This window comes from Dromiciops gliroides, chromosome 1 (genome assembly GCF_019393635.1).
Source record: "Dromiciops gliroides isolate mDroGli1 chromosome 1, mDroGli1.pri, whole genome shotgun sequence".
NCBI lineage: Eukaryota > Metazoa > Chordata > Mammalia > Microbiotheria > Microbiotheriidae > Dromiciops > Dromiciops gliroides.
The window spans coordinates 292313209-292435104 of NC_057861.1; the positions used below are offsets into that span (position 1 = coordinate 292313209).

General features: G+C 38.1%; 1 protein-coding gene across 5 annotated transcripts; it reads left to right on the top strand.

Annotated features, from left to right (window-relative positions):
* Nucleotides 1–43751: 43751 nt before the first annotated feature.
* On the top strand, nucleotides 43752–120969 carry PKIA (cAMP-dependent protein kinase inhibitor alpha). 5 transcript variants are annotated; one of them, XM_043975587.1, is made up of 3 exons: nucleotides 43752–44019; nucleotides 113696–113873; nucleotides 120192–120969. In XM_043975587.1, the coding sequence occupies exons 1-3, from the start codon at nucleotides 44005–44007 to the stop codon at nucleotides 120269–120271; spliced, it is 273 nt and encodes a 90-aa protein (XP_043831522.1). In that variant the 5' UTR covers nucleotides 43752–44004; the 3' UTR covers nucleotides 120272–120969. The 5 variants fall into 5 exon arrangements, with proteins under 5 accessions (XP_043831522.1, XP_043831521.1, XP_043831523.1 ...); XM_043975586.1 differs by lacking the exon at nucleotides 43752–44019 and adding an exon at nucleotides 44569–44679; XM_043975588.1 differs by lacking the exon at nucleotides 43752–44019 and adding an exon at nucleotides 44774–44916.
* The last annotated feature ends 927 nt before the right edge of the window (nucleotides 120970–121896 follow it).

Consider the following 121896-nt stretch of genomic DNA (forward strand, 5'->3'; position numbering starts at 1 on the left):
TAGCCCAATACTATCTAAATTGGGTTCTCACTCTAAGGCAAAATCCTTAATGGAATTCAGGAAGATAACTGTAGTCTATTCCTCTTTTGTAGCTTGTTTTCTTTGTAGACTCAAAATTTTTAAATGTAAAAGTTTATATTTTTAGTTTGTACCATTCATAATTCTTTGTAGTTCTTTTGCACATCTTGTCTAGTTCTTTCCCTTATGTCAGTCTGAAAGATTCTTAAAATAAAGGAATATCCCAAAAAGAAATTAAAAAACAAGAAGGAAAAGGACCTATTATACAAAAAAAATATTTATAGCAGCTCTTTTCTGGTGACAAAGAATTTTAAATTGAGGGGATACCCATCAATTGAGGAATAGCTGAGTAAATTGTGGTATATGATTATGATGGAACACTATTGTGCCAAAAGAAATAATGAGCAGGATGCTCTCAGAAAAACCTGGAAAGACCTAGATGAGCTGATGCAAAGCAAAATGTACTGTGTACTGTGCAGTATTATAATATGATCAGCTGTGAATGATTTGGCTAGTCTCAGCAATACAATGATCGAAGAGAACTCTGAAGGACTTATGAAAAATGCTATTCACCCCAGAGAAAAACTGACAGTGTCTGAAAACAGATTGAAGCATCATTTTTTAAACTTTATTTTTCTTGAAGTTTTTTGTGTGTTCTTTCACAATAATATGGGAATGTTTTTCATGACTACACATATATAACATATTGAATTGCTTGCCTTCTTAAAGGGCTTGGGGAAGGTTGAGAGGAAGAAAGGAAGAGAATTTGGAACACAAAATTGTTTAAATGAATGTTTAAAATTGTTTTACATAGAATTGAGGAAAAAAGAAAATTCTAAATAAAAACAAAACAAAACAAAAAGGCATACCTTCTTTATTACACATTTGTAAATAAATGGATTTAAGATAATTGTTTTGAAAATAAACTGCATTAAGAGGTAAAGCATATTTCTAGCTCAGGGAATTAAAGTCTAATCTAGTACTATGAATCAAGATGTGTTGATTCTTACTCTTTTTTCATGGGGCAGTTGAGGGTTAAGTGACTTGCCCAGGGTCACACAGCTAGTAAGTGTCAAGTGTCTGAGGCTGGATTTGAACTCAGGTCCTCCTGAATCCAAGGCTGGTGCTTTATCCACTGCGCTACATAGCTGCCCCAAAGATGTGTTGATTCTAACCATGATCCTGCCACCTAAGTCCCTGAATATGTTACCAAAATGCAATTCTATTTTCTTACCTATAATCCACGAATGATATGCTTGGTAGCCTATTTCTTAGAGTAGTTAAAGAGAATCTTTGTTAAACAATAGTTAAACTCATCACTAATAATGGATTCTATCTCAATTATATGAGCCCAATAAATACTATGTCCTTTATTTCAATGACCTAGTGCATTTGTCACAGAAACAGGAAACATGAGGTTCAATTCAACCATTTCTCTTGAACTTAATCAATTCTCTTAATGTTTCAGGATGTATTACATATGTTCCATAAACCAATCACTAATGTATTATGTTTTTTTCTATTATATTGACAATGAGAGCCAGCATGGAACAGCACACTGGGAGTCTAATAGACAGACCCAGGTTCAATTTCCAATTCCAACACATACTGGTTGTATGATGACAGCTGGACAAGTAACTTAAATTCACAGTAATCTAGACAACTCTCCAAGATTAAAAATTTTAGAGGTGCCTAACTAGAATTGGTATAGGGATTGTCCTCACTCCAGAGTTCCCTATAATAATTAAATTGCAGATCCTTTCCTTTGCTTTATTCTCTTTATGGGTTCTGAATATGTATCTTTATGTGTAGAAGAAAAGGCTACATGAGGTTGATTTATGTAATTTCATGTTCAGATGTCAAGAATCTATTTAGATGCACCTAAATAAATTTACAGTTACCTGTTAGAAAATGTAGGAAAACAGGTTTAATTTTTCTATTCAAGTGAAAAAGCAGAAGATCAAATATATATATATATGCATAAAAAGGATAATGCTTTTGAAAGAGAGTTATGTTTAAGCACAGCAAGGAAAAGAAAATGTGAAAGGAAGGCATGTAGATAGAGTTATAGGCCAATTGTAACGTGTTCCTGCCAGCCCTACTGATGAAAGAGGAGAAAGTAGCTGGGAAATTTTGTGACTATTTTTAGGCTGTGATTTTTCTCTTATTTTCACTCCTACACTCCTTTGATACTTAACTTAAAAATCTCCTTAGACCTTCTTTGGAAATAGCAAAAAAGCAAAACAACTTCATACATAAGGATCCGTGGAAATCAAGTGTTACTAAAAGACACAAAAATCTAGATAGTCTGGGGAGACCCTTTCTCCTGGCTATTTATGCAAGATACAAGGTATGTTCACATAAAGTACATCAAAATATATAAGCTAACTGGCAAGCCCATTCCAGAACATCTGGCATCGAAAATACAGGGAGTGGGCAGCTAGGTGGTGCAATGGATAAAGCACCAGCCCCAGATTCAGAAAGACCTGAGTTCAAATCCAGCCTCAGACACTTGACACTTACTAGCTGTGTGACCCTGGGCAAGTCACTTAACCCTCATTGCCCCACCAAAAAAAAAAAAAAAAAAACCCCAAAACACAGGGAGGAAACACAAGAAATGAAGTGGTAGTTAAGATAGACTGTTTGGGAAACTAGATTACATTATATATGTTTAGACCTTTGTAATATACCCCCAAAACTTTTTATGATTTGTTGCTGCAAATCACATTACAACTTCAAAATCATAACATTGTCTGATATAGAAAATATATGTATCCTGAGTGTGTTTGTTGCTTACAAGGTCAAAAGTATTTCTTAAAATATTTACTATATGCCAGGCCCTGTGCTAATGCTGAGGATTCAAAGAAAGCTGGGCTCTCAAGGAGCTCACAGTCTAATGAAGAGGAAAGACATGCAACCAGTCATGGACATACAGATATTTACAGAATAAATGGATAAATCAAGAGAGAAGGTACTGTAATTGAGGGGGATCAGGAAAGGCTTCTTGTAAAAAGTCGAAACATAATTGCAACTTGAAGGAAGCCAAAGAAGAACAAAATGGCTTGAAGTTTCACTTCAAATAAGATATCTCTATTAATATCTTAAGATTATATGAGATTCCACAGCAAATATGATGGCATAGAAAAATTTGGTCATTTATTAGCAACATCAAAGTATGAAGGTATAAAACAGGGAGACCTGCACCAATTAGAAGGGTTCATCAGTGCCATGGAGAATATTCTGTATGAAATCTCAGTAGGAGATGAATCCCCTATTAACAAAGAGCTTCTCCAAATGATCCAGTTTGCCAAGAAGATTGTATTGACTGTAGGTTGACCATCTTGCCTTGATTATTTGCCTCAATTACTAATTGAGATCTATCAACCCTTAAAAGAGACTAAGGTAGGGGCAGCTAGGTGGCGCAGTGGATAGAGCACCAGCCCTGGAGTCAGGAGTACCTGAGTTCAAATCTGGCCTCAGACACATAACACTTACTAGCTGTGTGACCCTGGGCAAGTCACTTAACCCCAATTGCCTCACTAAAAAAAAAACAAACAAACAAAAAAGAGACTAAGGTAGCTATCTACATGTAGACAATTTTCTTGCATGATTTCCTGGATCACAGTACTTGTTTTCTTTTTTTTTTTTTTTTGGCAGGACAATGAGGGTTAAGTGACTTGCCCAGGGTCACACAGCTAGTTAAGTGTCAAGTGTCTGAGGCCAGATTTGAACTCAGGGAGTCATGAATCCAGAACCAGTGCTTTATCCACTGCGCCACATAGCTGCCCCCCACTTGTTTTCTTTTTCGTGATTTTTTTTTCTGGATCCCAATATCATCTTTTCATATGTGTGATTTAAAAATCTAAGTGTGGGTTCTAATCTGTTCCCCCAGTTTGTGGGGAAACTGGCTAAAATCACTGATAAATTCACCAAGAGTTTAGGCTTTTAAGAGTTTATTAAAAGATATAAGATAATAAAGAGAGAGAAAGATTGAGGACAGATTCCTTATAGCATGGAAATCCTAGCCTTCCTAACCACCCACATGAAGTCTTGCCACCAAGCCGATGTCTTGAACCAAAGAGGAAGAAGCTTTCCTCCAGTGTCTACTTCCTACTTCATGTCCTGCTCCCAGAAATGGGAGGCTCTTCAAGTTGATCGGCTGAGAGCAGTGTACTAAGTCAATCAAGTCAGACTCCTGGGTGTCTACCAAACTCCATTATTTTAGCACATTTCCCCCTTTGTTTCTTTGAGGAATATGGAGTGTTTCCTTGATGAAACAGCAAAAAACAACAGAATATAATACCCTATGCCAACAAACAATATGTAAATAACAATATAGGAAAAGAAGAAAGGGGAAATTCTGTCCAGAGGGGTGATCCCTCATGAACTGGTGCTTTGACACTGTCTGCAGAGGGAGGGCCTCTGCAGGGAATACATATTACAAATGGTGTATATAATAACATAAGGAAAAAAACAAAACAAAACAAAACTGTTAATTTAAAGTCTTTGAAATCTTGTCTTCTTTGAGTGTGAAGATATCAGGAAAACTGGACTCTGGTCTGGACTCTGGTTGTCTCTGGACTCTTACTTCTTTAGCTGTTGAACTGCTGGATTTTCACTAATCCTTAGTATAGTATGAGGGCCAAAATTTGATATGCAGAGCAGTATTTGGGTGACTTGCCTTAATATTGGGGTCCCAGAAATATGAGGGACCTTTTAGGTTCTCCCTCCACTCTGAACTGCCCTTTTAGATATTTCTCCCAGGCCAATAAGAAAGGAGCCTCTAAGCTTTAGTTCACAAAAGGATCAGATTTTATTATTTGGGAATTAATTAAACAACAAAGGTGAAACTAATAAAAAATCAAAGATAAGGAAATAGGAAAATAGAAATACAGAAAAATACTCTTGACTCTGAACTTAACCTATTCAAAACCCAGACAGTTTCTAATTTAGCTAGGTCAAAGGAATTTAGGGTATTCCGTAATTAAACTCACCAAACAGCAGCCACCAGAGGCAGAACAAACACACACCACCACAAGGGGAGTCGCCAGACCAAGAGAACGAACTAGCATTCCAGAAGTGACTTGATAGCTAGCATTCCAGAAGTGCCTTCTAACCTCCCTTCAGGGAGCATTCAATCTTTTCTCCCCCAAAAGGGGAGGTCCTTCAAAAGTTGCCTATACCACAAATAATTTTTACCACAATACCATTGCAAAGGACCAAATTAAACAGTGAGAGTTCTTCATAATATAACTCATACTTAAACTTTATATATATATATATATATATATATATATATAATATTACATTCTCCACCCCCCCACCCCCACCCCCCCCCTGCTTGGAGGATTTATACCTATATAATACAGAGTTGAGGCAGTTATGCAATCTATAACACTTGTTACCACCATGTGTCTAGATCAAGGCCAAATTTAGTAAATTCATACCTGTCTTCATTAGTAATTCTGCTAATTGTTCTATGATATTCTTGCTGTAAATATGCTTGCCATCATCAGTCCTTTCTTCTTGGCCTAGCACTGTTGGCTAGAGACCTACTTTCAGGTCTCTAGTTTCTTAGACTACTGGGGTTGGACAAAATCTGTGGCCCTCAAGGGATAAGGGGAACAAGTTCAGACACTACCACAAGTAGACCACAAGAAATCACTGTAGTTGAGTCCAGCCTTTACCTTTCCAGGCTCATTCTTCCAGATGCCATCCTCTTCTCAGCAATTAACTTCACAGGAGATAGGTTTAGCAAAGAGACTGGTCACATCCAAAGGGCTCAACCCCTTAATTAGTAGAGGAGACTTCAGGTCAATGCTGAGGAGAAACTCAAGATGGCTAACCTAGAAAATAAAAGATGAAAAGTTGTGGGGAAAGATGTGGATGACGTCTCTCTTCAAGTGTTTAAGGGGTTGTCATGTGGAAGAGGGATTGCACTTTACTCTATTTGAGAGCAGAACCATAAACAATGGGTGAAGTTTGCAAAAAATACATTTAGAGCTATCTATGATCTCTTGGTCTTTGATTTGGGACACAGTGAGTTCTCTCTCACTGGAGGTCTTCAAGTAGAGGCTAAAGGACCACTTGTCAGATGTGCTGGAGTAGAGATTCAGTTTTGGATAGGCATTAGATTAAATGTTTATCGATGTCCCCTACAACTGTAAAATTGTGTGGGTATGTGATCAACAAGCATTTGTTAAATACCTACTATGTCAGGCCCTGTGTGACAGGTAAATATGGGGGATATTCAGTCAAAGGCAAAATCCTCCTTGCCCTCAAGGAGGTTTTAGTCTAACCTGAGAGATGAAATGTGCAAACATATATACAAAGCTCTATAAGTATGTTCTCCTGCCATAGACTTTGAGGAGTAGAAATTTAGAGGAAGAGTATAAGTCATAAGTGATGTTAATTTATTCAAAGTTTGCCAAGAAACAACAGGTTACAAATGTAAGGTATAACTAAGTGGTTGGTGATTTCCAACCTTAGTTTTTACAGCTCCACAAAGTACCTTAATTATATCAAAGTATCATAATCATCAACAAAAACTTACATTCTCTTAAAACAATAGAAGTACCTGAAGATTGTAGTGCTTGACCCAGAGAGCAGTTGAAAAAGAAGGCAGTTGATGCAATATGAAAGGTTAGCATGAAAAACTCCAGAAAGACTGGGAATTACTTCTCCAGGTTATTAAACTATTAATCCAAGTGAAGTTAATATTTTAATAGTAGAATAATAGAATTTTAAATAGTCCCCTCTGGGTTCTGATTCTTATTTTCTAGAGTTTTCCACCATGCTTCACTAGCAGTTTCACTCTGGAACTTCTCTCAGTTCCTGGGGCCTTCTCACACTCTAGGATCTATACACTCCTGTATCCCTCTCACACTAGAGAGGTACTGACACCCACCCTGTCTCCTCCCTTATCCTATAGGTGAGTTCCTCCTGTCCTCTCCATTTTGGGGAGGGGCTCAGGCCTACCAACTTTCATTCCCTTCCAAGCTCTGACTTCCTAGACAATGATACCACACCTCCAGTTGCCTTTTTTAACATTAGCCAATCAACAGCAAAATAATAGAAAATATGCTGAGAACTGTGAGTCTAAACAATGAGCTTCTGTTTTCAGCACTGCCATTAACTTACCTATCTGACCTTGGCAAGGCACTTCATCTTTCTGGGCCTTACCAAGTTCATCTATAAAGTGATGAGATCAGACTACATGATTTCTAATGCTTATTTTAATTATCCATATTTCATAAACTTTAAAAAAATAAAGGAATGAGAATATTGGGTTTCAGTTTCATTATCCGTAAAAGGAGAGATCTGAACTAAAATTTCTCTAAGGTTTCTGTGATTCCTCTGAGGGTCTTTGCTCATTGTTAACCTGGAAATCAAGGAAACAATCGATATAGGAGAAAATAAGGTCTTTAATCAGGGCAGAGGAACTATAGCTTGTGGTATCATAAAGCCCAGAAGCTAGGAATACCCAAAGATGGGAACAGAGGACAGGGTTTTTATGGGGTAACAGAACAAAAAGGGAACCAAAAGATTGCTCCAGAGTGAAATATAGCTACTTATTGTAAATGAACCTTTGACAAAAGAAATGATAGGACTGCTCCTAAGTTAAGTATAGGCATTACTGACTCTGAATAGAAACTACTTAATGTAAAAGGACTCTTTTAGGGGTGGCTAGGTGGCAGTAGATAGAGCCCCAGCCCTGGAGTCAGGAGTACCTGAGTTCAAATCTGACCTCAGACACTTGACACTTACTAGCTGTGTGGCCCTGGGCAAGTCACTTAACCCCAATTGCCTTACCAAAAAAAAAAAAAAAAAAAAGAAGGATTCTTTTACATAATAATCATAAAGTCCAGGGAGTAAGGTGGGGAACTTTGTGAAGGGATAAGTTGCTTGGGGGAAGGTCCATAAGTCCATCAAGAGTCTGGCAATGACAAAGACAGTCAGCCTCAGGCAATTCATCTGCCTGGGTAGGGGGACTGGATGGGGAATCAGTCAGTTCTCAGTAAATTTTGTAGTTCTCATCATATAACTCTAATAATCAGAGAGTCAATAACAGAGGTAGGATTGAGATGGAAGAGCTGAGTTTCAAATTGGGTACTAAAGCCAAACCTGGACTCCTTTTCACAAAAGAAAGCAGGACTTGCCTCCCTTGCCTTTGAGGGACAGAGCTACTTCAAAATATTCTAATTTTTTTGCGGGGTGGGGGTGGGGAAAGAGAAGCTGTGCCAATTGGTTTTCCTTAATGCTTAGTCATTCTGCCTCTTCATAGACCAGGGCTGAAAAAAAAAACAACAAAAAAAAGGAAGGCTTTGGGGTTGTACACAGGTCAGGTTCAACCTTGCAAAATTTACTCATTTCTCCTTTTGAATTACTCCCCCCACCAAAGGTTTCCCCTGGGAACATCAGAATTTTATTCATGCCTAGATCTCCATAAAAAAAGGTAAAGAGTCCTCAGTTCTCATTCAAACAGGAAGGCTAATACAATACATCATTGAATATATTTTAAAAAGCTTTATTTAACACAATAAAACAAATGCAAAGGACTTGCAAATGAGCCTATAAACAACAGAAACTACTCACTCTCCTCTGGTAAGCTTTTCTTCCTTTCTGGCAGTCAAGAAACACTTAGTAAGTGCCTACTATGTGTCAGGAATTGCTCTGATGATAGGCCTTCCCACAAAAGAAAGCACTTGGGATTACAAAGGTCAAGCCCATTCCCCTCATAATCTACATTTTATGACTCAGTACTAGTCTGTGTTTGTTACTCTACACTGTGACTCTCTCTGTCACTTGCTGCAGTTTGGTTTTAGCTCCTTTTTTGCTGCACAGCTTCCTCCTCAAAGTCCTGGAGGTTTGGTCCAGGAATTCCTCTAATAGTCTGGGTACTCCTCTATTGCTCTCCTCTATTGCTGACCCAACACCGTTGCCCAGTCAGTGTCTGTACTTCCTGGCTTAGAATGGAAACTCCTCATTCACCACTCCAGCACTAACTCCATCTGATGCCATTTCTGGGGCCACATGTGGGCCTTCAGTGAAGTGAGTATGAGTTTCTAGGTATAGCGCCTTTTAGCGCTCTGTGTGTGTGTGTGTGTGTGTGTGTGTGTGTGTGTGTGTGTGTCCAGCTCTCCTTTTGAAGGCCAAGTCCAAGGGTATAGTCCAGATATATGAGCTGGCTACCAATTATCAATCATCTCTATCTGATGTGGGCTGGAATTTAGAGTCAAATTGATTGTCCCAAAAGAATTACAAGACTCAGTGACTCAGTTTCCAAGTTTTATTGCAATACTGTGAGTGACCACAGGGAGAGAACCTGAATAGTTGGAAAGGTATCTCTCAAATAAGGAAAGGAAAGACAATTATATTTATAGTATAGATAAATTGATTATCAGTCTCATTATAATTATCTCCACCTTGGGGAGATACAGGGGAGGGCCTGTCCTCATTATAATAATCTCCACCTTAAGGTGTTTCAGGGGAGGGCTTATCCTAATTTGGAGTACCTAGAGTCCTAAGCCAAACCCTGAGGCAGGTTCCTTTTTCAGTGGAGGTGTGTTTTGGGGGTTTACATGTTATAAGGTGAATTTGGGGACAAATTTGGCTTTTTCTGTACATGTTCCTTTATGATTCCCATGGCTAGTTTCAAAATATAATCATTTTTCTTTAGAATTTCTATAGTCTTGTCAGGTCTCCACGGCCTAGCTCCCTCTGTTCCCGTTATGGACACTAGTATAAGTTATCCACTAACTGGGGTTTGTCTCCTTTTTAGAGCTAATATCTGAATTAGAGATTGGTGTTTGGGTTTTTCTATTAACCCTTTTTTTGCCTCCTACATCATATCTAGTGGTGTTAAAAGCTAATGGAAATAACTAAACTAGGTAAATTGCCACTGGAGACTTAACTTGTCATGGAATTTAACACCTCATTAAGGTGACACAAAAAAAGGATTCAAAGGAACCTCATTGGTGTTAAGGCTAAAATTCTAGCTAAACTGTCTAAAATATCTAATGAGTGGTCACCAATAAATTATAAGCTTTAGCAAGAGTTAGACTTTTAAGCATTTATTAAGGAGAATAAGAATTTGGTAAAGAGAGAGAGAAAGGCCTACATCCATCTATCTATTAAAGGGAGAGCGCATTTCTACCTCCTTTCTCCGCCAGAGTCCTCAGGTAAAAGGGCCCCCAGTCAGAGTGCCAGGCTCCCCCCTTCTTCCTCCCACAAGCAAACGTCACTTCCTGACACCAAAGAAAAGACTCCTGGTCTTGCCCTCAAAGACCTTCAATTCATGGCAGAGCTTTCCTATAGTAAGTCTCCAGTAGGTGGCATCATTCCAATCATTACATTGGGCTGCCTACCTCTAGAACATGCTCTAAATTAAAGCTTCTTAAATAATGGATCTCAACCCCATTCGGGTTCTCATAACTGAATGTGAGAGTCTTGAAAATCTAATTTCTATACCTACATACCTGGGGGTCATATAAAAATTTATCTAGCAAAAAGAGGTTGTGAGTAGAAAAAGTTTAAGAAGCCCTTAGGAATCAGGAATTCTTAACCTTTTTGGTGCCATGTTCCCCTTTGGCAGCCTGGTTAAGGGATGGACTCTTCAGAATTTAATGTAAAAAATAAAATAAATTGGATTACAAAGGAAATCAATTATATTGAAACACTTATCAAAGTAATTGGTTATCAAAATATTTCTTAGAAACTAAGTTCATAGGTAACTTCTCCCTCTTACAAACCTCTCTTCTCAATGTTCATTTGTTTGTTTGTTAAAAAACAAACAAACAAACAAAAAAAGACCTTCCTTCTTACTCATTGTTATGGGGAAATTAGTAGGGGTTTGGGATAGGGGTTTGGAATAGGGATGGGGGTTTGGGATAGGGGTTCTTAGGAATTCCTCTTTAAAGAATTACACCCTCTTGCACACAAAAGTAGTTAGAATAAGATGGTAGTTTATTTAAGGGGAAGGGAAGGGAAGGGAGGGAAGGGAAGGGAAGGGAAGGGAAGGGAAACTAAGAGAAATCCTTGAACTTCTCTTGGGGAGAAAGGCACAAAGCACGTGGCTCTGAGGTACCAATCTCCTCAAGCAGGAGACTGGCAGGTACTTTTATAGGGGACTGATGGGGGTGTGACCATCCACCTGTGGAAAGTTCCTTTAGTGAGGGAGAACCATTCCCCTCTGGTGGTGGCTACAGCTACAGATTTCTCAAGCCATCTCTTTCTTTAGGAAGGCCTTAGCCACACCCAAAGTTATCTCCCCAGGGGGAAGGGAGATCAGAATGAAGGGTGGAGGTCCCGAAGCTAGCTCTGTCAGATTTGGTTCCCCTTATCTCTCTAGGCTTATCTATCCTCTGGTTTAGTTTCTTAAGGAGAAGATTCCTTGATGTGCCCCAGAGAACTTCTGGGGTGTTCTGCACCCTCAACTATAATATCAGATTGCTTTCTGTCTTGGGGAGGGAGAAAAATTTGGAAATCAAAAACTCATAAAAACATGTTGAAAACTATCTTTACATATAACTAGAAAACAACAAAATACTTTTAAGATTGAAAAAAAATAAAACAGAAATTAAGAAGAAAACTCCCTTCTACTATTTTTACTTGGGTACAGGAAGGAGGAGAACTGATAAACTAACCTAAATTGTTAACACTAATGGAAAGCATTTTGATAGATTTTAGAAAAACAACTGAATGATTTCCATTGGTATCATATTTAAAGGGATAATGCAAACCATAAGTCATTAAAATTGAGGCAGCCTAGGTCTACTTCAATTTCCTATTTCAAGTATCTCTTAAGTTGAATGTAATTTTAAAAGGGAAATGAATACACTGATACATGTTATCATCAGCACAGTGTGACTTAGATAAAGCAACTAGATTTATGAAATGTTATTTTATTAAAAGTCCTTTGGCAGTCCAAGAAGGCCCCGTATATACAGTGTTTGTATCTGATAATAATATTCTAGCCTACGTCACAATTTTCCTGGGGACAATGATCGTACTCATAGATTAGAACTTTGCCTGAGACCTAAAATTATCAATAAGGAAATTTTGCAGTCTAGAAATTTTATTTCTCTATGGCAATTTTCCATATACAGCTTTAAAAGATTCCCCAAAACCATAATATTTTGTTTTATATATTTGATTTATTCCCATTGGGTTTACTCTTTGTTAATGGTCTCTCCTAACCATAAACCATAGCCACCTCTTTAAGAGTTTCCCACTTAATTGTGCTTAGACATCCTAGGCAACAAGCATATAATAAGCCCAATTATATGCCAGATACTGAGCTAAAAGCTAGTTACAAAATTCAAGCAAAGAGAAAGCTTTCAAGAAACTTCCATTCTAACAGGGAAAGACAATAGATAAAAAGGGGGTAGGAGGAGGACATAGCTTCATGGGGGCATGGTGGCAAAGACCAGGTGAGTCAGAAACATAGCCAGGAAGTGAATAACAGAAGGAAGCATAGATGGCCTGGGACCTCCAAAATGGATTATCACTCTCCCTGTCATAAGGAATTCACCAATAGGTGAAGAGAGACAGCGTGATAGAGTAGAGGGAATGTTCTGAGGTAAGAAGGACCCAGGTGCTAAAGAATTTCCAGGGTGAAAAGGCAGTTAAATCATGGTGACAGAATCTGGAAGAGTCAGAAGGACAGCTGAAAGGGGCTTCCCTGTACCTCTGTTCTCCAAGGCTCACTTCTAATTAATAGGGTGTTTCTGTGATTTTCTAACTTAGGTCATAGCAATACTTTTTTTTTAAAAAAAATCATAAAAATATTTTATTATTTTCCAGTTACATGTAAAGCTGGTTTTCAACATTTGTTTCCATAAGATTTTTAGTTCCAAATTTTTTCTCCCTCCCTCTCTTCCCTTCCCCTTCCTCCAGACAGAAAGCAATCTGATATAGGCTTTATATGCACAACCACATTACATACACCTCTGAGACAGTCATGCCATGAAAGAAGAACCAGAACACAAGGGAAAAACCTCAATAAAGAAAAAAAAACTATAAAAAAGTAGAAACAGTACAGTTCAATCCACACTCAGAATCCATAGTTCCCTTCTACTTTTTTGATACTTAACTCCTGTTACTGTGCACATCTTTCAGTGAGATTTCCCCTTCCTCAGGGGCAGCTAGCTAGCTCAGTGGATAAAGCACTGGCCCTGGATTCAGGAGGACCTGAATTCAAATCCAGCCTCAGACACTTGACACTAGCTGTGTGACCCTGGGCAAGTCATTTAACCCTCACTGCCCTGCAAAAAAAAAAAAGAGAGAGAGAGAGAGAGAGAGAGAGAGAGAGAGAGAGAGAGAGAGAGAGAGAGAGAGCTTTCCCTTCCCCATCCCATTCCCTTTGTTTGGGGGACTTATGACATGGATGGGAGTGGGGTTAGGTGACCCAAAGAATTGGAGGCTTATCATGAATCTTGTTCAAATAAAAAGATTTATTCGAAGAGAGGAATATATGACCAAGAGACAGAATCCCTACTGAAAACTCTCTCCTTGAGTAAAGAGGAAGACCTGGTCTTTTAGTACATTTTTCAAAACAAAGAAAGGGGAGGGAATTATGAAGGGAAGGGAAATGCAAAACTTCTGGGAAGGGACAAACACCTTGGAGGGGTTTTGAATACTGGGGTATCAATAAGCTGGTCAATTGCTACTCATCCATATCTTGCATATCAGCTTGCACATCCTGGTATTGTTTATCAGTGTACCAGGGTCCTGCTCCTCCACACTTCATTCCTGAGGTGGGAGGCAGAACTGCTTCTCCCTTGGGAAAGTTTAAGGATTCCTTAGGGGTTGGGATCCTTGGGTTTCTTGGGGTCCCTCATCCCACAACACCTTAACTGAGGAGGGGGCAAGTCAACTTAACCCTCATTGCCCTGAAAAAATAAAATATAATGAATAATAATAATAATAATAAAGGTGCTAGAACTATATAGACAAGACCAAGTCTTGACCAAGACCAATGACAACTTGACCAAAGCCTTGCATGGATTGTTTCTTCATAGTACCTCAGAGCAGAGGAATGCACTGTTGGAGTCTGCTCTTCATCCACTAGTGGGTGCACTCCCTCTCAAGTTTTCTAACTCTTTGGTGGAGAATTCATTACACACTGGGTGGGCATTTGGGGGTGAGCCTTGGCCCACCCCATTCCCAAACAGATGCATCATACACAATAGAACTATACTGTTTTAAATGGTTTGGTCAGGCCTTTTACACAGAAACATATTCAGATCTGACATATTTCCACCACCACCACCCCCATTAAAATCTCTCATTGATTCTTCAGAATGACACAAAAATGACCCTAAGCTCTAAAAGCTTTTACTACTAAGGTACAAATTTCAGCATAAAGGAAAACATATGTGTGAGAAAATAGAACTCCAAAAACTTCTGGAACTCAGTGTTGGTAGTGTGTCAAAGGCATATTTTATTGTCATTCTCAAAAGAACGGGCCATTCTTTAGTGGAATGGGCAACAAAATGGAGGTTGGAAAGCCTTTTTATCTCTTAAAGTGACTGACCCCTCCCCTTCTTTCCCAATTACTCAAGGATTACAATCTGCCCACCAAAAACTAGCCAATAGGAATGCAGTGTAGCCAATGGGGGAGGTGACCCAGGGACAATTCCTCCCCTGCATGACCAGCCTAGGGTTTCCCTGAATCATGTGATTTTGTTCACTGGAGGAAGGGGAGGAAGACCTTTAATGAAACTGAGGAGCCCAACACCCATTTCTTCACAGTCCCTCCCTTTTATTTTTTATTACTGGGCTACTCTCATTGGCTGCCCAGCATGACACACACACTTCCCCTTTCTCTGCTAATGTCATCTTTGTAATTTCAGTAACACATCCCCTCCCCAGTGTCCATTCAGTTAGCAATTTCATCGTGGATCTCAGATGTACCTTGTAGCTGTCAGGTCTCTGGAACCACTTTCCTTGGGGCAGTCTAGAAGATGTCTTATCTCCAGGGCACTTCTCCAGTAGATCCATTTCTTATGGTTCCTATTAAAATCTCAATAAAATTATAACATGAGGGCCCCTCCCATATTGTTTACAGCTTTATCCAATTCTATTTTTAACAAACATGATTAACAATGGCCCCAAGGATTATGTTAACTTGATACCTGCAAGCTATAACTTCAAAATACCATAGAAAGCAGAACTTAAATCTTTCCAAATTACATATATATCAGTTTGACCAACAATTCTTCAAGAATTTTTACTCGGAGCAGCTAGGTGGTGCAGTGGATAGAGCACCGGCCCTGGAGTCACAAGTACCTGAGTTCAAATCCAGCCTCAGACACTTAACACTTACTAGCTGTGTGACCCTGGGCAAGTCACTTAACCCCAATTGCCTCACTAATAAAATTTTTTTTTTTTTAAGAAAAGAATTCTTACTCAGTTGTTTAAGATATAATCCTCACATAAAACTTAGGTTACAGAATACCTCTATAAGAAAATAATCACAAATGAACTCCCATAAATCAACTTCAATTGTAGTACATTTAGACAGTTAATTTCAAAACAGTACATGTAAAATAAATAAACCAGGTTTGTATGCTCTATAGACAGATGTTATCTCCACACTACATAATAAAACTTAAACAGAATTGACTTTTCATTAGGTGTAACAAAACATTCTGTAAGTTACCCTCCTCTACTTTTCTTGAAACAAATTTGAGATGTTTCTGATAAAAACTTTCCCAAGCCACCCGCAAAGGAGTCCATAAGTTATACTCAACAAAAGTTGAAAACCAAACAAATTTTTACACAATTTTTCCCATAAATTTCAGAATTTTCATACCAATTTTAAATTTCAACTTATTACCAGTTATAGTTTTTAAATTATCCCTTCTATTATCTTCTATTATCCCTCCTTGCAGGGCAATGAAAACCCTTTCACAAATCATAGTGTATCAACTCCAACAACTAAGTCCTCATAAGTCATTTAGAGTTACCAAACAGAAGCAGATTATGTAACAACAAAAACTAATTCTATACCCTCTTGAAAATAAGTGAAATTAAATCATTACAATTAAATCCAAGTGTTATGGGGCAAATGTGTACGGGTTTGGGTTAGGGGTAGGGGTTCTTAGGAATTCCTCTTTAAAGAATTACACCCTCTTGCACACAAAAACAGTTAGAATAAGATGGTAGTTTATTTAGGGGCAAAGGAAGGGAAGGGGGGGGAAGGGAAGGGAAGGGAAGGGAAACGAAGAGAAATCCTTGGACTTCTCATGGGGAGATAGGTATGGAACAAAGCAAGTGTCTCTGAGGTACCAATCTCCTCAAGCAGGAAACCGGCAGGTACTTTTATAGGGGACTGATGGGGGTGTGACCATCTGCCTGTGGAAAGTTCCTTTAGTGAGGGAGGACCATCCCCCACTGGTGGTGACTAGAGGAATTGGGTGAGGGGTGGCTACGGATCTCTCAAGCCATCTCTCTCTTCAGGACACAAAGGCCGCAGCCATACCCAAATTTATCTCCCCAGGGGTAAGGGAGATCAGAATGAAGGGTGGAGGTCCCGAAGCTAGCTCAGTCAGATTTGGTTCCCCTTAACTCTCTAGGCATATCTGTCCTCTGGTTTAGTTTCTCAAGGAGAAGATTCCTTGGTGTGCCCCAGAGAATTTCTGGGGTGCTCTGCACCCTCAACACAAGTAAACTATTGATACATCCATCATATTTGCTAAGAGTATAACCAAATAATACCTTAAGAGAGATAGAGAAATAGTTCACATTCATTCCACAAAGAACATAATGAAAAAGAAGTTCAAATCCTATTCTAAATATTTGTGTCATAAGTGAAGTGAAGTGAAGTAAAACATAAATAATTCCAACATTAAAATAGAAGTAAACGGTACATTAAGTTCAGATCTGATAAAACAGAGACAACAAATTCAACTCCAAGAAGTAAAAGGAACAGGTTTACTATGTGGATAATGAATCTATGAATCTTTCCATTGCACTAGAACTTAAAAATTTCTCATGTATACCAAATCACCAAATCAAAAATCTTATAATTTGTAGACTGTCCAGGTTGTGGTGAGTTAATTACAGAAAACCCTAAATTCCTTTGAATTAGCTTAATTGGAAATGATCTGGGGATTGAATAGGCTAAGTTTAGAGTTAAGAGTATTTATCTGTATTTCTTTTTTCCTATTTCCTTATCTTTGATTTGTATTAGTTTCACCTTTGTTGTTTAATTAATTCCCAAGTAATAAAATCTGATCCTTTTGTGAAAAAAAAAATCAAGTAATTTCCTAAATTTACTTAGACTCTAGAAAGTACTATATCAGTAAAATAAGAATTTTTATCTGAATCAGTTTTAGCAGGAAAGCCATATTAACCTTGTAAGCATAATTCTTTTAAATAATGGAAACATCTTAACTAGCCTGCATGTGTTTCTACACATGTCCTAATTTCAACTAAGAATCATAAGTAGATAGACTCCTATTTCCTATAAGGCAATTCGTAAGTTACTGTGGCTTTTCCTTGGCGTCAGGAAGTGACGTTTGCTCATGGGTGCTATCAAGGCTACCAGCCAATCAACTTGAGGAGCCTTCTATTTTCTGGGAGGAGACAGGAAGAAGGAAAGAGGGCCTGTGCGGAGAGCTCTCGCTCTTTTGGGTTCCTGACTTGATGGTGGTGGTGGTGGCAGAGGACTTCACAGGAAATTTGAGGAAAGATAGGAATGCCAGGCTGTTGGAATTCTGTTCTCAATCTTTTTCTTTCTATTTTTCAATAAACCCTTAAAAACCTAAACTCGTTTTATCAGTGATTTTAGTCAGTTTCCCCCAAAACTGGGGGAACAGATTAGAATCCACATTTAGAATCTTAAATTACACATTACCAAAGATGCCAATAAGTTCAGATTAAAACAGCAAGATACCTTTCACAGCCCAGTGCAGAAATTTAGATACTCTAGTATTAATTTAATTAATAACAAACGTCCACTTTCTTTACTCTTATGTCATAAAGGTTACAAGGACACACCAAGTCTAAGAATGAAACTCAAATATTCAGATATTCAGAAAAGCTTTTTCCATCAATTAATCACCACTCACAGTAGCATAATTGTTATCACTATCAATTGCCTCTGCAACAAATTAACTCTCAAATAAAATGGGCCTCCTAAGTCTCACAAGTGCACACATTATATCCTGAAAATACACACACACACACACACACACACATTGCTTTGCTCTTTTCCCCTTTTTTCTTTTCTAAGAAACAGCACTGATCCTCACTCCCCTGGTTGCCTAGGGCCAACCAATCTTTGTCAATCCCATACTCTTGTGGGGTTTTTGTTTGTTTGTTTGTTTTTCATTTGTTTGTTTGTTTTTTGGAGGGGCAATGAGGGTTAAGTGACTTGCCCAGAGTCACACAGCTAGTATCAAGTGTCTGAGGCTGGATTTGAACTCAGGTCCTCCTGAATCCAAGGCCAGTGCTTTATCCACTGCGCCACCTAGCTGCCCAATCCCAGACTCTTGATGGACCCAGGAACCTCCCCCACCTTCCCAGGCAGGCTATCCATTGTTCTCCACTTTATTATGTAAAAGAGTCTGCCCATATCAAGTAGTTTCTATTTACCCAACTCATAAAGCATTAGGAATTTTTAAAACTTGACACAAAAACCCCTCAAATCTGAGCCACCCCCTCAGGGAGACAAGACCAGGTATGGCCACACCCTCGTGGTGCCAGGGGGAGATCTTGAGCTTCTTCTCACCCAACCCCTTCATTGCCACTCTCCCACTCAGGAGGAAAGACATCCCAGAGAGCCATGCCCCGTGCTCTCTCCCCTAGCTTTCCTTCCCCCAAAATAAACTATCATTTTCCCATAATATTTTGCTCTATACAGAATATCATTTATATAAACACTCGCCCTATGCTAAGCACCTTACAATCATGTGATCCTCTCCCCCCTGAGAGGTAAGCTTTATTACAGAAAAGTAAACTGGCTGATTTCTTCCAGAGCAGATTTTAGTTTCATCACAAACCCTCTGCAAAACCAAATTTGTCTCCTCCTTTATCTAAGAACCTCCGCAGCTACACTAAAGTTAAAACATGCTGACTTTCATAGCCGAGCTTTGGCTGCTTTCTCCCCTTTTCCTCCAACATTCATACAGCCTGCCTTAGCCACCCTATCTGTCCATCCCTTTCTCACTCCGTTCACTTGTTAATCTTCTCACATTCAGACCTTTCACACTACCTCTCTCTGCTCTTTCCTTTCACTCAAGCTTTCTTTTACATTCTACCTCTCTTCATACCTGCAGTTCTCAGGATTCTAAATTTCTCTATTTCTCTACAAACATTCCTCTTTCATCTCTCGTGGACTATAACTCTCTAGACACCTCAATTCACGTCTTCCTCACAGCATCATTCCACCTCTCCACACATTCTGCAGCCAGCTTTTCCTAACAGGCTCCCTGAGAATCCATTCTGCATCTTATTCTCTTTTGGCATGCTTTCCCACTAAGCACTAGTTCTCGATTTAGCCATTTCTCTTGCTTCCTTCTCTCCACTTTCTAGAATACAGCACTCCTGCCTCTTCACATCTCTTTCCCTTTTCCTTCCCTTCCTGCTTCTCAGGAGACTCCAGTCAGCTAGCCACAACCTATGCACAGGCTAACTTTTCCTGTGCCTTCATCCCTGCCTTCTACCTTCTCTTTCATTAATGCTTTGGAGAGCTAACCCTCCCTACACATTTGGATTTTATGTCTCTCGATTTCCATCTCAATCCACCTTTCTCTTCCATCACTCCTGCTTTTGGCTTCAGTTGTCCTCCTCGAGGACTCCCAGTCTATGGTCTCATTCTGTCATGACATTTTAACAGATCCCACCTTTCCACATACCTCAGGCTGACTCTAATTGCCATGCATATCTCAGATCACTTCTCATTTCCTTTGAGTTGCGGCTATCCACCCTGCTTTGGGTCCAACTTCTTGGTCTCCCACTCTACTGTTCACCCAGATTCATGCATCTCCATTCATCAAGCAGTCAGACAAAGACTTTTCTTTCCAGACCCTTCCTTTTTCTGGCCTTTCTGGCCTCTCTGTCCCTTCACAGAAAACCACTACCATAGTCACTGAATTCATTCATCCACATCCCGACAATATGTCCAATTGCAATGAAACTGCTGGGCACTTCACCTCTCTCTCTATAAAGCATGCAATAATAAATTTTAACTGCCGCTTGACATCCCATTAGAACCTAAGTTGACAATTTTATTCTAGTGCCTGTAACGATCTGGAATAACGCCACCTGCTGGATACTTACTGTAGAAGAGTTCTGCACCTGAAGCGAAGTCTTTGAGGGCAAGACCAGGAGTCTTTTCTTTGGTATCAGGAAGTGACGCGGACTAGTGGGAGGAGGAAGGAGGAGACTGGGGCTCTTTCCTCTGGACTCTGGTGGAGATGGAGCTAGAAATGTGCTCTCCCTTTAATAGATAGGAATCTAGGCCTTTCTCTCTTCTCTTTACCAAATTCTTATTCTCCTTAATAAATGCTTAAAGTCTAACTCTTGCTAAAGCTTATAATTTATTGGCTACCACTCATTAGATATTTTAGACAGTTGTAGCTAGAATTTTAGCCCTTACATGCCGATCCACCCAGAACCATCCACTCCAAGCATTCCACCTTTCTCCTTCTTTCCATTCCACCACACAGCACAGCTTTCTTTATACAATTATTTACAATTCTCTGGTACACCCCTTTTTTTTTTCCAATTTTCTAAACATTCCTCACTCATAAGCAACCTTATAAATCCTCAGTACATACACGAATCTAAAAACAACTTTAAAACTTAATAGTATTCATCAGTATTTTTGTTTCTCAATCAAACTCGACTACTCCTTGGCTTCCTCCAGAATTCACAGACCCCAAAACTTCAGATGAGCACTCAAAACAGTGCCCCCCTCTTACTTTAGTTTGTACGAATCCCCTCCATTTCTTAACTAGATGGCCAAAATCAAATCCAATAACCGTTTTAAATGATACACATTTTACAAAGACTTGAACACATAAGAATTTCGCACAAGACACACACTAGACTAGACGTCTCAGACTTCCTTTCTCAGTCTTTTCCCTCCCCCATAGCAGAAACTGCCATGCAAAAAGATGGGGGGGGGGGCTCTAGAAACATACGGCATTCCTCTCATAACCCAAATTCAAACTCATTCACCCCAAAATATTTTGTCCCATTCCTTTTTCTGTCAGCACAAACAGGGTTCAACTCCTTTCCATAACCACCCATTAGGAGGGGCTCATCTCCTAGAGGTTCTTCCACGAGGCCACACTCAGTTCCTTCAGCACCTTTACCTCGTGCCTTACTAATTCAGGGTTTGGGGGTTCTCTATAACCTCCTCTTTCCCCATTTCCAAACAGACTTCAACTTCCTGGTATTATACACAGCTGGGTTTGCCTCAGTTTCCCCAAGCTGCCAAAACCACCCCCCTAGAAAGAATTCACAGCCTGAGTGAAAAGTGTATCCAACAAAAATACTAAATCACTGTCATTTTCCTTTCTAATTAGCAGTAAAAAGGAATTTTCCATGTTTGTGTGCATTGACCCCTCTGGCAATCTGGTGAAGCTATAGGACTCTCAGAATAACCATTTTTAAAATGTATAAAAATAAAATACATAGAGTTAAAAAGGAAGTCATTATTTTTATGTTATAATTTTTTTAAGTTCACATGTCCAGGTTTAAGAACCTCTACAATAAAAGAATAGAGGAAAGTAGACACTCAATTTATATTGATTAAAAGATGAACAAAGGACTAAAATAGTTTTCTGAGAATATATATGACAGGAAAATAAAATGTTTTTGTTCTTAAGGAAGGAAACAAGTATTTATTAAGCATCTTTTAGGTGCCAGGCACTAATGCTAAGCACTTTACAAATATGGTATCATTTGTTCCTCATAACAACCTTAGAAAGTAGGTGCTATTTTTATCCTCATTTTACAAGTTGAAGCCAAACAGAGTTTAAGTGACTTGCCTAGAGTCATATAGCTAATAAGTGTCTGAAGCAAGATTTGAACTCAGATCTTTCTGAGTCTTAAACTCAGCACTGAATCCACTGTAATTTTTTCTTTAAAAAATTAAAATCGTTTTCTTAAAAACCTAAAAGAAATACAAATTACTAAACTAGACTATAGGTAAATAATGCCATCAAATTTAATGGGGCCTCAAGATATGATTTATAAATTGGACTTCAAAGTTCAGAAAAAACTGAGGAAGGACCTAATGAAGGTAGAAGAGGGGGTGATGAAATACCAATCTTGTTTTGGCTTATTTATTAGTTAAGAAACTGATCCATCAAATTTAACAATTACATTAGTTTCTTTTTTTTAATTTAAAATTTAATTTAAATTACATGAATTTTATTGTAAGAATATTCTATGTGAGAGCCACAGGACAATTTACAGATGTTAAATCACTTTCACTCAACTATTGTCCATCCCCTTGTTTGTTGGCTGCCCCTAGACCCCTGTAACCCCCCCTCCTAATTCCAGCCTCCTTTGTGCTTGAAAGTATATGTCACATGCTTTTAAGCATGTCTTTAGATAATTTAAGAGTAGTATGTTCAATAGAGAACATTACATAACAAAACTGAAAGGAGACAACTAGACAGAAGCTTAACCCACATATTACCAAGCACTTCAAAGACACAATGTGAAACACATGTAAAATGGGTTCCTATTTTTTTGAGAGTTTCTACCTAGCTCTCTAAGAGTCAACTCAATTAGTATGTATTATTAAGTGCCTACTTTGTGCTCAGAACTCTTTTAAGTATTGTCCAGGATTTAAAGAAGTATGATACATTTCCTGTCTACCCAAAGATCATAATTCCACTAGGAGAGGGAGAGAATACATTCACAGAAAACACTGAGGTAACACTACAAGACAGAATAAGGTTAAGAGTTGACATGAATGGCATAAACTCTAAGTCCTAAAGGCATGAGAGAGTAGGAAACCAATGTGAGTTTTTTCCATTTTAAGAGATTCCATCTGATCTATTAATTCAAAAATTACTAATCACTTCAGGTGTGAGAGCAATGTAACTAGGTCCTAGGAGGATTCACCACCTTTATGATGTGATAGTCTAGTAGGAGAAAAGACAGAGACATAAGAAAAAATATGCAATATCACATACATCAGAATTGCAAAACAAGTGTGAGATCTGAGAGAGACAGTTGGTATATACTGCTGGAGAAAGGGTCAGATAAGCTCTGTATTATTAAGAAGATATGATTTCCCACCTCACTTTTAATTAGTCACAGCAACATGTTCATGAGCATTTTCATTGTTGGGAAATAATTAATAATTGTTGCTTGGTATCACCTTAGGATCAGCTAGGTGGCATAGTGGATAGTGGATAGAGTGCTGAGCCTGAGTCAGGAAGACTCATCTGGCCTCAGACATTTTCTAGCTGTGTGATCCTGAGGCAAGCCCTTTAACTTGCCTCAGTTCTCCATCTGTAAAATGAGCTGGAAAGCAAATGGTAAACCACTCTAGTATATTTGCCAGAAGAAACCCCAAATGGGGTCACAGAGAGAATGACATAACTGAAAAACAACTTAACAACATTACCCTATGTTATGATCATTTTATTGGGCAAGAAGCTGAAGTCTCAAGTTTATTAACTCTTTCTTGAGTAGTTATATACCCTAAACAAATGGTAGCCACAGTCAAAGTGTTAGGGACACATTTTGTCTGAGCTATTTCATTGTCATAAAAACCTTGATGCATTTATTTTTAAGACCAGTCACAAGGAGGCATGCAGGGACACTAGCAAAAGAAACATTAGATTAGTCTGATTAAATAATGCTGGAGGAGGGCAAAAATAACTGTTAGAGGCATTACTCATCTTTGTTCCTATGTTTCCACTACGCACCCAAACCCTTTCCATCAAATAATAGTAGAAGGATGGATGGAACGATGGATGGATGGATGGATGGATGGGATGGATGGATAAATAAATGATCCTTGTAGGCTACATAATTGAATGGAAGTGCACAAAAATATAGCTAAGAGGAAATTCCAAAAAAGGTTCTCCCACACAATTACACCTACTACCCTGACAGTATAGAGGGAATAAAGCAGCCTGTTCTCCAAAATAAACAAACAAAAACAGTATTAACCCCAACATCCTAGGAGTTGCTGTTTTAGCTGGTAAAGTATTTTCTAGAATTTCAGTGAAAAATAGAATACAATAAGCAGAACCAAGAAAAAAATTTTATAATTACAACACCACTGTAAGAATAAAGAATAAGGGGGTGGCTAGATAGGCGCAGTGGATAAAGCACTGGCCCTGGATTCAGGAGTCCCTGAGTTCAAATCCGGCCTCAGACACTTGATACTTACTAGCTGTGTGACACTAGGCAAGTCACTTAACCCCATTGCCCCACGAAAAAAACAAAACCAAAAAATAAAAAATAAAAAAATAAGAATAAATGAATAAGGGGGCAGCTAGGTGGCTGGTAGGAAACTAATAAATGTTGGAGAAGCTGTGGAAAAATTGGAACACTAATGCATTGTTGGTGGAGCTGTGAACTGATCAACCAATCTGGAGAACAATTGGAATTATGCCCCAAAGGGCTATAAAGCTGTGCATACCCCTTTCACCCAGCAATACCACTTTGAGGTCTTTTTCCCAAGGAGATCATAGAAAAGGGAAAAGGACTCACACATACAAAAATATTTATAGCTGCTCTTTTTGTGGTTGACAAGGAATTGGAAATTGAGGGGCTGCCCATCAATTGGGGAATGGCTGAACAAGTTGTGGTATACTGAATGTAATTTAATTCTATTGTGCTGCGAGAAACGATGAGCAGAAGTTCAGAGAACCCTGGAAGGACTTGCATCAACTGATGATGAGTGAGATGAGCAGAATCAGAAGACATTATACACAGTATCATCAACATTATGTGTTGATCAACTGTGATAGACTGGATTCTTCTCACCAATACAATGGTACACGAAAGTTCCAGGAGACTCATGATGGAAAAGGCTCTCCAAATCCAGAAGAAGAAAAAAAAAGAACTGTGGAATGTGGATGCTGACTGAACCATACAATTTCTTTTGTTTTTGGTGCTGTTTTTCTATTTTGAGGTTTTTCCTTATTGCTCTGATTCTTCTCTTATAGCATGACTGATACAGAAATATGTTTAATGTTGTTATGTATATGTGTGTGTATGTATACATATACATACATATATATACACATATATACATACACACAAACACACACACACACACACACATATATATATATATATATAAACCTATATCAGATTGCCTGCTGGGGAAGGCAGGGAGGGGAGGGGAGGGAGGGGAAAATTTGAAATTAGAAATCTTATATAAACAAATGCTGAAAGCTATCTTTACATGTAACTGGAAAACAATAAAATACTTTTTTTTTTTAAAGCAGGGGTAGTAATCATGATCTCACACAAAGACAGCATTGTGATATTACATCACATTCATGTACCACAATTTGTGTAGCCATTCCCCAATCAATGGACATTTACCCTTGTCTACAATTCTTGCTATCAGAAAAAAGTGATGCTATAAATATTTTGGCAGTGTATATGGGAACTTTCTTCTCTTATCAATAGCTTACTTGGGGTATAAGCTAGAATTGGAGTATCTGGGTCAAAGGCTATTGAACATTTTAATCACTTTATTTGCATTATTCTAATTTGCTTTCCAAATTCTTTGTACAATTTTCACAGCTCTACCAACAATGTATTACTGTGCCTATCATTTCTTAAATCCTCCAGTATTGGCTATTGTTATTTGCTAGTTTGCAACTTTGCCGAAACTATTATCTCAGTATCTTTATAATATCCTAGGATTTTTTAAGTATACCATTACATCATCAACAAATAGAGATAGCTTTATATCCTCCTCAACTTGGCTATTGCCATTTTTGTGTCATCTTTGTCAATTTGCAGGTGCGTATGAAATTCTCAGGGTTGTTTTGGTTTGTGTTGTGTCTTACTCAAAGATGTAGAACATTCTTTCATGTGGTTGTAAATACTTTAATTTTTTTTGAGAATTGTTTGTTTATATCTTTTGACTACTTGTCTAGTAGGGAAAGTCTATTAGTATTGTATATATTTACTATTTAATACAACTTGAATTACTAAACCTTTCAAGAAACTTGAAAGGTTTTTGTTTGTTTGTTTTTCCTTTGCTTTGCTTTGTTTTTCCCACTTGACTACTTTCCTTCTTATTTACCCTAGGTGCACTAATTTTATCCTGGAAGAGGATTTTCAGTTTTGTGATGGGACCAAGGGTGCCTCAGAAGTTTTCTGGGGTACATCAAATAACCTTCTCCTTGAGAAACTAAACCAAAGGACACGGACACACCTAAAGAGATAAGAGGGCAAGGGGGGATTGAGGACTGAGTTAGCTACAGGACCACCACCCTTCATTCCAGTCTCCTCCACCCCTGGGGGAGATAAGATTAGATGTGGCTGCAGCCTTTGTGGCATGAGGAGGACAGAGATGGCTTAAGAGATTCGGAGTTGCTTCTTACCCAGCTGCCCCTAGCCCCCACCAGTGGAGGATGGTCCTCTCCAATAAGGGAACTTTCTGCAGTCAGATGATCACCACCCATTGGACCACCACCATAGGTCCTCTATAAAAGGATTTCCCCTTTCTCTAGCTGGAAGAGATAGATATCTCAGAGCCATGGCCTCTGTGCCATACCTTCTCCCCATGAGAATTCCAAGGATTTCTCTCGTGTTTCCTTTCCCCAGCACCAAATTAACTATTATTTTATTCTAATTGGATTTGTGTTCAAGAGGGTGTGATTCTTTAAAGAGGAATTCCTAACAACCCCTATCCCAAACACCCACCCAAATTTCCCCATAATAATTATGTTGTGGGGAAATAGGTGAGAGTTTGGGATAGGGGTTGGTGTTTGGGGTCCTTAGGAATTCCTCTTTAAAGAATTGCATACAAATCCAATAGAATAAGATAATAGTTTATTTAGGAGCTGGGGAAGGGAAACCAAGAGAGAAATCCTTGGACTTCTCCTCATGGGGAGAAGGCATGGCACAGAGCATGGCTCTGAGATACCAATCTCCTCCAGCAGGAGACAGCAGATACTTTTATAGAGGTCCAATGGTGGTCCAATGAGGTGATCGTCTGACTATGGAAAGTTCCCCTATTGAGGGAGGACCATCCCCCAATGGTGGTGGCTGGGGAATTGGGTGAAGGGTGGCCTGCGGATCTCTCAAGCCATCTTTGTCCTCCTCATGCCACAAAGGCTGAGCAATCACACCTAATCTTATCTATCCAGGGGTGAGGGAAACTGGAATGAAGGGTGGTGGTCCTGGAGCTAGCTCAGTCCTGATCCGGTTCTACTTATCTCTTTAGGTGTATCAGTCATTGGTTTAGTTCTCAAGGAGAAGGTTCTTTGATATTACCCCAGAGAAATTCTGGGGTGCTAGGCCCTATAGCCAGCTTCATGGAATCAAAGTTATCTATTTTCTTAGCAATCGTCTCTATCTCTTCTTTGATTAAGAGTACTCATACCTACCTGGGAGAGATATTCTGCTTCTCTTATTCTTTTTTTATATACTATCTTTAATATTAGGGTCTATATCCATTCGAATGTATTGTGGGAATTGTTAATCTAAGCCTAATTTCTATCAGACTGCTTTTTAGTTTTTCAGCAGGGTTTTCTTTTGTTTGTTTGTTTGGGGGTTTTTTTGTTTGTTTTTTTTTAGTGAGGCAATTGGGGTTAAGTGACTTGCCCAGGGTCACACAGCTAGTAAGTGTTAAGTGTCTGAGGCCGGACCTGAACTCAGGTACTCCTGACTCCAGGGCCGGTGCTCTATCCACTGTGCCATCTAGCTGGCCCGGGTTTTGTTTTTTTTTTTAAATCAAATAAGGAGATTTTCCCCCCCTAGCTAATTTATATTTTCTACTTTATCAAATACCAGCTTATTGCATTCCATTGTTTCAGATTATCCCTTGCCTGATCTGTTCCACTGATTTACCTCTCTATCTTTTTACCAGGGCCAGATGTATTGGATGACTGATGCTTTATAATATAGTTTGAAGTCTGGAAGTGCTAGTTCTCTTTCATCCCTATTTCTATTCATTATTTCCCTTATTCTAAATATTTTGTTTTAAAAATTAATTTTGTTGTATATAGGGAACTAAATCAAATTTATAAGAATGTAAGTCATTCCCCAATTGAGAAATGGTCAAAGGATATGAACAGGCAGTTTTCTGATGAAAAAAGTCAAAGCTATCTATTGCCATATGAAAAAATGCTCTAAATCACTATTGATCAGAGAAATGCAAATTAAAACAACTCTGAGGTACCACCTCACACCTATCAGATTGGCTAATGTGACAAAAAAGGAAAATAATAAATGTTGGAGAATCTGTGGAAAAATTGGAACACCAATGCATTGTTGGTGGAGCTGTGAACTGATCCAACCATCTGGAGAGCAATTTGGAACTATGCCCAAAGGGCTATGGGACTGTTCATACCCTTTGACCCAGTGGTACCATTGCTAGATCTGTATCCCAAAGAGATAATAGAAGAGGGAAAAGGACCCACATGTACCAAAATATTTATAGCAGCTCTCTTTGTGGTGATCAAGAATTGGAAATCGGGGGAATGCCCATCAATTGGGGAATGGCTAAACAAGTTGTGGTATATGAATATAATGAAATACTATTGTGCTGTAAGAAAAGATGAGCAGAAGTTCAGAGAAACTTGGAAGAACCTACATGTACTGATGCTGAGAGAAGCAGAACCAGGAAAACATTGTACATAGTAACAGCAACATTGTGTGATAAACAATGGTGGTAGACTTGGCTTCTTTCAGCAGTGCAAAGATCCAAGATAGTTTCAAAGAACTCATGATAGAGAGTGTTCTCAACATCCAGAAAAAAGAACCGTGGATTATGAATGCAGATTGAACCATACTGTTTCTACTTTTGGGCTATTTTTTTTCCTTCTTTTTTGAGGTTTCTCCCTTGTGCTCTGATTCTTCTTTCACAAGATGACTAATGCAGAAATATGTTCAATGTGATTATATGTATATAATCTATATCAGATTGCTTTCCATCTTGGGGAGGGGAGAGGGAAGGGAAGGTGGGAGAAAAATTTGGAACTAAACACCCTATGAAAACAAATGTTGAAAATTATTCTTATATGTAACTGGAAAATAATAAAATACTTTAAAAAATAAATAAAATTAATTTTGTTATTAATCAAGTCCTATAAAGTATCCCTTTAGTAATTTGATGGGTGCTACATTAAAATGTAAATTTTGGCAATATTATGGGCTGGGGTACCTCAGAAGTTTTCTGGGGTAAATCAAAGAACCTTCTCCTTGAGAAACTAAACCAAAGGACAGACACACCTAAAGAGATAAGTGACTGGGGATGGAAACTGACTTAGCTCCAGGACCACACCCTTCATTCCAGTTTCCCTCACCCCTCAGGGACATAAGATAAGGTGTGGCTGCTGCATTTTTGGCTTGAGGGTGACAGAGATGACTTGAGAAATTGGAGTCACCCCTCACCCAACTTCCTCCAGCCACCACCAGTAGAGGATGGTCCTCCCCCAATAAGGGAACTTTCCACAGTCAGATGATCACCCCAACCAGTCCCTCTATAAGAGGATTTCCCTGTCTCCTACTGGAAGAGAAAGCTATCTCAGAGAGCCACACCTCTATGCCATACCTTCTCCCCATGAGAAGTCCAAGGACTTCTCTCTTGGTTTCCTTTCCCTAGCACCTAAATGAACTATTATTTTACTCTAATTGAATTTGTATGCAAGAGGGTGTAATTCTTTAAAGAGGAATTCCTAAGAACCCCTACCCCAATCCCCCACCTATTTCCCCCATAACAGTAGTATTGTCACTTTTACTATATTGACATGGCCGAGCCATGAGTATTGAATGTTCCTCCAGTGATTTAAATTGTTCTTTATTCCTTTACAGAACATTTTGTAATTGAATGTATACATGTCTTTTGTTTACTTTGGTATGTTGCATTTCCAGATTTTTTTATATAATTCCAAATTGGTTGTATAATTTCATAGCTTTACCAACAATACATTAGTGTGCTTATTCCATAAACACGCTATAGTGGCACAAAAGACCCCAAGAAACCCAAAGACCCTAACACCTGTGAGATTTAAAATTGGATATTAGATCATAAATCTCACCTACTTAACCTTTCCCTTAATTTATCTCCCAGACTAGTAAATGGAAGAAGCTTTTGGTTTTCTAGATAGACCTTTTATTGTTATGGTAGTCACAAGGTGATGTTGATTAGAAGGATAGGAAAGTAGAAACACAATACAAATCGTCTTAAATCTAAGCTTAGTCTATATTCCTTATAAAAACTCACCAAAACCGAAGGCCACCTTTGGAGAGAGAGAGACCGTCTGTGCAGCACAATCAGGAGACCAGCAGAGCAGGAAAAAGCTCCACTTCTGTTCTCTCCTTGTCTTTTAAGCTCGAACCCCGGAAGTCGAGTGCGTAGCAGGCAGTCTGACGTGCGCAGCAGGCGGACTGTTGGTCTCCTCCCCAAAAGGGTGGTCCTTCAAAAAACTGGAGTCTTTCAGTTATCCTAACCGACTGTTAAAAAACTTTCATATTTTTTTACCACACACCCAAGGAATCCTTAAACTTTCTCAAGGGAAAAACAGTTCTGCCTCTCACCTCAGGAATGCCAGGTGACCAAGCACAGAGACCCTGGTCTGCAAGGAACAAAGATGTTATATTGATATGGATGGGTGCTATTCATATTCTAGGCACTCCTTCCCAGTTGTTTCCCTTCTTAGCTGTTTTGCCCCCTCCCAGTTGCTTTGTATCTCCTCCCAGTTGTTTCAATCTCCTCCCAGTTGTTTTGATAGTGTGGGGACCAATTTTAAATTGGGGAGTGTTAGCTAAGCGCCTCGCAGCAATATTGGGGCAAGGAAGGAGACCAGCAGCCTCCCTCAAAACAGAACAGGATTTATTTTAACAAGAACGAACTTAAAAAACACACACACACACACACACACACAAACAGGATCAGTAGGAGAAAGGGAAAGGAAACAAAATAGGGAAAGGGAAATTATACAACCTGAAAAATACCACCACCCAGGAATCAGCTGAGAATACACAGCAGAGCTCCTGTCGCCTTCCAGCTTCCAGCCAGAATGGCGAAAATCTCCTCCCCATTCCCAGAAGCCCCACACAGCCCCCAGCCAATTGACTGACTGCTCTGACAGTCACATGACTGCCCTCACTAGGCTTCCAGTCATTATAATTTTGCCAGGCCCACATAGGCTTCAGGGAGTAGTGATGATATGAGGTGCCAGCGCCATGGCAACGGCTACAACCAGTGGGTGGAGCACCATGTGGTTTGCGGAGCCCCAGGCCAGTGCATGCCGAGGCATAAAAACCTCAAATAACAATTAATTCTTTATAATAGTCTTGTTTGTAAACATATAAAAAGACCAGCTCTTTCTCATGGAGAAAGTCTCCATAATGATTCTGCTTCCTCAGACATAGAGTCTTCTCTCCTAATAAATCTCTTTTTATTTTACAAGATTCACTATGAGCCTCCAATTCTTTGGGTGTGCTAGCCACCCCTGCCCCTATCCAGGTTGCAAGTCCCCTCAACACCTCCAACATTTTGTATTGCTATTTGGTAGTGGTGGAGCTTTCCTATAGTAAGTCACTGGTAAGAAGGGTTATAGATTGCATAACTACCAGCCAATCAACTTGAGGAGCCTCCCATTTCTGTGAGGAACACACGAAGTAGGAAGCAGACGCTGGGGGAGGAGTTCTCTCTCTTTGGGTTCCTGACTTCACCATGGTGAAGGAGACTCCAGAGGACTTCACAGGGGAATTGAGGAAAGATAGGATTGCCAGGCTGTAGGAATTCTGTTCTCAATCTTTCTCTTTCTATCTTTCAATAAACCTTTAAAAACCTACACTCATTTTATCAGTGATTTTAGTCCATTTCCCCCAAAACTGGGGGAACAGATTAGAACCCACATTTAGAATTTTAAATCACACAGGTGTTTATAACTTTGCTGAAGCTATTGTCTTAATATTGTTGCTGACATCCTAGGATTGTCTAAATATACTATTATATCATCAGCAAAGAGAGATAGTTTTATCTCTTCTTTACTTATTGTTATATCTTTTAATTTCTTTCTCATCTTGTTACTAGCATTTCAAAAACTATATTAAATAACAATTGGGACAATAGGTATCTTGGCTTTACTCCTATATTTATTGGAAAAAGGTTCTAGTATATTCCCATTACATATGATGCTTGCTTTTGGATTTAGATACTTTTCCCCCCTTTGGTGAGGCAATTGGGGTTAAGTGACTTGCCCAGGGTCACACAGCTAGTAAGTGTCAAGTGTCTGAGGCTGGATTTGAACTCAGGTCCGCCTGACTCCAGGGCCAGTGCTCTATTCACTGCAGCACCTAGCTGCCCCTAGATAGATACTTTTAATGATATTTTAAAAGGTTCCTCTATGCTTATAGGCTTTTTAGCAACAAAAAAAAGTGCTGTACATTATTAAAAGCTGTTTTTGTTTTTTGCATTTATTGAGATGATCATGTGGTTTTAAATGTTTTGGTTTTTAATGTGATTTATTTTGCTGACTTCCTAATATTGAACTATCTGTGCACCCTGGTATAAATCATGCTTGGTTGTAATGAATGATTTCTTGGTTAAAACACTGTATTCTGTTTGACAAGATTTTGTTTAAAATTTTTGAGTTAATATTCATTAATGATATTTTTCTATAGTTTTCCTTCTATGTTTTATCTATCAGTGGTATTAGGTATTAGGATTATATTTATCTAATAAAAGCATTCTGGTAGGGGGATTTCTTTCTCAATTTCAAAAATTTTTAGAATAATATGTGAAGTATGAGTACTAGTTTATCTTTAAAAATTTGATAGAATTCACCTGTGAATCTGGGCCAGGAGATTCCCCTCTCCACTTAGTAGTTCCTTTACAGGCAGATTTATTTCCTTTTCTGAGATTGGGTTATTGAGGATCTCTTTCTGGTCTTCTGATAGTTTGGGTATCTTCTTTTTGAGAGTATTCCTCTATTTATTTTGTGTTCTCAGTTTTGTTCATATATAGCTGCATAACACATTCTAATTATTCTTTTTTCTTCCAGTGTTGTTTTAATTTCAAGTTGCTCATTTGGTATTTTATTGATTTTCTATTCTTTTCTTTTTAATAGATTAGCTAAAGATTTGTCTATTTCATTATTCTTTTTGAAGAACCAGCTCTTAGTTTTATCATTTTTTTTTTGGTTTCAGATTTCTCTATTACACCTCTGATTTTTAGTATACCCTCTTGTGTTTATTTTAGATTGGTTTATTTTTTGACTTTCTAGTTTTTCAGTTACTTTAGCTTAACCTTTTTAAAGTGGCCTTATTAAGTGTATTTAAAGTGGCTCTCTTCCCCTCTCCCTAGATTTTCCCTTCCCTTTTAGTATCCCTTTCCTTTTGAGGTTTTGCTTATTAGTTCCTTTTTCTTACCTGCTTTTGTTTGGATAATTCTTCCCTTCTTTTTTTTTCCGTCTTAGTTAGTCAAGTGGATTGATTCCCTCTTCCGCTTCTCTCTTCATTTATTGTCCCCCTCTCTAGAAAGGATTTCTCTCATTTTCTTCTCTACCCATCCTATTAACTCTAAACTCTCATTCCCTGCTTCATGTTGCATGTATTTTCAGATGAGGTTTACCTGTTTTGTTTTGTTACAAGAGATTCCTCACTAAGTAAAGGCAATCCTATTAGGTAAATTTTGTTATGAGAAAACAAAAAAGATCAACTGAACTTTTGAAAAATGCAATCAGGTCTATTGTCAGGAAAAATGAAAAGCCTTTTTAATGACACCTTTAATGATTGTGAGGGAATGAGGAATGGTCTCCTCTCAATAAGAATATAAGAGTCACCATTCAAATTATAGTCCTCCCGATCTGTTTGAAGAAAAAGGTCTCCTCCTCCCCCTACCTTCGGCAAACAAAATTACATGGTTCAGGGAAACCCTGAGCTGGTCTCATTTAGGTCCAATCCTGAGCTATGTCCATATAAGGGAGAATTGAAGAATTGTCCCTGTATCACCTCCACCATTGGCTAAAAACCCAAATAATAATTATGGAAATAAGAGATAGGAATACTGTGTTCCAGTTAGCTACTTTTTGCATGTAGATTGTAACCTTTGAGTAATTGGACTGATGATGAAAAAGATGAGGGTCCATTCAAATTAGGGACTAGGGTTTGAAATGGGGCCTTCGAGCCCCCATTCTTTGCACCCACCAGCTGCACATTGGGTTGCCCATTCTCTCGAGAATGACAATAAATGAGCCTGACACATTACAGCTGCTGAGTTCCATAGAATTATTGAGCAGGAGTCATTTTCCTCACAATGATCAAGTGAAATTAAGCAGATAGGTAGATATTTACCATTTACTCCTGGAGACCTTGAATCAAGAAATAGGTAAATACTGTCTTTAGTACATATCTGTCACATACCTTTTTATACCTCTCTTCTCAGGCAATAAATACCCTCATACTAATAGGGGTAAGTAATCTTGAAGAGGTAAGAGAGAGAAAAGGGGCAGATTCTCCATTCATCAATAGATGATAGACCACTTTAACTAGACTTTATCTTCTTGTTGTTCCAAGAATAAGCCATTCCATCTCCCCACTCTATGAATTTACTTTTTAAAAAAAAAAAATTGTTTTTTGGTTTGGCAATTGGGGTTAAGTGACTTGCCCAGGGTCACGTAGCTAGTAAGTGTCAAGTGTCTGAGGTCAAATTTGAACTCAGGTCCTCCTGAATCTAGGGCCAGTGCTTTATCCACTGCACCTCCTAACTACCCCTATGAATTTTCAATTATTGACCCCCATGACTCCTTTTCTCCACCTCTAGACTTACTTGGTTTTCTTCAAGTCTCAGCTAAAATCCAAGCTTCTGTGAGAAGCCTGTGAGAAGTCTTTTCTATTCCCCTTGATCAAATGCTCATACTTTCTCTGATTATTGCCAATTTAGCTGATATAAGTCTTATTTGTACATAGTTGCTTACATATGAGATCCTTGAAAAGAGGAACTGTTCTGGACCTTCTTTGAGTTCCCAGCACAGTGTTGGATACATAGTAGAGTGCTTAATAATAACCCGTTTTTTTTGACATATGGACTTGGAGGACTTGTATTTGAATGTGAACTCAGCCACTTTAAAACTATGTGGCCTAGGGTAAAAGCATTTTTCTCAAGTAGTCCGGTTCTTCATTTGTAACATGAAGGGGGGAGGGGAAGTAGATTATTTGGTCAAGATGACCTCAGTGAGCCCTTCCAACTCTAAATCTAGGATCCATTGTAGCTAATGGACTCTAGTTAGATTTGCATTTTAATAGGGACTTTTGGAAAGTGTCCCTTAAACTAAAAGACTGTTTAGTACCAGGAATTTCATCTATATACATACATCTATGTGCTGACCCTGACCACATTAAAAGGGCTTATCTCTTCAAAGGTTTTACCCTGAGGTATTCACAATCAAAGGGAGTGTTTTCTTAATTATTGTAAGTAATAAAACAAAGTGCTCCAGCCCCACATCCTACTCTCAAAATCAACTGAATGATGGATTTTGTTAAGAAATAAACTAGAAACATCTGAAAGCCCCAGGCTCTTCTCAAAGAAAGCAACAGTACATGCATACCCTTAGTTTTCTTGAAATTTTAGTTATTATATTTTAAAATCTGGGGCATCCCTAAAGAGATGTGTAGACTAGGGCAAATTATATTGGATATCCTCTTCCTATATTTTGTAAGCCAGTAAAGTCAAATGAAGGTCAACTTTGAAGAGGAAAAGAAATCATGAATGGACTATGTAGCCTATAAGGGGAATTTGGGAGATGCATTTGACTCCTGCATCCATTTATCTGTTCCTAGTCTCTTGCTTGAGCTTTAGCTTTCAGACATTTCAAACTGAGCTCTTTAATAAGCAAATCTTAAATTTAAAACTGAATTAAGTATCTCCTCTCACCCCCACCCCTTGTAAAAGGAAAAAAAATCAAAACCCAAGCTCTCCTACATCCACTATTTCTATTTGGGGTACTACTGATGGAGGAGGCTAAAAAGGGTTAACAGATAACCTATCAATAATACCTAAAAGGGTTAACAAAGAAACTAAGGTTTTAGTTTTTATGAAATGTAACCAAGAGGGTTTGATTCCCTATCAACCAACACCATCAACAGAAGCTTAGGGAAGGTAATCAGGGACCATTAACCATTAATAGCCATTAATATTCCTAGATGACAGGACACCTAGAAATCAGACCTTAAAGAAATACCAAAAACAGAGAGACCCTCTAGTTCTGACAAGTCTAAATATGCCTTTAGGAACATGTGCAGAAAGACCAAATGTATCCTTAGGTTCACCTTATGACGCTTAAACCCCCAAAACACACCCCTAGGAATAAAGTTACCTGCCTTGGAAGTTGTCCTAGGACCCCAAGAATTCCAAATTTGGATATGAATCTCCCATGTACATCCCTAAGAAAGAGATTAAGATAATGAGGAAGTAACTTATTTTCCCACTATAAATATAAGCATTTTCATCTCCCTATTCAAGACACCTATCTCCTTTAGGTGATTCTCCCTGTGGCCACCAGTTTTCTAATAAAACTTGGGAAGCTGAGTCACTGAGTCTTGTAATTTTTTGGCATGCCTCAGGATCAGTTTGATTAATTAAAATCCATCCCCACATCACATCCTTTCCAGATGTATTGCCTATTACTACTCTTCACCTGCTCTAAGTTCTGGCCAAAGTGGTCTATTTGCTATTCCTTAATTGAGTATTCTATAACCACTCTATCTTCCTTTTTGAAGGTATTGTTATTTGTCTTTCTTTCTCAAAGAGGGCAGAGACTTCAGGGAAGTGATGTTATGATTTATAATGAATTGGATTTAAGTGAGGCAGGGTTGTGCAAAGTTACCAATCTCATTCTCTCCCGCTTATTAATCTGAGTGGTAAAATATTTTATCAGGACAACCAGAGATAGCCCAGGATGCTTTAGGAGACCTTGATCTCTTAAGCTAAGGCCTTTTCCTGGACTCAATTTGTCTAAGGCAACACCCATTCAGTGGTTAAAGCTAGGTAAGAAATTAGGTAAAGAATGGACTCTTTTACCAAAAGTTTCTTTTTGAAGCTGTTACCACATGCCTTGAATGCCTCATTTGCCTTTTAAAATCTCTAGCTTCCTTAAAAGCTCAGCTCCTGTAGGACTTCAGATTCTGGGCCTATTCTTATACAAACAATTGCAAATATCCTCCCACTCCCACTGAAAATTTACATTATATATATTTTGTATGTACTTATCTGTTATCATGTTGTCTTATGCTCCCTTCTCCCCATGTAAGAATGGAGACTGTTCAACTTTAGATCCTAAGCACAGTGCCTGAAATTCCAGTTTTGTTTTGGCAATTGAAGATAGTTATTAGCTTATGTATATAAACTTCAGCTGTTTATAATGTCACCTCCTTTACTCCCAGATGCTTCTAAACCTCCCTGAAATAATACACCTTGCCTCATGAAGAGTTCTGCTCTGCTATTAAGTTAGACAAATCCAGAGTAGTAATTACAATAATAGAATCAGAAGAACTCAGATCCCAAAGGTCTTCTAGAATCTTAAACTGTGGGTCTCGACCCTATATGGGGTCACATAACTGAATGTGGAGATCAGTTGTGAAAAATTTGGCAACAGTAAAACATTATGTATACCTTCTTCATATACCTATATACCCCAGGGTAGCGTAAAATTTTCTCCAGCAAAATAGTCGAAACAGTCGCTAGTGGAAAAAGTTTAAGAAGCCCTGTTCTAGGGGCAGCTAGGTAGAGCAGTATAAAGAGCACTGGCCCTGGAATCAGGAGTACCTGAGTTCAAATCTGGCCTCAGACACTTAACACTTACTAGCTGTGTGACCCTGGGCAAGTCACTTAACCCCAACTGCCTCACTTAAAAAAAAAAAAAAAAAGAAGCCCTGTTCTAGACCAAGCCATATTTGAAACATGAATCCCTCTACAATATCCCCTACAAGAGGGTTTACACACTCTGAATTTATCCAGTGATAGGAAAATCACTACCTGAAATAAATGCATTTCATTTTGGGGTGGCTCTGATTGCTTAGAAATCCTCTTTCTTGCAGAGCTGGATAACTTCCATATAACTTAAATCCACTGATACAAGTTCTGCCCTGTGGACCAAGCAAATGAGTAACTCTTCTTTTATAATAATCTTCCAAATATATGAGGACTGCAATCATAGGATACAAAATAAATTCATAAAAACAAAGTGTTTCTTTGTATAAAACACAATACATACATATTATATGACAAAATATAGGAGAAAAATAATTGAAAAAGCTAGTACTGTTCAAAATAACATTAACCAATGCATAAAATATCTAGGAGTAGATCTCTCAGGGTGTTTGAGACTTATACAATTGTAACCACCCTTTAAAAATAAAGGATGACAGGGGCAGCTAGGTGGCACAGTGGATAAAGCACCAGACCTGGATTTCAGGAGGACCTGAGTTCAAATCCAGCCTCAGACACTTGACACTTACTAGCTGTGTGACCCTGAGCAAGTCACTTAACCCCCATTGCCCTGCAAAAAAATAAAATAAAATAAAAATAAAGGATGACAAATAATTGGAAATCCTTCCCTCTTAGGTCTAAAAAAGAGTCCTGAGTTCCTGCTATGACATAGTTTTGAATACATTTAAAGATGAGTCTGCACTGGTTCAAGCAAAAAGTAAGTATTACTTAGCATTCTTTATTACTAGAATTAGAATTAACTTGTGTACTACTCCAGCACTATTTGGAGACTCACACACGTTGAATACTGATTTTTAAAAATTTAAATACTACTAAATAGTACTGGGATAAGATAATAGCATAAAAATAATTGATCATTTTGACCAAATTGGACTTATAATGGGGATGCAGAATGGTTCAACATTGAGAGAACAACATAATTAAATAAAATTGAAAGCAAAAACATTCCAAACCAAATGATTAATTTTTTCCATCTTAATAGTATTTTATTTTTTCCAGTTACATGTAAAGATAGTTTTCAACATTAGTTTTTATAAGATATTGAATTCCAAATTCTTCTCCTTCTTTCCCTTGCCTCCCCCCCTCCCCAAGACAGCAATCTGATATAGGTTATATATGTATAATCACATTAAATTTATTTCTGCATTAGTTAATGTTATGAAAGAAAAATCAGAACAAAAGTGAAAAAACCTCAAAAAAGAAAAAAAAAGTAGAAATAGTATGGTTCAATCTGCCTTCAAATCCCACAGTTCTTTTTTCTTGATGTGGAGAGCATTTTCTATCATGAGTCCTTTGGAATAGTCAGATCATTGTATTGCTGAGAAGAGCTAAGTCTATCAGTTCATTATTGCACAATGTTGCTGTTACTGTGTACAGTGTTCTCCTGGTTTTGCTCACTTCACTCAGTTTCTATCCACTTAAGTCTTTGCAGGTTTTTCTGAAATCTGCCTGCTCATCATTACTTACAGCACAACAGTATTCCATTACATTTATATACCACAACTTGTTCAGTCATTCATTCCCCAAGTGATAGGTATCCCCTTGATTTCCAATTCTTTGCCACCACAAAAAAAGAGCTGCTATAAATATTCTTGTACATGTAGGTCCTTTTCCCTTGTTTATGATCTCTTTGGGATACAGACCTACTAGTGGCATTACTGGGTCAAAGGGTAGGAACAGCCCCACAGTCCTTTGGGCATAGTTCCAAATTATTCTCCAGAATGGCTGGATCAGTTCACAACTCTACCAACATGACAACCTCCAAGGCAGGTACCTCTTTCCCTAGGGATGTGTTTTTGGGGTTTAGGCCTCATAAGGTGAACCTAAGGACACATTTGGTCTTTCTGCACATGTTCCTAAAAGCATGTTTAGACTTGTCAGAACCAGAGGGTCTCTCTGTTTATGGTATCTCTTTAAGATCTGGTTTCTAGGTATCCTGTCATGTAGGAATATTAATGGTTATTAATGGTTAATGGTCCCTGGTTACCTTCCAATTTTTCCACATCTCCATAAACATTTATTATTTTCCTTTGTTGTCATATTAGACAATCTGATAGATGTGGAACCTCAGAGTTGTTTTAATTTTCATTTCTCTAATCAATAGTGATTTAGAGCATTTTTTCATATGGCAATAGATAACTTTGATTTCTTCATCTGAAAACTGCCTATTCATATCCTTTGACCATTCTCAATTGGGGAATGACTCAAATGATTATTTCAATAGATGTAGAAAGAGCCTTTGCCAAAATATACATAGTAAAAATTCTACAAAACAAGCTTAAGACCCTTAAAACACATACACACATAAACACATACATATGTACACCAAAAGCTATCAATTATGTGAAAAAAAAATAAAATAAGAAGTTTCATTCAAAATGCATAAAATATCTGTGACTCAATATACTAAGGCACACTCAACCTATACATACACTTAACAAAACATTCTTTTTTTGTTTTTGTGGGGCAGTTGGGGTTAAGTGACTTGCCCAGGGTCACACAGCTAGTAACTGTTAAGTGTCTGAGGCCAGATTTGAACTCAGGTACTCCTGGCCTTGCTCTATCCACTGCACCACCTAGCTGCCCCTACAAAACATTCTTTAAAGAAATAATGACCAAAAAATTGAGGCATAATAAATGCTCATACAGGGCCTTGCCAATATAATAAAAATGATAACTAAGTTTACAGAATTTGTGTTATATCTGACTACCAAAAGGATATAGACCTTTGTGGATCTTGACAAAATCATAACAACAAGACATTTTAATATGATAAATATATACATACATAATACATACACATAAGTATATATATTAAAATCTAGCATCATTTCTAGTTAGGAAACATTATAAGCTTTCGCAATAAATTTGGAATAAAACAAATATTGCCTTTTCTGGCTATTATTTGGATAATTTTAGAAATGCTTATAATAAGGACAAAAAGAAATTAAAAGTATAAATGCAGACAGAGACAAAATTATCCCTGATTGCTGATGACACAATGGTTTATTTAGGAAACCTAAGAAATTCAACAAAGAAACATTGATGCAATACTGTCAGTAAAGTAGTAAGATACAAAATTATTTCACAAAAATAAACAGTATTTCTATATAGCATAAATGATACATATATATGAATATCACAGAATATAGGAGAAAATAATAGAAAAGTTAGTTCTATTTAAAATAACATAAATCAATGCATAAAATATCTAGGAGTAGCTCTATGAGGATATGCTTAAGATTTCTACAAATAAAATTGCAAAGAACCATTTAAAAATAAAGGATGACAAATAACTGTGAGGATATTTATTGCTCATAGTTGGGTCATGTCAATATAATAAAAATGACAATACTACTTAAATCAATCTGTAGATTAAGTGATATACCAACCAAATTATTAAGTGGATACTTTATAGAGCTAGCCAAAATAAAAAAATAAAAATTTTTGAAATAACAAAATGTTAAAATCTTTTCTTTTTCTTTTTTTTTTTTTTGTGGGGCAATGAGGTTAAGTGACTTGGCCAGGGTTACACATCTAGTAAGTGTCAAGTGTCTGAAGCTGGATTTGAACTCAGGTACTCCTGAATCCAGGCTGGTGCTTTATCCACTGCACCACCTAGCTGCCCCCTAAAATGTTAAAATCTTAAGGGAAATTAAGAAAATACATACACGTATGATGAATACGCCTACCAGAAAAATGAGAGTACAATTATCAGTTCATCCCCACCTTAAACATGTATTTGGTCAGTTATGCTTCCAATGTCTTGATGGCTCAGTTTCTCCTGTAGAAAGCTTTGGGGCCTCACCTGCTCCCACAAAGTTAAGACATATTTGTTTGAGGTAAAACTCAAAGGTTTATGTTATAAGGAAAGGTCAAGTAGGAGGAGGACTATGCTTTAGTGTTTCCAAAATCATTAATGACTTTGGAGAGAATGGCTCCAATCATGAGACCAAGGGACAGATTACATAAATTTGAGGAGCATATAAAAATGATGGTAGAAAAAGCATCCTATGGATGCTTTATAGATCAGCAAATATTAACCACTTGTTCTAGAAGCTTATCTGGGAAGTGCCAGGCCCAAAGCTGTACAAATTAAATAATAGATTTAATACAACCTTTACATTAAGTATGAATCTCTACAGTAGCCAACAAGAAGTCACCCCCTATTTGCTTAAAACACTGTCATAGGGACATCCCCATTTCTATAAGAAAGACCTTAAATAAAAAGAATCTTACTGCTGTTGCCCTGTGCAGAGAATTCCTCTTCTTCCTCTTTCGATACCCAGGGCTTTAATGTTCTTTCTGTGATCTAAATTAACATGAAGATTTTGTGGTCAAGCCATTTACATTGAGACATAAAGCAGGATTTTGTGTGTTTTCTCTCAAAGGGATGTTTTCATTTAAATTCACCAAGCCTTGCACTTCTGCTAGGGAGTGTCTTTTCAAATCTCAGAAATTTACTTCAGGTGGGAGTGGGTTTCCAGGATTAACAAGTTCCATATAGAGGTTGGATGACCTGTCTGGGATGGTATAAAGAAAATTTCATGTTCAAGGCATAGGTTGGACCCAGTCACTTCTGAGGTCCCTACTATTTGAGTTTTTTGTAATTCTCTAATTTTTTTTTTAATTTCAGGTATTAGCCAGATAGATGAAAGAGATGTTTATTTCAGCAGCTGGTGCTTCTGCAGTCCCCTGAAGTCAGCTTTGCACTGCAATGACGAAACCTTCTAGTACATTCCCATTGTCAGGAATGCTAGCTTTCGATTTTTAGGAACACTTTTCTTATATTAAAATGGCCTTTTTATAATTATTTTGTCAAGCTACGTAAAGTATCTCCTTGGTAGTTTAATCTGCACAGCACTAAACCTATGAATTCATTTGGATAACGTCGTCATGAAAAAAAAAATCTTACTGGTATGGTCCTACTTCTAGCCCTGACTTTTCCTCCAGTTACTGAAATCACTGTTTATTTAAATAAGCTTTTGTAATTGGGTCTGTATAGGTTTTGAAAATAAGTTAGTTAATTGATTCCCAGGTATTTTATGCATTTGGAGGGTTTGTTTGTTTTGAATGAGGCTTCCCTTTTATTTCTTTCTGGATTTTGCTTAGGCTGCAATCCGAGGGGAAAAGCCAGTTTGATCCAGTGACAGTTGACTCCATATGAACCCTCACCAAAGCAAATCCAGTGTAGACTTAGAGACCACCACCATCCCCCCCCACACACTCATCTCCCCATCAAATCCTTGTAACCAAGGACCCAATTGTACCTGCAATCCTGCAAATAGCCGATAGAAATGGGAAAGGGACTTTCTACCTTTAGTTTTCTTTCATCAGTAAAGGTTGGGGTAGAGCTATCCCCATAGGTTTTTTTCCCCTGTGCCCCCTTGCCCCTCGCAGTTGGTGTTTGGGTACACATCCAATTAACTTGGAAGAATTAGCTGCTCATACTGCAGTTTACCAAGAGCAAAAGCTCATCGATGCAAACAATCAATCCCTAACTCCACCCACCCCCTTGACAAAGGGGCTAGCTACCCCCACAGTCCCCCTCCTCTTCTCCCCTGCCCTCTCCTCTGCGGCTCTAAGCTTCCCGAATGTTCAGCAGGGAGGGAAGTGGTGCAGACCTCTGGGCTGCCAAATGCTAGGGACACCAGCAGGGGAAACTCCCATCACTTGCGGCTTGTCAGGCTGCAAAAAGGCCCCACCCTGCTTCTGCAGGTCCCCCTCTAGCAGGAGAAGCACGTCCCATTCTGCTTAGGGCAGCTCTCCAGGTTGCTCCCTCTCTCTTCTGTTCCCCGCCTCTTTGCGGCTCTGCAGTTACCAGCAGCAGACGCACGCCTGGCTGTTGCAGGATGGATTTCGCTACCGTGAGTGGTTTGGGGACGTTTTTTCTGTTTTTTTTTTTAATTTTTGTTTTTATTGTTTTAGTTATTTGGGGTGGGGATAGGATTTGGGTGAGTTGGGGGGGTTGGAAATGGAAAATTTAGAGTGGGTGGGTAAGGAATAGGAGTCTGTAGGATTTAGGGTTTTGGGGGGAGGTAGCAAGGAATTTGGACCTTTTCTTTATAAATGCGTTTGGAATCGGGTGCATGTATCGGAAAGGTCTGAAAAGAACGCTTAATTTCAAAATCCAAGTGAGAAAAAAACCCCATAACATTAATAAAGATTGGGGTACGTACGAGAGAAGGAGCCCAGGACCAGCCAAACTCCAGCCTGATGGAGCTATCCATCCATCGGGAATGCTAGGGGAGGGCTTGGGGAGAAAACTGCTTCTTAATAGAGAGAAATCTTTTTCAGCCATCGCCCTTTCCTCTCCAGTCCTGCAGCTTAATTTTAAAGGGGGTATAAATTGGGGGTAAACCACGTCGCAGCGCGCAAGCTCTCCAGGGGAGCGCGCTCCCGGGGGACTGGAGAGGTTTGCTCTCCCCCCTGTGGCTGGCAGCTGAGTGTGGTGATCCATGCCGAGGAATGGAGTGAGGAGGGGGGAAGTGGCGGGGGGAGATGACTTCATGCACAGCCCGAGCTGGGTGAGTGGAGCAGCTGCCGCAGCTGGAGCGCGGGAGGAGGGGAATGGGGAGAAGGGGGGCGCGGTGACAGTAAGGTTGGGGAGGGGGAGGAGGTTCGGGCGAAGGAGGGGGGGCTAGGACACCGACCAAATTCCCCACCCCACCCCCAGTCCCCGCTGGAGCAGGGGAGTGACTTGCTGCAGCAGGTCTCCGGGAGCCGCGGGAGGAGGAAAATGCGCTGAGTGGGTCTTGGGGAAGGTAAGCGAGCTGGGGGTGGAGGGGGGGGGTGTAACGGGAGGGGGATGCGGCTGCCTCGTGCTGCAGCTGCGGCTGCCACTGGCCTCTGTGGTGTTAATTGGAAGGTGGTTTGCCCAAGGGGCGGCTGCGGCTTACACCATGGGGGTGCCCTGCACTGCGGAAATCGAGGCACGAGCCAGGGCTGACTGGGATAGGGTTTTTATTTATTTATTTTGCAAAGGGTTGATTTGAGACCTACAGGCGAGGAAGAAGGATTTTTTTTAAATGGGAAAACGTTTTCTCTGCCTTAGAGAAGCCGGAGGAGGGAGGGTCCAGGGCTTTGAATCCTTGGACCCTTTCTTCTGCCTGCGTCCTCCCGCCCCCTGCGATATGCAGTATATGTAGAGCAGCAGGTTTCTCAAGCAGGGTGTTGCATTCTCAACTGGGAAAAGACATCTGAACTCTCTCCCCTCTCCCCCCTCCCCTTCCTCTTCTACCCTAGATAGATGTACCTATTTTCTAAACCAAAGCTCCTTCCATTGACTTCAAGATTTCCTATTTGAAGAATATACTGCGCCCAATGCCTTGGCAACGTGCGTCCTACTTCACCATGTGGTTGTTTTTGACTAAAGTATATCAATCAACAAGTATTTATTAAGCGCCTGTTGTACATGTACGGTGTCTATCTCCTCTACGTCAGTAATTTCTTTTGATTATACTTTGTCAGGTGTGATGGTAACCCAGACATCTTTTCTTTTCTCTGCAGCCTCTGGGTCCTTATTCACCTGCTTACACACTTTTTCTACATCTAATTGTTTCAAGGACCTAGGAAGGGTATTGCAGTACGTGGTTAATTGCAAGCTCTCTCTCCCCCTATTGAAACTGGCAACCTTGTGCAGCTGTTGTCTGCATGGCGCCTTCAGAGGCAGTGGAGAGGAAAACCCTGCTTTTAGCCTACTACAAACATGGTTTCTCACAGCTCAGTTATAATCAGTGCAGCTGCCAGAAGGATTGAATTGAGTGGGGGTATTGTATATGCAGTGTTACCAAGATATTGGGTCCCTTGGGCATAGACAGTGACTCAATCAGAATCTCACAGTGTTCCTTTATTTCTCGACATTCCCTCCCCTCCCCGCGCTTCTACCTCCCCCCCCCCCCCCAATCTGTTAGCTTTATGCCTTTCCGGAGAAGCAACTGTGTCAACCCAGGATTCCCCTTTAAACTTCACCCAATGTGGTGCATAAAAAGCACTGAGGCATTACAGTTAGTCTTTGTATTCCTTCAGTCCCTGTTTTCACTGCATTACCTTTTTTTGTGTGCTACTCAGAGTGTTGTCTCTATTGGGGCATTCCAATCCACATTATGTGCCGAGTACTTAAGGATGTCTCCTTTAACCTAGAGATTCCTGTTATTGCTCTATAATTCTCAGCCAAAATCGGAAGGTTCATACCCCACCCTATTCTCTGCCTTCATTGCCTCTCAGTGACAAACATTTGGTTAAAAATGCTACAAAATTGTTAATATTGCTGTAACAAGACTTATGCCACTTAACAGATAATGAGATTTGTTTTATGCCAATGTGTGTGCGGGATTGATATTCTGCTTGAACTAGATCTTTGTTATCTTTAAATTTGGAATATAAGAGACTTTCAACATCTGGAATTTTATTTTAACATAAATAAGAGAGAAAATAGAGCAAAATTATTTTGCTCTCTTCACTAGTTTCCTCTTGTGTAAATTTGACTCTAAACCACCACCCTCCTTCCCCCCCCAAAAAAACCACTTTGTTAAATCTAGTATATCTCATTGTGTGTTTGACCAGAAAAAGATACCTTGGAGAAAGTTCCTCTCCCCTTTTTATATCTATTTGCAAAGGAGAATTTAAAGGATCAAATTTGGACTTGAAGAACCAAGAAGTGACAGCAATCCCAAGGTAGCTGTTCTATAGGAATCTGCACACTATATTCTATAGGATGACCATATATTGAAAAAATAAAGGATATTAATAGGATTTGGGTGCATATATTTATTATTCAAGTTTAATGTGCATTGGGAATCAGTTCATTTCAATAGACAAATAGAATCTAAGTAACACTTGATGAATATTATGTGTATTATTGCTTTGAGGACTGACTCCCAAAATTCTTGAAGAAATAAAAGCATAACTAAGAATACATGTTAGAGAAGGCAATAGGAGTATGCAATTCTTTGCTAGTCTTCCCTACATTCCTAACAAATTTTAGCTTGGGGTATTTTATGAAGACTGTTATCAGGTGGTAAACTGTGACATCCTGAATCTTCAGAAACCTAGCCCACAGATTTGTCTATTACTTTGTTATTTGGGGTGTGTGTGTGTGTGTGTTTTTGCGGGGCAATGAGGGTTAAGTGACTTGCCCAGGGTCACATAGCTAGTACGTGTCATGTGTCTGAGATCAGATTTGAACTCAGGTCCTTCTGAATCCAGGGCTGGTGCTCTATCCACTGCGCCACCTAGCTGCTCCCAGCCCACAGATTTGTGAAGTCCTTGGGGTTTTGTTCTGATCTTAACAGAAGTGTATTATGCATATATATGTATATGTGTGTATACATATATGTGTGTATATATCTATATATGTCAATCATTCTGTTATATATGTTAAGACATCCTTGCCTAGACAAGGTAGTGCTGGGGCTAGGGAAGGGGTGTGTGCAGAAATTTTCCTTATAGAAATAACTTCTAAAGAAAATATGACCCTTCAGCAAGAAATACATTTTATTTTCTGGCATTAATAGCCATAAGCACAGGTGTAGTCATTTTACAGGTATTTGGGGTGGCAGGGGGAGAGAACAGCATTGATGGGGTCAGGGAAGCACTTGACATGAAGGAAAGGAGGGGAAAACATAATGTTGGTTTTGGAGTGAGCTTAATGTTTGTACATTTAATAGAATTGATCAATGTAGCTCTTTTAAAAACTGTTTATTCTTGAGAAATGAGTCTGAATACAGGACATGGGAGGCAAAGAATACTAGTTTAACTATCCTACTACTTTTGCTGTTAAGTGTCCTAGAGCAGTGATAAAAATTTCTTGTTAGACCTAAGGCTGGTCTTCAAAAATAGTGGTAGAGATAAAACAGCATTAGTAATGGCTGCTAAAGGAGTAGCAGGCAGGCTGTTGATGTTGTACTGAAGTTAGCTATGGTATAAAATTTTTCAGTTAGGTACCTAAACCTAGGAAGTCACAGATGATGATTAGATGAAAATTTATAAAACTACATTCATGATCTAGCTTAAAAAAAAACTGCAAATGATGTCAAGAAATTAAAGAGCACAAGAGAAAGAATCAAAGTGATCTGTTCAAAATCAAATCATCATTTAGTACCACCATTTATCCTACTAAATGGTATCGAAATAAACTGAATTGACAAAGAATGGAAATATCAGCTTATTTGATAAATAAAAGGATGGGTGATTCATTTACTACTTATTCCAAATGTGAACTGTGCATTTCCCACTTGAATTACCTTATCTGTGAACATGTTGTATCTGCCAATAGCATGTAAGCTCCTTGAGGGCAGAGACTATCTCATTTTTTACTATCTCATTTTTTTATTCTTTGTATCTCCAGTGTGTAGCCCAGAGCTTTGTGTATTGAAGGTGCTTACTATATGTTAAATGAATTTAAATGTGGCTTGTATCAAAAATCTAGAGGCAGATTTGTAACTGGTGTTAATTTTCATTATCTACCTATATTTTTTCCTTTCAAAAAGATCTCATTTTAGGGGTGTGGCCTCCATTCAGACCAGTATAATTATGTCTTCAGCCACCACTGAGCATAGAAGAAACAACTGGAATTTCAACTGGAAAGATTCAGATTTTCTATATGGAAAAAAGTCTCTGGTATCTTTTTCCTTTACTCCATTCTGTGCTGCTAACCTAGTTATCTTTACCTTATTTTGAATTACTACAAGGGTCTGTATGCCAACATTTTTTATTTGTGGTCATGTATTAGTGACTGGGGCTGGAAGGATGAGGGTGGGAAAAATCAAATTGGGGTTTCCATGAAGCTTTCCCTGCCATGCTGACTATGGGCAGTACTTTGCATCACATAGTCACTTAGTGCTTATCGATCTATAGTCTGTCACATTATTTATTTAGCACCTAATTATATATTATTTTTGTATTGTTTGCTGTTAGTAGCTGTGAGTTAGTCTTCTCTCCTGGACTAGATTTTAAGCTTTTGGAGGTAAGGTGCATGCTTTTTATACATATTATTCATTGGTACTTTGTATAAGCACTCAATTAATGCTTATTGATGGGAAGGATTTTTTACAAGGATAATTTATTAACAAAAAGCTTCATAACCCCATAGATTAGACTATGTTGCCAAGGTAAATTCTTTTAAAGAGCAGTCATAATTCTTTTTTTTGACTCTTGGGCATTCTCCACATTAAGCCTATGAAAAGGCAAGGAAAGATTTACTTTGGGTAGTATGCTTGTCTATATCCTTGTGATTCTCTGATATTTCTCCAAATCTGGTTGGAGGGGGTTTATCTTTGAAATGGCACAATCTTCCAAATATATAATCAAGAAAGTCTCCTCTTTTATTCCCTCCCCATACTCAGCTGAGGGCTTTAAATATCACGAGATGGAACTAAAACAATGCCTGTATATCATTTTTACAGATATATAAAGTACTAGATCAGTGGCAGCTATTATTTCCCTTTTGGATCTTGCATTTTCCTCATCTGTGAAATAAGGTTCTTGGACTGGATATTCTCCAAGGTCCCTTTCAGTTCTAAAAACATGATAAGAAATGCTGCTCTAGGGGGCAGCTAGGTGGTACAGTAGATAAAGCACCAGACCTGGATTTCAGGAGGACCTGAGTTCAAATCTGGCCTCAGACACTTGACACTTACTAGATGTGTGACCCTGGGCAAGTCACTTAACTCTCATTGCCCCACAAAAAATAAAAGAAAGAAAAAGAAATGCTGCTGTAACCCCTTCATTTCAGATGAGGACATTGGAACTCAGGGTATTTAAGGGATTTGTTCAAAGCCTTGGCCAGTTGAAAGAGGTAGTCACATTTATACAGCTTTAAGGTTTAGAAAGCATTTACCTCACTACAACCTTGTAATGTAGGTAGGCTTTATTTGTCTCTGTTTTACAGATGAGTAAACAGATTCAAAGATTAGGTGACCTGCCCATGGTCACACAAAGTTCCTAAGTATCAGAGTCTGGATTTGAATCCAGATATCTCCTGACTTCCAGTCTAGTACTCTTTTACTGATGACTAGTATGAAGGGGACCGCTCTTGAAGCCTAAAATATCAAGAAAATTAATGAAGTTTATTCACATTTTATCACAGGAATCAACAGCTTTTTAAAGTGCTGTATTAGAAAACTCCTTTTTATTCTGACCTGAGTATGCATTTATGGAGTTAAGGGGGAGTAAGAAAGTGGGATGAGAGTATCTTGAATAATAAAAAAGCACTGGGTTGGGGCAATTATTTGTGGGGAAATATGCTCTAAACTTATGGCAATTGAGATATTCCAGGGTAAATGTTTTTACTATGCTTTTCCAATAAATGTCTTTGCTTTGGGGATTTTTTTTTTGGTGGGGGGGGTGGGGGGCAGCGGGACTGTGGAAAGTTTTATCTGCTTTACAGCTTATGAATTTCCTGCCCATTAGAGATGACTTTCAGTCAAATATTTACTGCATATCTATTATGTGCTTGGCATTATGCTAGACTGTGGGGCTGTAAAATATGAATAAAAACCATCCCTGTCCTCAAGTATCTTATCCAGTAGAGTTCTCAGGAATGGGCAATAAAAAGCATATAAATAAATAAATACAAGCCCATGTGTGACAAATGTCATGTGGGTATTTTGGACAAGGAGCAGTAGAAATTCAGAGGAAGGAGAAATCACTTCTGGCGACAGAAGATCAGGTAAGACTTCATGGTAGAAGGAGAAGTAACTTTTGAATTAGACCTCAACAAATAGAATTAACAGGTAAAGGTGAACATCGTAAAGGAGTAGTGAGGTGTAGGGACTGATGGGGGTGGCAAACAATATTTCAGGAAGTGAGTGTAGAAAAGTATGATGTATGTGTCAATGTGGGCAATGAGGGTGCGTGTAGAAGAGTATCAGAGGCTTTTTTTCTTTTAAAATAGAAAATACAAGGGCATCTCAAACCTCTTAGGCATACAGACTTCAGTGTTTGGGTTCCTCTGTAACACCAGGAACAACCATTTTGGTTCTAGCAGTATATAGGATGGAAGGGAACATTTTGGAAACATGGAGCAATTTCAGCAAATTGTATCTATGCCATTCTCTGCCCTTCTAAATATTCAGACACAGTATTGCCTTTGCTTTCATCAACTTGGCTCTCTTTAATAGCTAATAATAATGCTAATATTACCGTAGTTCTTGAAAGCATGCAAAACACTACCTGTTATCTTTATTTAAACCTCACAAAAACTGAGAAGTAGTAGTATGTCCTGCTGTTATCCCAATTTTAAAGCTTTGGAAACTGAAGCTGAGAGGTTAAGTGGCTCACCCCAGGATTACACAGCTACTAAGATTCTGAACCAAAATTTGAACTCTAGTTTTCCTGACTCCTAAGCCCAGTGCTCAATTTCACTGCAACACTGCTCAATTTCACTGCAACACTTAGCTGTTTCCACTAATGGTGTGCATGTGCGCGTGTGCACGCACACACACACACCCCATCCACCAGTTTCTTTCACAATGATAAATGATACCTAATGATAAATTAGAAACATGAGAATACTTTGAATTCTTATCAATTTATTGTGATTCATTGGATTCTCTTGTTTGGTTTTTGGTTTTTGGGGGTGAGGCAAATGGGGTTGAGTAACTTGCCCAGGGTCACACAGCTAGTGTCAAGTGTCTGAGGTCAGATTTGAACTCAGGTCTTCTTTACTCCAGGGCTGGTGCTTTATCCACTGTGCCACCTAGCTGCCTCCTGATCCATTGGATTTTAAGTATGGTTTCCTTTTTCTCTGATATCATTACAGACCTAATATATATAAGGAACTTCTTTGGTTGAGCTCTAGGAAGCACCATGAGAATTTCATAAATGCAAAGGCTTCTGATATGACTAGGAAATAAGGGTTAGTCAAAGCAAGAGTTAGGATGGAGCAAAAGTTCTCTGAATCTCAGAAAATCTAAAAAAGTCAAATTTAATGGTTTTCCCAATTCATTGTATGCTTATAAAGGGCTTTAAAGAATGACCAGTGCGCAGTTATTTGAGAATATAGAAGTTTGTTTGTGCAAGAATGATCCAAATAGCTTTCCTTTGGAGTCTTAGTATTTTATCCTATCTACCTTAAAGGTGATATCAGATATAAAATAGTCAATATGAATTTTTTCCCCAATGAAGATAATTATAGGATGCTCTTCACTCATCATTTTCTAAAATGCCTATGGTAAGTGTGTGTGTGTGTGTGTGTGTGTGTGTGTGTGTGTATTTATTTAGATGCTTTAAAAAAAATTACTAGTTGATCTTAAATTGCCAAGAACTGTTGGGATTGCTGACAACTCTACGGTGAATGACCAGCTATGACAGATTCTAATGAACTGAATAGGCTTGGATTATAGACTTGGAAATTGGCAATATACCTTTTCTCCAAGAAATAGTCTAGTTAATTTTAAAGAGGCCTATTGAATAATTGACTGGAAAGTGTTAGGGGTTTTTCAAGCATTGAGACCCTTGGACACTTTCTATGAAGTTGTAGTTTGGTCTTTGGGTTTTACACCTATGAAATCAGATGTCATTGAAATATTTTTTAAGTTTTTAAAAAAAATATCTTTCTACATGAAATTAATTTGGGTACATCCTTTTAGGTTCTCTAATAGGCAAAATTCTTGTTTTTCCTCTTTCCATCCACACAAGGTTTAAAAGGCCAAAACCTTCACTTAATATATCAAGAAATGATATTGTAAATCATAGTCATAATTCATGGTAAATAGAGCTAGGAGGAGTCTCAGGAAGCCATATAGTGAAACACATCCATTTTACAGATGAGGACATGGAAAGGAAGTTAAATGACTTGTGTGCCAGAGGGAGGATTTGAACCTAAGTTCTCAAACTCTAGAACCTGCTCATTTTAGTCAACCACCCTGTTATGAGTCAAATACTGCACCAACTCGTGTGTGTGTGTGTGTGTGTGTGTGTGTGTGTGTGTGTGTGTGTGTGTGTGTGTTGGGAGGAAAGGTAAGGAATGCTCAATTTCACTTAAAGGTTAGTGAAAATTAAAATGTAATTTTTCCCTCATCCAAGTTCAAGGACTTCTTGGGTGTCTGTGGTTCCTAGATAAAGAGCTCTTCCTATAGCAGATTTTACTCTAGCTCCAAAGTTGGGCAAGTTATCCAATCTAAAGTGACAATTTTGTCCCAACTATCAAATCATATCTCACCGTATTCTTAGCTGATTTTTCTCATCCTGTTCAATTCAGGAAGCTTAATATGGCCAAGGTACCAGGAATGCAAGGCCTTAATGAAATACTGTCCCAGTCCTGCTTCATCCAGAATTAGGATGGTCCCAAGCCCTATCCATTATCCATAAATGTATCTGATGTATGTAAGCCAAAGTCTAAAGCCATTCAAAACATTCTGAGAAGAAGCTGAACTGTAAAATGTTAAGCATCCTGAGGTGAGCACAGATGGTTATTTTTTTTCAGTAGGTAAGAGGGGACTTGACATATTTATGTATATGACATTAGAAACCAAATATTAAAAAAAAAAAAAGAAACCAAACACATTGATATAGGCAGGGACAAAGGAGTTTGTCTCATGGCCAAATTTTCCCTCAGTAAACATTCAGAAAATAAAAGCTTATTAAGCTGACTTTAAAAGGTCACTGCAGTATTTCAAAAGATATTCTCTTTTCCCCAGAAAACATACATATATACACACTCACTTTTGTGTGTTTTACCTTTTTGTGTGTGTGTGTGTGTGTTTTACCTTTGACTCGATCATTCCCTGATAAAACTTAACCTCTCAAAAACAGACAGAAAACTAATAAGCCCCCCCCCCTGCCATGTTTTAGTTGAACAATAACCTAACATGTTGTTGTCAATGTAAGTAACACCAACACAAAACTATTTTGTGGCCTTCTTCCCCCAGTATATCACAGTATGATTGATAATAGCACAAGAAATTTTATTGGGCATTTGATTATCCCTGTATTATCTATCATGCCTTGCTTCTTCAATAATTGAAATATAGCAAAAACAACCAACTTGGGGATCTGTTCAAATGGAACACGACATACCTCCACCTAAACAGACCGATATACAGTTCGGGATCTCTTTCAAAAGTCATTTCACTCACAAGTGAATCTAAAAACTAAATAAGTAGTTTGATAGAGGCATCCCATTGAATCTTTTTTGTTTGTTTTTTTGGGTGGCAATGAGGGTTAAGTGACTTGCCCAGGGTCACATAGCTAGTAAGTGTCAAGTGTCTGAGGCCGGATTTGAAATCAGGTCCTCCTGAATCCAGGGCTGGTGCTTTATCCACTGCGCCACCTAGCTGACCCCTCCATTGAATCTTTTTTTGAAAGGTTTTCATTTCATTATGAAAGCTTTAATGCACTAAGAAATGCTGCCACTGATACAGCAGAATGGCTTGCTAGATGGATCATTTTCTTTTTTTAATTCTTAGAAATGTACAGATTCAGAAGCAAACTGAAGTGGTACAGAAATATGCCATTACTGATGAGATAAACATGGGAAATAGCAAAGCAATTTGAGATAATCCCTGAACATGCTTTCCCCCTCCCTTTGTGTTAGAGTGGCAAATAGCTGTTAATTATTTCAGTTTCATAGTTTTTTGTCATTTTTCCAGAACAAATCCAAAGCTATCACCTATAAAATTTTTCAACAATTAGGTTTCTCTCATTTTTTGGTATTGTAACCACCATTTTTTCCCCTACTAAGTTCTCTATGTCCCATCCTGATACCCCTCATGTAGCCTTTTGTCTAAGTTCTTCATCATCCTTGCTTTTTTCTTAGCTTCCTTCTACTTAATAACTACAAAGCTAATAATCCCAGCTGCTCCTCCCTCCCTAACACAGGAGGCATTCTGTTTGTGAGGAAGATATATTTTTCTGCTGTTTTTTTTCCTCCTTAGTGCCTGCAATAGTGTGATATGGGTGTATGATGGCTTAGTCAGTTTTAGGGTTCAGTTAAGTCTGTACCTCCTTTTGCCTTGCTGGAAAAGGCCCCAGTTACAGAAGGAGTCAGCAGTAGAGGATTGGCTACAATACAAAGTTGCTGTACTTTGACCTTATGAATGGGAGTAGGAGTTAGGAAACATAATTTCTGCCTTTAACTGTCCTTTGACTAATTATGTGATCCAGAAACAGTCAATTTAATACATAGACACATATAGATGTGTATACATGTTATGTGTGTATACACACATGCATACACACATGTGTACGAGCACATATGTTTTAATATGACTTAGAATCACCAGCTATGTCAACAGTTTTACTCTTTTTACCTGCTAATTTATTCTTAAAAATTGTATTACTGAGGTTTAATGAGAGCATAGGATATATTAATTTCTTTTTTGGGGAAAAAAGGTACAATATGAAATGTTCTCTTTTTAATCAAGGGAAGCATTTTGTGCTGCTTCTCAACTACACAGGGAGAGACAAATTTTTAGGAGATAATACCTTTATTTTACAAAGGTCCTTTGATATTCACAACCTCCAACAAAAGCATTTTGAAACAGTTGCAGCTATTGATACTAAGTCACTGGGAAGCCCTCCAAAGTCATTCTTGGAAGAGATTTTAGTTTTTCATTGGGGTGACATTCTGTGCCAATAGATCAAAGCAGATACCTGAAAAGGTAATTTTGTGTATTCAAATGTTAAGTATCCTATTGACTATGAGGAACATTACTAGATTTTTCAGAAAAGGAAATAAATAATTCTTCTTACTGACCTCTAAAAGTGTCTATTGCCATATTAATTTTATTTTTCATAAAGGATTTATAATTTGGGGGCATCATTTGATATTTTGAAATTTTATATGTAGAGGAAAGTTCAGGTATGGCTCTCAACCATTGGAGATCAGTAACTCCTCTGTAATTGTAATTTATAGTTTTAAAAGAATTTGCTTGGGTTAAGTGACTTGCTTGTGGCCGGTCATACAGTTAATATGTGTTAAAGGCAGGACTTGAACCCAGTTTTTTCTGACCCTAAGAGTGGCCCTCTAAAGGTTATGCCACTCTGTTTCATATATGCATTGCATCATCAGATTGATTGACATGTATTCATTACAAGTAACTATTAACCATGTAAAATTTTAAAACTACCTACTTTTCTTTCTTTTGGAACAAAAGAGAGATGCCCTGGTGCCTTGTGATGCACTTACAGTTTATTTACCTCATACACATTAATTGTTGTTCAAGAGACACAATTTTTTTAAAAAATCCAACTATGAATCTCCTTTGTGGGCATGATATGAAGGAAGTAGTGATCTAAACTGGGAACGGTTAGAGTATGGGTTGGAACATCCAGATTTGTTCATTTTTCAGCCTAAGAATGGTATAATTGTACTGTTATGGGTTAGAAACGAGTGGAGTGGGTGGAAATGAGCTTGCTCTAGAGGTCTAAGCCAAAATGACTGCTAATCCCTCTTCTGAATTCATTAGTCTGTCAACTGTCTTCTAGCGTAGTTCCGTGGTCTCTTCCTGTTTTGTAAGGATTAGTACACACAGAAAAGTACGTGCTGCTTTTTATATTAAAAGTAAAGTCCTGTAAATATCACTGCAGCTCTCCTACCTTAAATTCTGGCTTAAAGAAAAATTACATTTTTAAAGTACATACAAGTAGGAAGGAGAGTTTTCAAAGCAGCTCCAATTGAAAGTAACACATTTTGGAGAGGAAACTCCTCATTAAAAGTTTCTTTTCCATTGTCTTTGTAGATTTTATTCTTTAAAAACCCTAACTTAATGTTAACAGGTACATGTTTTTATATGTATGTAATTTCCTTTGATTTTTTTTTTGGGAGGTGGAGGCAATTGAGGTTAAGTGACTTGCCCAGGGTCACACAGCTAGTAAGTGTCAAGTGTCTCAGGCCGGATTTGAACTCAGGTTCTCCTGACTCCAGGGCTGGTACTCTATCTACTGGGCCACCTAGCTGCCCCTCTTTTGATTTATTTTTAATTATGACAGTATAAGCCAGTGAAACAGTCTGTGGGGAAGAAGTTGAATGATCTCTCAGATCACAGATTCAATTTGTATTTTTTGTTGTCTCTCCCCGCTCCGTTTTTTCATCTTAAGTCATAGATTTAGAGCTAGATTCCAAACTTATGATTTGTATGGCTATTTTGTATGTCCAGATAATGTGCAGTTCTGCTATATGCTTGGGACTTTGTATGGTAACTTTCCATAGGGAAACAAAAGTAACACAGAATAAAGGCCCTCATTTGCATAGTTCAGCATTCAGAATAGAGACTTAGCCATTTTGAACTGTTAGCTCAGGTCAATAAACCTCTCCATTTTTATATAGGGTGCCATGGTATTGTTGTTGTTCTGTTTTCTTACTCTTTATGACCCCATGGAGTATAGCATGCCAGTACTGTCCATGGGATTTTCTTGGCAAAGATAATGGAGTGGTTCACCATTTCCTACTCTAGTGGATTGAGTCAAACAGAGGTTAAGTGACTTGCTTAGGGTAACACAGCTAGTGTCTGAGACTGGATTTGAACTTCTGTCTTCCTGACTCCAGGCTCAGTGCTCTATTCACTGAATCACCCAGCTGCTGCTTTTTTTTTTTTTAAGTGAGGCAATTGGGGTTAAGTGACTTGCCCAGGGTCACACAGCTAGTAAGTGTTAAGTGTCTAAGGCTGGATTTGAACTCAGGTACTCCTGACTCCAGGACCGGTTCTCTGTCCACTGCGCCACCTAGCTGCCCCTCAGCTGCTGCTTTTAAATCTACAGCACCTGGTATTCCCAGGTCATCTCCCATCCAAGTACTAACCAGAACTGGCCTTGCTTAGCTTCCTGGATCAGATGAGATTGGGCATGTTCAGGGTTGCACTGCCAGAGACCAAATTATGGAATAGCCAGCTGCAAAATCTTTGTTCCTTTTCATGCTTATAAAATACCCAAAAAGTGATAAAAGAATGAAGACTTACTTCCTTTGTAGCAGCTCAGAGAGCATACTGATTATAATTTTTTTGTGACTAAAAATACCAGCTGTAGTCTATCAGATTTGCCTCAAATGGTGATCTAGGTAAAAAAAAGGGATGTTAGTCACTGGAATACTTGGACTGTTGGATTTTGGGGGGGGGGGGATGAGGATTAAGTGACTTGCCCAGGGTCACACAGCTAGTAAGTCTCAAGTGTCTGAGTCTGGATTTGAACTCAGGTCCTCCTGAATCCAGGACCGATGCTTTATTCACTGTGCCACCTAGCTGCCCCTGACTGTTGGATTTTTAATATTAGGTAACATAGCATCATGTGGATAGAGAATTGCTTCTGAGTCTGGAAGACTAAGGTTTAGGTTCAGAGGCCTACTTTTTGACCCTTAGCAAGTCATTAAACCCCTTATTCCCTCAGGCAATTCTTAAGACTAGATCAGGTGCATTTGTAGAGGGACATTTCTCACTGAGAATTCTTTACACAGAAAAAAACAGATTTGGACCCACACATAACATCATCTCCCACAAAAGATTATGCTTATCCCTAAATTTGGCCACTAGTTAGCAATTTCAAAATGTTATCTTATTTGATCCTCACAACAACCCTCATGGGTGATGTTATTATCCCCATTTTACAATTGAAGAAACTCTAGCCTACAAAGGTTAAGTGACTTGTCCAGGGTTACACAGTAAGTGTCTGAGGCTGTATTTGAAGTCAAGTCTTTGCTAACTCTGAGCCCAGCACTCTATCCACTGTACCACTAACAGTCTTTGTTCGGGCTGCCCACAGAGGATGTTCTGAATTTTACCCCCATTTTGCCTGTGGTATATTGTTGTCCTTTTGAAAAGTGATGCTTAAATGAAAACATGACATTTTCCTTTAAGAAATGATTGATGCCTCCTTGCAAAACAAAAGACTTTGTGAGTGCAAAGAATTATGAAGTATTATGGTGCTACATATAAGGAAAAAGGTTTTTACTCGGTCTGTGGCAATAGTAGAATAAAGACAAGTGTGATTGTGGCTCTTTTTCTTTCATCTTTTTTTTTTTTTGTCAAGAAGTCCCTTCAAAATTGAAGTTTGCAAATCTAGTTTATTCACTGAGAGGGACTTTTAATTTTAATTTTAACATCCAGATACTAGGTTCTTCAAAATGGAACCCCATTTCTTTGCTGGCTTTTGCTTTCAAGGCAAGTAAGTTATGCGGGTATTTCTAGTGGCTTACAAATGATAATCATGATATGCTAACCCATTTCCAAAGTCATCCTTTAAGTTTTAAACATGCTTTCCCCCCACAAATAGTGCCCCCAAGTCATTGACATTTCTTAGCCATCCTTTCTAAAAAGGGCAACAATTTCTTTATGTATTTTTTCCTTTTTTGGGGAAGGGGGCAATGAGGGTTAAGTGACTTGCCCAGGGTCACACAGCTAGTAAGTGTCAAGTGTCTGAGGTCGGATTTGAACTCGGGTCCTCCTGACTCCAAGGCCAGTGCTCTATCCACTGCGCCACCTAGCTGCCCCCTTCACTTCATTGCTTTTTTTTTTTTTTTTTTTTAGTGAGGCAGTTGGGGTGAAGTGACTTGCCCAGAGTCACACAGCTAGTAAGTGTTAAGTGTCTGAGGCCGGATTTGAACTCAGGTACTCCTGACTCCAGGGCCGGTGCTCTATCACTGTGCCACCTAGCCGCCCCTACTTCATTGCTTTTTTAAGTTTTTATTCTCTCAAAGGCTCTACATCGAGTGGTCAGTCAGGGAAGAGATGATTATGATGATGCAGTATACTACTAAAAATGATAATATACACATATATCTAACTTGCGTTGCTATTCTTTTGATATTTTTGAATTTATATCTCTTTGGTTGAATGAGCCTTATTGCTAGATGTAATTCTGATTATCCTCCCACTATACCACCCCTGAGTATTACGCATATATAGGACAACTAAACGGTTATTTGTCTGATCATACCTGTCCCAATATGACAGATCATTTTATAAAGGACTGTGAAAATCACTGAAAATTCACTACACTAACTGCATCTTCATAAGAATGTTTTTTAGTAATTTCATAAACTGTTGTTGATCATGATTAAGATGAGTCACATACAAAGATTATCTTGCTTTATGGAGTCCGGAATATACCACCACTAAAAGCTGATCTTTAAATTGGACTGAACCCTACCTCATTCTCCTTTTCTTACCTCCCACCGGTGTATGCAGTCAGGGGGTGGGGAGCTTTGCAATTTTTCCTTTTTGCTCTGAGAATGAATCATCTTTTGTTAGTTGAATTTGAAAGGCCCTGTAGTTACTCGTGACTCCTCCTGAACACAATTCACTTGTTTTGCTAGATTTTGTTGGCCTTCTGTTGGTATTAGAAAAACCAAAATGGCAGCTTGGAGAATTCATCTTCTTCCATCATTTGCTTGAAGTCCTTTTTGGATGTAGATGAGGTATAAGTAAAATGTCATTACAATTAAAAGATTTTACCAAAAGGTTGGTGGTTGTGTTTCTGGACACCTTGTAGATATTAACAGGTGCATCCTTGATATATAACTGGAAGTAGTAATTGAAGATAATTTATTTTACGTAGAAAAACTAAAAGACTTAATAATAGTTGGTTACTCATGGGCTTTGTGTACATTTAACTGTCCAGAAAGGGCCCCTGATCCCTTATGATCTGAAGTGATATTGTTCCCCACGGTCCCAGATCTTTGTGACCAAATGATACTGCCCCTCAGGGCTTCCATTTCCTCTTGACCAAAAGTGCTTTTTGTTCTTGAACTATGACACAGAAGTAGGTATAAGCAATGGGATTGCCAAATAGTTGCCTCTTAGTGCCCCCCCCTTCTTTCTAATTGAAATTGGTCCTCTCCACCCTTGAGTTATGACCCAGAATTGGGTATAGGGAGGGAATGGAGTTTCCAGTGTCTGGTTCTGCATCCAGTGCTGGTATAAGGGTCCCCCATAATCTCTTTCTGACCAGTTGTCAGGTTCCCTTACCATCTCTGGCTTGAGAGCTCCCAAAGCTGCTGCTGCTTCTGTCACCACCACCTAGTCCCACACCTGGTATTTTATCCACATGGGATTTAGGATAGCCTCGACTCTTCTTTCATAGATCTCTATTTCTGACCTCTTAATCTGACTTCTTGTTGGCTCTGTTGTTCCAGAATTTGACTTAAGGTGTTAAGGTTTTTCGGAGGTGAATATTGGAAGAACTCAGTTGACCATCCACCATTTTGGCTCCACCTCCAGAAGTTCTGAATCTTTTTTAATGTTAAAACACACACACACACAGACATGGATGTGCTATTTTTCTGCCCCTCCAGTATTTCCTATCCACCTTTCCTCTGGCACCTCTTCCCCAAGACAAAATAGCATTTGAATCCTAGCTTTGCCACTTACTTGTTTGACTTTATATGAATCCCTTGTCCAATCTGGGCCTCAGTTTCCTTGTCTGTAAAATGAGGGTAATCCTGATCTAAATCTTTGATCTTCAAATCTATTCTTGGTTTTTGTTTGTTTGTTTTTGTTTTTGTTTTTTTAGTGAGGCAATGGGGGTTAAGTGACTTGCCCAGGGTCACACAGCTAGTAAGTGTCAAGTGTCTGAGGCCAGATTTGAACTCAGGTCCTCCTGAATCTAGCACCAGTGCTTTATCCACTACACTACCTAGCTGCCCCCCGCCCCCCCTTTTTTTTTCATGGTTGGGTTTTGATCAGTATCTCTCTCTGGATGAACTTTTTCCACTGATGAAATCACAGATCTTCCCCAAATTTGAGTATATGTTATTGTGTAAATAATTATTACTACTAGCACTTTCACATATATCACATAGCCACAATAATATGATGTTGAGCAAATCACTTGCCTAATATGGGTCTTAGTTTCTCCATGTATAAAATAAGGGGATTTTATTAGATGATTCTTCAGGCTCCCTCCCAACTCTGAATCTGATCTTAATGTCTTATGGAAGACGGGTAGGGTGAGTTAGCTTGTGGGATAATTTTCATTAATTTATTGTAAGATTTGTGTAAGAAGCTTCATTACTTAATTCCCAACACTCACAAAACCAATTTACTAGTCTTTCCATCTATTGTATTTGCGTAAATTCATTTGAATCTCTAAATGTTTATGGCAGCTTCTCAGTTATTCCTTTGCTGTCTGCTGTCACTTTCTTTTTTTTGACCATGCATCCCTAGATAATCTAAATATACACTCTTCCCTTTATAGTCTGGTCAGCCTGTGCTGTGGTCCTCTAGTTTTAGGTTATTTTGCTTCCCATTAGCTCATATAGGTCTTACCAGGTTTTTTTTTTTTTTCTGTCCTGGATGTCTTAATTAAGATTAATTGCATTATCCTTTTCCTTTATTCTATAAGGGAAAAAGTATCATTCATCTGTACACTGGAAGTTGGCAGTGGGAGTCCAAGGAACTTTTTAACTCCAGAAGCATCTTCTTTTATAGAGTACTTTGAAAAACAGTCATTGCACTGGGTGGAGAACACACCAGAAAAACAAGTAGAAAGAACATTTGGCTTTGGCATCAAAGGACCTGGGTTCAAAACCTGCTTCTTATGTTTATACCTTGTGTGACTGTGAGCATGTTACTTCACCTCCTGGGCCTCAGTTACCTCAGATATAAAAAGAGGGGCTGAGCTCCCTATCAGCTCCAAATCTATGTTCCTATTAATTCCAGGATATGATTACCGCTACATCTGCTTCACAGGCCTCTTTACCCCTTAGCACCATAGAATCCTCCTCAGCAACTTCAGTATATATCTTGCAATCCAATCTCGCAGTTCCTTTTTCACCAGTGACTTCCTTCTCCAATCCAGTCACTGGCATGGACATACTTTAAAACTAATGGGGGTGGCTAGGTGGCTAGGTGGCGCAGTGGATAAAGCACCGGCCCTGGATTCAGAAGTATCTGAGTTCAAATCTGGCCTCAGACACTTGACACTTACTAGCTGTGTGCAAGTCACTTAACCCCCATTGCCCTGCAAAAACAAAAGAAAAAACAAAACAAAACAAACAAAAAACTAATGGCACTACCTCCAAGACCCTGAACTCCAAACTTTCCTTCTCTTTGTCTTCTATCCTCTCATTCTTCCTGCAACTTTATCTTCTTCCCCATCATGGTCTTCTGTTCTTTAATCTCTTCCTTTTCCCCCTAATCCATTACTAACACCTGGGCTTTATTTGTTTCCTTTACCTTTCTCGGACACCATGGCCAGCTGCTTCAATAATGCATTTACCAGTAGCCCAGAATTTCTCAACTCTTTGGGGTTCTGTGATGCTCATTCTGCTAATCCTCAGTTCTATGTAACCCACACCATCTGTTGTTTTCTCCTCTTCAGACTATCTCTGAGAAGAAAGAGAATAGCTAGTGAAGTATTAAAGTATGCACTTTGTGTTTTCAACATCAATATAGCCATGGTGTCTTTTGTGAGAGTACTGTCTGTACTGATGCTGATTGCAGACAATTTGATTAGTTGTGGCCAAAAAATTCACCACCTGGTGTCTGTCCTCCTGGTGATAAGCCTCTCTGACTTTAATTAGATTTGCTACCTTGTTTATCCCTTAGATCCTCAAATCATCCCTGTCTCAGACTTCTTTGTCTCTATGAATTAGGTACCACCATCCTGCCAATCACTTAGCTTCATCAAACTTTCATTCTCCTCCACCTCATATGTGCAGTCCCTTGTTAAAGCATTGTTTTTTTCTCCATCATCTTTCACATCTTCCTCCTTTACTCATACAGCTATCACTTATTAGTTCAGGCCATCATCATATTTGGTTCTAGACTATTACAGTAGCCTCCTAATTAGTCTCCCTGCATCACTACTCACCAGTCAAATCTATTCTCTACACAGTTGCCAAAGTAGTTTTTCCTCAATCTCAGGTCTGATCATATTATTTTTCATTCAGTAAATTCCACTTGTTCTCTGTTCCCTCAAGGATCAAATGTAGACTCCTTTGGTTGGCATTTATACCCCTTCACACCTTGGATCCAACCAACTTTTCTAACTTTATTATATATTATGTCCCTAAGAGTATCCTATGATCCAATCAGATTCTTGGAAGCAGAGTAGGCATATTGGTAGGCTTGTTTTTGTTCAGTCTTAAAAATTGCTTCTACAATGGTTTTATTTTTTAAGAGAGGCAGTAGAATGTACTGAGCAGAACTTTGGAATTAAGTCAGGAGATCTGGGTTCAGTTTCTAACTCTGCCCTTACTGCACTGTGACTTTGGCAAATCCCTTAACACCTCTGGACCTCAATTTCCTTATGTGCAAAATGCTGATGTACCAGATGATCTTTTTTTTTTTTTTTTTTTTTGCAGGGTAGTGAGGGTTAAGTGACTTGCCCAGGGCCACACAGCGAGTGTCAAGTGTCTGAGGTCAGAGTTGAACTCAGGTCCTCCTGAATCCAGGGCCACTGCTTTATCCACTGTACCACCTAGCTGCCCAGATGATCTTTAAAATAAGGACAATAGTTCTTGCCATTCTTATGCCAATTCAGGGTTTCTGTGAAGATCAAATGAGCTAATACAAGGAAAGATGCTGTATAAACAGTAAAAGCTCAAATTCTACAAATGTAAGTCATCAGTTGTATGTGGTTTCTTCTTCTTCTTCTCCTTTTTTTTTAATCCCCCTTTTGGAGAATCTTCTTCTGGTCCATAACAGCTCCATGGATTGCTTTGTTTATACAATCAATTTTCTTCTTGAATAGTCAGTGAGTAAAATCCACAGGCTTTGTTTAATACAATGAAACTGCTAATTTAGCACTTGTGCCTGTACTGTAAGCTGTTTCTTTGTTTCCCTTTTGGAAAACTGCTTCTAGATGGCACACATTCCTGTCTTCCTAAACGACTACATAGAATATGCTGCCATATGGCCAGAGAAGGGAGTGATTGACAGTAATTAAATTTATTCTGAAATTTTAATAAGGTTTCCCCTCCCCCTTTTCAGTTTGAAGTAAGCTCATGCAAGGCACTGTGTTCTTTATACATATCCAACTGACTCAGGCATAATATTTTTTCATTAGTACATGAAGTCCTAGCTCTGGCTTAAGCTTCATTTGCTGTCATAAGATGAATCTGCATTTAAAATAAAAAAAAAAACACCTGTCAGGCCTAATGCCTCAATAGGTAGTTCTTAGTGCCACTGTGTGGGCGGCATTGCACACAGTGAGCGCAAAATTAAATTCTGTGTGGGCTCAGGTTTGCAGCAGTCCTTTAAGCCAGGCATTTTGAAAAGGGCCTCTCGCTGGGATGAGCGGGTAATAATTACTCCAAGGTAGGGCCTCATTCCCCTAGTTCTCAGTGCATTAAGTGCATACCATAACCTTTTCAAAAACCATTTCTTGATCTATTTTCCTTAAACCCAGTGGGTGATTCAATCTAAAGAAAATGCTGAAAAACCGAAGGAACCTTCCTTCTATTTAGCCAAATAATACCAATGGAGTGTTGTTTTATAGCTTGAGAACTAGCTTTTGAGTCAGGAATATGTGCGGCCATGTGACGCAAGCAAGTCACTTAGCACCCCAGTCAGTAACTGTTGAAGGACTTAGAGAATGGTTGTAGATTTGCGATGGTAGAGGGAGATTCCTCATATCAGTGAAACCACAGATCCACTACATAAAAATAACAGCAATAATAATTAAAAAGCTGACATGTAGTACCCATGTTATCTTATCTGGGCTTCACTGCAGCCCTCATCTTATGTGACTTGCCCATGGTTACCAAGCTCACAAATGATCAGAGATGGAACTTGAAGAAGATCCAGGTCGTCGTCTTCTTCTTCTTCTTCTTCTTCTTCTTCTTCTTCTTCTTCTTCTTCTTCTTCTTCTTCTTCTTCTTCTTCTTCTTCTTCTTCTTCTTCTTCTTCTTCTTCTTCTTCTCCTCCTCCTCCTCCTCCTCCTCCTCCTCCTCCTCCTCCTCCTCCTCCTCCTCCTCCTCCTCCTCCTCCTCCTCCTCCTCCTCCTCCTCCTCCTCCTCCTCCTCCTCCTCCTCCTCCTCCTCCTCCTCCTCCTCCCTCCTCCCTCCTCCCTCCTCCCTCCTCCCTCCTCCCTCCTCCCTCCTCCCTCCTCCCTCCTCCCTCCTCCCTCCTCCCTCCTCCCTCCTCCCTCCTCCCTCCTCCCTCCTCCCTCCTCCTCCTCCTTCCTCCCTCCTCCTCCTCCCTTCTCCTCCCTTCTCCTCTCTTCTCCTCTCTTCTCCTTTCTTCTTCTTCTTTCTTCTTCTTTCTTCTTCTTTCTTCTTCTTTCTTCTTCTTCCTCCTCCTCAATAGGGGTTAAGTGACTTGCCCAGGGTCACACAGCTAGTAAGTGTCAAGTGTCTGAGGCTGGATTTGAACTCAGGTCCTCCTGAATCCAGGGTCGGTGCTTTATCCATTGTACCACCTAGCTGCCCCCAGACCCAGGTCTTCTTGATTCAAGTCAATTCACTATGCTAAAGTGCCAAAGTTATTTTTTAATAACCTAGGGAATGACACTATAGGTCACAGGTCAGTAGCATGGAGTTGCTAACCACTATCTTTTATGCTATCATCCCTTTTGAAGTCATAACCCACAGAAGTTTTATATTACATGAGCCCCAAAGAAGGATTTAAAGACTATTATGGTATACTATAGATCTGTGTTCTGAATTTAAACTTTCAGATTAAAAAAAATTAAGGTACTCCATAGTATTTGGCAGGGTGGGGAGGGGGAAATGGTAATAACTCAAAATATAGCAAAACTTCAAATAAAGCAAATCACAGAAAAAAGGCCAATTACTTGTTTTTTTTTAATTAAGTCCTTTTAATACTGATTCTGATTCCAAAATAGCTATGACTCCACTTTGTTAATATGAGCAATGGGACTAAAATGCTGCTCTATTCATTTCTTGTTACAAGAAAATGGGTGGAGGACAGTATCAGTTGATCATTTTTTCAAAAATACTCTCGGCAAACTAACACTAGGATTTTCAGTAGACTCATTCAACATGCAAGTCTGTACATCTAATTTTAAGGCTAAAGAGTAATTAGATGATAGTCTAGACAATTGATTAATAACTGATTGAGGTGGACTGACCAAGAAAGTTTATTCACAATAAAGTGGTTTATAGTAATGACCCAAGAATCCAGGCTCATGAATTTTATACTTTGCAATAACAGTTAATAAAACTCTTGGTGAGTCCTGTTGGATTATTCTGAATGGAATTTGGAGAAAAAGCACTTCTTTCTTCACTTGGACCAAAGCATTTGGCTCATGCTAACATATAAAAGGAACCTCAAATGTTTTCTGGTGCATAGGAACAGGGATCTCTTTTGTGTTATCCCTGGAAGTGGTCATTAAACCTTCACCTAAAGACCCCTAATGTTTAGAAATTCATTATCTCCCAAGACAACTCATTCCACATTTAGATAGCTTTAATTGTTAGCATTTGCTTTCAGCATGCCTGCCTGAAATTTATCTAAAATTTCTATCCTGTGTTCCTAATTTTGTGCTCTGGGACCAAGTAAAACAAATCATATCCCTTTTCCACAGGGCTACTTTTCACGTACAGTTATCATGTGGACCCTCCCCCAGATCTTTTTTTTTTCAGGTTAAACAATTTCATTTCCTTTATTTTATCCTCCCCTGTTATGTTATGTGGCATGTTATGAGGTGCCACATGAGCTGAGCATGAGAAGAAGGAAGCAAGGGATTCTGAGGCAAGGGGGCCTGGCATGAACCACAGCTTCTGAAAATATAGAGAGTCAGGAAGTGGGATGCCAAATCCAGGTAATAGTAGGTAAGTCAAGTTAGCTGGAACCTCAAAAGGTAGGCTAAAGGCAGACTCTATAGCTGAGTTTGCATTCTGTTTTAATAGAAAATGGGTAACACTGAAGATTCTTCAGCTGCTTTAGCAAAATTATTTTGCCAGTTATGTGGTTGGAGATGATGGTTTGGAAATTGAATGCAGGGACGTCATAATTAAGAATTTGTGACAATAAGGCTTTAGGGTGTTGATCTGAATGACTAATGTCCAGATATGTTGTCCCAGGGAAATGTGAACTTGTGTTTTATGTGATTTTTAATATTGAGGAACAACTTGCAGGTGCTATAATTGCTGCTTACATAATGTACTCCAGGAAGCTCCCTGCTGTTTGGTGAGTCATCTGTAGGAGACTTACAGGGGGAAATGGACTAGAGAAAGACAGGATTAGGTGAAGGTGGGTTATAAGAGACATTCAAAAGTATCTCAGGACAGCTAGGTGGCTCAGTGGATAAAGCACCGGCCCTGGATTCAGGAGTACCTGAGTTCAAATCTGGCCTCAGACACTTGACACTTACTAGCTGTGTGACCCTGGACAAGTCACTTAACCCTCATTGACATGTGAAAGAAAGAGAGAGAGAGAAACAAACTAACCAACCCTGGGGCAGCTAGGTGGCACAGTGGATAAAGCACCGGCTCTGGATTCAGGAAGACCTGAGTTCAAATATGGCCTCAGATGCTTGACACTTACTAGCTGTGTGACCCTGGGCATGTCACTTAACCCTCATTGCCCTGCAAAAAAAATAAAAATTTGAAAAAATTAAATTAAAAAATATATATCCATTGCTAGCCAATATAAATCTTGGAAGGATTCATCAAGGTAAGAGTTTAAAGAATTTAAAAGTCTCTTGAAACTGATTATTGTCTTCATTCTTTATTTACTCTACCCCCAAGCGATTATAACACATTTTAGAAAAATTTTATTGATTATTTACTATGTCCTAGGCTCTTTCGGGAGCGTAAAGATAGTACCCTTTCTCAAGGCATAGTCAGACAGAAGACAGGTATACAATCACTGAAATACAGTTTAGAAAGTGTTAAATGTTGTGAAAGGTACCCAGTGCTGTGGGAGTTCTGTGAGAGATGACTGATGGACTTGAGGAGAGAATCATGGAATGCCTTCCCAAAGAGCAGCAGCATTTAATCTGAACCTTGAGAAATAGGTAATATTTCCCAAGGTTGATTTGTGGGTACAGAAGCAACAAAGCAACGTGCTAGATGGAATATACCTGAGAAGTTTGGGACAGGTGACCAGGCAGGGATGGAGAGAGGCAGGGAGCAGAAGGAAGAACGTCAAAGTCTTTTGCCTTAGAAACAGTAGCAGTTATTTATGGACTGTGATGATATGGATGAAAAATTCAGGGCTTTTTTTTTTTTAATGACAGCTGTGTCCTCCCACTTTCTTTCTCTTTTCATTGTTTTTCCCTGAGTCATTATCCTGTGGATCATCTTGGAGCACCCTTTTGTCGAAACTTTCAACTAAGTGGGTAAAAGTTGTGATGGTGAAACATAGGCGTCAATTAGCTAGCATTGAATTAGTGTTTCAAGTAAAAATGGTGTGTAGGTGGTGTCGGGGAGTGCCTGTGCTTGTATCAGTTGGTCAGGGCAGTGGGCCCCAGCACAGTTTATTTCTTCTTCATTAATCCCCCAAATCTCCAGGATGACCCTCTCTGTAAGTTAAATTTGTCCATACATTACTTTCTTCACCTCAACATGCTTTTTGAACCCTGTTATATAATTTTCAGGTTCCTGACTTATTTGACATTGTTTACATGTTGTTATTTTTTGGCTTCTTCCTTAAAATCCTTTCAGTAAAATGACTACAAATCACACTGTAGCTTATCTATGAGACTTCTTTAGGTAGTGACTGCAAGTAATCTATCCTTACTGTGAGGGTTATTTGTTCATTTCAGTTACTAGTGGTAGGTAGTTCATGGTTTCAATGTCTTGCTGTTAGTGTTTTGCCAAACTATCTTGTCTTTAGCTCTTTTGGAGATATTTGTATTTATGTAATTTGTTTATTCATTTATATATGCTTGTTATCTCATTAGAAAACAACTTGTTTGTGAATAGGGATTTTATTCATTCTTTATGTTTTTATTTCCAGTGCCTTGCACATAGTAGGTGCTTAATAAATACTCGATTAATTCCCTGAACTTAAAAACCAGAAGGATTCTTAGAGATCTAGTCCAATTCCCTCATTTTATAGAATCAGAACAAAAGGAAAAAATGCAGGAAAGAATAAACAACAACAACAAAAGTGAAAATAGCATGCTTCAGTTTGCATTCAGACTCCATAGTTGATACTGTGTACAATGTTCTGTTGGTTCTGCTCATTTCACTCAGCATCAGTTCAAGTGTTTTCCAGGTTTTTCTGAAATCCATCTGCTTATAATTTCTTATACAACACTAGTATTCCATCACATTCATATACTCCAACTTGTTTAACCATTCCCCACTTGATGGGCATCCCCTCAATTTCCAATTCTTTGCCACCACAAAAAGAGCAACTACAAATATTTTTGTACATGTGGGTTCTTTTCCATTTTTTTTTAATCTCTTTGGGATATAGACCTAGTAGTGGTATTGCTGGGTTAAAGGGTTTGCACAGTTTCATAGCCTTTCCATGGTTCCAAATTGCTCTCCAGAATAGTTGAATCAGTTCACAGCTCCACCAACGGAGCATTAGTGTTTCAATTTTCCCACATCTCCAAAATTTGTTGTTTTCCTTTTTTGTCACATTACCAATTGGATAGGTGTGAGGTGGTACCTCAGAGTAGTTTTAATTTGCATTTCTCTAATCACTAGTGATAACATTAGCTTTCATTTAATATCACCTTAAATTTTTTTTTTCTTGCTATCCAAAGGATGATTAATGAAAAAGGAGAAAAGGAAGTAATGATCATAAAGAGCCAGCATGGGTCAGGAACATTTCTTGACACTGTTAGAGAATACTAAAAATATTACCTAGATTTTAGCAAAGCATTTGCCAACTTCTTGTGCTATTCTTATGGACAAAATTGGGGGGATATGGACTAAAAATAGTCTTAGATGGAATTAGAAATGATGGACCCAGAGAGTAGTATTCTTTTTTTTTTTTTTTTTTAGTGAGTCAATTGGAGTTAAGTGACTTGCCCAGGGTCACACAGCTAGTAAGTGTTAAGTGTCTGAGGCCTGATTTGAACTCAGGTACTCCTGACTCCAGGGCCGGTGTTCTATCCACTGCGCCACCTAGCTGCCCCCGAGTAGTATTCTTTAAATGGTTTCATGTCATGTGGAAGGAGGACTTTAGTGGAGTAACAGGCACCCCTATTATTATTATTTTTGTTGTTGTTGTTTTTCAGGGCAATGAGGGTTAAGTGACTTGTCCAGAGTCACACAGATAGTGTCAAGTGTCTGAGGCTAGATTTGAACTCAGATCCTCCTGAATCCAAGGCCAGTGCTTTATCCACTGCACCACCTAGCTGCCCCACCCCTATTATATTTAACTATTTTTTTCTTTTGAGGCAATTGGGGTTGTTACTTGCCCAGGGTCAGAGAGCTGGTAACTGTCTGAGGCTAGATTTGAACTCAGGTCTTCCTGACTGTAGGGTGATGCTCTATCCACTGTGCCACCTAACTGCCCCCACGTTTAAAATTTTTATCAGTAACTCAGATGAGTAGATATGGCAACTTACCAGTTGCAGGTTACACATAATTAAAACACATAGATAAGTCATTAGATGAGAATTGGGATCTAATAGGAACTCAATAGGTTGGAAGTAATATCATAAATACCATATAGCTAAAATGGAGGGTCACCATGGATCCTAAGGAAAAGGAAAACATTGTGGTTAAGAAATAAAGAGTATCTCACCTGTGTTGCCCATGGGATGTTGCCCTAAACTGTCAACACAAATAATGGCAGTTCCCAGCCATACTGCCCCCCCCCCAAAAAAAATTGTCTTTCAGCACTAAACACCAGCTAATTAACTCCTATTTCCTAGACAGAACATTTACCCTCTCATTTGGTGATTTTTATGACGTGACCAAGATGCTTCATTGGCCAGTGGTTCAGAAAGGCAACAGAGAAAAGTGACAGTGGGAGGAGACAGCTCCTAGCTGGCATTTTTTTGTTGTTGTTTATTTTTTGGTGAGGCATTTGGGGTTAAGTGACTTGCCCAGGGTCACACAGCTAGTAAGTGTTAAGTGTCTGAGCTGGATTTGAACTCAGGTCCGCCTGAATCCAGGGCCAGTGCTCTATCCACTGCGCCGCCTAGCTGCTCCCTAGCTGGCATTTTTTTAAAAAATGACCCTCAGGTTCCTATCAGTATAATAAGTTCAGAAACTTCTTTCATAATCAAAGCAAAGGAATCAGAAGACATGTACTATTTTCGTGACCCTGAGCAAATAACTTAAACTAAGCCTTGGTTTCCTCATTTGTAGTGATAGTTGCATTTGATGGCTATATGAACCCATCTTATTTTGCCTATGAGTTTTCTCTTTTCCATTTGAATACCCACATCATGAAATCACCAATCCATTGATGTATAAAATCATTTTCACTATTTTTGGTTGCCATCTCAGTAACTTGAGTTTTCATTCATGTCAAAAGTCTCAGTTTTGTTTTCTTCCTATACTTAATGAACACAGTTAATTTTAGGGGGATCTAAATGTGAAACAACCTTCCTCTCCCCTTTTTTATTGCTCACTATGGCGAGAAATTTTATCACCCAGTGGTCAGTCTGGTGTCATTAAGACTCCACATTGAACTAGGCTGGGTGCTAGACCTGTGCTCAGAGCCTTTCCAAATTCAGAGGATCTACCAGGGTGTCCACTCTGCTGGCAGAGGCTTTGAGAACTGTCAGGATCACTGCAATACCATGACATGAAACATTACAGTATGACTTTGTGTAAATTGCTTTATATTTATCCCTGTGTAGTTTATCTATTAGATTTAATTAATCATTCTAGCCTATTGATACTGTTTTGGATCCTGATTCTGTTAACTTAGTGAATTAGCTCTACTTCCCTATTTCATGTCCTCTGCAAATTTGATAAGTATTCAAGTATTTAAATTACAGATAAAGATGTTATACAGATAAGGGCAAATCTTTGACTAGCAAAAGTAATAAAAAAAATCACCATTTGTATTCCTAATTCAATGACTTAAACTTCTTACTTGACCACAAAAATTCCATGGTTAGCAGTTTGGTAAATGATTTAGAAAGGTGGGGACAGGGGGCAGGAACTGAGCACTGAAATAACTCCCAAGTTTTGCCGTTGATACCAAGCTCTTTTCAGTTTTAAAATGCCAAACAGATGGGCCCAAGCTGGAGAGAGATTTTACAAAGAGAGTGTGAATAGGCAGAGAAAGAAAAACAGATGAGCCTCAATATGGACAAGTCTATGTTAATATATCCTCATCACAGTCATAAGATAATTATATTTATAAGATAATCATCGCTGTAAACTGTGGCTAAGAAAAGTCTTCAGGGTCAGGGTAGACTTCCCATCAGATTACAGCCTAATGTTTCTGTAGCCTAAAAATGTCAAGTCTCGACTGAAAAAACCCCAAACAAATAAATTCTCAAATATTTATAGAAACCATGATGCATCTGAGCCTAGTTTTCAATATGTGGTAATTAAAAAGAAAGTCCAGAGAAGAGTGAGTAAAATGATTAAGAAGGTAAAGCTATAATTGAAAGAAAGAATACAGTAATTTCCAGCATAGCCAGTATCCATTATTATGACTACTGGAAAATAATTGATGTCCAAAGTTGTACTTCTGTGAATCTTATGTTTTAAGTTTGTGGCCAAAATGTGGCATGAAAAAAGCATGTATTTTCCTTCCTTTGACTTTGTTATATAAAGACTTTCATATACTTCACCACAAACAGTTCTTAGCTGGGTTTGGGGTTTTGCATTTTGCATTTTCTGCATTAGTTAAAATTAACTAATTTCTTAAGTAATTCAAAAGCATTGCCATTTCATCTATATAGGTACATATTTTGTCAGTACCGGTTGCTCTTCCACAGTAAACACACATATACATACAGAAACATACACCTTAGTTTCATGTATTGTCATATCAAACCTGATGGTGATAAGCTTCCCCAGTGCAATCTGTTACCAGCCCATACTCAAAGTCTTTGTAGCTTGGTAGGGGCCCACAAGAGGTTTTATGCCTTTGATGTTGATTATAGGAACGTAGAGAGACTTCTATACCACAATGAGACATCTATCCAAGTAGGGCTATGGTGGAAGAGTTGAGTATCCTGTCATTTAAAAAGAAAAACAAAAAAACTGTCACCTCCATGTAGACATAAATTTTCTACAGTATTTTAAAGTAATTTTTAATAAATTTTCTTCTTTCATTGGGAGTACCAACCTTTTATTTAATGGAATCAATGAAAAATTCTACCCATGTAGACCCAATACCCTGGGATGTTGAGAGGTAAAGCTGCTTGTTCAAGGTCATACTACTGTTATGTGTCAAAAGCAGGTCTTGAATCTAGATCTTCTAAGATACTGGTTCTCTCTCCGCTGCACCACAGTACCTTAAATCTACTTTTAAAAAATGACAAGAGATAAAAGGAGAAGTCTAGGATGAGGGTTATTGACTTTTTTTTCCTGTATTTTGTATCCCTTTGGCAATGTAGAGATGCCTATAGGCCCCTTTTTATAATATTATTTTAGATCTACAAAATAAATAGGATTAAAAAGGAAGCCTATTATATGGGAATAGTTATTAAAATGGGCTGTTTTTCTATTTTTGTTTTTGTTTTTTTTTTAATTTCACAAATTCTAATTAAGAATCCCTGGGCTAGGAAGATAAAAACTGAAAAGGAAAATTATAACACTAATAAGACCATGGAATATACAAATAGGGTAAACATACAGACTTTCTCAAAATACTAAAAGACAAAATCTAGGCAGTAACTCTTAAAACTTGAACAGTTATTTTGGAATAAGTTAAAGGGAATACTATTTTACACATTGAATAATGATCTCAATGAAACTCATTACCCCGGCACAATTTTAAATGAGAAATCAGGTCATGAAGGGGTTGAGGTGAATTTGTATCTGAGTGGATCAAGATGGGTTAATAGGTGAATTTATAGATGCTTTCAGGTAAATTTCTAACTTATTGAGATCAGCATTAGAAGAACCACTATATCCTTTCAGACTGTCCCTTCATATCATATAACCACACTGCTGGCCTGCAGGGATCATTGGGCGCAGTATGCTAATTCTTAAGCATTTGTAGCTTTCTCTATTTGATTCTTGAATAACAGGACATTTATGTTAATTGGATATTTAAGGGGGAGAATGTTTTCCTTTCTGTTCTTTGGTGGAGTTTAATAGTTGCTACTAAGTACTGGAGATTGAGATAGAATTTCTCTTGCATTTCTTCTACCATGAACCAGTGAACTAGAAATTTACTAGGTACCAGGCACTATGATAAGCCCAGGAGATACAAAGAAAGGCCAAAGCATTCCCTATTCTCAAGAAGATGAATAAAGGAAATAATTATGATCTCATCAAGGGACATTAACTGTTCAAATATATTGTATCTCAAATTTTGAGGGACCCAAAGACTTTCCCAATCTCCTGAGTTGCTATTCTTGAGGGAAAGGGCTGTTTTGTTTTTGTTTTTTGTTTTTGTTTTTGTGAGGCAATGGGGGTTAAGTGACCTGCCCAGGGTCACACAGCTAGTAAGTCTCAAGTGTCTGAGGTCAGATTTGAACTCAGGTCCTCCTGAATCCAGGACTGGTACTTTATCCACTGCTCCACCTGGCTGCCCCCTGGCTGTTTTATTTTTGACTTTGCACCTTGAGCTGTGCTTTATATTGAATAGGTCATAGGATCATAGATCTAAAGACAGATCCTAGAGGTCCTCAAAGTCCAAGAACCTCATTTTACCAATGAGGAAAGTGAGGCAGACAGGATAAAAGATCTACCCAGGGTCACACAGCTAGTAAGTATCTGAAGCAGTATTTGAACTCAGGTCTTCCTAACTCCAAGTCTAGAACTTGATCCACTGTATCCACTAGCTGCATCAATAAATTTTTCTTGAAATGAATTAAACCAATCCTTACTTGAAACATGAATAGGCTCTACAGCTCACCTAATAAATAGGTAGTCTTCCATATTCTGCTTAGAAGCTTGTATTGTTTTTACCTATTCAGAGATGTCATGAGTTTAGGCAGAATTGACAGGAATTTTAAAATATGAGTTTTGGTTTAGTATGCCAAAATAATTTATATACCCACTTGAGGCCTGTGTGTAAGTTCTCATTAAATTGGTACACTGCACTTCCCTTTCTTTGCAGTTGTGAGGAGAAGCAAGTTCTTTGATTTTAAAAAAGGGTAGGAGGGCTTATTTGCCCTCTTTCTTTTTTGTCTTCAGAGGACTTTCATTTTCACCTGTCTGGTGCTATCCATCCAAAAAAGCATAAATATAATACAGAGATAGGAGCAGAGAGGGCTTTCTTTTATTTTTCCGACTTGTGCCTGGTGGCTTTTCTCCAACAATCCTTTTAATTTTTTCTAACTTTATTCCAGTAATATATGTTAATGTGAAGTATTCCCTACTGACCTCTTGTACAAAGGCAGCAGGGTGTTTTAATAAGGGACTGCATTTCAACGGGGTGTACTGTGGAGAATTATTAGTGCATCATGAAGCCCCACAGAGGCTGCAGGGTTGCCTAGCAACAGAATCTGGTGGTTTTAGGATTAACCAGCCTAGGAACAAAGGAGAGGAACACAAATGAAACCATGAAAATGCAAAATTATCTTCTCCAGAGCTGTGCGAAAAGACAGTAAAGTTTATAGGGAAAGAAGCTTATTAATGTAAGTATAGATCTTGATTTTACATGCATTAGGTTTTGCAGCACTGTTTTGTATTTAAATATTGAATGTTTTCTGTGGAATATCGGGATATTAAGTAAGTTGCATCCCCCATGTGTTTGTGTATTGTCTGGTCTAGTTAAATGGATTCTTCAGTTGTCATGGGTCATTTCAGATACATAGAGGGGATTTTATGCTGTCATGGTAATCTATTTGATGCCACAAAAATACTAGAAAGAGAGGGGTGCTTGGAAGAATTCACTATTTCATCAATAAAAATATCTGTGTAATTACAAGCACCCCTGCTCTCAAGTTGTCATGTCAATCATGAGTAAGCATTTATTGAAGCACCCCCAGCTACCAGCTACTGTGCTGCATGCTAGGGATGCGAGGATGAAAACACAGTCCTGACCTTTGAGGACTTTATATTCTTCACAGAGAAGTAAATAGAGCATATTTACAAAATAAATGCAAAACATTTGGCAATGGGGAAGGGGCACTATGAAATAAAATGCAAAATACTGTACATGCAAAATTGTTTCTAGGAGGAGGTTATTGGCAACCTGGTGGAGATCGAACTAGGCTTCCTCTAAGATAAAAGTTCTTAACTTTTTAATGTCGGGACCCCTTGTCAGAAAAATTTTAAAATTCACAAGATAAATAACCAACTGTATTGAAAACTGGGAAAGGAAGAATCAAGTAAACGCTCTTAAAGGGAGGTAGCACTTAAACTGAACCTTGAGCTAGGGGGTTCCAGGAAACAATGTAGAAAAAAAAGTCAATCCTAACCTATGACCCTTCAGTTCTTTCAAGGATGACAGGATTCAGCCCTGGTCATCTTCCTGGGTTTGCTGCTGCTTCTTTTTTTTTTTTTAAATAAACATTTTTATTTAAAGTTTTGAAAAGTTCCAAATTTTATCCCTCTCCTCTCCCTTGCTGAGGTGGTGAGCAAACAGTTATAGATTATACACATACAGTTATGTAAAATATTTCCATATTAGTCATTTTGTATAAGAAGACTTGAATAGAAGAAAAAATGAAAGCAAGAAAGTGAAATATAGTATGCTTCATCATTAGTCCTTCTCAGGTCTTAGATCATTGTATTGCTAAGAATAGTTAAGTCATTCACAATTCTTCATCAAACAATATTGCTGTTACTGTGTATGTTCTCCTGGTTCTGTTCACTTCATTATACATCAGTTCATGTAAGTCTTTCTAGGTTTTTCTGAAATCATTCTGCCCATCATTTCTTATAGCTGGCTTCTCTTCTATGGTAACTATTTGGAAGATTACAAAGATGTAACAGTCCCAGCAGAAGATAAACATATATAATTAACCACTAGGTAAAGATTTTTCTTGTGTTTTGTAGTATTATTAGCAGTGTTTCCTGGAAACCTCAATATTCTTTTGCACATTCTGTAAGGTTTTATTTAATATTTATTGTTTTGATTCAACTGCTTAGTGTCATTCTGATTACTGTAAAATGTTGGATGAGGAAATGGACTTCCTTCTTTTTCTAGTAGAATTGGAAAGAGGTAGTACTTAAAGACCATGGCTGTTTTCTTATTGATAAGGTGATTGGCAGAGTGAAAAGACTACTGAATGGATTTTCTGGAGATCTGGGTCCGGTCTAGGTGAGCTGGGTCCCAGCTTGTGACACTAGCATACTTTGCAACCTTTAACAGAACACTAACTTTTCTTAGTCCTTGGTTTGCATGTCTTTAAAATGGATTAGTTGGATTGAACAATCTAATCTCTTAGGTAAAATAATCTTACATGGCAATAAGAAAATATGTAATTTAAAATTCTAAATGTGGGTTCTAATCTGTCCCCCCAGTTTTTGGGGGAAATTGACTAAAATCATTGATAAACAAATTTAGGTTTTTTAAGGGTTTATTAAAAGATAGTAAAAGAAAGAGAAAGATTGAGAACAGATTTTTTGTAACCTGGCAATCCTAGCCTTCCTAAACCCCCCACTTCTGAAGTCCTCTGCCAACACACCGATCTCTTGCACCAAAAGAGGAAGAACCTTCTCACCAGAGTCTGATTACTCCTTCATGCTCCCCACCCAGAAATGGGAGGTTCTTCAAGCTGATTGGCTAATGTCATTCAAATTCGTTGGTTCACTGGCCCGGAGGGAAGGTCTACATTGTAAAGTTCAGTTTTTAGCTTCTGAGAACAATACCTTCTTAAGTACCCTCTTAAGTACCAGCCAGATATGCTTACAATCTAGTTAACTGGAAGTAAGCCATTTGAAGTCAGGTGTTCTCACCCAATTCAATCAGTTTTGATCAATCTCCAGGTGGGCCCCTGAGTATCTGCTAAATCTCCTCCTCTACCACATTCTATTATCTTGACACAAAAGGAATAGTGTTTAGAACTGGGGATGTGATAACCTAATTGTTCCTTTGTTCAGGCTATATTTTATTGTGTGTGGATACCACATTCAGATAGGATGTTGATAGGCTGGAGAATGCCTAGAGGAAGACAAGCAGCATGTCAGTGGACCTCAAGATCATGCCAGTGAGGACTGGGTGAAGAAACTGAATATGTTTAGTCTAAAGAAAACTAGGAGTAGGGGAATGGAGGAGCATGAAATAGCTGTGTATTTAAAGGAAAGGAGATTAGAAACATTCTGTTTTGCAATGAGAGTGGCAGAGGCAAATGTAGGCTTCAGATGATAGGATCATAGATTTAGAGTTGTAAGCGGCTTTAGAAGTTGATAGAAGGAAAATTTCCTAATTAGAGCAACCTAAAAGGGGAATGGGCTACTTAAAAAGATAAAGTACTGCCTCTTCCCACTTGAAAGTCTTCCCAACAAAAAAAGTAAGCAAGCATTTATCAAATGCCTATGTGCTAAGCACTGTTCTAGGTACTCAAGAAACAAAAATAATGAAAAATAATCCCTGCATTCAAAGAGCTTGCTTTGTATTGGGAGAAACTCTGTGCATGTGTGTATATGTACACATACATATCTATTTGTATGTATATAGAGAAATCACTATTTCCACATATATATAACATTTAAAAATATATTTAAATATATTTCATCAATAAAATACAAAATGGACACAATGCTTTCTAGAGGGAGTAGACTAGCAGTTTGGAGTAGAGATCAAGCTAGACTTTTTCTAGGACAGAGGTTCTTTTTGTGTGTGTGTTTATGTGTATATGTGTGCCTGTGTGTATGTATTGGGGACCCTTCTTGAGAGTAATATTTTAAATGCTCAAAATAAAATACAAAGTTTAATAATAAAGACTAATTATATTGAAATATAAAATGTTTTTAAAACAACAGGTGAATCTAAGAGGTGGCACTGGGCCTGAGCTTTTGAAGTATGGAAGGGATTCTAAGAAGTAGAGGTAATACAGGAGACTTAGAGGAATTCTTATGCACAGGCATAGGGAAAGGAGATAGAATGCTGTGTACCAATAACAATGAGGAAGTTAGACTGGAATAGAGAGTGAATATAATATGTATATACATTTCTAGGTAGGCTGGAGTCAATTTTTTGGGGGGTGTGGGGTTAAGTGACTTGTTCAGGGTCACACAGCTAGTATGTATCAAGTGTCTGAGGTTGGATTTGAACTCAGGTCCTCCTGAATCTAGGGCAGGTGCTTTATCTACTGCACCACCTAGCTGCCCCTGGAGTCAAATTTTGAAGAGCTTTAAAAGGCAAGCAGAGGAGTGTGTATTTTATGTTATGGGAGCTACCAAAGTCTCTGTGACCTTTTCAGGTATCTTGAGACAGGATTCTCTTGGATACAAGTTCAAATCCATGAACTTTGAAACTCTGAGATCCTTTAATTCTATATCTTCTCTCATGTTTATTTTTACACTTAGCATTGGTCCACTTAAATTCCATGACAAGTCAAATGAGAATAAATAATAACAATAGCTAGCATTTATATGCGTCTTAAGTTTTGCAAAGCACTTTACAAATAATATTGTATTTTGTCCCCACAACAGTCCTAGGAGGTAGATACTATTATTACCCCCATATTATAGATGAAGAAACTAAGACTAACTGAGGTTAAGTGACTTGTCTAGGGTCAAACAGCTACTAAGTGAGGTCAAATTTGAACTGAGGTCTTCCTCATTCCAAGTCTAGTACTGTCCACAGTGCTGCATAGTTGGCTCATTGTTTAACTAATACATTGTTGTTTTTTCTAATATGATTATTTTATATTTATATGCAATTTATAATACAGATTCTTTTTATTGATTTGACTAACCATTTTGTTACCAAAAATTCATCTCAACACAATTTTGTTAAATTATAAAAAAAATACTAAGTTATATTTGCCAGTGTTTTATAAGTTATCAACAGAATAGTTTTGTCATCAGCCTCAAGGTTCTTCCATGTGGCTGAACATATTCCTTGCCTGCTGACTTCATGCTCTGAAAGTTGAATTTCCAGGTGCATATGTAATGTGTAGGTGTCATTTCAGCAAATTCATTGTTTTTCATCACAAAGCATCTGGCTGTTTTGCATATCCTTGAGTAGACTGGTAGAAAATGTACTATGGCAACAAGGTGACTCCAACTCCAAATATAAAGGAATGTCTTTGAGACTCCATTATCCACTCTTTCCCTAAGCCAGAAGTGTCCCTTATGCTGTCTCCTTCCAGGCTCTCAGCCCTAACTATCCTACTCTTCCTGAAGTCTACTCTTAGTCAGTTTGTCTGTTGAGTAACCTATTTTAACACTAAATGTTTAGACAAATTCTTTAGCAATACAGCCTGTTCACCACCAACACAATTCCTCTGATCCGATCCATTTCCATTAAGGGAAAACAAGAACAGCATATCCAAAGATCATACTTAACAAGGGTTCTTCCTTGAAATTAGCTATTTCTTTAAGCTTTTTTTTTTTTTTTTGGCTATTCTACATGGATAAATGAAGGTCTGCTTTCACCAGGAAAAGTGGAAGGACAGATGGTGACAACTGTACAATTTAGGGACAAGCTTTCACAGTCATAATTCAAAAACATTCATCTGTTGAATATTCTTGAGTTGGGATTACATGGAATTTTTGAGTCCTACTAGATAGGTTCTGCCTAAAAAGCATGCCATACCAATACCTCTTCTTACGCTGACTTTCCTTAATCTCCCTCATCCAGTATTTCTACTTTATCTGCAAAATAGTGTGACTATGTTCTCTCCTCAAGCCCTCATTTGTATTCTGATCAGACCAGCTTTTGTCCCTAGGCTATCTTGCCCATCTTGTAGCCTAGCCTACTGTGCCCTCTGGATTCCCCCCTCCTGCTGCAATATAAACTTTCCTACATTTATTTTTTTTTGGTGGGGCAATTGGGGTTAAGTGACTTGCCCAGGGTCACACAGCTAGTAAGTGTTAAGTGTCTGAGGCCTGATTTGAACTCAGGACCTCCTGAATCCAGGGCCAGTGCTCTATCCACTGCGCCACCTAGCTGCCCCTCCTACATTCTTAAACTTTTAAAATTTCTATTCCTTTCACCTCTTGACTTTAATAGAAATTTGACCTTGTCCTGAAGGATATCTCATACCTTGCACCCTTCTCCACTGTAGCACATTCTTCCCCCTTCTGAACCACAGGGTCCTGTTCCTTACAGCTACTTCTAGACCTTTTTTTTTTTTTTTGCCTTAATGACCAGTCAGTATTTGAAGTTCAGGCAATCTACATAAATACTTTCCTCTTCCCATCTTTTTCATAGTTATCTAATCACATCCCACCCACTCCCAATTTCCAAGTAACTTTCATAAGTATAGCTAGAATATACTCTTTCTCTCATCTCCTGTTATCTTCAGATTTCAGTATTATTGATCTCCTAATAAATTGACCTCTTAATATGCCCTAAACAAAATGATGAACTAGACAAAAAAAGTAAGGTTTAATTGAACTGTATTTTTTTTTCCCTTAGTGGTCTCTCTCCCCTCTCATTCACTCTCAGATATCCAGGATTTCCTGGTGCCTTTTATTAATCATAAATTGTGCTGAAACCATTCCTTACTAATACAGAGCCTCAAAGTTGGAAGAGAGCTCACCTGAAAGTTAAAAAAAAAAGTTTATTTAGGCATCATTTCTTGACTCAAGTGTGTTGTAACTTCATTTGTAGCCAATGGTATACTTTTTGCCAAGTTTTGCCTATACTGATGTTAAAATCGGGCTTTGTCTCCTATCTATAAACTAGGTGACCTGGGAGGAGGTGGGCTAGAAGCATCCCAGATTCGGGGAGGCAAGGAAGCCAATTAAGGGATTAAGTTTCCAATGGCTGGTCAAAGAGGGTGTGAGCATAAATGTCTTCTGTCACTTAGGTAAAGGATTAAAATACTGCCAAGTCCAAGGATTTACTGGTTCTCTTTGAGAATCTAAGCAACATCACTTAATGTTAAAGATGAGTCACTTCTTTTTGCTGTGAATCATGGGACAAATTTATTTCTTCCAAATATTGTGGACACTATTGATAATTCATGGCTCTGGTTTTCAAGGAGACCATACCCCAAGAAGATCTCTAGGTCTCTGACAACATATATCTTGAAAATCATTAACACTTAATGGAATTCAGGTGTTTAAGCCAAGCTAACAGTTGTTTTTTAATTGACAAGAAACTGATATTGTGAAAAATGTTTTGACTAAAGTCACAAGTTTATTTTTATTACTAAAATAGCTATGAGCCGTTTTGCAGTTATGTAATGATGTGAGACTAATCAGATGTGTTCATTCTATGATATTTTTATCTTGTTAATTCTGAGAATGGATGGTAGACTTGATGCTTCATCCCCTGATGAAACACAACAGATAACCTAATATGCAAAGCAGAACTTTTTCACTCAAAACAAATACTCATAGTCTCTCTGTTGAGGCACTATTTTTATTTATTTATTTTTTTTTTTGGTGGGGCAATGAGGGTTAAGTCACACAGCTAGTAAGTGTCATGTGTTTGAGGTCATGTTTGAACTCAGGTCCTCCTGAATCCAGGTCCCGTGCTTTATCTACTGCACCACCTAGCTGCCCCAAGAGGCACTATTGATTTTTAACTTTTCTTTCTTAGTAAGAACTTAATCCTCAACAAACATAAATATTTTAATATGCATATAAAAAGCACAAAAAAGATTGTATAGGAATTGTGAGCCCTTGAGGAATTTTTCTAAAGAGATTTAAAAAAATACTTTATGTAAGGTTTTCAATCATTGCTAATGATTTTTTAAATTCAAAAATGCATTTCCTTTTAGTCAGTATTCTGGTCTTGTTAAGGTACTGTGGTATTAAACACTTAAGATTACTCAGTCTGTCAGATGGTTTGATTTCAGAAATCATTCTTAATAATTCTGAATATGATTAGAGCATTGCTTACACAATAGAATAGATCTAATCTTTTAAAAAACCTGTTCCTTTATTCTCAGCTGTAATGAAGGGATAACAAAGGAAGATGCAAAGGTCCTTTTTGGTGTTTCTTTAAAAAAATTAATTGAGGGGGATTTTAAAAAATGAGTATGCTGCAGAATTTAATGTAAAGTACATGGCTTCCTGAAATTTACTTTCATAATTTAGTCTTTTGCAGCTTGGATATTAAACATAAGAAATACTATTTGCTAGTCTTATGTTGGTGTCATTTTTACCTTTTGTGTTTTTTAAAATTAATGATCATAGACTACAGAGGGATTAATGCACCAACCTGCATAAGAAGTTGACCAGAAGACTAAGTGATTGCCATTCACACTCCACACCCCAGCTTCACCCTTCATTTTCAAAAGCTAATAAGATTGCCTACATTTTCTTTCTGTATTTCAGTATTTGAAAGACATGATTTAACCAATATGCCTCTTTCCTTAACTGACATGAGCAACAATTACTTGATGCCTTTATGAATTACGTCAGCCAGAAATCTCTAGGCTGACCTTTTTAGAAGACAAATTCTCATAATCTGTCATTGGGCTTGAACATAAAACCTTTGTAGTTTAGTGGTTTTTCCTAGTTTACTGACAAAATATAATGAGTCAGAGTCACCTTTATGCAATGCCATGGCATCAAAGTGAATTTTATGGTAATAAAACTCAGTATTTATATGTTTTAAGGTTTACAGAATGTTCTCAATAACCCTGTGTGGTTGATAGTATATGTATATATATATATATATATATACACACACTTTCACAGGGTTGTATATATGTATATAGAGTCCTCTGAGCCTCAGTTTCTACAGTTATGTCGAAAACATATATATGGTAGCAATTAACAAATATTTATTAAACACCTCCTGGATGCCTACCACTGTGTTAGACATCACCTTTGATTACTCCACTGGAGAAATTTCCCTGTGTCCATCCATTTTTGGAAAAAATATTTGACATTGCAGAAAGTGACATGATTTGGAGAATGGGATTTTGGTGTAAGGGGATCCCAAAGAAGGTTTGCATTCCACTTCTGATACTTAAACTGCCCGTATAACCATGGGTAAGTCACCACTTTTCTGGGTCTCACTTTACTTATCTGTAGAACAAGGGGCTTTGATTCAGATGACTGCTAAAACCCCATTCAGCTCTAAATCCAGTGATCTTATATTGCTTAAATAGAAAATTATACCTGCAGGGCTATGCCTAACACTTTGTTGCTACACAAGTTTACTTGGCAGGTAGGAAATATGTAGAGGTTGTGTGATAGATGATAGGCACAGCATAGAAAACACGAGTGGAACAAATGGTACTGAGCCAACTGGTAGTTGGCAAAGGAAAGACTTGATTAATGCCCTGAAGTCAGTCTTACAAGACTAGAGTATTAATGGCAAATTACAATAGCAGATCATGGCCAGAATTAAGAGACCAATCCTGTGTCAATCACCATATATTGTCTGCTACATGAAAGGTGCTGTCCTTGCCTCTCCAGGGAACTAGAAGAGGACGATCAGGTCCCTACACCTTTTCTTGCTAACTTGGGGGAGTAGAATATACATGCATGAGAGTGGAATGTTAATTGATGGATGTTTCTTTGCATATTATATGCCTGATATCCTGAAGAGAAATAGGAATATTAAATAGAGTGTCTTCTAGGTAGCTATGTGGCACCATCAGGTGAGCTGCCATTAATTCTAACCCTAGAAGCAGTTGAACCTCATGTAGACCAAATAACACTTTTTATATATTCATTATGAAAAGAACTGGTGATGACCATTCAGACAGAGACGTGATAGGTTCAAAGTGAGGGATGGTTTTGAAGTTCAGAAAATCAAAGTACAGTCATGAGGGTAATATAATATACAATAGATTTCCAATAGAATCTTAGCTGTGGGTGCAGAAGGGTTGTTTTGCCTTGTTTTTATATCCTTAATCCCTAGCTTGGTAGCTTGGTACATAATTCATTTAGTACTTACTGAATGTTTATTGAGTTGAATTGAGGCCATTTGCCAGTACTCTGCGTTTGGCCATTTAACCAGTTCCAAACTACTAGGGATACTGTCATTTAGACATCTCTTTCTATATTTTCCAGAATATAGTGTATCTTTTTATCAAATGCCTTTTTGAAATCCAGAAATATTGTCACTGTGTTTCCCTTCTCTTTTTCCTCAACTAATATAAAAACGATCAAGAGGAGATCAAATTAATGGCTTCTTTTTTTTTTTTTAAGTGAGGCAATGAGGGTTAAGTGACTTGCTCAAGGTCACACAGCTAGTAAGTGTTAAGTGTCTGAGGCCTGATTTGAACTCAGGTACTCCTGACCCCAGGGCCGGTGCTCTATCCATTTCGACACCTAGCTGCCCCTCATAAATTAATGGCTTCCTAATGAAACCATCTGCCTCTTAACATTCACTTTCTCCCTCTTTAAATGTTCAGTCCTATTAATAATCCATTCATAATTCCATTGGGAATCAGTGTCAGACTTATGATTCTATATCTGCTTAGTTTAATTTGACTTTTGGAAATCATTGTTATAGGTGATGACCAAACACTCTCACTGGCTTAAAATTTAATTTTTTCATTGCTACTAATGACCAAAATCAAGTCATTTACCTATTCCAAATGAACAATTTATTTAGACTTAAAAATAGAATTGTAAACAGGACCGTAATTCCTATAGTTCTTCCTTGTTGGAATCATCAACAGGTGTTCAGTCTAAATTTGTCACAAATGTACATTGCTAGCATGTTAAGATGAGTCCTTTAATAATCCCTTATGCATGTGTTTGGATGATAACCTAGAAACAATATATTATCATTGCAGGAACACTGGATTTTGGAATTTGAGAACATAGGTTTGAATCCTGGCTCAGTTGTTTACTATGTGACCTTGTCATGATAATCACCTGACCACCCCATGCCTTAGTTTTCTCATCTATAAATTGTGCAGGTTAGGCTACATGATGGAAATAGTTCATAACAGGTCTAAATCATATGTTCCTAAATTTTCCTGTTTCTAACTCTTTCAATTGGCTAGGTCAGGTGAATTTGGCTTTCTGAGAGAAGAAAATAAAATAGTAAAAAGGTAACAACATTTGGAGGTTATGATTGCTTCCAAATATTTCTGATGATCCACACAATTTTGACTTTATGCTTTTCTTATATTTGCTTTTTTTCTTCAAGATAGTATGTTTGTAATAGCACTCACTTTTCTTGTTTAGTGCAAATGAATTATGAGATATCATATATTTGAGTTATTATTATTATTATAATTATTTTGTTTTTTGTGAGGCAATTGGGGTTAAGTGACTTGCCCAGGGTCACACAGCTATTAAGTGTGTGTTAATTGTCTGAGACTGGATTTGAACTCAGGTACTCCTGACTCCAGGGCTGGTGCTCTATCCACTTCGCCACCTAGCTGCCCCTTGAGTTATTATTTTAAAACTAATGGAGAATCTTACAAACATGATAAGTGAGTCATTGTCTCATATTTCAAGCAAAGAGAACTTGAATAAAAATCCCATTACTGGTTGAAATAAAATTTTTTTTATCATTTTGAGTCTGTTATTAAATTTTGTTTTAAGTTAATCATGAAAAATGCAAATGAGAATAAACATAAATAGACATTTTTCACAGCAGAGCAAACCAAACAGATACTTTGTACACAAAGAAAAGTATTATTTTGGCTCCTTGAATCACTTTTTTCTTCTTTTAAAGCCTCTCATTTGAAACTCATTTCTGTCTCATTAAAGCTTTTGATGATATAATCTTAGTTTTTCCTCTGATTTCATCACACCTCTCAATTGTGACAACTTACAAACATGCATAATAACTGTAGGAGTCTCTTAGGAAGGATGAGATCTGCTGTTACAACAGAGCATACATGGGGGGGGGGGAAGAACCAGATGGGGTGTGAACAAGAAAGAAGTGTTTACACTAAAAATTTACTGCATCATAATAACTTAGAAAGTTTCTACAGAATGTAAAAATTTTACCTCAGTCCAATGTTCAGTGAAAATCCGATTAAAACAAATTTATATCCTAAGATAAAATGCTCCAGTTATAAACTGTACTTATTAAGGGACTCATAGAAACTAGTGCACTTAGGGATATAAAAGACAGAAAGCAGATAAAAATGAGATCATGTATATGATAGACAACAGGTATTTTTGTTTTACAATCCTTAAAGTGATAACTACCAACTGTTGTTTTAATATACTATTATTAATATTGTCTTACTAATTTCTGAAAAATAACCAAGACTTAAAATAGCAATTCAATTCAACTCGCCATTTATTTGTTAATATGTTCAAAGTACTCTTCTAACTAGAGAAATGAAGACAAGGTCAAAAACAGTTCCTGAGGGCAGCTAGGTGGCGCAGTGGATAAACCACCGGCCCTGGATTCAGGTGGACCTTAGTTCAAATCTGGCCTCAGACACTTGACACTCACTAGCTGTGTGACCATGGGCAAGTCACTTAACCCCCCCATTGCCCTACAAAAAAAAACAAAATAAAAACAAACCCAAAAAAAAAAAAAAAAACCCAGTTCCTGCCATCAAGGAACTTGTCTTCTCCAGGTGGTATAAGTAGATAAATCAAATGTAATTTCAGGAGGTAGAGCAGTAATTAGAATGCTTTAACTGCCTCCAACCAAAGGATTCAGGAAGTAGGGAAATAATAATAACCTGTACCTTTGGGCCAGGAACACATTCTGGTAGAAAGATAGGTGAAAATAGCCCAATTTCTATATTATTATTTTTTTATTCAGATACTATCAGTTTGTCTATAGATGAATTGCATTTTTTATAAGTCCTTCAGAGTTGTATTGGATCAATGTATTGCTGAAAACAACTAAGTCATTCACAACAGATCATCTTACAATATTGCTGTTATTTTGTATGCAGTACATTTCACTTTTCATCAGTTCATGTGGCTCTTTCCAGGTTTTTCTGATAGCATCCTGCTGATCATATTTTTTTATGGCAAACTACATTTAGATAGTACTTTAAAGAGAGGTTTCCTTATAATAAACTCATGAGGTTGATTATTGACAATTTCTATATTATTGTTTTCTTACTTCCTGTTATTTTAGTATTGTCCCCAAATAGCGTGTGATATTCTCTCATGTCATAGAAATGAGGTTTTACCTAACTATAAAATCTAGAATTAAGTCCTGGAAGCTTTCTGATTGACTCATCTTGGACAGAGGCAGAGTCCTTAAAGCCAATAAGTAATTGACAAATGCAGTAAAAGAATTAACTAGTACCTAGCCACCACAAGGTTGTTGTGAGGATCAAGTAAAATAACTTGTAAAGTATTCTATGAACTTTAAGTCACAAGTGCTATCTATTGCTATTATTATTTGAATCCCATCAAGAGGAAACTTGTGCTTCATTTTTTTTCTTTCTTTCTTTCTTTCTTTTTTTTTTTTTTGGTGAGGCAATTGGGATTAAGTGACTTGCCCAGGGTCACACAGCTAGTAAGTGTAAAAGTGTCTGAGGCCAGATTTGAACTCAGGTCCTCCTGAATCCAGGGCCAGTACTCTATCCACTATGCCACCTACCTGCCCCTTTTGCCTCATTTCTTTTTTTTTTTTTCCTGCCTCATTTCTTACCACTACCACACATTCCCTCTTGCCCCCCCCCCCAATCACTTTCACCTTCTCTCAGACACAACCTTATGCTACCATTAGATGCATTTTTTGGTAGTCCCCTAATAAAATGGAAACATCTCTAGAAGGAATAAAGCTTTAAGTGTTTATCAGCAATTAGATAAAAAACTAGAGTAATAGTGATGTTAAACTATTAAAGCCTTTAAACAAATAAAATTAATTAAATTTAGAATTAAATAATGAACGAATGAAAATAAACAATAAATAAAATGATAGCTATATTAAGCTATTAAAGCTTAGAACTGCACTGAGACTTTTGGGACATGATGTACATGGTGGTTAGGTAGTGACTAAGGGAGTCAATCCACAACCAAGAAGGAAATAGTTCTATGAATTGCTACTTAAATTATAAAATAATGAGACTGATTTTTGGCAGGTTTCTTTAAAGGCATCATGAATACTGGAAAGGGTGGAAAGGGGAAGAGAATAAGCACTTATGTATCTACATAACAACATGCCAGGCATTGTTCTAAATCCTTTTTTACAAATATGTCATTTAATCCTAACAACAACCCTTTGAAGAAGGATCTCCATTTCATAGTTGAGGAAACTAAAGCAAACCTATTCAGTGACTTACCTAGTGTCACACACCTAGTAAGACTCCTAAGGTAGATTTGAACTTAGGTCTTTCTAACTCCAGGTCCAGTCTCCCTTTCAAAAAATCCCCTTTAACCTTCTCTTCCTTGCCCCCTTTCTGCATCCTTTTCCATCTCTGCCTCAATGTCCAAATTTTAGGAGGTTTCTACATTTTTAAACTTTTAAATTAGGTCGGCCCATGTCTGATATGAAATACAATATAGCCAACTACTCTAGACGAGGTTTTGGGAATGCCTAATCACAACTTGATATCTCAAAATACTTTAAATATAGTGCCCCTATGTCTAGGTCAAACACATCTGCTTTTGAAGAGGCCTACCCATCTACTATTTACCACTCCTCTAAAAACCTGGGCAAAATTCCCAATGAGGTTGAAGTGCTTGTAAGGGAACACCCTGGGGGAGAGGGGGGAAGGGAGGAAGAGAGAGAGAGAGGGAGGGAGGGAGAGGAGAGAGAGAGAAGGAGGGAGAGAGAGGGGAGAGAGGGAGGGAGAGGGAGAGAGGGAGAGGGAGAGGGAGAGAGAGAGAGAGAGAGAGAGAGAGAGAGAGAGAGAGAGAGAGAGAGAGAGAGAGAGAGATGCAATAAGAGAAAAATTCTGTTTTCCATTTTTAGCTGCTTGTTACTAAGCCAGCCCAATATTTCCCCAGTGCATAAGCCTTACTCCATAGTAATGAGGCACTTTTAAAAATACATTTTAGGCTGATGATGAGTGAGATGAGCAGAACCAGAAGAACATTGTACACAGTATCATCAACATTGAGTGTTGATCTACTGTGATGGACTATATTCTTCTCACCAATGCAATGGTACAGAAGAGTTCCAGGGAACTCATGATGGAAGATCTCCAAATCCTGGGGAAAAAAGAACCGTGGAGTATAGATGCTGAATGAACCATACTATTTCTTTTGTTTTTGGTGCTGTTGTTTTTCTATTTTGAGGTTTTTCCTCATTGCTCTGATTTTTCTCTTATAACATGACTAATGCAGAAATAGGTTTAATGTTATTATGTACACACACACACACACATACACACACACACACATATAAACCTATATCAGATTACCTGCTGTCTAGGGGATGGGGGAAGGAGGGGAGGGAGGGAGAAAAATCTGAAATTGGAAAGCTTATATAAACAAAAGTTGAGAACTATCTTTCCATGTAACGGGGAAAAAATACTTTATTTAAAAAAAAACCCAAACTTCAAAAAAAAATACATTTTAAATCTGCCCTGTTTCTCATTCCTTTTTCATTTTTAAAGGTCATTTTCTATATCACTCATAGGAAAAATAACCCAGACATAGCTTGATTGTCTTATATAAATAAAGGCCAGACGGTAGTAGTAAGTATTCCAAGTGAACCACCATTCTTTTTTGGGGGTGGGGAATGAGGGTTAAGTGATTTGCCCAAGGTCACACAACTAGTAAGTGTCAAGTGTCTGAAGCCGGATTTGAACTCTGGTCTTCTTGGATCCAAGGCTGGTATTTTATTTCACTGTGCCACCAAGCTGCCACTGTGAAACATTTTTGCCAGGCTTGCCAGCATCCTAGCTTGGCCTCAGCAGCACAAAGCAGAAGAGTTACAGAAGTCAGAATTACTTGTTTGTGTAATAAGGCAGATATTGGCCCTGCAGGTTCTATCTGAATAGATCTTTTATCCATCCTGTTCTTTCTGAATAAAGTTTATATCCTTCCAGAGTTATATTACAATTACAGATACTTTCCTATCAAATCTCACGGACACCTATGAAGTCAAATCTTCCTTTTGCAGCTAGAATGTCTTTAGTTAATTTTGTTTCTTGTATATCTTTGGTGCATCTGGGTGTTGACTTTTGAAGACTTTGATGCAGTAGGTTTTATTGCTGTGTCATTTCTTGGATTTTTTGTTTCCTGTCATTTTTTTCTGAGCATCTGTGCTGTTTTTCCTACAATGTAGTTTATTTTATCTATGATATCTAGTTTTGTTGATATACTTGCGACATTTTCTTTTTCCTTTCTTTTCAGTTTTAAACCCGTTTTTTGAGTAAGCTTTCAAGAATCCAGGCAAATCTTTTTTTCTTCTTTTTTTAAGTATCCCTTTATTTTAGGTGCATGCCATCTCTGGTCAAAAGCCTATCCTTCTTATAGCTTAAGCTGTGATCCAGAAATCCAAATCCTGTTCTCAGATATCATTTCAGCTTATGAAATTCATCATCTTCTTGCTCATTTCCCAAAGCTGTCATTCTCTTCTAAAGTCCTTGCCTTTCCTTTAAAACAGTGCTAGAAATAACACTGGAGTCCCTAAGGTTGTCCTTTTCTTGCACAAGACGTCATAATCCTTTGCAATGCTTTCTGATTCCTTCTGGCATCATTATTTGCACCTGTGTGTATCACCATAAGGCAAGACTAGTCATCAGGTTTGACAAGTTTTCAGAGGTTCTCAGTCATATGTAAGATCCATACTCTTCGAAAGACAGCTGACCTCTCTATTGTCTTTGGCAGCTGGGTTATGGAGCTCATAGAGCACTGGACCTGGAATGAAGGAGACTTGAATTCAGATATGCCCTAGATACTGAATAACCATGTGATTCATTGTCAAATTCACTAAAATCAGGAATGAACTGTGGACACACTTGTTTTCCAAACTCTCTTCATACATGTTTGTGTTACCTTCCCATGCCTTTAAGAATTCTGTATGCAAAGTCAAATTTATGTACTGTGAATTTACATAAAGTGAGAACTGTCTGCAGATTCTGTATATTGTCTCCCATCTTAGCAGACCCTGCCCTGCTTTTGTCTTTTTACCCCTCAGTCTTACCCCATTGCCAGACTGTGAGACCTGGGAGAGTAGGCACTTAAATGCTTTTTTATTGATTAATAAGATTAAGGTAGAATTGATTTATGATAAAACAGAGCTAGTGCAGTAGACAAAACGATCTAGGATGGGGTAGGACCAAGCAGGACAGGGTTGAGTGTATAGAGAAGTAGCAGGGTAAAGGAACCTTCACTTCTGTAGATGGTGATCCTAATCACAGTGATTAGGAAAGGAGGAGATTTGTTAGCCTTAGGCCAGGAAGTGCTAGTTGATAAGGATAATCAGGCCATAGTGCAGGCCTTAAGGCCGTCAAGAAGATGGAGTTATTCCCCTTTACAGATAATGCTTTACTGATGGTCTTAGATAAATAGTACTTATCATTTTAAGATAAGCTCCTTTTAATCCTATGTTCTCTTGAATGGGTGCTGTATTTTGTCAAAGATGTTTTCTGTGGGGGGGGGGGGCAGTTGGGGTTAAGTGACTTGCCCAGGGTCACACAGCTGTCAAGTGTGTGAGGCTGGAATTGAACTCAGGTCATCTTGAATCCAGGGCTGGTGCTCTATAGCTGGTGCTCTATCCACTTAGCTGTCCCCTTAATTGTTCTTTAAATGTTTGGTAGAATTCACTTGTGAATTCATCTAGCCCTGGAGATTTTTCAGGGGTGAAGCAAGGGTGCCCATTATCACCTCTATTATTTAATATTGTATTAGAAATGTTATATATAGCAATAAGAGAAGTAAAAGTAATTAAAAGAATTAGAATAGGTAATGAGGAAACAAAACTATCACTCTTTGCAGATGGTATGATATGCTTAGAAAATCCTAGAAAACTTTAGCAGAGTGGCAGGATACAAAATAAATCCACATAAATTATCAGCATTTCTATATATTACTAATAAAATCCAGCAACAATAGATAGAGAAATTCTTTTGAAAATAACTATGGCCAATATAAAATACTTGGGAGTCTACCTCCTAAGACAAACACAGCAACTATATGACCAGAGCTACAAAACACTTTTCACAAAAATAAAGTCAGATCTAAATAATTGGAAAAACATTAATTGCTCATGGGCAGGCAGAGTCAATATAATAAAAATGACAATCCTACCTGTTTATTTATTTAGTGCTATACCAATCAAACTATCAAAGAAGATAATGTAATTAATGTGACCACTGATCCCAGGAAGTATTCAGCTTAGCATCTAATTCACTCATACTTTCTCTCTTGATCACTATTCTTTCAAATGGCTGTTGGCAGAGCCTCAAAGTGGCAGTACAGAGTAAGGCGAAAAAAGAACTAGACCTAGTCTCATCTCCCTCATTTGCCTGCCTCTCTCCTTTCCCTTAACACTCCCCACTCTCTTGCTGGATAATATACCTCAAACATATTCCTCTAGCAAGATTGTGTCAATTGGCTGCTGCCTTGGTATTCACATTGTTTCTTCTCCCTCCTGCCTGATTGGCATGATCTATGACAGCTTAAACTTTGATTCAAAAGCTAATCTCAGGGAGGGGCCTGAGGTTTAGTGAGGCTAAATGTTTGTTTACAATCATTCCTCTACTAAGTGACAGAGGCAGGGTTTGAACTCAGGTTTTCTTCACTCCATGTCCACAACTCCATCCACCATATTATGCTGTTTCCCTGTGAGGTACTCTATTATCATGTAATGTAAGCTACAGTTACTTTGCTTAGATTTGCAAAATATAAATTTTGCAAAATTCTGTTACCACCCAGAAGATGCATCACTTTCCCCAACACCATTGAATAAGATGGGGAGAGGAGATCAGGGATGCAATTTCAGTCAGTCGATATGTATCAAATAATATGTGGCAGTCTCTGTTACGTACAAAGAACTAATTGATCCCTGAACCCAAACTTCTTTCATTCAAATGGAGGAAACAGTGAGGACATAAGTATATACAACATAAAGTTAATAAATATAATAAATGTAAATATATACAAACTAGTTAAATATGAGATAGTTTAGGAGGGAGGGGAAAGATAAATTGGTATATTTCTGCAGCTAGTTCAATGAACTATTTCTTACTAATTTTGACTCAAGGTTTTATTTCTGTTATATGTCCATTTGTTGTTGCCTACAGGCATTAAGAAAATACAGTATTTTGCATTTTCATTATAATTCCATTAAGAATTTTCTTATGTTTACTCTATGATTTATTCAGTAGTAAAAATAAATGTTCATTATTACTAAGCTTTTCTTTCACTGATTGTTTGCCTCTGTAGCTTTTTTTTTTTTTGTCGGGGCAGTGGGGATTAGGTGACTTGCCCAGGGTTACACAGCTAGTAAGTGTCAAGTGTCTGAGGCTGGATTTGAACTCAGGAACTCCTGACTCCAGGGCTGGTGCTTTATCTACTGCGCCACCTAGCCGCCCCCTGCTCTGTAGCTTTTTGGCAGAGGGCGAAAACTCAGATTCCCAAAGGCATTTCAATTTCAGACCATTTTCTACCACCTGTATTGTTCCAGCCCAGAATTGCTTAAGGCATTATTTAATAATAATGTTGAGAGAGACTTTCTGATTATATGATGGGTATCTTAAATTCCTGCACTACAGATTGATGTCACCATATGATTAATTTCAGATCTTTAGGATACTTTGTCATTAATATATCGAACATTTATGTGATCAAATGAAGATGGAATTACAAGCGTGTTAACATTGTAACATGCATGGGTTCATTCATCCGAAGTCCCTCAATCTACAGGTTAATTTAAAAAAAAAAAAAACCAGGCGCAAGACCTGAATTCTGGTCCATACTTTATCAACTGACCCTTTGACCTCCAATAAGTCCATCACATATGCCCAAGTGTCTTAGGTGTAACCACGTCACTCTCGTCCAAGAATGTTCACTGGCTTCCCATTTTCCATAAGATAAAATACAAATTCCTTATATTAGCATTTAAAGACATTCTCAGACTATTTCTAGTCTACTTTTCCAGTTCTTACTTACTGTAGTCTTCTTCACTTGGTCAGTCACCCAGCCAAACTGTCTTCTTTATGTTCTCCGTGCTTGGCATTCTGTCTCACCTCTGTGTGTTGTGTAGGCTTTCCCATACTCCCCCTTCATCTTGGTCTCCTAGAATTCTTAGCTTTCCTTAAGGGTCAGCTCTGGTGCCATTCCCTATGCAAAGCCTTCTCTCTCCTTCTTAAGATTGCCTTCTATTTACTATTTATGTGTTGTACTGACTAGTACAATGTACATTTCTTGAGGGCAGAAGTGGTTTTTCATTTTTCCTTTTGTCTGTCACTTATTATGGTGCCTTGTGCATAGTATATACCTAATAAGTCCTGCCAAAATGAATTTGGCCTCTTTTAGGCCTCAGTTTCTTCACCTTTACAGATAAAAGGATGATTCAGGTCTATTTGTTTTAAGTATGTCACCTCTGTGTCTGTACCGCCATATATATATATAATATATATATTATATATATATCTTTGCTTTTGTTCACAACGTTATTAGAGTGTGTCACCTGAACAAAGAGAGGGAGGCATGTGTAATATGACTTTGGTGGCTGACACTGAGGGGGCGTGAGCTCTCTGGAGTCTAATTTCAGAGCTCCCTTTAAAGTCTCTGACATCCTAGAAATATGAGTTCCTATTAGAACAATTATCCCAGAAACACATTACTGATCTTCTTTGTTTTAAAAGCAGTACCTAAAATGACTGCAGATTCTTGGCTGGTGGTTTCATTTACCATTGAACTTTGTGCTTTTGAGCCAGAAATGTTTTCTCTATCAGTATATTTCTTTACTAATACTACAGCAATCATATTATTAAGGCAGTTGCTCCTCAATCCATCCTTCGATTTTTACTTTTAGGACAAATTTCTTGACTCCCTTTTGAGATCTATTTATTAATTAACATAAAGTAAGCAAAATGACTCCACCTGCTTGTAGAATCCATAGCAGCTACAACTGATATGGGTGTCTTCCATTACATGCTTAAATGATTCCTTCTTTCTGGAGTAAAGCTTGCTAACCGGTCTATAAGAGCTCTTGGTTTGAGCCCAGAAAATGAGTTCAGACTCATGCAGGCCCCTTAAAATAAACTTAGCAGGTCTTAATATTGTCCAGTGTAAGCAATGTGCAAAAACACAATTGTAGCAATATATGCAAATGGGGGAAGGAAAAAAGAAAGCATCCCACTGGCATTTTGACAATTGAGGGAGTTACTTAAATACAGTGTAGCAAACTGGCATCTACAAAGAGGATAAATTGGCAGTTAGGAAATATATACTGGAAATATGTGGAAAACACAGTCATAGCACCTGCTTCTCCCTTTGGCTGAGAAAAGGCATATTGGAAGGTTTTAATAAAAATTTTCCACAGGCAACATTTAGAGTGAAATAGATGTTCACAGACTAGGGGAGAATTGGAAATGCTTGGTGTTTTAGAGGATGAGAAAAAAGGTTCTTGGATATATGCAGTTGTGTGTGCATGTTTTAAATTGATGACCCATTTTCATTCTTAAAGAGAAAGAAAGCATTGCCTAATTTCAATTAAATACAGTATTGCACTATCTTGATGTGTAATTGAGAAATGTTCTTTATTACTGCTTGAAAAGAGTGCCAACTCCAAACAGATGTGTTCTACCTCCATCTAGACCCAACTGGATTTTTCCTCTCATGTTTCATTTACTTTTCTTTTATCATATGAATGGCAAAGCAGAAAGAAGGGCCGGGGTGGGGGGGGGGGTGAGGGGGGAAGTGGGGAAAAGCAGAAGGAAAAATTTTGCAACTAAAGTCTTGTTCTCAGAGTGAGAGGCATCAGCATCTAAAAAGGTGGTTGTTCTAGTTGTTTATCATCTTTTATGTATATAATAACATCCAGTTCTCGAAGAAGAGGTTTTCATTCTGTGCACGTATTTCAACCTTGAGAGCAACTATTTGATTAATGTTCCTATCACTCGGTGTGTTAGAGAGATGGATAATTAGAGAGGTGCATTTCACCCTCCCCCCCCACTCTGATCAATGTATTAAACATTTATTCATTGACAGATAGTAAAATCCAAGTGGAGTGTGATTTTTTACTTCTTTGGGAAGTTACTCTTCCTTTTACCTTCCCCCAGTTCCTCTGGCTGCATCTTGAAGGTGGGAGGAAGGAGAGAAAGCAAATTTAAGGGAGGGAGAGAATGATGATTCTCCCATGTGAATCACCATGTCTGAGCACTGTGGGTGTTCAAAGAAGACATAATGCATCTGTATAGTCTAAGGCTGGTTTTCATCGTACCCATACTGTACCTTGTTGGGTCTAAGATAAAAATGAAATAATCAGAAATGAATGGAAGAAAATCTTAGAAGCGGTGCCACTGAAATTCTGGAACACAACGAAACAAAAATACATGGAGTATCACTGGAATGTAAAATGGACAGGTGTCCTAAATGTTCACAAAAAGGCTCAGTATTTAGCAATAGGGAAGAATTAAATAATACTTGCCCATCAAATTACAAGGATAGGGTTTCCTCAATATCAATTAAAGAAAATTCACCAAGTCAATGAGAATTAATGATTTTAGCATCTGCTTGGACACAATTGGGAGGTTATTTGACTAGGAAACTGTCAGTGGGAGTGGTTGGGGGCAAATCCTTTAATCTCTGTCAACCTCTGTTTTCTTAGCTGTAAAATAAAGATAATAGCACCTCAAAAAAAGATTGTCATGAGGTTCAGATAATATGCATGGTGCTTTACATTATCATCATTATCATGGTTATTATTCTGATATTATTATTTATCTATATGCTATCTTCCTGGATAGATTGTAAGCTCTTGGGGACCGAGACTATTTCATATGTTGGAATGTATTTGGCACTTAAATCAGCTTGGTGGCTGATTGCTATGTTAGATTGTACCAAATATACCTCAGACCTGATTGTCATACTACTTATTTACCACCAAAAGTATGTGACTCATTCTCTTGAGGAATTGTTCTATGGAAACATCTCATACTGGAAATCTTGGAGAAAGTGCAGTTGGCATTACCGAAATACACTCATGCTCGAGATTGCAAGACAATGAGACACATTCATTCTTCAAATGCAGGGATTTCCTCAACCCAATTAAAAAAACAAAACCAAAAAAACCCCCAAACTCCCCTTAAAATTACATGCCTTACACATAGTACACACTTAATAAATGTTTGAAGTGAATTGAATGACACATCCTGGAGCTTGAAGAGTGCTGAAAAATGCTATCCCTTCCCCTCCACAATGGTAAATGCTCTTCTAAAGTATAGCCATGTTTAAACACAATTGACTTTATATTTATTTTGCATATACTTATTTTAATAGAGTGTTATTTGATATTATTTATATTGCTAGAGATAGTCTGGTAATAGATAGAGGCTTTTGCCTCTTTTACTTACATACTATGTGATCCTAGGTGAGTCTCAATCTCTCAGGGCCATAGGCCACACTCAGAGCCTATAAATTGCTGAACGGATGCCAGCTTGAATTGTGAGAAGGATTTTCCTCACTGGGAGTGATTTGAAGTTCAGGTTATCCACTTATGAACAAACCCAGTAAAAATATAGACCTGGTCTTCTCAAAAATGTGCAAGGCAATGACCTATATGTTGGGAATATAGAAACAAACAAAAAAATAAGAGTCTCTTCTCGCAAGGAATTTAATGTACTTCATTCTTTTTCTCTTTTCTAGAGTGTAGGAATTTCTCATGGATGGGAAGCTTCCTGACTATGCATATAACTATTAACTCCCCTTTTGTGGTTCAATTTACAATATTTAATATAATTAAATTCCTCAAGTTTCAAGACTTTGAGTTCTATAGAATGAATAACAATTTAATTACTTCATGAAATATTCCAAATTGTAGACAATGAGTTCCTTTGAAACAATAGAAATCATTTATGTGTAATTTGAAGTCTTAGCTATCCACTTATTTTATTATCTTGAAAGACCTCAAAGACTCACTCATAGGACACATAAAACAGCCCTGACCACCATTCACAATCACTTTAGCATCTCTATTTATTTGTTTGTTTGTTTGTTTGTTCATTTGTTCATTCATTCATTCATTTACTTATTTATTTTTGGTGAGGCAGTTAGGGTTAAGTGACTTGCCTAGGGTCACACAGCTAGTAATTGTTAAGTGTCTGAGGCCAGATTTGAACTCAAGTCCTCCTGAATTCAGGGCCAGTGTTCTATCCACTGTGCCACCTAGCTGCCCCCAGCATCTTTATTAAGATTTTTTGACCTCACATACCCTTTAGTGGATGCTCTCTTTGCTCCATATGTTTATCCACACCTTGGATGGTGTTATGAGGCTTAGCTCAACATCTGAAATCTCTGACTTGCCTCCTTCCCTCTCTCCAAACACAACCTCCTTATCTTCTTTTTTTGTTTGTTTTTTGTTTTTTAGTTCTCTTTATTATACCTACAGGACTTATATATCATTCTCTTAGAGAAATGACCTCTCAGGGTGACTCCCTTCCTTTCCAATTTGCCCATTCCTTTTACCACACTTTAGCTACAAAGGACTCTTTCCCTTCCCTAGATTCTACATACAACTATATGTTTTAGAATTCCATTTCCAGACTCTTAGCTTCTTATATTCCCATTGAACTTTGACTTGGATTGTTTAGCTAATCCCTAATCCTTGACCACCCCTATTATTCTTTGTTTTTGTTTTTGGTGGGGCAATGAGGGTTAAGTGACTTGCCCAGGGTCACACAGCTAGTAAGTGTCAAGTGTCTGAGGCTGGATTTGAACTCAGGTCCTCCTGAATCCAGAGCTGGTGCTTTATCCACTGCACCACCTAGCTGCCCCCCACCCCTATTATTCTTTCTCCCTTGCTGGGAGGAAAATCAGTGCCAGAGTAAGATAATGTCCAGCAAAGAATTTGTTCTTTATGAATTCTTGCCATCAGACTTGAACTTGTCTCTTGGTGTGATATTTATTGATTCTCTTATGCTTTTCTCAATAAGTTTCTGCTACAGTGCCCCATCAAACTAACATTCACACATGCACATACGCACGCACACGCGCGCGCGCACACACATACATGGCAGATGATCTCATCTACTTGATAGAGAAGGTTAAAACTATCCACTTTTGCTCCTTTTGGACCTCTTTCACTTTGGCATGTTATTATCTTCAAATCTATAGTTCTAGCTCTTCCTCTGGTCTCAGGATTCACTCTCCCTCGCTAAAGCTAAACCTTTCACCTGTACTCTGTCCTCTCACTTCCTATGTCCTTGGGATCTTCCCAGAATTAGTGTCTCTCTCTCATTTCCTTGCTCTTTTTACTTCTTCCCCTCTCTTTTTCCCTTACCTCCCTCTCTCTGTCCCCTTTGATAATCTTTCCATGGAATCTTTCCCCTTCATTTCTAATATGCTCAAGGCTTCCTTAGGAATACTGGTACTTCCGGCTTTGATTCAATTTCTCTTCTTCCCTTTATTGCCAAACTCTCAAATATCTCATCTACACCCACAGCTTTTACTTCAATCTATCTATTCCCCTATTGACTCCTGAAATCTGGCTTCTGTCCCTACTACACAATTAGAATTGCTCTCTCATAACTTGGCAGTGGCCTTTTGTTACTACTGTTCAGGCTGCCCAATCTTATATAGGATATATACCGTAAATTGGCCAGTCAGTTCTTGAAAAATCTTTTTCTCTCATGGCAAAATATTTTCCTGATTTTCTTTTCTTTTTAAATGCACAGATGACTATCAAGCTGAGTCGTTATACCCCACTGAGGTGTAAGGAATGAGCCAGGTTAGCATCTTGATTTGAGTCCAGTCCAATTACTACCTCCACAGGTGGAATAATTGGTACTTCTTCCTGCACTTAATTTAGTACTCCTGTGCTTATCTAAACTATCATAATACTGCTTTTCATCTTGCTTGATTCTGTGAATTCCATCCTAGCTCCCAAGCCACCCCTGGACCAGCAAGCCCAGTGTATGCTGTCCAGACAGCAGTCTGTATCCTGACCATTTTTCCCATATCTTGTGTTCTAATTTTTCTTCCCTTTTTCTTCTGTCTTAACTGCATATGGTCCCCCAAGAAATCTTGGCCCTTGCTTTCTTTGTATTTTCTTCTTTGGGGAGCTTGTACACTCACCTAGCTTTAACTATTTCTTCTAACTTTTCACCTATATTTCAGCCACCAACCTAAATATGAAATATCTCTACTAGGATATAGAATTTTCTATTTTATCAAGTTAAATGAGCTCCAGAAACAATAGCTTCCCTTTTTTAGAGGAAAGATTTAATGACAATTAGCTTCATGAAGAAATTAATACTGTGGATAATTTCCCACTCTGGACCCATACTGATCTGATCTTAGCCTTTTGTCCTCATGTCACAATAGTTTGATGACTGACTGGTTGGAAACAGTCAGAAGTGATAGAGGCACCAAATAGGAGGTTTTGTTTTTGTTTTTGTTTTTTTGTTTTGTTTTGTTAGGCAGTTGAAGTTAAGTGACTTGCCCAGGGGTCACACAGTTAGAAAGTTCCAAGTGTCTGAGGTCAATTTGAACTCAGGTCCTCCAGGGCAGTGCTCTATCCACTGCAGCACCTAGCCGCCCCCAAATAGGAGTTTTAAAGTAGAAGTTACAAGCAAATAGTAAGGTGCTTAAAATGAACAATTCTACTCTCTCCATTTCTTTCTATCAGTATTCAGCTGAATTCTGAGAAGGGTTTAATGGCATAAGAATTTCTTCCATAAAGAAGGAGGAAACAAGCTTCAGCAAGTGAGTCCTTAAATCAGCTTTTTGATTGACATCTTTTTTGAGGGGGGGCAGGTCAATGAGGGTTAAGTGACTTGCCCAGGGTCACACAGCTAGTGTCAAGTGTCTGAGGCTGGATTTGAACTCAGATCCTCTTGAATCCAGGGCAGTGCTCTATCCACTGTGCCACCTAGCTGCCCCTAAATCAGCTTTTTTTTTTTTTTAAGGCAATGGGGGTTAAGTGACTTGCCCAGGGTCACACAGCTAGTAAGTGTCAAGTGTCTGAGGCCGGATTTGAACTCAGGTACTCCTGAATCCAGGGCCGGTGCTTTAACCACTACGCCATCTAGCTGCCCCTAAATCAGCTTTTTAATAGGAGGGTTTCAGTGCTTATTGTAGCAGCTCCAGCACCCAAATGAGCAGATACCCTCCTCTTCCCATGTACACAGTGGGTTGAAGACACTGGTGCATGGTGGTTCTTTCTTTTCATTGGAAACATGAGTATGGACCATCAGTTAGCAGGATAGGATGTGCTCGGCTTAGATTAGTAATACTGCTTGTAAGCATCCAGAATAGAGGCAGGCAAATGAGTGGGGAAAGGTATCATACCCTGGATCCTATTACCTCCAATTGTCAATATCCCAAGCTCTCAGAAATAGCAACACATAGCCCATTGATTCTACCACATCTTGAGACCTGATAACCACCATAACTACCTTAAAACCCACAGACTGAAACCACAGGCATACAACTATTCTTTGTTCCCAGTGGAGACCCTAGGAGAAAGAAGTATGATGAGGGTTGTTGTTTCCTTGTTGCTAGAGGGCTAATGCTTTAAGCACCTTTCCAAATTTGCCTCTCCTAAGGGTAGAGCCCCAATTACCTCACCCTAGTTACAGTCCTGGCTCCATGCTATCCCTGGAGAATGCTTCCTCAGTCCCTGGCCAGCATCTTTACCAATTTTCTTCCACCTGTGTATCTGGAACTGCTTGCTGTCCTCTTGGTAATATTATTAGCAGTTAATGCTTACTAGCACTCAATGGTTTCCAAATACTCCTCACAATAACCCCATGAGGTAAGCAATGCAGGTATTATTATCACCATCTTAATGGGTTTTTTTTGTTTGTTTGTTTCAAAAGCCACAGTACTTGCTTGACTTCACAAAATTTCCTTTAAGATCTGACTATATCTCTTCTTAGATTTCTGTTGCCCATAAGATTAAATATAAACTCCACTGCCTAACAGTTAGGGCACTTCCATTTAATAATATGGAAATAGTGGAATGAACATTGACTTTGAAGTCAGAGGCCCTAAGTTCCAATTTCCTTTCTGTTGTTTACTACTTGTGTGTTCTTGGACATGTTACTTATCCTTCAAGTCTTCAGTTTCTTTATCTAAAAAGAGGTTGGAACAAAATAAACCTCTAAAGCTATTTCCAGCTCTAAAGGTGGCATGGTATAGTAGACAAGAGGGTGTGGCTTGGAGTCAGGAGTGCCTAAGTTCAGTATCCACCTTAGACACTTACTAGCTGTGTGAGAATAGACAAGTTGCTTCCCCATTTGGGGCTGCTGTTCCTCATATGTAAAATGAAGGAATTAGACCAGATGGCCCCTAAGGTTCATTTCTACTCAAAAATCTATAGGAGCTAATGATCTTCTATCATCCCAACCTTATTTCATACTATTCCCCTTCGTGGGCATTATATTTTAGCCAAAGTGGATTGTTAGCCATTCTATTATCTCATCCTGAACTACTCTGCCTCCATAGACACCCCCATGCATGAAAAGTTCTCCCTCCTATTGAAGTGCATTCTCTTTCTTCAAGCTCTGCTCAGGTGCCATATTAATGCTTTATCAATCCCCCTAACTGATAATAATTTCTCTCTCCTCAATCTTTCGCATAATACCCGGGATCACAACTTTGCCTTTTATCATATACAACCTTGCATCATATTTATTTTTGTATATTCATTGTGTCTCCATTACCTTCCCCTGTTTGACTGTAAGCTAACTACTTGAGGGCTGACTGTACTACATCTATATAATTCAACATCCTAGCATAGTACCTTGCCACATAGTAGACATTTAATTCAAATGAACTCCCAGGAAATTATAGTCATTTTAGATACTGCATTTAACATAAACAAGAAAAAGAAATTGGGAGACTTGTTCTCAAAAAAACTCATGCTGAGATTTACAAACTTTTATGGGGGGCTTAGCCATCTCAAACCTCCCAAGTGTTGGTCACTCAGAACTTCCAAGAATATTATGCAGCCCTTTGTCCCTTTCTTCCATGATGTAATCAAATTAATGAGTCTTTGTAGACCAAAAATGTAGATGATAGCATACTACAGTAGAGATAAATGTAAAACAAATTTGCTATTTGAGACCACTCATCTAGTCATCTGTAAAATGAGGGCTTGGATTGTTTGATCTCTTCATTCCTGGCAGTTCTAAAGTACTAAGTGTCTATAGTACTTAATGTTCCTTTAATGATAATGGTGATAAAGCCAGACTTCAGTTCTGACATCAGACCTGCCACTTGCTGTGTGAGACATTGGTCAAGTCGATTAACCTCTTTCTTCTTTAGTTTTTTCATTTGTAATATTCAAGTAATATTGCTTGTCACTTGCCAACCAGCAGTATTCCTTCTGCTAATTGACTGACTTGGCAGGGATGTTGCAAGGATTAGCTCATCAATTATTTAAGAACTCTTTGAAATATTAAATAGATGATGTAAAAAAAATACCTTTAAAAGAGTGAGACATCAGATAGCTCCATGAGTTTATCTACAAAATAGGCCTTAAATAGACCATGGAAACTTTAAAAGAAAAGTAAGAAATAATCAATCCTTAAGGCAAATGTGAGAATTTTAGAATTTAAAAATGTCATTCTAAGATAAAAAATACATTAAACTATGTCATATAGACTCATCGATATCAGTGCTATTAGGAACCTTGAGGATTAGCTAGTCTAGCCTTTTAATTTTGCAGATGATGAAATGAATACTCTTGGTCATGGAGTAAATTAGTGACAGAATTGGGTATATTGTATTGTTTCAATATTGCTAATGAATTTTATAAGTATAATTTGCAGAGAAATGCTAAGATTATTATTTTAATTAAATCAAAACTTATTAAGCCCAGTGACAAGTAGTAATAATCATAATTGACACTTATCCAAGATCAATATAAAACACTGTGATACAATTGACCAAAAAGTTACTGCCATCATAGCTGCAATTTTTTTTTTTTTGGTCCAGATCTGTGATGTAGGTATTAAAGTTCTCTTCACTAATGGAAGTATCACTTTCTCTATTACATTAATAGAAGTATTCAGTCTCCCATTTCTATGACTTTGTCTAGGATTTCCCCCATGCTGAAGTGTACTTTCTCTTCACCCATTTACTCTTAGCATTCTTAGCTTCCTTCAAACCTCAATTCCTGTTCCACTTCTTTGGAGAAAAAGACTTTTCCATATCTATTCCCCCTTAGTTACTAGTTCTCTCTCCTTGCTTCTTAAATTATCATATGTATTTTTGGCTGTGTCAGTGTGGTATCTGCCCTTTCTAATATAAACCAGTGCAGGGTCTGGATTTCCTTTTGTCTTTGTGTAAGGCCTAGTGCTAAGTGCTAGGAATATAAAATAGGTGCTTAATAAATGCTTGGATTGTATGTGATAGGATAGACCTGAGATCACATCCAACTCTTAAGATTCTATCCAACTCTTAAGATTCTTTCATATTCTTACAGTGAAAGGAGAAAGTGGAGTATCTTTTTTTAATGACCATCTTTTCTTTTATAAAAATTCTTTAAATATAGTATAAAGAGTATTAGAATCAGAATAAAAGACTTATTGAATTATGGTCTTGGCTCTGCAAGTAACTTTAGTTAAGTCATTTCTTTGTTCCTCAATTTCCTTATTTGTAAAATAAGAGAATTGGACTATATTATCTCTTGAAGCCCTAATTAAAACCTTTTGTGCTCTATAGATGTTTGGAGACATCTGTGTATTAGTTTAAGAGTACCACAGCAAAGAGTTTTAATGTGAATGTAATCAGAGAAACATCTGTTATTTCTAAAGTGAGGTTTGGGACCATCTTGGATATGTTGACTCTTGAGACAACCTGCTATGGTAGAAAGCTATCAAGACCTAGAGGCATAAGATGGAATTTTGAGTTCCAGCTCTCCTTACTAGCTTTGTGATCTTTGACAAATCATTTCATCTCCTCAAAATTGTAAATTGTAAATAATAATGCTGCTCCCACCCTCACAGAGTTGCTACAATGAACAAATTATGAATGTATACCTTTATTTGAACTTCAAACTACTATACAAATGGCAGGTATTTAGAATTACTCTTGTTTTATGGGACTGAACTTACAGCATTAGTCCCTTTAGAAAGGGAGAATAAACTTGTCTTCAGTTACATAAAGTACAAAGTTGCTAAAAATAAATGAGATACAACAGAAGTGCATTGAACCAGGTTTTAGAAGAAGTAATGGTCATCCATTAATTGGTAGAAAGAGTAGGGAGAGAACATGATGCATGGGGGAGACAGCATGAGCAACGTCATAAATGGGAGGACCAGTTGGTGAGTAACTAGAAAAGATGGAGAGCCATGTACCTGTGCCAAGTACTGGCACATTTTTGTTTTGTTTTTGGTGAGGCAATTGGGGTTAAGTGACTTGCCCAGGGTCACACAGCTAGTAAGTGTTAAGTGTCTGAGGTTGGATTTGAACTCAGGTCCTCCTGACTCCAGGGCCGATGCTCTATCCACTGTGCCACCTAGCTGCCCCTGTACTGGCGCATTTTTAACTTAAATATTTTTAAAGTCTAGGCAGAGTTGGGATGAAAAGAAGCATATTGACATTTTTAAAAATTGGGGGGGGGGAAGCACCAATTATAGGTATCTTAGTATCTATAGAAAATCTTCCCATAAAGAATTCTAAAGGAGAGTCAAGTTTTTCTTCTTTAGCATTTTATGGAAGCAGATTCTACTTGAAGAGGCTTATTATGATGCATATTTGGTATCCTTAAAAAAGTTATATTGAACTCTAAATCAATAAATATTACATCCCTACTAAGTGCAAGGCAAGACCAAACAACAAACAAGGTAAATTATTCAGACTCTCCTTACAAGGAGAAAATAATTTATATGACTTCATCAAATAAGGATTGAGGAGCAATATACTGGCAAATATAGCAGTGGGGCAGGAGAGTTTTTGTTGATCAAAAGGCATGGCACTGTCTCATTAGAGAAACTATTAATGCAGACTGGTTGCATTCTAGCCATTCCTTCTAAGTGCATGTCTCATTTCATTTGTTTCCATTTCTGAAGTGAAATTAGCTTGTCATCCAATCAGCATTTAGCATATGACCAGCTGTCACTACAGTAACTCAGTTTAGACTGTTCATAGGCCTGAAGGTCTTGGGAGACATCTATGCCAAAATACTTAACTTGCTATATTTAGGAAACAAGTACAGGCTTCCTTTTTCCTAGCTTCTTTTGACATTACTAATTTTTAGATACTACTAGATGCTACTAATCCAAACTTAAGCTGTCCTCTCAGCTAATTGAAGTAAGGGTCTGAGAAAAAGATAAACTGGATAAGAATTATGAAGATATGACAAAAAATTCCTCATAAAACAGAAGGAGACTCTTGAACAACACAGATTCTCAGGTTGGTTCATGGGGCTTTTTTTTTTTTAACAAGTCTTGAATTTTAATCAGTTTTATATTGTAATTTGGGAGGATTTGTGAAAAATTGCATCAAAGTAATTTGATTTTTAAGTAACAAGTTTTTTCTTTCCTATCAGACTATAAATACTTATGTAATCTTTTCTGTCTCATGTACAAAAGAAATTTATCATATTCTTTAGTACATTTGAACCCTGTTTCTATTTTGAGGTGTATTTGGGTCTTACTTTTCAGTTACATAATCAAATAGGTAGATTTTATATATATATGTATATATATATATATATATATATATATATTTAGCTTGTAGATTTAAATTCATTTGCCTAAATGTATCCTTATTAGGTTCTTTATTTGGGATACTGAAATCTGGCCATAGATAGTTCTTAAAATGAAACCTCTAAGTTTTTCTTTAAGTAGGCCTATTTATTTCATTCCTTTGGTTTTATTCAATATAGTTATTTACTGTTTGGTGCTATCTAACAGGAAATGAATCCCTTAAGGCTATTTTTATACCTACAAGCTTGTAACCTTCCAGATACACAGTTGGAGCCACTCTTTTGCCAGATCTCTAGTGATCATACAATTGACTAGAAGCACTGGTACTTATCTCTTATCTCTTTGACTGAATGTTAAATGCAGTCATTTGGAAAGAATTATTACCATGCATGTTAAATCCATCATAAACTTAGAAGAATTTACATAAAAGACTGAACAATAATGAAGTGACTTTAGGTTACTTAACTGAGGGGAACGGGAAGGAGAAATGACCACCCAGGAAATCATGAGTAAGATAAATACTGTTCTAATAATTGATAGGTTTTGCCTGTGAGAGGAAATGAAAAGGAAAGTTAACTGTATGTTCATAGTAACACAAATTTAGTGGTGTCCATCCCTCCAGCTCATTTACAGTGGAACTCTATTGGAAGAGATTCATCACTAACTACATTGCATAAAAGGCGTGTGTTGGAGGTGGTCTGTGTTCTGAAACCAAATATAAATGTTTGGCTTATCTGTTCTGATTCACTTCTTCCCTCATTCACATGGATAATGCTAATTTATATGGTAACAACCATTCTGTGTCACCCGCTAGCTCATTGCTTATATAGGCAAAGCACATGAAAGTTATGTTTAGAATTTAATCCCGGCTTTGGTGAATGTGAAGATGTGGGAGGAATGCTCTAAGAAAATGTCTTAGGAGTGTGGGGGTTTCTGTTTTGTTTTTCATTTATTTATTTAGAATAGCATGAAGGTCTCAAGGCACATTAGAACAGATATAGGAGAATAAGATAAAAACACAAGAATGAGGGACCAGTTTATCAGGCTATACCCACCAACCTCTCCCAGTTCCATTGAATTTGGGATTGGACTAGTCTCAGCCCCGCTGCTGCCATTCTCCACTTAGCCTTACACACCCAACACATTTGCCTCAGAAGCAATTATAGCTAGTGATAGATTGGATTCTTGGCCAAAGGAACCGTGTAGTTTTAGACAATTTTGAGACCTATCATTTTCCGGAGCTTTCTTCCATATATTTCTCTTTCTTTATCTTAGTCTATGATTCTAAGTTCTTTGATCTGTTTCATAATCCTCTTTTAATTCAGATACAAGTGGGTGTTCACTCAGTTTGGGGGTGATGTGAAATACCAAGTACAAGGCAGAAAAAAATGGTGACATTTTACATTAAGGAGATTGAGTTAGAAGCAGATGTTCTAGGTTATGACTTGGGTGTTTGGGGGCTAAAATTATGTAAGTCAGTGAGAAGAGAGTAATTTGCATTTTTGCTTTGTTTGGGGCACAAAGATATAGAAATGGGGGCAGGGTATGACTAATGTCAGTGTTTTCCTGATGAAGTCATTCACACCATTTATACTTAGAGAATTCATTTACTGTTGGGGCTCTGAATTGTGTAGGTATGTGTGCATGCATTTTTATAATATACATTTGGTCAAGCTTGTGATTTCATCAGTATAAAGGGGTTCCTAGCAAGGAACTTACTCTACCAATGCAGATTAATACCTGCCCAGCAATGGCATAGTGTTAGTTGCTTGAGGCAGGATTTTAATCCAGGTCTTCCTGACTCTGAGACAAGCACTCTATCCACTATTCCATGTTGTTCCCAGTCCAGCCTTCACAGCCATCATTTGCGGAAGCAACTCCTGTAGAGAAGAGGCCAGCTATCCCCACCAACTATCAACCAACTGCAACACAGGACAGGATAGTCAGCCTAGCCAAATCAACAAGACATCCTGATGGGGAGAAATGGGAGGTAGTATGTGCCAGATAAGTCACACCATCCATCTCCCCATAGATCTTGATGGGGACAGACCAATGCCCCTTGCCATGATCCTAAGAAGCAGCCCCTGTGGAGATGCATCCTGCAGGTCCTACAGTCACAGTGACCGAAGATCAGAAACAAAAGTTCTTGCCACCAGAGTCCTGGGTACTGTCAAATGGTTCCAGATCAGAAACTGAACCCATTTCATCAGTAGGAATGATACTGAGGAAGAGACATTAGCATCTGCTTTGTCACTATACCTAGGGACCATGAGACCTTTCCAACTTGGAGCTTCTATTTGTGTTCTTTCCTTCACTAGAATGTAAGCTCCATAAGAACAGAGACTATCCTTACTTTTCTCTTTGTATCCCCAATGTTTTGCACAATGCTTTGCACATAGTATGTGTTAAGAAGTGCTTCATTCATGCCTTTTTTGAGATCAAGTATTTTAATATCAATTTTCTTCATACATCTGAGGTGTCTCTTAATAGAGTTCAGAATATAACATTTCTTAAATGGTGTTACTGAAGCTAGTGCATTACAGTCAAATATAATGACTAGGAAGCACAGAACATGGGTCTGACCTGGGTTCTAAACTCAGCTCTGCCTCCACCTCGTTGTCTGTGGCCTCAGTCAAGCCAATTTACCTCAGTTTTAACTCATTTGAAAAATAGGAAAATTGAATAAGATGATCTTCAAGTTTCTTCCTGTGCTGATAATTTTGTTCAACATGAGATGAGAAAGGGCAGCTAAGTGGTGCAGTGGATAAAGCACCAGCCCTGGATTCAAGAGGACCTGAGTTTAAACCGGCCTCAGACACTTGATACTTACTACCTGTGTGACCCTGGGCAAGTCATTTAACCCTCACTGCCCTGAAAAAAAGAAAAAATGAGATGGGAAAGAAGCTGGATGAAATGATCTTGAGGTTCTTTCCTCTGCTAAAATTTGATCTCAACATGTATTGAGGAATTGTGGTGCAGTGTGAAATGTGCCAGTTTGGAGTACAAATTCTGGCTCTGATGTGCTTAGTACATATGTTGTTGTTTTTCAGTCATGTTTGATGTTCCATGACCCCATTTGGGGTTTTCTTGGCAGAGATACTGGAGTGGTTTGCCATTTCCTTCTTCAGCTCATTTTACAGATGAGGAAACTGAGGCAAACAGTTAAATGACTTGCCCAGGGTCACACAGCTACTAAGTGCCTGAGGCTATATTTAAACACAGGAAGATGATATTCTATCCATTGTGACACCTACCTTAGCACATAGTAGGTACCTAATAAATGCTAATCATTTGACTATTTTTTACTTCTGTGATGTTAGGCTGGTGACAAACTCTCCAGTCCTCAGTTTTCTCCTCAGTAAAATAGGACACCTGGGGTATAGATGACCTCTGGGGCACATTCCAGCTCTAGATATGTGATCTTTTTTGAAAATTTGTCCTTGATATCCACCTGATGAATACACACCAAAATAACTTTCTCATTTTTATTCCCTCTCTTGTAATTTAATTCATCTACCCTCAAGGAACATGTTCTCCTTCTGGCTGCTATGTACTGGGATACTGTGAAATGCAAAGAAATCTTACCGTCACCATAGAAAGTGATAAAGCAACCACAGAAATAACACTGGTCTACAGGCTCAGGACCTTACCCAATAGAGTCAGGCTGTTACACATGAGGCAATAGCAGAACTAAGGAGGGGACCCTAAGGACCAAGGTTCAGATAACACGTCTGATACTACCTTATTGACCTTGGGGAAATCACTTAATGTCCTTGGGTCTCTGTTTCCTCATATGTAAAATGAGGAGATTGGCCTTAATGGCTTCAGAGGGTCTCTTCCAACTCTAGACCTATGATCTTGTAATTTTCTAATATCTCTTTTCTTATATAATCTTCCTGAGAGCTTTGATATGAGAAACCTATTGCATTTGCCTCAGATAAACATTTGTGTTCTCTTAAACTCAAATTCATTTCATATTTAGTAAACCCCTACTATGTGCAAGCATTGTATTATGTCTGGAAATACAGTGATAAAAATGTTATATATTGTAGGTTAATAATAAAAGTATTCTTAATATTCATTCAAGTGAACAAATCATAAATCATAAGAACAAGGCTCACAACCTTACCCAAATCCTAGGATGGAAAGTACATGGTTTAATTGGTTTAATGCATGGGTCAACGAACTAGAACCCACTGAAGGCCCTCTGCTTATATTTGTATAGCCCTGGGGTTAAGAATGATTCTTACATCCATTTAGTAAAATAAAACTTTATCTCAAAAAGTAATAATACATCCTTAGCTGGAGGGCCTACAAAAACAGGAAGCCAGCCAGATTTGGCCTGGAGGTTGAGGTTTGTTGACCCCGGTTTAGGAGGAAGAGCATCAGGAGACCTAGAACCTACTACTAGTTCTGCTACTCATTCTGTAGCAGGTATCATTATCCCTATTTTAGTTACATATGAGGAAATCTGAAGTTCTAAGACTTTAATGATTTATCTGAAATCATAGTGTTGATGAACATGAAAACTGTCACTGTATCTCAGACCTCCTGATTCCACAGCCAGTGCCATTTTTGCCACATTCTATTGTTTTCTCAAAATAAATATTACTTTGAAAATTGTACTTATTTTCCCCTTAGAATCATAATAAGATTTAGAGCTAGATGAGAACTGAAAACATCTAGTCCATTTTACAGGTGAGGATACTGAGGTCAGAGAGGAGTTTTATGATCTAGTCACACAACCCTTAGCAAAAAAGCCAAATTTGCAAGCTGCACTTAAGTCTTTCAACAGACTTAAAATGGGATTTTTTTTTTTTAGTTCCTGTTGCTGCAGGACAATAGTGGAACATGTAACTGCCTTTTATATACTCACCTCATCTTTCCTATTGTCTTCTACAGGCACTGCTATGTGGATATTTGTTAGCAATGACGGATGTGGAAACTACGTATGCAGATTTTATTGCTTCGGGAAGAACCGGTAGAAGGAATGCCATCCACGACATCATCGTGACTTCTTCGACCACCAATACCAGTGATGTCTCCCTTAAGCTATCGGACCTTGATATCAACAAGCCTGGTAAGTGATGTGGGTGAGTTTTGGGGAGGAGGGAAGGGGTAAGGGAATCTTTCCTGGAAGGTAGTGATTTGAGGAATTTGGTAAATATGGTGATGAGTGTTAGGCCAGCTCACACACATGTATGTTCATGGGATGATTGAGAGATAGCTCACTGGGACTTGGTCAAATATGAAGAGCAATATATGAATATAACCTTGGATGAAAAGTTGTGCTTTTTAGGATTCTAGACAAAGGTAAGTGACCAATTTTGACTTCTTAGTCATTACCACTCTATTTTTCCAGTAGATTTTCATATTTTTTTCTTACATTACTTAGATTTCCCAATGTTTCCTTTTCCACCTACCCTCCCAGAGAACTATCTGTTATAACAAAGAGGAAAAAAAATTCATCTCCCAAAAAGTTTCATTATATGTGCGGTGTTCCACATCCATAGTCCGCAGTATATACAAAGAAGCAGTGGGAAGGTATTTTCTCAATATCTGCTTTAGAGCTAAATTTGTTCATTAATTTTTTGACAGCCTTCAGTTTCCTTTGTTTTGTTGTTCTTTTCATTTTAATTGTTGTCAATGTGTACAGGATATTGCTTCCTTGAATCTACCTATATCACTTTGTAACAGTTCATATAAATTTTCTTGTGCTTCTCTGTATTTGTTGTAGTCATCTTTTCTTAAATTTAGTACATTCATGTTTCTATTACTCAAATGTAGAGATTGGTTTATACGAGCCCAGTTTGATGTGCACCTACATTGTCCCCCAGTTCTTTGCTGCTACAACTATTTTAGGGCATATGGAGCCCATTTGTCATTAATCTCCTTTGCTCAGGTGACCTATGGAAGCATTTTCCCATGGTTATACTGATTTCTGAGCCTCATTGTACATATTTGTGTGTCATGTTTTTTTTGGACATTTCATAATCACTAATGGTCCTCTAAATTTAACAAGGGTAGTATATCTTACATAAACACAAATAAATTTTGAATCCCTATCCCTACCCCTATCCCATGTTGAATAGAGAAAATAAAGCCCCCAAAAAGTAATGGAGAGAAAATCCATTGTATCAAGTGGCTGCTTAGCTGTGCAAGCATTGCCCTTCCTTATATGGAAGGAGAACTCTCTAACTGAAGAATAGAAATGGGAGAACAAAACATTCCATGATTCTGAGGTAATTGTAGTAATTCTCCATTTTACCTAATTCATCAGAACTTCCCAACATTCTTGGAGTTCATAATTTTTCAATATTGATGTGCTGAGTGTCTATCTATACTGGAAAGAAGTAGAAACCCAGACAGACAAACATGTTCATATGGGGAAAGGTATCATTCCCAAAATCATAATTTCAGAGCTGGAACTCACCACAGCTGTTCTCTAATCCAGCCCATGCCAGAAAAAGAATCCTCAGCATGAGAGGAAAAAGGGAATAAACATTTATTAAGTACCTCCTAAATTCCAGTCAGTGTTCCAAGTGCTTTACAGATATTTCATTTGATCTTCACAGTCCCTCTAGAGATATTTATCCCCATTTTTTAATATATATATATATATATATGTTATCCCCATTTTGTAGTTGAAGAAACTGAGACAAGGATAAGTTAAGCTATTTACCCAGGACCACATAGCTAGTGTCTGAGGCTCGATTTGAACTCAGGTCTTACTGACTCCAGGCCTAGCACTCTATCTATTTTGCCACCTATCTGATTAACTACAACATAACTGACAAGGATTCACCCATCCTTTTCTATCACCTCTCCTATCCCTCTAGCCTGTATCTTTTTAACCTCAACCCTTGTATCCTCAAGGATACTTCTCTTCACCAACAAACTCCTTGAAAAAGATCAAAACTTCCTGCTTCCACTTCCTTTTCAGCCACACCTCTCAGCTTCTTGTGTTCTTGCATATACCTCTCACCACTCTTTATACCATAGTAAGAAGTGATAACTGGAAGCATGGGGAGACAGAGAGAACAGATATCAAAAACATAAGAATGACTGATTTAAGGGTTGCTGCTGACTTCCTAATGGCCAAATCCAATGATCTTTCTTTCTTTCTTCTTTTTTTTTTTTGGCCTTTCTTTTCTACTCATATTTTTTACCTTTCTGCTTCCTTTGATGTTGTTGTTTGTACCTCCTTTTTAATACTGATGATACCTCTTGTACTGCAGTTATCTGCTTTACCTCTCCTACTAGATGGTAATCTCATTTAGGGTAGAGACCATATCTTCATTTTTGTAACTGTTGTATCACTTTGCACGTAATAGATGTGCTTGGTAATTATTTTTTGGATTTTATGATAGGTATTTTAGTACACATTCTGAAAAGTAACTATGTTCAGTAAAAAATAAAAAAATCTTATGAAATAAATGCTATTATAATTCCTTTGTACATACAAGGAAATTAAGGCCTTGAGAACATACAGTGTTCTGGTACTGATTTCATTTGTGAACTTTGTAAGACCCAAGAGAATTCAAAATCTAGAAAGGACCTAAACCCATTTTTAAAGCTCTTTTCTCCTGTTTTCATCGATAATGAAAATCCTTTCTTAGTGATATAAATATCTATTTTGTCAATCATTTGGTCAGCAAGCATTTATTAAGCATGTATTATGTGCCAGACATTCTGCTATGCACTAAATATACAAAGACAAATATGGTAGCTGGGGAGCATACTGGCCATTGGGCTTCCTGTGGAAAGGTGGTACTTTAGCTGAATCATGAATAAAATGAAGATTTATGTGAAGAGTGAACACAATCCAGGTTAGGGTATTATGTTTTAGGAATGGTATTTTTTTTTAATTGAAGGCAGATAGAGACAAGTAACCAACATGTTAGAGCATGCCATTTGAAGATCAGTTGTTGGAACTAGGGATGTGTTGGCACATGATGAGGGTCTTCAAGTTTTTTTGTTTTGTTTTTTTTTACGGGGCAATGGGGATTAAGTGACTTGCCCAGGGTCACACAGCTAGTAAGTGTCAAGTGTCTGAGGCCAGATTTGAACTAAGGTACTCCTAAATCCAGGGCCGGTGCTTAATCCACTGCACCACCTAGCCGCCCCGGGGTCCTCAAGTTTTTGAAAAATTATTGTGTGACCGACCAGTTGTTCTGCTTGGCCCAAGAGATCAGAGCTAGGAGTAATGAATGGGTAGAAGTTGCAGCAAGTAATATTTTGATTCCCTATTACAAAAAGCTTCCTAAATAATTAAAAATTAAATGAGAAGTCTTGGCTTTTCAGGAATTACTACATGACCTGACATTTGAAAGAAGGGACATGTCCTTTTTTGGATGGGGGGGGACAACAGGGACCAGTGTGAGTGCACACTATACCAATGTGAGGTGATTTGGAAGGCAGGTTATAGGGAAAGGACTCATATAGCAGATGTCATATGAGTTGAACTTTAAAGGAAATAAAGGATTCTAAGAGGCAGAGGGAAGAAGGGAAAACATACCCAGCATAGATGTGAGCTGGCTTGGGAATTTGCCAGTCTATGACTTTGTTTCCATGAGGAGAAAATGTATTCCGATTTCTAAACAATTCATATAGAAATGAACTTTTAGACTGCAACTCTAGTAAACTGGAGATTTTATGTAATGATAGTAATTACTCAGTGCATAACACTGGAGGGTGGCCCAAACCAGATTAGAATGTAATTGGGAAAGGGGTGGCTAGGTGTCGCAGTGGATAGAGCACCGGCCCTGGATTCAGGAGGACCTGAGTTCAAATCTGGCCTCAGATACTTAACACTAGCTGTGTGACCTTGGGCAAGTCACTTAACCCTCATTGCCCTGCAAAAACAAAAACAAAAAAAACTAAGCAGTATGCCAGAAGGGATCCCCATGTATAGATTAGTCTCCCCCACCCCTATTTCTGTTTGAGATTGACACCATTTCTCTAAGGTTTCCAAAGTACGATGAAATAAGTACTACTACTGTTATCCCCATATTTACAAATGAGGAAATGAGGGCTCTCAGAAGTTGTGACTTGCCCAGGGTCACTTTTCATTTCTATTCTCCTTAACTCGATCAGTCTGAATGTAGACATAACTCACTTCCCAAGATAGGATCTCCTCAAAAGTAAAAAAGTACTGACACAAACTGGACTTAAGTTTTAATACCTGCAAAATGTGTGGAAAAAATAACCTTTATATGGAACAATACAAATCTGTTGGGGTTTTTTTTTTGCCTCTACTATGATGTCCTTGCCTTGTTGAGAGGATTATTTAGCTTCTAAAGATGTCATTGGCTGAAATTGCTGTTGAGGGTGCCAGTTGCCGTGGAGGCTGTTCCAATCACAGTGCATTTGTTTTTTGGGAGGTGAATTGAGATCCCAGCCTATTTCATGCAAGGGAATGGCCAGCTGTCAGGTGATCATGTCCTTTAAGTTTTGCTGTTTGTGTTTTTTTATTTTCTTTTCTCCCAAATTACATGTAAAAACAATTTTTAACATCAATTTTTAAAACTTTGTGTTCCAAATTCTCTTCCTTCCTCTCTCCCCTCCCCTCCCCTGTTAAGAATGCAAGCAATTCGGTATAAGTTATATATATATATGTGTAGTCATGCAAAACATTTCCACATTATTCAAGTTGTGAAAGAAAACACAAAAAAAACTTAAGAAAAAGGAACTAAAAACCAATTATGCTTCAATCTGTATTCAGACCATCAGTTCTTTCTCTGGAGATGGATTGCATTTTTCATAAGTCCTTCAGAGTTGTTTTGGATCATTGTATTGTTGAAAATAGCTGTCATTCAATATTGCTGTTACTTTATATATAGTACATTTCACTTTGCATCAGCTCAATTAAGTCTTTCCAAGTTTGTCTGTTAGCATTCTGCTCATCATTTCTTATAGCACAATAGTGTTCCCTCATAATCTCATCTCACAGTTTGTTCAGACTTTCTCCAATTGATAGGCATCTCCTCAATTTTGAATTCAATTTTTTGATTTTCTTCTCTTTTTGGATACCAACCTAATAGTAGTATTACTAGGTCAAAGAGTATACATATTTTTATAGCTGGGTCTGTGCTGGCATAACCTGTTCTGGCATTATTTGAAGGTATTTGGAGGGGTCTTGGGGAAAGCTGAGGCAAGTCATTGCCTTTCCTCCACCATCTTGGCTCTGCCCCATTTGTCTTGAAAGTTAAAGTAATAAGACCACTATGCTGTGCAAATCCCCACCCCCCCTATTCTTTTTTTTTTTGGGGGGGGGTGAGGCATTTGGGGTTAAGTGACTTGCCCAGGGTCACACAGCTAGTAAGTGTCAAGGGTCTGAGGTCGGATTTGAACTCAGGGCTGGTGCTCTATCCACTGTGCCACCTAGATGCCCCCCCCCCATTCTTAAATACTGTACTGAGATCCATTTGTCCTTGATACCATAATTGGCGGATTAACACCATGTTCTAAAGATGATAGGTTGAATTTTTTTCCCCATGCTTCTAAATATATGACATGAAGTTAGATATGCAGACATCACTTGCCTTTGGTTAGCTGCTTAGAAAACATGACTATATATATTGAAGAAAAGTAAAGCTATCTATTTAGGTGTCTCATAAAATGATTATGTAGTTTCCCATTTATTTACCCAGTTACACATATGCACAAAGAAAGACCATTCCAAGATGGGAGTTAATTATAGCCTTGTTTTTTGAATGGGGATATCCAGAGCTCATGGCACATGTCACAACATCAGAACCAACCAGTCCTTGAAACATTTAAGTCATTGTCTTCATGACTGGCTGCTTACCAAGCAAAAGCGCCATGACTACAATTGAGGATTTGAAGTCTTCTCAATTTATCTCCAAGCACACAATGTGTTTTGTTTTTCCCTGGTTTCTGCTGCTTCTCAGTTTAGTTCAGCAGCCATTAATTAAGAGGCTGATAGCTGCAGAGCACACTATGTTTGGGGCTGGGAGAGCTAAGTCCCTAACCCTTCAGAAGCTTGCATTCTAGTAAGAAAATATAAAACATGACATGATATCCGTAGCAAAATGGAACATAAACACTTAAAAGGAATACAAAGTGTTCTTTCAGGTCTCAGAGGGAAAAGTCATACATACCAGGATCTTTTCTTTTTTTTTTCTTTTCTTTTTTTTTCTTTTTTTGTGGGGCATTGAGGGTTAAGTGATTTTGCCCAGGGTCATGCAACTAGTAAGTGTCAAGTGTCTGAGGTCAGACTTGAATTCAGGTCCTCCTGAATCCAGGGCTGGTGTTTTATCCACTGCACCACCTAGCTGCCCTTGCCACCCAGGATCTTTTCTTAATTGTCACTAATAAGTTTCTCCCCCCCCCCCCTTTTTTTTTAACTTTTTCCCTTGATCTTTTTCTCTTACAGAAGGAGAAGGAGATGGGCAGAAAAGCCCACCGGAGCAATCTGGGGAGAACCAGGGGGGAGCACCCAAGCAAGATAGTTAATGTCTCCCCCGGCCCTACAGACACAGCTGCTGATGTTATCACCCTTCAAGGCCTGATTGGAATGCATGTATTTCCATAAGTAAGAGGAGAGGAAAGAAAAAATGGCTGTTCTGCATTGCTGAAACCTGCTCATTGTCCTATTAAAAATGGGGACACAGGCTAAAGCAGCTGCAGACAGACTTTTCTCTACCTCTGTCATTAGCAGTGGTTGAATTGGCATGGCTAAGCTTGGGACATCTCCATCGGATGGATCCTTTCACCTGATCCCATGATGAAATGCTTGTAGAGAGTAGCACGAAAAGATGATGATTGATTCTTCTTGTAGCAAAATGGCCCCTCTTAATGTCAGAGGATTTAATTGTGTTTATTTGCAAAGGGTTAAAGTGATCCTCAGAGCTTAAAAAAATCTTTGGCCAAAGTTTTCTCCCAGTAAAAAAGAATCATAAAGAAAGCACTGTTTTTAGAACCATGTATTTGTGTTTTACAATGTTTTTGTATTATATGATTTAGATGCTCAACACTGCCCCCCTTGCTTATGGAAAAAAATTATGTTACTGTGAATTTTTCTACCACTTATTTTTAAAGTGCTCTCTCTCTCTCTCTTGGTCTCTCTCTCTCTCTCTCTCTCTCTCTCTCTCTCTCTCTCTCTCTCTCTCTCTCTCTCTCTCTCTCTCGCTCTTGCTCTCGCTCTCGCTCTCTCTCTCTCTCTCTCTCTGCCCCCCCCCTCCTCTCTCCCTCTCTCTCCTTCTCTCTCCCTCTCTCTCCCTCTCTCTCCCTCTCTCTCCCTTCCTCCCTCTGTCCCTCTTCCTTTACCTCCCCCACCACCTTCTTTTACTCCCCCTAGTATAATGTGCTGGTGTACACATGATGGATTCAAATGTCACCTCCTATATTGATTGGGCTTAATGCTAACTCATCTACACTGATGTATTGTTACATTGTTACACAGGCCTCCTAAGTGATTCATTAATGTGAATATTCTCTTAAAATGCAATGTATGTGATGCCCCTGTTATATTTGAAATAGCCACTTTGCCTGCCCCTTGCTACATGTTTGTTCAGGAATTGGGAATCAATATATCAATTCATGTTTTTCTCTCAGTTTTGGGAGCTTTTAAAACTTCAGTTTGTTTGGGTTTGGTTTTTTTTGGATCACTTTTAAGCTTTTGAGAGGGAAATAGAGGGGGAAAAGTCATTCCAAGAATTGGAAATGTGTCTTTGTGGAGGACCTAATTTTCTGTTGCTAAAGTATAGATTTGTGCTACTCCTTTGATATGGGGGGGGGGAAATCCACCTCCCAATGTAAGGTTGAAAAAAAGTGGAGAAATGATCCCATCATAATCATGTGGACACTAATCACATAAGTAAAGCCCTGCTGTTTGGGGTTTGTTTGGGTTTTTTTCTTTTGGTTTCATTTTGATTTTTAAATTGTTAAGATAAAAGTGGTGTCTTTTTTTCAGGCCTCAATGGCTCCAGATGTTATTATGCACTTTTTAATGTTTGTAAACTTTTACTAATAACTAGTGTGATTGCTTTCTGGTATGTAATAATCATCATTATTGGATTAACAAAACTTCTTTCATACTGTTTATGGCCCCTGCTGTGTTTCTACAGTCCATATCATGG

Coding starts and splice junctions, on each gene's coding strand:
- PKIA (XM_043975586.1), top strand. CDS start 44,611: ATGCCGAGGAATGGAGTGAGGAGGGGGGAAGTGGCGGGGGGAGATGAC. Junction 44,680..113,695: donor TCATGCACAGCCCGAGCTGG/GTGAGTGGAGCA, acceptor TGTCTTCTACAG/GCACTGCTATGTGGATATTT. Junction 113,874..120,191: donor CCTTGATATCAACAAGCCTG/GTAAGTGATGTG, acceptor TTTCTCTTACAG/AAGGAGAAGGAGATGGGCAG.